This window comes from Mesoplodon bidens (genome assembly GCF_964165515.1).
Source record: "Mesoplodon bidens genome assembly, chromosome: 14".
Taxonomy (NCBI): Eukaryota; Metazoa; Chordata; class Mammalia; order Artiodactyla; family Ziphiidae; genus Mesoplodon; species Mesoplodon bidens.
Genome location: NC_138170.1, coordinates 13081013 through 13225191, shown reverse-complemented (window position 1 = coordinate 13225191; position 144179 = coordinate 13081013). Strand labels below are relative to the sequence as shown.

Sequence of the window (144179 nt, the reverse complement as noted above, 5' to 3'; positions counted from 1 at the left end):
CTCGTCTCCAGTGTCAGCAGGCAGCCTTCCCTGACTGTTTGTCTAAAACAGATGCCCTTCCTCGTCTCCAAGAGCCTTCTCTTCTCTCCCTGTTTGTCCCATATGCTGTCTCCACAATCTGAAATCGTCACGTCATTTACATATTTACTTGACTTTTTTGCCTGTTTCTTCCTTCAAGAATGTCAGCTCCATGGGACAAGGGACCATGACTTTGAAGTCCCTGGTGCCCAGATCTGGGCCAGGCAGGTAGTGTATGTGGTTCCTAATACTGACTTGTAAGTGAATAATTGTTCCTTCCCCTCCTGGCACAAGTACTCACACCCTGTATAGGCCCCTGATCCCTGGAGAACCATCTGCGGATCCCAAGCCATCCCCAGACCACACTCTGGGAAGCTCGCCCAAGGGAAACAAGCCAGTGACCCCAGACAGTCACGTCTGGTGTTAGGCCCAAAGACAAAGGCTTCTCAGGCCAGGCTGGGGGGGGACCAGGTCAGGAGATGCTGAATAAGGGGTCACTGAACGTGCCACCTCCATGCCTGTGCAGTCATGTAGCCAGATTGCCTGGGATCAGGGAGCACTACTAATTCAGCTGCCACCGAGGCAAAGGGATTGTACCTGGGAAAGATTTACTTCTCCTCTTCCGTGTCTCAGGTCACCGCCATGCCCCGCCCCCCGCTGAGCTGTACCCCACTCCCTCTGTACTAATAACCCGCTCAGCTGCCTGCCACTCGGCTGCCTGAGCTCCAGCCAAGACCAGAGCGACTATCTCCCCTGCCCCCAACTCCCCACCAATATGTACAGATGTCTAGGTATCCAAGGGGGAACATTTGTCAGGAGGCTCCAGGAGAGAGATGACTCTTCCATAAAGATTTCATTTTTGTTGGAATCTATCCACGTCTCTGTACCTTCATAAAAAGTCAATAAGAAACTTCCATTAAAAAAAAAAACAGGCATAATTAAATAGAAATAGGGACAGCTCCAGGAGAGGCTGAAGATTAAAGACCGAGAGGCCCAGGGCAGACGGGGGAATTTTATGAGCTCCCAAAGAAAGAAAAACACACCACACAGAAAACGTGCCCAGTAGAAACCGTCTTGGCTGCCTTAGGCGAGGCGAGTCGGCCAGTCTGGGGAGCTGGTCTCTGCAGACCCAGGGGGTGGGGCCGTTAACCTCACCCTGTGCGTGGCCTCTGGCTGGAGAGGAGCTTGGACCCCCGAGAAACGCTACAGCTACCGCTGTCGGAAGCCGGTGGAATATCAGGCCTCTGAAGCAGAAGAACCCTGCCCACGTGGGAGCCACGGTGCTCAACAGCTCGGGACAGGCTGATCCCCGGTAGCTTCAGGATCTGGGGCTCTCTTCTGAGATGCTCTTGGAATGGCCCTTATGGAATTATCCAGATTCCAAGAATACAGAGTTAGACTTCCTTTCTGGGTTTAAGAGATTGAATATCCAAATGGACAATGACCAGACCGTATACAAACACAGACTCTGCTTCATCACCTGCAGCAACCTGCCCAGGGAACCAAGCCTTCATCCGCAGTAAACAGCCCAGGAAGCGAGCCTGCGTTCAGTCACACTCACAGGAACCCAGATTCCTATTTTGTTTGACAATCCGGGAAGCTAAACAGTGACTTCTGTAACACTCACCCCAAATGGCCAGGACCTGATGAATCACTGCAGCTTCCCTAATTTTCATGCCCACTTCCAACACAGGACCACCAAGAGAAAGTCAGATGTGATCCCTCACATGGGATGACCCGTCCTATACAGCCCGTCTCCAGACCCCCCAGGCCAATAGCCTCCAATCCCTTCCCCCCCCTCCCCCACTATAAAGCTTTCCCGCTCCCTCGTCTGTCTTTGAGTCTCTGCCACATGTAAGTGATGGCGGCTGACCCCCTTCCTCTTGCAAGCTCTGAATAAATTAGTTGATCTTCGAGACTTTCCACAGGTTAAATGCCAGTCTCCCATCTGTTAGTTGCACAACTTTATCAGATCCCTTCTGGTCTCTGAGCCTCTATCTGGGCATCTCAATCACAAGTCAATGGCAGTAGTTGCCTCCATAGCTTGTCACAGGGATTCGTGAGGTCATTCACATAGAGCTCCTGGCAGAATACCTGGCACACAGTTACCGCTCAATGAATACTGACCTCCACTTTTATTATTATGTCATTGCTCCCCACCCTCCAAGAAACTTAGAGATGATCTTCTCCTGGAACTGTTCTAATGGCCAAACAGTCTGGGAGGTATGAAAGTGAAGTCACCTGAAATTCACTGGTTTCAATCCTTAAATCAAAATGGAAGGCTGAAGCTTGGCGAGCCGTGAGGGCCATTTGGAGAGGGAGCTGATAGGACCTGGAAATTCGATATCTCCACGAGGTGGGTGGAAGGAAGCCAAAGGGACTTCTATCCACATAGAAGCACTTAAATACTAGGCTCGGACCAACTCTGTGAGGTATGTAGGGAATATCACGCCCATTTTGTAGATAAGGAAACTGAGGCTCATAGAGGTTAAGTGAATCTCTCTGAGTCACACCGTTAGGTGTTGAATTCTAAGGTGCTTGGGGTTGCAAAAAGCCAGGGAGAGGGAGTTTTCCCCATAGAGTGTGGAGCCCACAGAATCAGTGGCAGTGCAGGACAGGGGCAGTGTCAGTGGGTTCCAGCAAGGGTCCTGGCAGAGAGAGCCCAGTGACTCAGAGAGACAAGGGGGACCAGACACGAGGGGTGGGCTGTGGCTGCGGTGGGTCAGCCCTGGTCTCTCGTGTGGGTTTCTGGGCAAGATTGGAAGGGAGACAGGGTGAGCTCCTGAGCAAACTCTCAGGTCAAAGAGCCAGGCTCAAGGGAAGAGGCTGGAGGGGTTCAGGAACCAGGCTATGGGTGTCAGACCAAAGGCTGAGGGCGGATTTTAGAACTGGGCTCCAAGGTCAGGCAATGACCTTGGTGCCAAGACATTCAACTCACTGAACTGGCTCTTGAATTCCTCTGGACTAAGAAAGGCCCAGGCCCGAGGCCTGTAACCTTGGTGGCTTGCAGGTGCCTGCAGGTGACCTTGGCTGTGGGGAGGTGGGCAACTTAGCCCAGAGGTCATTCTCACCCAGCCCTGTACACCTACACTCATTTACACACCTGTACCAATGGCGTCGATTGGTAAGCAGAGAAGATGTTAACAAATGAATGCTGTTCTAGAACCAGCCTGGAAGGACATGCAGGAAACTGGTAACAGTGGTTACCAGTCAAGGGAAGGAAATCAGCCTTCGGACAAGGGTTGGGGGCTTTTTGTACTTGAAGTTTTTTACAATGTTCATATGTTAATTTTCAAAAAAACAATTATGACAAAAGAATATCCTTGATAATGAGGGTGACAAAAATTACACAGAGTTGAAAAGACAGCTGAAAGACAGTACAGGGACCCAAACCACAGTCTAGGAAGTACATCTTCTCTGTGTCTCAACGCCCCTAACTGGGCACGGGGACAACAACTGTGTCTTTGGCTCCAGCAAGAAAAGCAAAGGTGAAGAGTGTGTACAGGCCAGGGCTAAGGAGGCAGGAGGTAGCCAGACTTCCCTTTCACCTAAATGAAAAGAAAATTGGGATCTCTTTTAGCAATTAGAAATGTGAAATCAACAAAGAGAAAGGAAGCAAAATAATGTAAAAACGATGATGGCTCACACTTATATAGTACTTTCTACATGCCAGAAACTTTTTAAGAATTTCATACATAATAGCTAATATAATCCTAATAATGATGAGATAGCTACTATTATTGTCATACTCTACAGATGAGGAAACCAAAGACCAGGCAAGTGAAGTAACTTGCCCAAGGTCACACAGCTAGTATGAGTTGGAGCTGGGATTAAACCAGGCAGTCTGGCTTCAGAGCCCACACATATTTTTATATGTGTCCTGATAAAAGAAATTTTCATATGTTGAGGTATGGGGAAGTCGTTCTGGCTTATATATGAGTTACCTTGAATTTTATGCTGACTAAAACAGCCTGTTTGCAGCCTACCAAACATACATTGTACATCTGCTGTAATTATTAAAGAAAAGGGTGCGTTGACCAAAAGTAAAGAATGTCCGTGTTAAACATAAAGATCAAATGCCTTTCTTCCTGGGACACCAATGCTGGTACCTTTTTGATGGTAAGACTCCCTTCCCAGGTGCCAAAGCCATACTGGCTCACTATGTACACACACGATGATCTGGTCTGGTACCTTGAAGGAATGGATCCCCGACTCATGTAATGTTCTTTGTTCTGACAACATGTAAAACTGTGCTGAAAACCGTGCTTCTGGGAAGCAGTTCCTCAGTCATCTGAGAAGCTGTCTTCTGGGCTATAGTCCTCAGTTTGGCTCAAATAAAACTCTTTTCTAGTCCTATTATAAATTGTTGATTATTTTCGTTGGCAGTCCAAAGCATTCAGCTTCTCAAATCTTTTTATTTGAAGAGCTCGGATGAAAGTAGAAAAACCCCCCACAATTTACAGATCCAAATGGACTGGCCTAAAGTCTAAAGGGTCCCCTGGTCCTGTTCTCACCCCACATATAATTGTCACAAGTGGTGACAAGCACAAAGCAGAGGCAGAAAGCAAGGCTCCCTCAGTTCCAGCTGCAGGAGAGTGGACGAGGTCGAGGAGGAGGAAGAGATGGCTCGAGGGGATCTGAAGCCCCAGAAGGAATCATGCATCCCGCTCAGAGGGCTGCAAGGCCTGGACCAAGAACAGACCCCTTTCACATCTTATCTGCAACTGCCCCGCCCTCAGGATTAGCATTGCACAACTGGAGGGGCCCCTGGCCTCATGTGCTTCCAGCCTTGTTCTCTGGATAGAAGACTGAGGGGAAGGATTTGACTGAGTTCACAGGGTTCAAGGTGGAGAAGAGACAGCCTTCCAGGCCTCCTGCGGCCGGTGTCCTGCACCTTTCATCACAGATGGCTGAATCCCCCTCCTCTGGGAAGCCTTTCCAGCCCCCTCCTTCCGCAGCCAGTCTCTGCAGGGCTATTGCCCCCTCGCTGCACCCTGTCCCAGCACCATTCCAGGTGTCTTTTTTTTTTTTTTGGCCATGCTGCATGTAGATCTTAGTTCCCGGACCAGGGATCGAACCTGCGGTGGAGGGCAGAGTCTTAACCACTGGACCACCAGGGAAGTCTCCAAGGTGTCCTCTTGAAATTAGTCCTGGCTACAGCGCCAGGATATGGGGCCCTTGGGTCTACCCTCTTTGTGACAGCGCTGGCCTGGCGGGATGGAAAACAAGTGGGAAAGGGTTTGCTCCTGAGGTGAAGGGGATAAAAACCTATGGTGTCCTGGAGGTTAGAGGCCTCTCCACTCCACGGGTTGACCAGCTTCTCCTTCCTGTGAGGCTGCTTCCTTGCCTCCCAGGGGATCTGGTCATCCCAATCCCAGTCCCCTGAGATGGGTCTGAGGCAGCTGAACTGGGTCCTGGATTTCTAAGACAGCTCCCTACAGCACCGGGCAGGAGTGCCCTGGCCTCACCTGACCCTGCTTAGCCGGCTGGCCTTCTGAGAGCACAAGTAAAAGTAAAATGGCTAAGAGGCCTGGCCTGTTACACTCACACTCACTCTTACACACATGACCACACACACACACGTACACACGCAGCAAAAGGCACCTCGTATCTCTCTGGGTAGAGGCAATTAAAGGTTGCCCTAAGTCCTTTTGAAGCAATAAGACTTTGACAAAAGTCTCCATGGCTTCATGACCACTGCCTCCAATGGGGGACTCTGATTTCCCTGGGAAAAAAACGTGGTGAAATAAACCTAAGTTTGGCTACAGAAAATATAGACTAAGGAATATGTAACATTAGCCTGGATGTTGGAGGAGTGATAAAAGCAAAAGCAATCTGTGTATTTACATGGCTCCAGTCATTTCCGGCTTTTACGAAAGATGCCAAGTGTTTGCCTTTGGAAATCTAGGAAGCAGGACTGAAGTGAAGCTACACACACAAAGCCAAATCCAGCATCAAAATATATGAAATGAACACTGTAGCAAATAAAGGAAAACCTGGTAAGATACAATGGCTCCTGTGCTCAGTGAAAATCTGTTCACCTGGATTCCACCGGATCTTTCTTGCCTCTGAAAGTTAGTGACACGGGAATCACAGGCACTTCAAAGAACGCAGCTGCCCATCTGTTAAAAGGCTCCCAAGACAGTTCTCCAAAATACTCCTCTCTGAGTTTACCTTTTTCTATTTTCCTCTCTGAACCATAGTAGATAGTAGAATTACTCCTTCACAGTTAAGATGTGCCTCTGTAGGGGATTCCCTGGTGGCGCAGTGGTTAAGAATCCGCCTGCCAAGGCAGGGGACACGGGTTCGAGCCCTGGTCCGGGACGATCCCACATGCCGCGGAGCATCTAAGCCCGTGTGCCACAACTATTGAGCGTGCACTCTAGAGCCCGCGAGCCACAAATACTGAGCCCACGTGCCACAACTACTGAAGCCTGCGTGCCTAGAGCCCACGCTCCGCAACAAGAGAAGCCACCGCAATGAGAAGCCCGCGCACCGCAACAAAGAGCAGCCCCCGCTCACCGCAACTAGAGAAAGCCCGCGTGCAGCAATGAAGACCACACACAGCCAAAAATAAAAATAAACAAGATAGGGCTTCCCTGGTGGCACAGTGGTTGAGAGTCTGCCTGCCGATGCAGGGGACACGGGTTCGTGCCCGGGTCTGGGAAGATCCCACATGCCGCGGAGCGGCTGGGCCCCGTGAGCCATGGCCGCTGAGCCTGCGCGTCTGGAGCCTGTGCTCCGCAACGGGAGAGGCCACAACAGTGAGAGGCCCGCATACCACAAAAAAAATAAAAATAAAAATAAATAAACAAGATAAATAAATTTATTTAAAAAAAAAAGATGTGTCTCTGTGTTCAGAACAAAGGCTGATCTTGGGTTTTGATCTCTGTATCCACAGTGGGAGTAAGTCTGTGCGACTCCAGGCAAAGTTCTCTGAGCTCCCTTGGGCCTCAGTAAATAAAGGGGCTAAAGCTCTAGCCAACAAAGCTATCCAGACAAAGAGAGATCCAGTGATGAAGTCTAAATTCATCTGCAGGAAACGCCCATCACTGCTCAAAGGGTCCAGGGCTACCAGCAATTCCTCTGACTCACTTTCTCCCCAAGATTCCTATGTCCTAAAAGCCACACTTTGCTTATCAGTAATAATGCATTTTGCCAATTTGGATTGGCCAAAAACATAACTAACTACCAAGCAGAAGTCCTGACTAGAAAAAGAAACCAAAGTCTCCATGAAAAATATGTCATTTTAACCAAAAGTAATGTTGCTTAAAGTTTTAGTTATGGGCAACACTGCTTTTTATATTTGTAACTTATAAAAATTGCCCTTCCACCCTGTACTACCTTCATGAATCCTTTTGGGATCCAGGGACCTTGAACCAGGAATTACTGTACCTGGTGGTCTCTAAGGTTCTGGCATTCCATGATATTTAGCCTCAGAAATTCTGGCTGCCAAGGGGGCAGGATATCAAGGACTCTCACCCACCACCAGTGAGAATGTAATTTGGTACAATATTTGTGAAGGCCAGTTTTGCAATACATTTTAAAATCCTTAAAACGGGTATAGAAGAAGTTCTAGTTCTGATGATGGTAGAGTAGCTCCTACTGGGCCAACCCCCCTGCAGATAACAAGTATAAACTCCAAACAAAATATCAGAAACCAACGATTTGGAAGCATTGGAGAGCAAGCAGAAGCAGGCAGGGGACTCTGAACTTTGAAAGAAGGAACCGCACTGGATGAGATCTATGTTTAGACAGTTTTCTGCTGAAGGCTCTCCTCCATTTGCCAGGCGGAAAGCTGCAATCTTAACTGTTTGAAGTGTCAGAGGACAGAGTTCAGGGCTGCCAGAGTGGCTGGGAATTGCAGAGCTAGATCCTGAAAGAAGCTAAAACTTTTAAAAGCTGCGTAGAGATTTTAACTGCTGCCCGTTTAATGAGAGACAGAGTTTGGAGTTTGAATCCTGCCAGTTTTTCCAGGAGAGAGTTCATAAACATGTTGGACATTCTACTGATATCCAGGGAAGGGGGAGGGGAGGGGAGCCAAGATTATGTCCCAGGATTAAAGACATTTCCCTCAGACTAAGAAAACTATCAAAACAGATCCATCTTAGGGCTTCCCTGGTGGCGCAGTGGTTGGGAGTCCGCCGCCGATGCAGGGGACACGGGTTCGTGCCCCAGTCCGGGAGGATCCCATATGCCGCAGAGTGGCTGGGCCCATGAGCCATGGCCACTGAGCCTGCGCGTCCGGAGCCTGTGCTCCGCAACAGGAGAGGCCACAACAGTGAGAGGCCCGCATACCGCAAAAAAAAAAAAAAAAAAGATCCATCTTAAAGAGTAAAAATCAAGCTTCCAGGGACTTCCCTGGCGGTCCAGTGGTTAAGACTCTGAGCTTCCACTGCAGAGGGCACAGGTTCAATCCCTGGTCGGGGAACTAGGGTCCCGCAGGCCGTGCGGTGCGGCCAACAGCAACAACAACAAAAAATTATTTAAAATCAAGCTTCCACAACTTCAAGGTGATATGCCATAATTAACTGCCTGCTATCATCAAAGCAAGACAAAAGATACAGAATCTCTAAACCCATTGTCCACAAAAACAGTATACAATTAAAAAACTACTAGATATTCAAAGAAACAGAAAAATGTGACCCCTACTCAAGAAAAAAATCAATCAACAGAACTCCAAGGTAACCCAGATGTTGGAATTAGCAGACGGGAAATGTATAGTATTGACAGCTATTATAAATATATTTGAGGAATTAAAGGAAACCATTGCCATAATGAGTGAAGAGGTAGAGAATCTCAGCAGAGCAACAGAAACAATTCTTTAAAAAGAACCAAATGGAAGTTCCAGAACTGACAAGACTCAGAAATGAAAAATTCAGTGGATAGCTCTAACATCTTGGAGGCAACAGAAAAAAGGGTAAGTGACCTACAAGACAGGCCAATACAAATTAGCCAATCTTAAAAACACAGAGCAAAGCAGATTTTTAAAAATGAAAGAGCTTCAGTGACATTTGGTACAATACCAAGCATTCTAATAAATGTGTAATTGGAATCTCAGAGGGGGAGAGAGGGAAAATGGGCAGGAAAAGTATTTAAAAGAATATGGTTGAAAACGTCCTAAATCTGATGGAAAACATTAACCTGTCAACCCCAAGAATCTCAATAAACTCCAAGGGAGATAAACATACACACACACCACAGAAAGGCATGTCATAGTTAAACTGCTGAAAAATAAAAAGTTTTGAGCAGCCAGAGAAGAAAATGACACAGATACAAAGATGAATCACATTTGACTTTTTATCAGAAGCAACGAAGCCAGAAATCACGGGATGATAAGATAATGAAATGATTAATGCTAAAGTTCTACATCCAGTTAAATAAATCCTTCAAAAAATTCAGGTAATAGACATTTTTAATTAAATGAAGCTGAGAGAATTCTTCATCAGGAAATGTGAAAGGAAGTTATTCAGGCTGAAAAGAAATGACACCAGAAGGAAACCTGGGTCTTCAACAGGGGAAGAAGATACCAAAAATGGTAAACATGTGAGCAAAATAAAAGACTACCTTTTTGTCTTTCTGTAATTTCTTTTAGAGATGACCAGTAATTGTTTGTGCCTATGATCTACACGATATCATACAGCATGTATTTCTGACCACACGGGAATTAGAAATCACCAACAGAGTATCTAGAAAATCTCCAAATAAAAATTAATCAGCACATATTTAGGTTTATCCATTATGAACTTAAGAGTAAAATCCTAAAGCTATGAAACCTGTGGAAGAAAACATAGAACATCTTTGCAATCTTGGGGCAGGCAGAGATTTCTTAGGACATGCAAAGCCCTAATCAAAATTTTTTATGATAAATTGGTCCCCATCAAATTCTTCTCTTTAAAAAGAGACAAGCCATAGACTGAGAGGAAATATTCACAATATATTTAGCTGGCAAAGTACTTGTATCCAGAATAAAGAATTGCTATAAATCCATAATGAAAGATATACAATCCAGTATTAAAAATAGGCAAAGAACAAGCATAGACACTTTGCAGATGACCAATATGCACATGCAAAGGTGTTCAACATAATTAGTAATTAGACAAATGCAAATTAAAACCACAATGAGATATCATTTCTCATGTGTTAGAATGCTTAAAATTGTATAAAGACTGACCCTTGCACATGTTGGCAAAGACATAGAACAACTGGAACTCTCGTACTTTGCTGGTGGGAACACACAATCGCTTTTACTTATAAATTCAACATACACTTACAGTATGACCTAGGTATTTCTCCTAGGTATTTTCCCCAGAGAAAAAAATAAAAAGCATTTGTCCACGAAACGACTTGCACATATTCTTCACAGCTTTATTCACAGGACTCCAAAATTGGAAATAGCCCAAACTGCCATCAACAGGTGACTAGATAAACAAATTGTGGTATAATACTACCACTGATGACTTCCCAGCCAATCTGAGGACACACACAGGTCACAGCAGCCCTTAGCGCTGTGCCCATGGTGAGGACAGCCCACAAGTAACCCCAGACATAGATGCCAAGGTGGGGGACACAGTGAGGTCAGAGGCTGATGACCAAAGACCAGGAGGGAGGAACTCTGCTTCCTTGGGAGGCCAGACCCTCCTTTCTGAATGTGACAGGGCACACAGGTCCACTTCTGGCACCTGGACTGTGTCTTGGAAAAGGAAAAGGGGAAAAGAAACCTTGGGTGACAACAGAATCTTAGATCTCACCGAGTCTAAGTTTTAAAGCAGTAGAAACTGAGGACTCTTCAGTTAGTTAAATGAAAAATTTTGTTGCTACCAATAGGAAAGGGGCTTTGAGTGCAAGATGAGCTTAGATATGAACAACAAAAAAAAGATGAAAGTTAAATTGTTTTGCACTTCTGACATGCAGCTGAGTTATTTGTGCATTTCTAGAGGATCAAAATATGAGAGATGGGCCATGAGAGAAGCAGCCTCTGGGAAGAGAGAAGGGGAAACAGTGGCCAGAGACCTCACGACTCCAAATCTAGATTCCAGAGTCCCTCTCCACTGAGGTGTACGCCTGGTAATAAGACATGCCACAGTAGGATTCATTGAGCTGTGTTGGCTCAAAGTAAGCTGCGCTCCCTTTGAAATTCAAATGAACTCCAGTGAAGTTTCACCTCTAGAGAAAGGATATTTTCTTTTTTTTAAATTATTTTTTTAAATCGAAGGATAGTTGATTTACGTTGTGCCCATCTCTGCTGTAAAGCAAAGTGACTCAGTTACACACATATAGACATTTTAAAATATTCTTTTCCATTACGGTTTATCCCAGGATATTGAATATAGTTCCCTGTGCTCTACAGTAGGACCTTGTTGTTTATCCATCCTATATATGATAGTTTACATCTGCTAACCCCATACCCCCAGTCCTTCCCTGAGAAAGGGTATTATCTACACCGACTCAGTCCCAACTCTGAGAAACGTGTCTGCGTTTTTTTGAATATTAAAATTTATTGTTAAATAGAAAATCTTATATTCCCATGAAATCCTAAAGGTTTTTAAGCATTCACCTTCCACTCCAGAGTCCAAACTCCTAGAAAAGCCCTTCTTCTGCTCCAGGAGGGGATGGTAGGGTGATCCTTCCCCCTATTCTCACCCCACTCCCACCCCAAGCATAACCAGTGGACAACAGGGGCATCTTGGTGGCCCCGGGGACCGAGGCTCTTTCATCACTAGAGAACGCTAGAGACAGATGGGAACTTGAGTGACCCACCATCCCAGCTGGCCTGAGACTGTCCCCATTTTAGCACGGAGAGCCCAGTATCTCAGGAAATTTCTCAGTTACCCTGCCAACAGGTCAAGAGTTGCTGGTCAGAGGCTGTCCCTCTCTGCAGGGCAGCTGCCTCCTGACTTAGAGCCTCTGTTCAAAAGGCTTCTTGATGTGGATGCCTCCACCTCCATCTTGCCTGCTTCAGCCAGTTCTCTTCTGGCTTTGAGTTCTGTTTGATATCATCCACCCCATCCCATGACTCCTTGGATCTCAGCTACAGTTAACCTCTCTTGGCTTTTCTTGGTACCTCCAGCCCAAGGACACCAGGTTAGTTTCCTGGAAGACCCATAGTTTAGAAAGAGTTTTTAACAACTGTAAGTTACCTATAAATTTCACAGCTATCCATTCTGATGATAAAGAATATTTACTTCTTGTTGTTGTTTTCTTTAGATGTATGTCATTCCAAAATGCTTGAAAACTGTACAGCACCAATATTCACTGCCCTTTTCTGAGCCCTCTTACTTTCAGGTAAAAGCCTGAGTTGGGGATTCGAGTTTTGGTTTTGCTTCTGGTCCATGGGAGTCCTGGAGGGGTAAAACATACCAACAAAACAAAAAGGAAATGAGCAATGTTCACTGCTCTTTAGCTGGGTTTGGGGGTTTGTTGCTGAAGCGTGCCTGCAGCTTTAGATGGGCACGTCGGTCCACCAGCAAGAAGGCTGGTTTGGACAGCAACCTCCCTTCCTTCCTTCATTCAACAAGTATGCATTGCACACCAAGGTGCATCAGAGATGAATCTAAACAAAAACGCTGCCAGCATTCACTAAGGCTCTGGCCTGCCGTTACAACCCTCATGCCCGCTTCTGTATCCTCTGTGTCCTGCACGTAGCGGGGTAAGTGGGAGTTTAATGAGAAAATATTGGGCTGAAGGAGAGGAAAAAGTCTTTCCTTGATCATTGTGGGGTCCTGGGGTCTGAAAACTAAACTGACAAAGATTCACAGGAGAAAAGCATACGCATTTGTTTAATAGAAGTTTTCCGTGATCTGGAAGCCTTCATAAGGAAATGAAGACCCTAAGTGACAGTTAGACCTGAGTGTTTTGTGCTGGGCTTAATGAGGAGTATCCAGGCATGGAGGACTATGACAGGTGAAGGAGTATGAGTGTATTAACCTGGGGGAATCTTAACAAGGTCTGTTTGTTAGGATTCTTCTTGGCGTCTCTTTGTCTTTAGAGATAAGGATGCTCTTTTCCTCCAGGTAAAGGGAGGGCACCTCTCACATGAGGGTTTTATGACCTGTTTCGGGGAAGAAGGCAAGTGGGGTGGGGAGCAGAGTAAGCTTCCAGCTGCATTTTCTCAAGTCCCTTCAGCTTAAAATACTCAATACGTCCAGGTGCGCTAGTTTGGAGTAGCATATTCTGAACCCCATCCCAGCTCTGGCAATAATGATGCCATTGTATGTAATGGAAGAGCCTGTTGTTGTACAATAGATAAGCAGGGGCAGAGATCAGTAAAGCCAACTCCATCCTCTATCGCTGACCCTCCCCTGCAAAGCACCCCCGGCACACCCCTCCTTAACAGCAGCTGGGGCCTTGATGCCGGGACCTGGTTTCCAAGACGCATCAAGCCATTTGTAAGATGGCACTAAAATGAATCCTCAAGTCCTCCGTTTACTCAACACAGTAGACAGACACAATCCTTGTATCAGAGGTCTTGAGTGCAAGCAACAGAATTTTCATCTTTGAACTCCATCACAAAGGGCCTGTGTGCTAAGAAAATGGCAGTTCCCTGAATCACAGGGAAGCCTGGGTCGCTGGGTTTGGGAATGGGCAGGGAAGAGAAGAGAATGGCAAAAACAGGCACGAAGCAGGACTAATGTGGTCAGGGGGGCACTGCTGAGCTGAACAAGGTAAGTGCCCAAGTCTCAGAAAACAGCATCCCGATGACGGAGCGTGGTGATGTGTCCCCCACCGGCTGCACCAAAAGAGGCGGGGAAGAACTGGTACCTCCCGCTCTGGTGTGGCTTTTGCAGCCATCCCCCTCCCCAAGATATTACAATAGAAGGAAGGGGCGCTGCCCCACAGGAAGCTGGACGCAACAGAGATGGGGAGCCCCGAACACACTGCAGCTCTCCTGACAGGGTTTGGTTGCATCTTTGTAACTAGGTTTCTCCAAGTATCAGTACTACTCAGGGCTGCAGGCAGCCTCTAGAAGCTGCAACAGTCAAGGAAGCTGAATCTCCTCTAAAGCCTTCAAAACAGAACGATACTTCGCCTTGACCCCAGTGAGACTGATTTTGAGCATCTGGCCTCCAGAACTGTCAGAGAATACACTTGTGTTGTTTTAAGCCACCAAGGGTATTACAGCGGCCACAGGAAACCAAAACACTTTGCATGACAAGCAGGAAAGTAGAGAGGGACCAAGGGGCTCACTTGTCATATCCCAGCAACACAGACCCTGCCTCCTGCTGGGGAGCATCCTCCAAGTGTCCCAACCCAGAACCTCTCCCTAAGTGGGAGAGTCCTCCAGGGCTCAGTAGAGCCCTGGGACAAGCAGTGGTCCTTCATTAGCTCCAAAAGGACGGCTCACCTGCCCTCAGCCTCCAGCAGACAGGGTATCTTATGGCTGCTCTGAATCTGGCGACACTCACGCTTGCCAGGGCCCAGGGTGGGAAGGCTGTGAGAGCTCTCAGGGCTGATCTGGGTGACGCCACAGTTCCTTTGAGTCTGAACTAGTGTATCCATTGTATGAACAAGCGTGTATTGGAAACATCCAGATCAGAGTAGGAGGTGAGCTACAGGCTAGAGAGGTAAACGATGGCGCTGCTCTGAGAACAGCCGCTGTTACTCAAGGCATTTTGATCCCAGAGCATCAGGCACACTGGTCCCATCACAGGTATCCTCTGAAAGATGCACAGACAAGCCCAGGTGAAAATGAAACATTTTCTGCTCATTTTGTTCCAGTCTCAGCCCAAATGTATTTATGTCAACACTTCTCAGCACAGTGGGGTGTGAAGCAGGGGAGAGGAGAGAGGAGATGCCCCAGCGACTCATCATGGGGGAGGGTAATTTGGTCAAAGCTCCTGTTTACTGGAATGGCTTTCTACTGACACACAAAAAAGTTCTGAAATAAAGGAGGCCTGTAATTGTTTGTTTCCTTTTGCTTTTTTGGTTACAACAGTAAAAGCTGTCCTTCAAACTTAGCCCCCAAAGACATCAGAGCTCGACAATGACGAATGGGGAACAGATGTTTCTAGGCCGTCAGAACGGCAGCTTCCTCCTCGACACGTGGACTCCAGTATGCAGGTCACTGTCTGGCCTTGGAGGCCAGCAGCCAGGGCTCGGGCTGTAAGGATGTGTGGGACGATGGGCCAGGCTTCCCCGGACCAAGTTGGGCAACTTGGGGTTTTTAACTGCCTTGGGAATAAGCGTGTGCGCCTTGAATGAGGAACTACGACAGGCCCTGACTTCCCAGCAGGGGTACAGCACAGTGTACAGAGTTCTCCCTCCCCAAGGCCTCTGAGGCAGAGGACAGAGGAGGATCTGCTCTTCTCAGGGCCTGGGGGCCAGCTCTGCAATTCTGTGCCACCCACTTTCCCACGTCACTTCACTCCCCCACTTCCCTCTCCCTGGAAACCCCACGTGGCCAGCCTGGGGATGGCAGATGGGGGTGGACGGATCAGGGCTAACGGCCAGGCAGCCTCTTCCTCTCAGAGGTTCCCCACCTCATCCAGTCTCTGGTCCCCAGTGGCACCAGCTTCCCAGCAGGTCACCCCATGGTTCTCCGATGGCCTCAGTACCTACTACATGGGCTCCTGCTGCCGGTGTCCTTGGGGTGTTCAGTGGGAAGCCCGGGGTTCTGGAGGGTCTAAGAGGGTGCAGTGGACGTGACCATGCCAACTCCCAGGGCAACTGACACCAGAGGCTTGGGGGGCAGCCCACCAGGAGCCAGAGGGGACCCTGCCACATGCCCTGAGGTTCCTCCACATTCACAGCCCCTTCCCCACCCACCAGGAAACAGCAGCAGGGGTTGAGGTCACCCTACACCCTTCTTTCCCGCCATACTCACAACATGACGTGCAGTGGCCCCATCTCCACTCCTATTAGGAACCACTGAGACCTACCTTGTGCCAGGCTCTAGATGCCAGCGGCTAGGTTGAGAGGCAGCCTCTGCAGTCCAACTCCCCGGGTTCAAATCCCAGCTCCAGACACATCATCCTCCATGTGCCTGGGCATTTCATAACCTCTGTGTGCCTCAGTTTCCCCATCCGTAAATGGTGAGAAGTTTAGTACTTGCCAGGGGAGCTGCTTGTGACTATTAAATGTCAAGTGCTGGGCGCTGGGCTGACACGTGGGAGCGCCAGTTACAAGAGGCTCAGGAAGCGGAGCGCCTGGCCTCAGGGGTGGACCCAAGTGGTGGGACGGGCTGTCCTCCAGCCACGGACCCCACCCCTGCGAGCCTTCAGTGGGCTGGCAGTGCGCATGTGCGGGCCCTGCGGTCCACGCTCACGCGCACCAGCTCAGCCCGGGAACGCTGCTGGGAACAGCATCCTCACACCGAAGATTCAGAGCAGAGGGCAGGGGTACGAGGGGGCGGCTGGAGCCCAGTTCGCTCTTGCAAAGCACTTCCTGAACTGCACATTCAGTTACCACAAAATGAGTCAAGGTCCCTTTCAAGTGGCTTGCTGAGCTTCCCTCTGATCTGGCACGGCCTCCCCGGGATGGACGGGCCGCAGCCTTTCCTGGTGAGCTGGCAGGCCCCGCTCGGAGACCCCTCCACTGGGCACTAGCACCGGGCCCTGCACAGGCACTGCGTCACTTCTCCCCTGCAACAACCCCACGGGGCAGGGTTTGGTCTTGTCCCCATTTTAGAAATGAGGAAACTGAGGCTCAGAGAGGTTGGGTGAGTGGCCTTGGATCACACAGCTCGTCAGGGTCACGGCTGGGATTTGAACTCATGCCTGTCTGGCTCTTAACCTGCACGCTCTTTCTCCGGGCGCACTGTGGTGAGGGGAGGCCACGTTCACCTTGCCTGCCTGGGTCAGAGAGAGGCCTGGAAGCTCTCATTTGTAAAATGGAGATGCTGGGGAGGTGAGACTATGGAAATGGAAGGATTAGAACCCATTTCTCACAACCCAGGAGGAAACAGAGGACTGTACTTTCTAGGCAGGAGATACAAGGGCCCCACTGATAGGGGTAGTGTCTCCCTGTGGACTGATTCCTCATAAGAAGGGGGTCCCTTTGCCCATAAAATGTCTCATCTGAGGGAATTCCCTGGCGGTCCAGTGGTTAGGACTCCACGCTTCCGCTGCAGGGGGCACGGGTTCCACCCCTGTCGGAGGAACTAAGACCCCGCAGGCTGCTGCGGTGTGGCCAAAAAAAGAAAAACAGTCTCCTCTGAAAGACCAAGGATGAGGGAGAGAGCCACAAAAGGCTTTCCCTGAAACCTGGCTTTAGGAGCAGGCACCTGCCTGGGTGGAGGGCGAGCCTCACCTGGGAAGGCCCTTCATCCTGGGGTGGGGAGGTGGGGGGAAGGAGGATGGGGCTCCCCAGCTCTGCCAGAAATGCATGGCCCCGAGGCTGTGGGTCCCACCACAGGGAGGTCCTTTTGGGCCCCTGGGAAAGAGGGAGGGCTTCTCAGTGGTTCTCGGGGAAATAAGAAAGAAAAAAGGAAACAGGTGCATTTGAAACACAAAGACGGCCCGTGGAAAACCCACACTAGCCAAAAGGGTCTGAGTTGTGCTGCTGGTGACTAGGGTCTTTGTTTTTGCTTTTGTCATTGTTGTTTTGATTCAGTTTAGGAGTTTTCTTAGTAATCACCGCTAGGAAAGTCAGGTGGCCACACAAATGGAAAAAGAGAGAGAGAAACAAAACGGGGTGATAACAACAGATCAACAAATCTAAGGACATTTTCATAGGACTCGCCCATCTTTTTGAGATGGAAATGAATCTGAGCCTCAAGTCACATCTGTTTTCCTGATTCCCTTTGTCTTTTTTAAAAACCAACTTTCAATTACAGAAATAATTCACATCCTCCTCGTAAAATACTACACATTATACATAAGGCTCAGGAACCCCTTGACCACTGCCCCATGGAGTGGCAGAGGCCCTCCCCCCCATCAACCGCTGCGTTCCATATGCTGGAGGTCTTTTCGGACTGGATGGAGCTTTTTAGGCCTCTCATTATTTACTGCTTGGTTTTCAAGAGCGGGCTCAAAGCTGTCGACTAAAGCATATGCTTAAAGAAGCTTGTCCTGTAAGTCACATCCCAAGCTTTGCCACAATGCCTAGCTCCTCAGAAGGACCCAGAAAGGTCTGAATTGCTCCCAGACTCTTCCTCCAAACAATCACTCAGCCTTCATTGCAAAGCTGTCTCACACACCTCCCCACCAGCCCCCATGCTCCGAGCCCAGGCGGGCAGGCATCAGCATTTCTATTGTAGAGATGATGCACCAAAAGCTCCTCAGAGCTAAGAGTCTTGCCCCAAACTACCCTCCCTGGATGGTTTCTCCACAATGGCAGCGACTCCTGACCTCAAGTCCTGCCTTCTCACTGAGGTCTCAGGAGGTGATGACCTTCCGGGCATAAATGTCCCGTATCCGTGCTCCCATCAGAGTCCCTATATTTCCTGGCTAAAGCCAACTGTTCCTGTGTCAGGCTTCATGAAGCTCTGAGTCTGTGTTCTTATGGAGATTTTCCACCTAGTCTCTCAAACCAGGAGCACAGGAGACTCTTGAGGTTCTGGAACATTCTAGCAGATCATAAATACCAGACCTTCAAGCAGAGGAAAGAGATGCACCAGCCTCCATGCCAACCCTGTCCTTCTCACACCCTCCACGCTGAGCTCATCCCCACTGGGTCATGGGAGACACAGTGTCCAAACTCCCTGACCAGACCGCAGTGCTGCTCTGAGGATGAAGTGGGCTATTGTGTGCATGGTAGCAACTGAGGTGGGTTCCCTCAAGTGGGAACAGGTGGGACAAGAGGTAGAAAAGTAAGACAGTATGAAAAACTTTAGGACCTGGGTCTAGAACAGTCTTCCCAGAGTGCAGACATCATGCTCTACACACAAAGGACTGTGCACAAGGTCAGGCCAGAAGGGGAGACTTGAACTGCTTTCCCTTCCTGGAGATTAATAGGATTATTAGCACAGAAAAGCCCTGAGAAGTCTTGCAATAATGGAAACTTTAATTCTCTAGTGCAATGTTTCCAGAACTTAATAGTTCAGAGAACTCTTTTCTGGCAAAATGCTTGTTGCTATCTCTCTGTGGAACACATGTTGAGACCTGCTGGTCTGGCTATCTGGGGATAGTAGCAATGTTGGCCGCAGTGCTTCTTAAACAGTTGTCAACTTCTGCCTCCTTACTGCAAGGGCCTTGGCTTCCAGCCTTGCTTCTGATAGGTTAGACAGACCCAGTGTCTGTCTAAACACCCTAGGGTGTTTTAATGACGGCTTGAGTTTCAAGCTATAGGGTCTCAACGTGTGGCCCCTGGGCCAAATCTGGCCCACTGCCTGTCTTCGTAAATAAAGTTTTATTGAAACACAGCCACTCCCATCCCTTTCCATATTGCCTCTTACTGTTTTTGTGCTACAATGGTAGAGTTGAATTGTCATGACAGAGACTCACAAAGCCTAAAACCTTTACTATTTGGCCCTTTAGAGAAAAATTTTGCGGAACCCTGGTTTAAGAGAAAATCAGAACTTACCTGAAGGGCTTCCCTGGTGGTGCAATGGTTAAGAATCTGCCTGTCAATGCAGGGGACAGGGGTTCGAGCCCTGGTCTGGAAAATTCCCACATGCCGCAGAGCAACTAAGCCCGTGTGCCACAACTACTGAGCCTGTGCTCTAGAGCCCGCAAGCCACAACTACTGAGCCCACGTGCCACAACTACTGAAGCCCGTGCCCCTAGAGCCCGTGCTCCGCAACAAGAGAAGCCACGACAATGAGAAGCCCGCGCACCGCAACGAAGAGTAGCCCCCGCTCGCCGCAACTAGAGAAAGCCCACGCGCACAGCAACGAAGACCCAACACAGCCATAAATAAATAAATAAATAAATAAATAAATAAATAAATAAATAAATAAAAACTTACTTGGAATATTGACTCTATAAAGCCTCAATATCATGGAAAATTTAGACTCCAAATCCCTATAATTTGGACCAATGCTGTTGTGCTGTGGTAAGTTGTTGGTATTACTGGCCCACACAAGGGTGTGTGTGTGTGTGTGTTAGGAGGATGAGAATAGAAACAGGGATGGGGAGGGAGGAAAGTTTTATTGCTGAAGAATGTTGAATTTGGAGTCAGAGTGGGGCTCAGATCCCAGCTCCATTACTGTCACCCCATAATAAGCCTCAGCTTGATCTCAGGTGAAAAACATGGAGATAATTCATCACCTGGACCGGATTGTTATGGACAGTGAATAAGATCACATGTGCAGAGACCCTCTGCCACCCCACAGAAGACTCAGCCTTTCTTATTAAGTGGCCCAACATGTGTTAGGAGCTCCACAAATATGGCTTCCATCCAGGAATGATTCAAGGGACCCGTAATCATATTTGAGGGGCTGGCACCGTCTGGGCAAGACAAAAAGCCCCGTTCTTTCCTGATTGGACGTTAGGTGCTAATAATTCGAGTCACCTCCTGGGTGTGACCCTCAGCCCCGTTCTCAGATGCCGTGTGTGGGCATCCGTCACGTCGCACGTCCCTAGGGAACATCCAGCTACTCCATGGATAGACCACATGACCGCCTGGGAAGCAGATGGTCCTGGCAGTGTAACCCACAGACTGAAGACGGCCAGTGGGCAGAAGCAAGGTGTGAGCCACGTTTATGCTGGCCTTCGTGATGGGGGACATTTAGGATTCCGGAGGGCAAACGGAGCAGACCTGCTCTCTGTCACCCAGCAAGGTCTGCCCGGAGAGACGCTGTTTGTTTACCCGCCGCATCCTTTAGTTTTTATTGCACTCAGTTGCCTTGTATATTTAACGGGGAAATTTGCTGAAGTGGTTACTAAGCCACAGGGAATAAAGGAAGGGAGCGGGGAGCCCCTCTCTGACCCTGAGGTTGGCAAAGTCACCTCCTTAATCAGACCTGTGCTGGGCTACGACGTCATTCACGTTTAGGGCATTAAGCCTGGAAGCTAAAATTGTAGCAGGAGCTAACTGGAGTACAGGCAGCCTGTTTCTGCCATAGATTTATGATGTTTACTCAGCGATGGATGGGAACTTTCAGAGAAAGGCTTTTCCCTCCCTCTCTTCACAGTACATTGTCAGTCCACAGTGATCAAGGTCCTGACTTGGGGATGAGTGTGCTGAGCCTTTTTAAAAATGTCTTCATGGGCGAGAAGAACAGATCCTGTATCTGACCTTCACCGACTGTTCCGCGCTCAGTTGAAGGAGCTGTCAGCGGGACGAGGGTTTATTGCGGGACTGAAGGACCGCGTTGCTTTGCCCGAGATGCCCTATTGGGTGCCATCCACACAGGCCCGATGTTGAATCAGGAGCATCTGGCCACTGTGCCACCGCGCCAGAGACTTGGAGAATCCCCGACAGAGGCCTCCACGCTCCCTGCCGAGGGTTTGTTTTCAGGTTCTTGGAGCCGACTGCTGGCGACTCCAGAAAAGGGAGGTCTCCCATTTCCCAAGTTTTCGTACCTCCTTTCTGTGATGAGACACAGAAAAAAGGAGAGCCGTATGTTTCTGTGTCAGTCTAGACAGAACAAGCCTTCTGGACCTACAGAGTGAGGGAAAGGCATCGACTCTCAGAGGGGAGCCCCTTTCTGGAAGTAGGTTCCTTACTCGCGTCCACCCTGCACTTGGACCCGGAGGAGAGGAAATGCACAAACCCTAAAGCGCTCAGGAGCGTTTATCTCCCCTGTTCTGGTCCTGTTGGTCTTTAGTTGTATGACTTTGCCTTGGGCCTGGTGATGGGTGATAAACTGGGGACAATAATACCAACCACATAAGGTTGGTTCACAAACTAAGTTCACATTTTAAACAGTTTGGTTAAATAAACCCACTCCGAGTACCAGCTTTGCCACTTCCTAACTGGGTCTTTTGGGCAAGTCATTTGCCCACTCTTGAGTCTTCATTTCTCCATCTTAAAATGGGGAGGAATGGGCCATGGATGAGTGTATGGAAGTGCTTTTTTAAGACAAATATGCTCAAAGGTTTTCAATAAACATTATTTTCATGTCTCAATTTGATGGAAAGATGTATTTCTCCTTGAATTTAAGGAGGAATCAGAGGGGATCGTCTTTCATGCTGAAGTTACAAACACCAGCATAAATCAAGCTACAAATCTATTTTTACAGGCACTGGGAGGGGGGGATCTAAATGACACCCCAACATGTTACTCTTAGAGAATTTGAAAGTTTTGCCTAATTTGAACTCTGTAATTTCACAACCTTTTCTTTAAGAGAGGCCCAGCTTTCCAGGGCTTGTGTTTGTTTTGTCATTTAAGCCAGTGTGGTGCAACAGATATAAAGTAGGCACTACTTTTTTCTTTTTTTTTTTTTTTCCAGTAAACACTAGAATTTTCCTGTTTGAACTCAATATAAGAAACAGGGAGTATTTGCCACACTCGGGGAGCCCTTTTCCTAACAGGGGTTCAGGAGAGGAGAGCTGAAGGAGATTCAAACGTGACTAGCAGTGGTAAGGCTGAATTGTTGGGGAAGATTTATTTACCAGTGGAAGGAATACTTTCAAATATACTTTTCTCGGGGCACACCACAACTTCCATACAAGTGTTTATGTAACTTTGCAAAGCACTTTCGAGATAGAAACACACACGTGCACATACACAGGAGCTATATTTAGTAATACTACCCATGCAGTCTTTGCCTTAAAAACTCCTATTTCATCATCTGGCTGGACGGCCAGCAGTCTAGTCATTACTAGGAACCCAGGGAGGAAGAGCCCTCTAGATACTAGAATCAACCAATCAACCAGAGCAGGGACAGCAAGCACCACCACAACTAAATGACTTTTTCAAGATTACAAGTGCATCCTAAAACAGCACACAATTTTTCCAATTTCAATAGTTTGAAATGGAAACAATGCAGATCAGCAGATTTACAAAACCAAAGCAGACTCACAGACATAGAAAACAAACTTATGGTTACCAAAGGGGAAAGGGGAGGAATAAATTAGGAGTATGGGATTAATAGATAGATAAATAGATTAATACACTCCAGTATGTATAAAATACATAAACAAGGACTTACTCTATAGCACATGGAATTTATTCAGTATCTTGTAATAACCTATGATGAAAAAGAATCTGAAGCTGTGCATCTGAAATCAGCACAATATCAACTATAGTAAATCAACTATAATTTAATAAATAAAATTTTTTAAAGAAAAATAGTTTGAAATGAATCAAGAGGAAAAAAACTATGAACTGCAGGCAACTGAATTTCTCAAAAATATTTTATTTACAAGTAAAGCCTCACAAATGAATATTCAGCCTTACCAGTCCCAAGAAACGTTGCACTGACTGATACCCTTGTCAATTAGAAAGGTCAGAAAGTGAAGGAGAAGTTTCCATTCTGTAGTATTTACTGACGTCTCCCCTTGTTTGATTTGGGAGAGTGGTGATTTACAGAGCTATTGCAGTGTGTGGAACAGTTTGCTGGTAATGCAAGCTCAGGCCTTCCAGAACTAAACCTTCAGATGAATTGCGGGGGACCAAAGATCTCCTTAGGCTTTTCTGCAGAGTAGACTCCTATGTGTGTATGCTCATAACATTTACAGAAGTGAGGTGCCTGGAGAACAGGAAGGGGGTGCTTTACAGCACAGGTAAGCTCTGATTAGGAGTATGAGGTCATCCATCAGATAAAAATATCATACACACAACCTGGATGTTAGCCCATTCTTTAATTTATTCTGGAAGAAAGGAGGGGAGAACAACGGGACCCCAGAGCCTTAGGAATTGACTTCCCGCGAGCTGCCTCTCTCAATACATTTTGTGGTTTGCTTCAATCACATCTTTAAAATTGGTGGGAATATAAATTGGTGCAGCCACTGCAGAAAACAGCATGGAGGTTTCTTAAAAAACTAAACGTAGAACTGCCATATGACCCAGCAATTCCACTCCTAGGTATATGCCTGACAAAGCCAAAAATAATAATTCAGAAAGGCACGTGGACCCCAACATTCATAGCAGCACTATTTTCAATAGCCAAGATATGGAAACAACCTAAGTGTCCATCAAGAGATGAATGGATAAAGAAGTGGTATATATATATATATATATATATATATATATATATATATATATATATATATATATATACACACATATATATATATATATATATACACACAATGGGATACTACTCAGCCATTTACAATAACATGTATGGACCTAGAGGGTATTATGCTTAGTGAAATAAGTCAGACACAGAAAGACAAATACTGTATGATATCACTTATTTATGGAATCTAAAAAATACAACGAACTGGTGACTATAACAAAAAAGAAACAGACTCACAGATATAGAGAACAAAACTAGTGGTTACCAGTGGGGAGAGGGAAGGGGAAAGTGGTAAGATAGGGGTAGGGGATTAAGAGGTACAAACTACTATGTATAAAATAAATAAGCTACAAGGATATATTGTACAACACAGGGAATATAGCCAGTATTTTACAATAACTATAAATGGAATATAACCTTTAAAAACTGTGAATCACTATGTGTACCCCTGAAATTCATATAATATTGGACATCAACTAGACCGCAATAAAAATAAACAAACACATAAATACATAAATAAATTTTTTTAAGTTTTGATACTTTGTTTCATCTTTTCTGCCCCCTTCTCCTCTGCTGCTTCCTCCTTCTTCTAAGAGGGCAGGAAGAATCTCTCTTAAAAGTCCTATCAACCCTGCCCTATATCTTAGGAGACTTGAAACATCATCAGTGTCCTTGGCTTCCCTTCCAATGGGGGCATGACTTGAAAGGTAGGCTCTGCCAGTCTTCACCTGAAGAGACACAACAGTTGTAGGTATAAAAGTCAGGAGAGGAAGGGTTTTCAGAGGCTGGGGTTGCTGTGGGGTCTTAGGAACATTCGAGGACTTGCCATCATCCACGACGAGGCTGATGCGACTCCATCACAACTTGATATGGAGAGGGTTTCTCTTTTCCTCCAACTATTTCAAAGCAAGTTACAGATCTGGTGTTTTGACCACATCTCCCTGAGGCTTCACAGCCCAAAGGTCCTATCTTCACTTAACAGTTAAGAAAATTACAGGGTAGAGGTTAAATGACAGTTTCAAGTGAAAAGCTCATGCTACAACCTAGATCTTCCTTGTTCTGGTTAGTTCCCTGTCCTGGTTCTCCTTTATCACAAAATACTCTTGCAAAATCTACCCAAGGGGACCGTGTTAGTAAACAGTGATGGCTGTGAGCCACCTGCCTGGAGAAAGAAAGGCTATTACATGTGTATCTTAAGGCTCAGCCTTTGCTGCCAGGACTTCAGATGCCCTCTTGACTTCCATTAACATCTCAGAAGTTACAAGGGCTGGAAATGGACCAAGATGGTGAGCCAGGGCCTGAATCTCCAGGGAAATGAAGTTCGGGGAGTTTCTAATTATAAACAACAAACTGGAGTTTGGATTGGTTGTTTTTCTTGTCTCAGAAACCTTCTACAGAATGACTTTTCTCCCTTTATTGTGTGAGGTTTGCTATTTTTTGAATTGGTGTGTTTACACATTTTAAAGTGTTTTTCATCAATTTTTGGTGACCAAGCGTCTCCTGAAGGCAGAGTTAAGAAGCAGAATAATGAAGCTTTTAATCATGCACGAGACTGACAATTAGCTAATAAAAATCCTTTTTTTCTTCCTATTTCCTCAAAAGGCAGTTCTCAGAAAAACAATTCATTTACTGTATGAACCCTGTTTACCAGCAAGGTTAAAAGTTCAGGAAAAAGAAAGACATCAAAATATTTACATTAAAGCAAATCAATGTCCCTCTACCATGTCTGGCTCTGCAGATTTAAGATCGGGCCCTTGTCACACTGTCACGGCAGAGGAAACCGTGCTCTGGCTGCCTGGCCCTGCACTGCTCTGGCTCACTCTCTCTCTACCTCTTTTTTTTTTTTTTTCCTGAGGCTGCTGTCTCTGCTTCCTTTGCTTTCTAGATCTTTTCTTCCTTTTGCTATGATTTTACAGCTTAGGTCATTAGGACCCCATCTGAGTATTTTTGCTGATGATCTATTTCTACCACTTCCTGATACACTTATTATTTCTTAAACCTCAATTTTTATGCTTTAAAATAATAGGATGATGGCCACCATTTATTGAGTCTGTACTCTGTGCCTGGCGTTAGGTTAAGTGCTTTCATACTTTGTTGCAAATACCCTCCTAGGTCGGCGTGGGAAGCATTATTCTCCCTAGTTGATGATTTTGGAAACCGAGATTCCAAGAGATCAAACATGCAGACCAGAGACCCTGCAGACCAGACCTGGGGCCCGACGGATCAAGTTCTGGAATTTATGGCATCTCCATTTCTCCAACTCTAGAGGAAGGGCCCCAGCACTGACCATGCCTCCAGAAGTACTTTCCGGGGTCATTCTTGCCTCGGGAAGAGACAGGTCAGGGAAAGTCAGGTGGCCCCCAGCTAACGTGAGCAGAGGGGAGAGCAGGTGAGGGCTGGGCAGGGGAACATGCCGGCCATGGGCCAGGCCAGCCATCCTCGCCCGTGGTCAGCATCTAGCCACTGTGCTGATCACTGTGGAAACCTGGCCTTGACCAAGAGAAGGGCCCCGCCTGGCTGCGCTTGGCGGCCACTGCAGTCTGTCCAGGAGGGTGCAGTACGGGGTGCCAGCTGGGGACACCGAGCTGAAGTGAGAAGCTCATCTCTCCTCACGCACGGACACTGGGCATGAAATGTAGAGTGAGGAGCGCTCCTCGAGCGCCCCAAGTCAGTGAGCAGGGCAGAGGGAAGGGGCTTCCAGAGTGATTCTGCCCTGCGCACATCCTTCTTGAGGCCCTACTGTGTGCCAGTCACCAGCTGGGCATGAACAACATGGCCTGGGCCCACCCTCGAGGGCTCCGGGTGCAGGTGGCTCAGGGCCTGGACTCACCAGGCCCAGAAGGTGTCCCCATCCCTTCCATCCACGTCACCTCTCAGAGTGGCTTCCCCAAAGTGCCGGGACGGGGGTGGCGGTGGGAAAAGGCCTCCCTTTCCGCGGTGTCAGGTGGGTCTGAAGGGAGACTACCAACGACCCCCGAGGGCTCAAAATCATCCCCCCCACCTACCCATTTCCACACACAGACACACCCACTTGCCACCTGTACATACTGTAGACACACACACCGCAACACACACCGCAACACACACATGCACACACAGACCACAGGCAAAGGCACAAACACATCACACACACACACACCCCAGGCCTCCACGCCCACTCCACCTGTGCGCCCTGCGAAGACACTCGCCACACACGCAGGAACACAGGTGCTCACGCACCACAGACACCCACGCTCGGCCACGCACGAAGCACACAGGCCACACACACACACACTGAGCGCACACACGTGAGCCACAGACACCTGTACCCATGCCACACACGTGCCATCCCCACGTCCAGGCTTATGCACACGCACACGTACACACCACACACAGCACACACCAGCGGTGCCCATACCCGCCCATCCACGCACCACACCCACATCACACACCCGCACCACACGCACGTGCCACGGGCACCCAGCTCACGTCTACCCACACACCACACCACATCACACACACCACACGCACAAGCGCGTGTGAACACTCGCACCACAGACACACACACCACCCACACGTACCACACGTGCACCCACAATACTCACATGACCACACCCCCCCACACACACACACACACAGGTGTACATGCACGCACTCATTCTCACTCCCCCCTTTTTGACTCTGCTAATTCTAGGGCAGCCCTGCCAGAACCGTGGATAAACTGCCGAACCCCTTTCCTTCTGGAAGAGGTGACCGTTGTGTGCAGGGATTAGTGCTGCTAAAGCACCTTCTTGGGAACATTAAAAAGCAGATATAAGGTGACCTAAAGATTGTTTTGCCCACTATTTTATTGTCCGAACCAGGACATGTTTGAGAGTGAAAGGCAGAGCGGAAAGGAATGAACAGGCACTGATTGATGTCTAACTGGCATGGATGGGATCGTCCTGGGCAAACACGGTCAATGGTTTCCTCCCCTAAAGGGACTGTTGTGCTGTGCTGCCTCTAGAGGCTCCAAAGATGAAAAAATAACAGAATCAGAACTGGTGGGAGCTGGAGACAGGACACTAGTAGTTTTGGATGATAGATTTCCCTCATTTTTTGCTTTTCCTTCTCAAATGGCAGCGTTTCATGGTTCCTTATCCTGACCCCCTTCTCCATCTCATTGATTCTTGAATGGCCCCGCCATTAGCTGAGGGCTGGAGGCCTGCCTGGGGCCCCAGGAGCCTCTGTCTAACTGATTTCCTCACCCACCCCATGAGCTCCTCAGAAGAATAAAGACCAAATTCACTTTACCAGCCTTTCTTCAGCACCTACGTCAGGCAGGCATATGTTGGGCTTTGGAGGTGAAAGGTGTGACCACAGAGTTCTGACCTCAAGGGGCCCAGAGAGCAGAGTGAACAGCTGTGCTCCCCGGTCCCCTGGGATCTTGTTGAAAAGCAGATACGGGTGCCAAGGGGCCAGGGTGGGGCCTCTGCCTTTTTCACCCACCCTCCCACCACACTTTGAGAATCAGGCACTTTTCAGAGAACAGGTGTGTCCACATCCTGACCCTTTTGTGACTGAGGGTCCTCACCCAAGGCTGGCAAGAGGCAGGACCACCATGGTCGCTGAGTGACCCCAGAAGATGCTCGTGGGCTGCCACCCTCCTGCAGGGCTGCTGCAGCAAGAAGGGGACCAGGACCTCGCACAGATCATTTGATTTCCAATCGTTCCATTTTCCATGATGCTGTAGTATCTTCCTTCCAACTGGCACTTACCATTCACAGTCCTTCGTAAGGAAAAATGGCATTTGCTTGTTGTACATATTTATAAAATGTAATACAGAGAGGCAGCCTGAGAGGGATGAGCAAGGCCAGACTGCTCTGGATTTCGACCAAGATGAACCATCACATTCCTAGTTTTGTGATTTGAAACAAAGGGAAACTCAGTTTTCTCAGCTGAAACAAAAGGATAATAATCCCACCTCTGCGGCCGGCTATGAGGACTGGAAATAATGCCGTGAATCACCAAAGAGCTGGGATGATTCTCAAGGTGCACCTTTATTAATCCATCTACTTAGCCAGTCATCACTGAAAATGCAGTACCTGGAGACCTGGGAAGAGCAGGGACTCCCAGCTGAAGGATGGGGTGTGGAGTGGCTGTGTCCCATTCCCAGCCATGGGGACTCAGATGGCTTTTGAGATCCAGATAAGTCATGGGAAAAGAGAGACAGACCCGGGATTACAGAACTGAGAGCCTCACACATAGGCAGACCTTCACAAGGGAATCCAAGTCTCCCAGCTGGAGACATCGGTGCTCCCCAGGTGCTTGTGAGTCAAGGCTAGACTTTCCCCAGGTAGACTCCCTGCCACTGAATCAAAGCAAATGTGACTCGAAAGTACTTCAGTCTTAAGAAAAAGATACTTAAATCTAGAAATTTCAAATAGAGCCATTTTTCAGAAAGCCTCAGCCTCCCTAAGCATGCTGCAGCTCGCCTAAAACTATGAAACCCCATGGCTTTTGATAACGGAGTCACCACCCAATGTGGGGATTCACAGGAGTGAAGCCGGGCCCCGCTGTTTCCATCACAGTGCATTTCTGAGCCAGATGCTCACGTGGGGAGCAGGGGAGGAACGTGGCTTCTCCCCACGAAGTTTTCATCTCCACCGGATTCATTTTCTCTTACTGGCATCTCTGATGAAAAGGGAGCACGTGGACCCACCAGCATGAGGAGGAAGCCACCTGAAGCCCAGGGGGGCAGCCCGTGTGTGACCATGTCCATCTGGACAAGTACATGGAACCCTCAGCTCAACCATGTTTGTGCTATGACTGAAAGACATGCAGATCTAACTTCAGAGCAACTTGCAAACAGCTTAGAGATACTGGAGTGAAAAGGAGAGGGTCTGGAAGACTGGGGACTAGTAAATATCACCACCACTTTCTAAAAGAATGGGCTCTAAAAACTACAGAAGAGCAAACTCACTCCAATTACCGGGCAAGCCCAGAAGAGGTGTGAGGCAAAGCTCACAGGCGTTTGGGAAGAAAGTGGTGGTCTCTAAAGAGGCAACACGAGTTCTCTAAGAGAAAGTCATTCCATGCTAACCTCATTTCCTGTTTTGACGAGCTTCACCAGAACAGTCGATTAGGGGAATGCCCCAGAAAGTGTGTCTTGCTTTCAGTAAAGCATCTGAAAACCTCTCATAGGATCCTATGCACATAAGATACAAAGGATGGGCCAGAGGATGGTGTGAGCAGAAGAATTCACAGTTGGCAGGACAGACATCCCAAAGAGGTCCACTCACGGCATGGTGTCAATCCTGCTACCTTGAATCCCACTTCAGCTGCTGGAGACGGCCAGGCTGGCCGCCTGGGAGGTCTTAGTTGGACAGACTATTCAGTATTCTCTCCCCTGTGGCAGGTATGGTTTGAAATGGTTCTCTGCAGCTCGACACATAGAGAAGGTTAAAGATTCCAAGGGGATGGTGTCATTCTGTAGCTAGTTTTGCACCAGTTATAACCATTGGAGGGAAGAAGAAATGTTTGCATGGAGGGTCACAGGGCCCAGTCCTGTCACCATTTAAAAAATAACTTGACAGAATGGGTAAACAGGGAGGTCCTACTGTATAGAACAGGGAACTATATTCAATATCCTGTGATAAACCATAATGGAAGAAGAACATAAAAAGAGAATGTGTATATATATATATATATATATATATGAATCACTTTGCTGTACAGCAGAAATTAACACAACATAGTAAATCAACTGTACTTCAATATAAAATTCAATGAATTAAAAGATAACTTGGAGGGAGACACTGAAAGCATATTTATCAAATTTACAAAACCTTCTGGTTTTGAAACCAGAAAAAAATGGTTTCAAAGAATCAACTCATGGGCTTCCCTGGTGGTGCAGTGGTTGAGAGTCCGCCTGCCGATGCAGGGGACACGGGTTCGTGCCCCGGTCTGGGAGGATCCCACATGCCGCGGAGCGGCTGGGCCCGTGAGCCGTGGCCGCTGAGCCTGCGCGTCCGGAGCCTGTGCTCCGCAACGGGAGAAGCCACAACAGTGAGAGGCCCACGTACCGCAAAAAAAAAAAAAAAAAAAAGAATCAACTCACATGAGTTGGAAAGCTGGGATGTAACAAGACAGAACCCATGTGAAGTCCTACGTTTCCTTTCAAACCACAACTCACTGTAGGAGCCCAGAATCGGGGTACATTTGATTCTAGACGTGCTACAACTACTTGTGTGTGGCTAGAAACGACAAAACAACACCTCAGAGTCTTCACCTTTACTTGTAAATTCTTTCCATAATATTAAGCTCTTGGGAGTTTGTGACAAGCCCTAAAAATCCCTTCCCTACTTATGGGACAGCCTTGTTGTGAGGACAAAATAAGTCAAAGATGGTAAAGTGCTTTGAAAAAGGGAAAGCTCTGAAATTCAAAATAGTATTATTATTTGTTGTAAGGTGCTTTCCCTCCAAAAAAAGAAAAAAAACATCTGACAGTCTGCAAGCAAGAAGCAGAAAGTGATTCAGCGTTGGCTTCTGTTTCTCCAGCTCTAAGCCCAACCTGGTAGAGCTTGCCGAGCTGCCGAGCTGAGCCCAGCTCAAAAGCCAGAACACCTCCAAAACTCCAAATCCCTCTTCTGGCAATCTGCTTTTCCAAAAGCTCTTTCTGGAAGGCCTGCTTCCCACTGCTTCAATAATCATTCAGAAAGTTCCCCTTCCAGGGCTGGGTCTTCAAAGATGCAACCGGGTAAATGGCCAGAGTGAACGCCAGATGACTTCAGTTGGGGGCTTAGACTTTTGCAAATATCTTAAATTCCTTTCAATCCCACCACTCTTCCTGCTGTACAAGCTCTGGCTCAAAAGGTAGGTGAAAAATACATTGTAGGCCCAAGACATGAGAGCAGGCCTTAGTCAAGGTAACAGACAGGGACAATGACCTTATACTTCTTTCAGGGTCAGTTCACTAGGCAGTTACAGATGTCAAGAGTTGCCCTAGACTGAGCTGTCTGGTAGAACTTCCTGTGACAATATACATGTTCTATTATCTGAGATGTCCAATATGGTGGCCATCAGTCCCAGGTGGCTATTTATATTTAAATTAATTAAAATAAAAAGGAATTAAAATTTTTGTTCCTCAGTTACACCAGCCACATTTTAAGTTTTCAATAAATACTTGTGGCCAGTGGCTACCATAGTGGACAATAAAACCCTAGACCAGCAGTTCTCAACCTTGGCTAAACGATGGACTTACCTGGGGAGGTTTAAAAAACACTGATGTCTGTGCCTCCCCCGCCGCCCTCCCCTCAACCAGATTCTGGTGTGATTAGTCCTGGTGGAGCCTGGGCATTTGGATGTTTTAAAACTCCTGGGTAATTTTAATGTCTGGCCTGGGTTCAGAACCATTACTTCAAACATCTACCCACAGGGCATGTCCACAAACCCACGACTGGGCCTGGGTTCCTGGCACTCTCGAGGTCTTTGTCTCTGCTCCCCTGTGATACTTTTCTGCACAGTTTCCTCCTCTTCTAGAACCCAGAGAGATGGAACCAGCAGAGGTGGAAGAAAAGAATCTCAGAGCAGGGTGGGATCTTGGGAATCATTTCATCTGGTCTTCCTAGTGTTCTGCGAAGGAAATTAGCAGCCAGAGAAGTCTGGTGACTCATCTGAGGCAAGGATGAGAGCCCTGTCCTCCAGACACTCCTCGGAGGACAGATGCCTCTACTACATGGTCACCTGTCATCTTCCGGAATGTCAGCAAACACAATGTAACTAACTGAAGGATGTTTATTAGCAATGCAAAGCTTGGTTTCAGATGAGAATCTGAAGATCCAGAGGGCAGATAGCTCATGATCGACCTTTCCTGCTGGGCAGTTACCTGGCAGAAATCCTGGGTCCTCTCCGAGGCTACTTTGTTTACCTCCTTAGCTCATCAGAGTAAAGGGACTGGCAATTTCCTCATCCACCAAACAGTGGTTAGGATACTGGGCTGCTCAACCTCACATCATTGCTCTGAGAAGCGGTAAAGATAGTGGATCCAGTCAACACATCATCACTGAGCAGAGTGTCAGGTGCTGGGGACAGACTGAGGGATAAGACCGACTAGAACCTGTCTTTATAGAGCTGAAATCTGAGGGGCAGGTGAAGGGTGACAGCTAATTAATAAGTGATAAAACAGGATAACTGTGGGGGGGCGCGTCTCTCAGGACAGGTGGTCAGAGAGACCCCTCTGAGTTGGGGACCTTTGGGCTGTGACCCGGATATACATCTCGTATATACTGTGCTGGGCAGTAGGGAGTTCTGACATGATCACTGTGGTCTACTATTTATCTACAGATAAATTAATTCGGAGATGTGTGAAACAGTCCAACGCAGTCATTTTAAATTATACTTGCATGTCTGCTAAGCTTAAACGTGAAGACCAACAGGAATTGCTGGAAGGCTACTCCCAATGGCCTCTTTGGCCAGGTCCCCAGGAGGATGGAGATGTCTTACTAAGGGTGGGGGAAGAGAGTGGGGACTACCCTGCGCCCCCCACAGAAGGGATGCTCTGACATTTACTCATTTGAAGGAATGTTCAACTGCCAATTCCAGGCGCTCCGATGTGAAGGGTGGATTTAAGAAATCAGGGCATCTAAGGGACATGACCGTGCTATCGGTCTGTGATGAACTGCCCAGCACCTCCTACACTCGGTGAGCGAAACCCAGCGATCGATGCCCACGCACAAGTAGGCTAGAGGTGCTGAGAAGGCTGGGGCAGACTTGATCCCATCCTCAGCCTTGTCTCCAGAACGTGGCCCACGGGATGCCCCAAAGAAACCTTTGTGGAATGAAGAAGTGAATGGGTGACTGATGTGTGGAGGAAGGGAGCAAGGCAGCTGAGAAGACAGACGTCTCCAGTAGCAAGCAAGCTCAAGGCTGCTGATAATTTGGGGGCACCATTTGTAGATCATGATCAGAGAGGGTGTGGGAAGAGACTCCCAAACATCTCCCAGTGTTTTTCTCAAATGTTAACATGCTAATACTGACCCTTGAGAGGCCTTCCAGAGAGAGAAGAAAAGGCAGGGCAAACCAGGCTGAGTAATAAGTGATTCAAGTTCAACACGCTTCTTCTAGACGCTGTCATAACGATCTGTGTGGTTATGGCAGAGTTGCCCTGTGGTCCTAGAGAAACGACTCTCAAATGTTATCTGGTAACCTTTCTATCAATATTTAAACATAACTAAGAAGCAGACAATCCATTTTTCTTTAGTTATGCTTTTAATGAAGGAAAAGGGATGAAGACACACAGAGACTGGCCAGATACTAAGAAACCGACCAGACTAGACCATAACCACAATATCGCAGAGACATTATCACTGAATGTGGAGGCCCTTAGAGTCCATGGCAGATGGAGTCAGGTCCCAGGGCCAGCCCTTCCCCTGCACTCGGCTGTGGGCAGCAGGTAGAGGTGCTGCAGGGGGCTGAGTCCTGGTTTTTCGGTGCCTGTGTCATTTTCGAGCAAGTGTGTCATAAAGCTTCCTGTTTAATCTCCCAGTTATTCTGAAACAAAAACATGCACGAAAAACACAGGTCACTGCCAACCGCATTGAGACACAGTCACTCCAGTACATGGAAACCGAAAAGGGAAAGACAGATCTTAAATGCCACAGTAAGATGGGGAATCAAATTTATCAGCATCTATTCAAACAGTGATAATCAACAAAGATTGCGGTGCGGATAGGGGGGGCGGGCATCGGTTTAAAAATAATTCACAAGAGACTGTGAAGGCAGATGTTCCCAGAAGCCCACTGCCTGTTTACTGAAAAGTTGAAGTCAGTTCTGCCCCTCTGGGTCCAGGTCTAAGCCTGGGGCACACCGAGACCCTTCCCCTATGTGCTCCTGTTGGTCTAGCTGAAGTCACACAGGATGCTCAGGACAACCCTGGTGTTTCCCCAGGTGATGTCCTGAACACCTCTCCCCAGGGGTCCAAAGAGACTTAAAAGAGGTCACCGTGGAACTGCAGTCCAACGAGGGTGGATGAGGAGGATGGTGGCTGAACCTCTGGTCCCCCCTCCTCTTCCCATCCAAGAGAGCTGGGCTCCCAGGGACATCACAGCATCGTGATCAGACAAGCTTGTACCGAGCAGCCTCAGCGAGGCGGAGGGAAGGAGAGATGGTAAGAGGGGGGGCCTTGACCAAGCAAAGACCCTGAAGACAGCACAGGGTTGAGAACAGCCCCCAAACCTATGATTCTATTAAAAACTGCCTTTGCCACTTGAGACCAGCCCCCAAGCAGCACATCGTTTGCGGAATCTCATTCTTAGTTCTCCCAAACAAGTGAAGGGATACTTCGAGAGACTGACAAAAGGATGGCTTGATTCATAAATACGAATGGTGCCACCTCCCCCCGCCCCAAAGACCAGCTTTGTGCTTAAATCAGATGCTTGGAGTAGGAAGAGAGGGGTGGAGACAGCATGGCTATGGGAGCAAGGTCAAATCCACACCTGCCTGCTATTCCCAGCCATATTCTCTGACCAGCCAGTACTGATGGTCAGAGAAGAAATGGGCTCTGCCCATGACTGCTCAGAGCTTCCTTGAGGACCCTGCAATCCCCTCCACAGGCGATCTGCCCCAGAGGCAACCCTGAGTTCACGGGGAAAGCCAGCTGCCCTGGCCGCTCTCCATTTCCTGACTTTTGTTAATGGCACAAAATTATTTGCAAAAAGGTTGGGGTGGGAGGGGCTGCATGATTCTGGAGAAGCTCCATCCTTCCGGGAGACATTCATTCACAATGCACAGTAACATGCAGAAGACCCTGAGAAGTTAGGAAATAAAAAAAGCCGTTCACATTAGTTTCTTGTGTGCTTCCCATACATATCTGGAGTGGAACCCCTCTTACACAGGAACCTCTGCTGGCAGGGTTCCACAGGGCAGCAGACAGCAAAGCTTCTCTTTGACTCAGTCCTTGCTGTCCTGACACTCACACGACAGTTGTGACAGTCTGCATTTATTTCTTGAAACTCTGTATTGTTTTTCCTCAATATCTTCCCCAAATGCCCTCCACATGTGAGTTGGCTGAAGCACACAGACTCCCGCAGCCTTTATTATTTTTTTCTCAGAGGCCTCCTATCCTAGTGGCACTGAAATACTGGCCGTTCTGAGAGAGGATGAGCCTGGCTGTGTGGTCGCTAGCATTCTGGGGAGAGCACTGCTCAAGTGAGCCTGCTGGGAAAACCAGTTTCCTGACGTGTGTTCTATGAGCTAGCATTTTCTAATGTGACCATATCTGAATCTGGGCCCAAGATTTTATACGCAGTGCCTTCCTGGGTGGGCAAAGAGAAACAGGAACTAAGAAATGCATCAGTGGCTGACATGGGTGGAAGGGGCGACCTTGTTCCTTTAGTTTGAAATAGAGAGACAGCTTAGGAACCTACGCTCCACTCCAGTTACCCTACTTCTGAGTGGGGAGGAAAAACCAAAGTGCAGGAGCCCAGGCAGGATTTGGTATGGACCACCCAACCACGTGGACTTGGACCAGGATCACAGAGTGAGAGGTGAAAGGGCTGGAAGGATCATCTGGTCAACCTGCATTTGACAAGCACACAGAGCAAGGAAGTCGGCAATCTTCCTAAGGTCACACTGGGAAAGACATTGCTGGGACCGAGACCTGAGTCTCTCCTACCTTCGTCCCTAGATTCTGAATTGCAGCTTTCCACTGTAAAACCTGAGCTAGTTTGTGTGCGAGCTTTTGCACTCATAAGTCATATCCTGAGTGACTTCACGTTGACCTGGCTGTCTAGTTAACACTGAAGAAACCCAAGATGGAACATCCAGGAACTCTAAAAGATTTGCCCCTAATTCAGAGCTGATCACACATCTGGCTTCCCTTATGCCAGCGGACACTGGGAGGGGGTGGAGACCACCAGTGCCTCCCCTGTGTTAGGACATTCCTAGAGAATCTTCTGGTCACACATTACTTCCTTATTCTTACTCCCAGCTTGGCTGAGCTGTGCTGTTTCTGCAGGTCTGTAGCATTCAGGGGGCCCCCAGTAGGTCTCCCCATTGTGGGTACCGAGCTCCGCTTTCCCTCAGATCTGAGGGATGGCCTCAGGGTCACGTACATCACACTGTGAATACGAGTCCTCATCAGGGGCCTGAAAGGCAGCCCAGGCAATCTTCTGGATGCTCCCCGAGTCAGCTCCCAGATCACACCCTTTTGGTTCCTAATGGCAGAGGAAAGGCTTCTAGCCTGGGAAACTGAGAAGGGGAGAGACACAGCAGCTCAGACGCCCATCCCTGGACTGGATGGGTCACCGGTCAGTGCATTTGCCCTTGATTCCGTCCAAACTTCTATTTCCCAGGCAGTAAGTACCAGGGCAGGGGTGTGGGGAAGCAAGGAGCACAGACTTCAGTTTGCTGTAATATCCATGACACTGCCAATACCTCAGTGTCGAAAAGCCAGACCAGAGCCCCCAGCCACCCATGTGCAAAACACACACTCGAGCCCGCTGTGCATCAAGGGTTCCGTCAACGCTTAGGAAAACAACCGGCCAGGCGCTCACATCCTGTTCGTGTTGGCTCACGTTGGATTCGGACAGGCTTGGAAGCCAAATTTTTTGAGCTTTTGAAACAGTTGCCAGGAGGGTGGGACCCGCTAGACAATACCAAGGTGTTCTCTCTCAGGAATCCTTGGCTTTTACGTCTCAGAAAGTTAAAACCTAGAGAACATGCTCAGAAAACGTCATCGCTTTTTACAGACTAGTTTTAGGGATGAGTGATATGGATCCCGTATGTAGAAGATTAAGTTTTTGTGCTACTAGAGACATCAGGGCAGGGGAGAGAGGAGCCACCGTTGAGGGGCCCCCTTCCTTTGCTTCTGGGGGGGCCCATTTTTAGAATGAAAGCCACATAACTCTGCGCAGACTTAGAACCTCTCCTGAGGGGACCTCCCCGAGAAGCAGTTTTTACGAAGTGTGCCACGCATCATTACAGACTTACCCGTGGTTCAGAAAGTTTCAGCCTTTAACTAATCCGTCAGCAGAGTGCGAGCCTCCCCCAGGGCTGCCCCGAACACAGCCGGGTCCTCTTGGCCATCATTTGTTGAGCTCATCCCATCCGCTAGATACTGCTCCAGATGTGTGTGCTCCCTTAAGCATCCGCCCTCTCAGGTTGCTGCTTCAGGAGCATCTCTCTCACCTGGGGGGCAGGGGAAGTTCAACCACCAGCCAGTACATGGTGGCACCCAACCTCCAGTCCAGCATCCTGATCTTGACACCCTGCCTCCTTCTGGGATGAACAGGAGCTCACAGGTGATTCAAATACCCTGAGCCCCTGAGGATCTCGGAAGTTTGCCCACCTTCTGGTACCAAGAGGGACCCACAAAATACCTCCCTCTGTTAATACTAAAGGTTTCCACTAACGGAGGTAAGAGTGGGCAACCCAAGGGCTGGGCCTCACTGGATTATTTCCTGATCTAGTCAGTACCATCCCCCTCACCTTGGTCACTTTCTCTATCCATAAAAGAAAACCTACTTTTCAAAGAACTAAACCTCAAAAACATTTTAGCAGATCTATAGTCCGGTTGACATTGCAAAAGTTCAAAATTACAGGTAACCTTGCTATACCGTTACTAAGAGATGCAAAGGGCCTTCTGAAAGGCTGGTTTTACCTCTGAGGTTGGTCTAGAACACACGAAGAGCAGCTCAGGATTAGAGGGAAAATGGAGACAACCTACAGGCTTTTAGGTTTTCCAGTCACCCATGGCCCATGGCCCTAACCAGTGGTCCTCAGTGTGGCTCTCTGGATCCGCAGCATCACCTGAGAATTTTCAGAAATGCAAATTTTCAGGGTGTGCCCCAGACCTTCTGAATTGGAAACTCTGGTGATGAGACCCAGGGATGTCTGTTTTCACAAGCCCTCAAGTGATTCCGACGCACGCCAAAGCATCACCAGTGGTGAGTGATACCTGGGCCGCGGGCTAAGTCCCTGTGACCGTGGTGACTGCCGGTCGGCCATCTACTGATGTTCTCAGTTTGGTCAACTGTACCCAAGCTCCTTACTGGATGGTTCTGCCCCAGGATCCCCAGAGTAGGAGGAAGAAGCCAGCAGCCCAGAAACCATCTGAGACTTTCAACATGTTCTCGGGGTGACCTCGGGAGAAATGTTGGTATGATTCATCCCTCAATCCCCTTTTCCAGTTGCTGCTCATGTGTATAGTGTGGGGCAGGCACCATGGGATACTACACCTGCACCCGGGACTTCCCCTCCGCATCACACTTCTTTCCTGGCCAAGCCCCACCCTCCCACACTGTAGCCTTCCTCTCCCCCACTCTCTTTGCCTGAGGAGAAATCTCGAGCCAGCTGTCTACTGGCATTTCTCTCAAATAGGAGACTAGAAAATGTCTCCACCAGCTTGACCCTCCTGACGGCCACCCTGGGAGGAGAGGGGAGCAGAACCCACTCTGCTTTGGGGCCCTGCTCACGTCGACACCTGATGATGTTGAGGTGGGAAGCGCCAGCCAAAGTCTCACAACCGGACAGGTAGGAGGCAACACATGACCAGGTCAAAAAAAAAAAAAGAGTTTGTTTATCATTTTAAAAAAACGAACCTCATACAGGAAGTATGAGAAGAAGAAGAAGAAAAACACAAACCCAGGCTATGACACTGAAAGTGGCAACACTGGATACAGACAAGATGAGGGCTCCTCAGTTTCCATTCCCACTTTGCAGGGGCGGTGGGAACAGGTAGGGTAGGGCACCAGGGGAGGGTGGGGACTTACAAACCACGGGGATGCAACAAAGAAGGGGACCGTGAGTCACGAGGCACGGCCTTATCAGACACAGGGCAGTGTGCGTGGGGTAGGACGATGTCCCATCCAGGGCCCTCCCTGCAGGTGTGACTGTCCCAGCCAGACTTGGGGAAGAAGACACCTAAAATGGAAACTGCCCTCCGACAGCATCCCACGCGCCGGCGTCTCCCACCCCACCTTCCACCCCTTGTGTGTTTCAGGTCAAGACACAGGAGTTACCAGATCATGATCACCTCCCCCCACACACTTCCCAGCAGTGCAAGTCTAGCAGCAGTCAGCTAGGGAGACCCCACCATCCCAGGCCTACCATCAAGCTGGGGGCTGTGCAGACCTTCAGGACCACAAGCCCAAACTGGCCCGACTTGCTTTGGTTTGAGGGACACTGACATGAGGCCACCCAAGGCAGATAGGAGTCAAGTCAGATGCCTAACCCAGAGCCATCTGCCCTCTCTGAAACGTGGCTCAAATGGATTTTTTTTTTTTAATGGGGGCATGGGATTCACAATGTCCACCCAAGAATTCAAATGAGGGAAAACAATGAGACTAAAGAACATTTCCTCTTTCACAGCACAAAACAGTAGAGGGATAGGAAATAGGAATCTTCCTTTCCCACCATAAAAAATAAATACAAATGTTCTAAAATGTGCCCGCACTGAAAAGATACCAACGAAAGGACTCCAAGTCATGACTGTCGCTGTCAAAGAAAGCCATTTAAAAAAGAAAGACAGAAAGAAAAAGAAAAAACTCTGCACACCCAAAAATCTCAAAATAGAACCAAAACCTGCAAATCATACTCAGGCGTCTATTATGAACCGATGTTTTAGCATGCTGTTGAAAAGGTTAATAATTTTCCTACCGAAACTGAATGTGGGTTGTGAAAGAACATTAAAATGAAGAAAATTTCCCCGTGGCTGCTATTTTATTATCACCAAAGCCATCAAGTTTCAGTTTGAGTTATTTGTATTTATTTGTGAAAACAAAGATTAGATAACTAAAAACATAAACCTCATCCTAATTAATGCCCTGGAGTATCTGATTTTTAGAACAAAAAAAAAGAAGAAGAAGAAAAAAAAAAGACCATCAGACACACACTCAAGGCATGAGAATTCAGAACAACAGAGAGGAGAGAGAGGATGCTGTTATCTCGTCCTATCACTTGAAAAAATGTATTGTCTCACGTAAAACATTAATATTTGTTTACAGCCTGTGACGACCACATGAGAGGCAACGTGTACTTCCAGTTGTTAAAATTTTGTCAACCGTATGCTCAGATAGGGAATTTTTTTTAAACTGCAAACTATCATTTTTGTTTTACACTTGCAAAAATGCAGTCACAGCCATATATTTCCACGTTGAGTCTTGAAAAAAGGGAATTTACAGTGCTGCTTGAAAAGATCCAATTATGAGCTTCGAGACGTTTACAAGCAGGTGGAGCCCGGATGAAACGTGGGGTTTAGGTGCAAAGCTGGATTTTAACTCAAATGTGTCTCAGATGCCAGGGGAGCAGCTTATTTTCTGAAGTTTTAAAAGAAATCCACTCGCTGAAATGGTTAATCAAAATTAGGGGTGAGCAAAAACCTCTCTCCACGTTCTGCCCGCACAACATAAACATCAGAATGAAAAAAATAACATGCAAAAAGACCTGCAGTGGTCTCACATCACCGAACAAACTGTTTTTCTACCTATTTTGTGTTGCTGGCTTTTGTTATCTGCCCAATCGGCAAACTGTGGCCAATTTTGTCATGGTTGAAGCAGACATTTTGTTCCCAAACTGCTTTCAACATTTTAGCTACTAAATAGTTTGAGTGATTGAAGAAGCCACAATACAAACAGAAAAGGTACCTAATCTTGCTAAATTAACCCCTTTTTCAGGTTACAATGACACACACACATAAAAGATGAAAACAAGAATTCTAGCAAATTCAAATTCTGAAATAACCTAAGTAGAGTTTCCTGGAAACAAGAATAATTAATGATTAACCTACAGATTGGATTTTGAAATCAACTACATGACATTCCCTGATTCTGACCACATGACACCATGAAAGGTGCTTTTAATGATACAACATGTAATTTTTATTTTTCATCCACACACATCAAATGTTGTGTGAAAGTGAAGAGCAAAATTCTAAAGGACTCAACTGAATTATGCTAAAGGAAAAGAATCGGTTAAGCAGTTATTTACTACTGAAAATAAATGACACCCACGTAGTTCATCTTATATATTAATATTGAAACCAAATAGCAGTCTTCTACCACAAATCATTTCATTAAAAAAAATAATGAAACTAGTTAAAATGAAAACACAGGGTTTTATTTGATGAAACATTAAATATTCAGATCAAAATGATAGAAAGCTGCCATGGCTTTTCAAAATTTGTTTATGCTGAATGCCAACAACAAATTGAAGATAAAAAAAGGATGAAAGAATCCTCACTAAAAATCCAAGAATTAACTAATTGGAAGAAAAGCAGAATTTCAGACAGAAGACTTAAGAAAACTCTTCTCTGTTTGCAATCCTATCTCATATTTGAAGGTGCAGCATTATGTACATTTTTAGCCTTTTAAAATACCAGCATGCCCACACACTATCTCAGATTAAACCAAGGAGAAAATGACACATTCTGAAACCATTTTCTAAAGCTCCTTTTCCTGATAACACTAAGGCACTCACAATCAATTTAATGACTTTCTAAAAAGCCCAAACAACTCTCCATAAAGAGACAGAATTGTTCACAACAGCCTGCAGACATTTCTAGATTTTACAGGCAATACTAAGAGCATTAGTCCTTGCTATTTACATTTAGAAAAACTAAGCTGTTTTCAACATCTATATCAGAAAGAAATACTGCTCAGTGCTTTGGCTAATTAAATACAGGAACAATTTGAAAAACCCCAATAGATCCAGCCCAGCAGTCCCCTGATTTCAAACAATTTAAAAATTAGTTAATTCTTTCCCCTCCATGTTCTTTGCACAAATATATATTCTCCTAATCTATTCCTACTTGAAAATTCTTAAGGTAATAAAGAAAGTAAACACCCACAGAGGGTAAGAAGTCATTTCTTCTGAAAGTGGATTTCTTCCTAAAACATAGGGCAGCAAAATAAACACTGAAAAGCACTACAAACAAATAACACAACTCAGGATGAACACTGAGAACATGTACTGATGGACAGAAAACTTTGGAGGAATTTTCAATCCTTCAGAAGGATGGACACATTTGTGGTGAATTTACAGCATTCTCAGGGAGAGGGCGGCAAGGCTTTTCGTAAACTTGAACTGAAGACAGTATCAATGTAATAACATCTTCTGGTCAAGAGAATGTGTTAGGCTGTTCAACATCAGACATGTTTTAACATGTGATTCAGAATTTACACACTTCTTGTTTTTATGATCCAGCTCTTTCAATATTATGGGACTGATCTGACGCTTTAGAGCAGGCAGCCTGACTTGTGTAAGACAACGGCGTTTAAGAACAAACCAAAAAACCTTGAATGAACCCTACAATGAAAGATGACAGGGAATAAAAAGTCTCTGGGAATCACCTGAATTTGTTACTTGAAGACATTTTCTGTATGAGTATCTTACCCTAGAATATCTGCCCTCACCCTTAACCAGCATCATCGAATATTCACATTCAGAAAACCCCTGACCTTAGCTAATGCTTGCCTCTTAAACCACATATATCCCCTTCCCCCGACCTAAGACTTGGAAATGATTGTGATTTTAGTCATCTGGAAAGAGTGAAACATGACATGATCTTCAAGCACTTTCTTCAGAACCGTCGTCATTTTAACTCTGTTTTACCACAAGTAAAAAGGCCGTGCTCACGGAACAAATTCAAGTTCCCCCTCAGTTGTACCTATAACCTGGGAATTTCTTATGATCAGGGTAGCACAGGACAAAAGCTTTCATTGAAGAAAGATTCAAAGCATTTTTTAAAAATTCCCAATTTTTTGGCAGGTAAAAAAATCAAAAGGTAAACTCTTCCACATTATAAATTAATGTTCTGGGCACAACTACTTCACCTGCAACTAGCTAACTTATTCTTCCTTTTTTTCACAAAATGCACATGTTAACACCAAGGTTTTAAAATACCGCTGTTACATTTAGAGTCATTCCTAAGTGTAAGTAAGGCTTTTCTCCCCCATTTATTAGATACACATTTTTTACTGAGAGCCAATCCATTGTGCATGAAATGACACAATTTTGTTACAGCAATCTGGCTTTAAGGGTTAGGACAGGTTACACTGTAAAATTAAAATTAGAAAACCAAGCTTTTTTTTTTTTTTTTTTTTCTTTAAAGCAAGTAATAATTTTCCAGAATCTAGAAATAACTGCAACTGGCAAAAAGAAAATAAAAAAGCCAGACAGACAAGAGTGAAAAAAAAAGCTCAGAAACTCAGAATCCTTGCCCTGGAAACAAAGGTCTCTCATATTTCATTTTCTATTTTCCACAAAGAAAAAACAGATAGCTCTCTAGTCCCCAAATGAAATATGTAACAAGTATAAGAAATGTGCAATATCACAAATACTAATATATCTAAGCATACATAGGAATTGCATTTTTTCTTGTTAGTATGAATTCAACCTACTGTGTTGGGAAGTTGACAGAGATCAGACCCTGTAACTGCAGCATCAGAAATAGGACGATTTGTGCTGGAAACTCAAGTTTGAGCTAAATGATTCTCCTCTGACAGGGGCTGTCAGCACAATTAAAAAGCATCATGAACACCCCTGGATCATGAATAGTACAGTATATTTTTGAGTCTAAAACTCTTCAATGATGTTGGCTTGAAAGCTGTTTAATTAGCTGTAAGATGCCAACCAATCTCTTTATCAAAGCCAGCTGAAAACAAAACTGAGAGAAACAGCTTGTGGTTTCACAAAAAATGTATTTACATGAAGTATATTTTAAAGGGAGTTCGATCATTAGGTACGATGTCATCTGGGCTGTGCGGTGGATTTGACATTTAAAGATGTCAGAGGTTGTCAGATTTATCTCCAGTCTATACTCAGTTTAGAAGTAACCACTTCTGCGAGCAAATATTGTTTTGTTGATTTCCAGCCTCAAAATCTGCAAAGATTTAACTCTTATTTACAGAACACAAATCCTTTCCATGTCCTCTCACTTCCTTACCTAAGATCAACTAAAAAGAAAGTGGGGCCGTGGGTGACAAAGTGGAATTGAAGCCCGCTTTCACACCGAGTCACAGCGATGGGGACAGGGCAAGCAAACCACGGTGAACAGAGCCCAGAGGGACAGAGGTATTATTCACAAGCATGATGTTTCCTGAAACAGAGAGGGGTCCAAACCTTTAGCCCACTACTTCCTGCTGCACGTCTTGGAAAAAACATTCTGAGAAGACGGGGTGCTCTCCACTTAACACTTAACACTGTCCAAGACGAAGAAAACCCAGAGTGACACCAAAAGTTTTACCATGATGAAATCTAAAGCTGTCTCAGTAAAAGTCCCATCAAAGGAGCAGTAAAAAGATCCAGAGAAACATCGGCCTTTCGGCATCTTCAACCAGGAACATGGTTTGGTAGTTCTGTCAGATTGTTTAGTGACCGTGAATTCATGCTTTATATTTTATCAAGAGATGGGTTAGTGAATCACCACCATTTAACTATCACAAGAAAGATGTTTGAAGAATGGATTAGTCACTCATTCACTCTTTTCCAAAGACCACTTTTCATTTTGCCTAATTTGTTGAAAATGGAAATTAAGCTCTAAGACAAATTCGGCTTAAGACAAGCTGTAGCAGACCCAAGCGAAATCTGCAGGCAACAGCACCTCTGAACCACAGAGCCTCATGCCTGGGACCACACAGATCTTTCAAACAGAAAGGGAAATGGTTGTTGATGTTATATGACCAAAATGTACATTCAAATAAGAACTCTGTTCCTTAGGACCCTTTGACCTTAATTCACATCCTAGAGCTCAAGGGGTACCAGATCCAGGATATTAATGAAGGAGTTTACATGCAGTTAGCAACAGAGTTTTTAAAGGGTTACAGAAAGAAGTGTTTTCTAAGATTGCCACTACCCATGAACTACTTTCCATAGTTTGTTTTAAAAAGGGCTTCTCCCCAAACCGAACTCTTATTGTTAATCATTTTGTTAAAAAAAAAAAAAAAAGATGTACCATAAAATGTGTCCATATAGGTTGCCGTTCAACCCCAGGAGAGCCAGGTCAGAGGAAATCCCCACCAGGGTTCTGACAGAGCCGCTAGAAAAGGAAGCTGTACAGGGGCCCAGGGAACAGGCAGAGGACAAGAATGGGTACGACTTATTATCTGCTCTGCAACTGTCTTATTAGTCGGAAATAGCCATTTGATTTATTTTTTAAACTCAAAGGCAACTGGACTTCATTTATTAAGAGTTCTCTTCTTGCCTGTGCAGTGGCATTCATTTGGGAAGTTACAAAAACCAATGCCTAAGTACCAGGAAAGCTGGTGTCCAAGGAGGGTGGGAGAAAGGGGTTTCACTCTCCCCTAAACCCAGGGGGCTCTGCTTCTAGATTCTGAGAGGCTCCGATCTGCCCGGTCCTTTGAACACCAGACTGAGGTTCTGAGCCAGTGCACAGAGGTCCCAGGGACAGCTGATCAGCAGATTTGCTTGACAGGTTGGTTTTGAGCAGGACAAATACAGAAAAAAAGAGTTATGAGATAGCACTAAAGCACTTCTGATGGAACGAATCCAGAGCGGCCATGCGAGCCTGCAAAATCCAATGTGAAATCTTCCAAATATTTCAGCACATCCGAGGGATTCCCACATCGGCAGGACCCTTCCCACCTGCCTGTGGCCACGGGCACAGACAAGATGGCCGGGAGGGGACGCACTCTGCCTGGCGTGTCCCTCCCTCTGGGGCTGCCTTTGTACTTGATGCTGTTCCCACTGTGTTTATTAGGTGACATTCTTGCAATGCTTTCTGCTTTCTTTCCGCTGCTGCCTGTTGCTAGGGAATGAGCCCTAATCGCTTCAAGGCAACAGAAGCAGCAGCCACGAGCACTTGGCAATGTCTCCGTTTGGTGACAAGGTAGAAACAATCCTTGAAATCATCCTCATGTGCATTTTCCCTCCGAAGGATGGCAACATTTGCTCCATGCTGGGATGTGTGTTTTCTTCTTCTTAACGTTGGGTTTGGTGCCTTTGGGATGGATCTCATGTCCTTACCGACTGTCTGCTCTTGTCACCAACCGTCCTGCCCCAGGTGGCGGCAGGCGATTAGAATAGCTTGGCCGTGGATCACACTCCACTGTCAGCCTTTATTTGCTTTTTTCTTTTTTGTTCTTGGAGAGAAGCAAACCACATCGTCAAAGCATTTAAAAACAAACCAAAGGAAACTCGGTTTCCAGGCTTTAAGTAGATGCTATTTACCCACAGTTTATTTCCAGAAGTCACTTGGAAACCGTTGTCTTTTTTCACCCAGATCCCCTGAGAAGCCTAACACTGTCGTCGTGTCAATGATCTATATTTGCTTCTTGCCGGTGGGAAGCAAAGCCCAGTCTCTGTCTTCAAACCCAGACTCACCTTGATTCTATGGACGTGACTTCCCCAGCTCTCTCTTGTGCCTTCCATGGGGGTGGCCAGAGTCTGGCCCCTGCTGGTGGCCGTGACTCAGAAGCTGGTGGAGATGGAGTGAGCCATTCTCTCTTTAGGTGCTACCACCCCTCATTTGAATGGAAGGGCCAATGTCACTTTGTGGTTTGAAATGTACCTCCTCTCCTTTATCCTCTCCCTGGGAGGATGGACCTTGTCACCAGGCAACACGTAGGCCTCGTGCTTCAGGCTTCCTTCGAGTAGTTGGGTGACCAGTGTCGGGGCAGGCTCGGTCAGGCTCGCAGTGTGTCCCCTGCCAGCACGGGGTTTGGTCAGAGTTGGCCCTGGGTGAGAATCTGCTAAATGGACCCATGAATGACAGATGGATGAGCTTGTCAGGTAGCACGAGCCCACTTCCTAGCTTTGCACTCACCACAGTTCCAGGGTGGGCACAGATGGGTACCATGGGGTGACCAAGATGGACAGCTACCATTTGCTGAGGTCCTGTCCTAGGCGCCTTGTGTAAATTATCGACTTTGCCCAAACTTCTGAGGCCGATACTCTTATTACCCTCATTTAGAGAGAAGGAAGCCATGGGGTCGGGGTAGGGGGTTTAACCAGCTGCAGAGGACAGCAAGTGAAGAGTCGGGAGGGATGGCAGACGTCTGTTGGCCCCGCCCACGTCCTTGCCTTCTTACCAGGCCACCTTCACCACTGTTTAAATCAGTGGCCACCACCCCACAGCCCGTGGAGCCCCTTCCCCGGAGGTTGCTGGTCCACAGATCCGTGTGCCTGGCTGGACTGCGAGTTCTCCAGGACGGACCCCGTGGCTGGCTGACCCAGCCTCGCCAGCACCAAGCACCCTGGCTGGAGCACCATGGACACCCCATTAGCGTTTAAGGAGTGGGTTGCCGGGCTTCCCTGGTGGCGCAGTGGTTGAGAGACCGCCTGCCGATGCAGGGGACACGGGTTCGTGCCCCGGTCCGGGAAGACCCCACATGCCGCGGAGCGGCTGGGCCTGTGAGCCATGGCCGCTGAGCCTGCGCTTCTGGAGCCTGTGCTCCGCAGCGGGAGAGGCCCGCGTACCGCAAAAAAAAAGAAAATTTAAAAAAAAATAAAATAAAATAGTTCTGCTCCTGTTATTTGCTGCTTCCCTTGGCCTTCTTCTCTTCCTGTAGATTAATATATTAAGGGGTAGTTTCAGTGTTTAATTCATGTCTTTTTTTTCAAGCAAAAATACAAAAATAATTTTTCTTGTATTTTTTAAAGCAATTTATGTACATTGTTTTTTTTAAAAAAAAAGTGCAGAAAAAAGAGAAGACGAGGGGCTGGGGAAAAAAGCAAGAGGACAAAGAGAGGAGGAAGAGGAGACATTTGGGAAGAAAGGAAGGAGGGAGGGAGAGAGGGATGGAGGAGAAATCCACACAGGCACCGAGGAAGCCGGGGCCTCCTTTCTGATTCAGATACTTATTCCATGCAGTTTTTAAAAAGCAAGTGTAGAAATTAAAGGGGAAAGGAGCTTTGGTCACAGAATCACTCTTCTATGGAGCATGATCCTTTCACGTTGAGAAAAGGCACTCTTCCCTTGTGATGAAAACATGACTTTGCCTACCTAGCAGTGTGACAGGACTATTTTAAAAGCAGGTCAGTACATGAAGCCAGGAAGAATTATCTCAAGATTGTCAACATGACACTGGAACCCCCTGCTATGGGAATAAATCTCCTTGCCTGCAGGGGAAAAACAAATCCAGCCAGACCACTCAGGGAGGCAACGGGGACATTTCTGGGCACTTTTAATAAACTATTGTTTTCATGGAAAATGTTCTGATATGAATGAGAATTCTGCACTTTATTTGGAAAGTCCAAAGATGTAATAAAAGAAAAGGTACACCCATTATGGTCATCCATGTCCTTCCCTGTTGTGGCCTCATAACACTAACTCACAGAAATAAAGAGGCTTTCAAAGGAACTCCAGCGGCCAAATCTGGGACGCCAGGTGTTAAGGTGACAAAAAGCTCAGCCTTCAGCAGCTCTTGATTCGGGGGCAGAACTGCAGGTGTAGACCTGGCTTCCCCGACGTCCTTTCGGTTGGTGTGTGGGGGGGTGGTCTGTAAAAAGCCACACTGTCCCTTGGGCCCTCACCTGGCCCAGTGCTCCTCCAGCACACACCTTATTTGCTAGTTCGTCCTGTTCATCAGCTTTTCCTTCTAACCTTCTTGGCAATGTCACCAGAACCAGTCTCCCAGTTTTTTCTGATAAGCCCATTTCACACTCTGACGGACGCACCCCTGTTTGGAAGTTAATTTCTAATATTAAATTCCAGGACGTCCTTCCTTGGTTTCACCCCATTACTCGGGTCACCCTTCCTACCATGCTAAACACTGCTTTTATCTCCTGGGCATCAGTCACCTTCACGTTGGTGAGTTCTATTCCTTTTCCCGTCCAAGCTCCCTTCAGGCAAGATCAACGCATTTAATTCTCAAGAGCCTTGGATCACCAGGCTGTCCTCGGTGACTTTCCTCCAGCCACTCGACTCCTCCACCTCCCTCCTTCCTACAACAGATGATCCCAGCTGAATGTGTGTGGTCCACTTCTGAAGGAGCTCAGACCCAGGGACACACTCATCAGATTAGGAGAAACATACTTTCGCCTAAGATTCCCAGTGAGCTGAATTACCAAACTAACCACAGAAAACAACCCGGAGCAACCTTGATGTTGAAGGTGATCTATCTGGCTCCACATTGGGACGGCGTGGGATGGCCACTTATAAATCCCCCAGAAGTGCTGTCATTTGTGCAAGATTTTTCCGAAGGGCATCTCCGCGGGCAATGGATGGGACGAAGCGATCATTTTCTCCAGCAAGACGTATTTTAGAAAGCGAAAGGCAAAATGGCTTCTTAGTTGAAGTACTGCCTCATTTGGAAAGAAAAAGTATGTCATGCTCTTGTTTCACTGATATGCCTGGCTCACACATCAAGCATTTGTGGTCCTTCGCTTGGGCAGTTTCTTCATTTCACTGCAGCCTCTACCCAGAATTATGAATGCTGACATTGGACACAAATGTGTTACAATAAAACCTTGCACGGGCACAGCGTTTACCCTCAGGAAGTAGGCAAGTCGTCTACGAGTGGGACTATAGCTTGTGTGAAATTAAACATAATTCGTGTTCATTCCAACGAAGTGGAACTTTTTTAGTCAGACGTGGCTCAAGAACTTGTTTGATGATAGGGGATATACACTGGAGTAAAAAATGAAGGCATATCGGGCTTCCCTGGTGGCGCAGTGGTTGAGAGTCCGCCTGCTGATGCAGGAGACACGGGTTCGTGCCCCGGTCTGGGAAGATCCCACATGCCGCGGAGCGGCTGGGCCCGTGAGCCATGGCCGCTGAGCCTGCGCTCCCGCACTCCGCAACGGGAGAGGCCGCAACAGTGAGAGGCCCGCGTACCGCAAAAAATAAAAAAATTAAGGCATATCATAGAAAAGGCTTGAGAGATTGTATTCCAATGCCACAGAGTGGTTATTGAAATTTGTTTCATGAGGGTTTAGCTCCCGAGCTGATTTAAACCACATTACAAACATCACATGGATAAGTCTCGCATATATATACTTCCCTTGATAAGATGGTACACTTGAGAAAAGTAGATGTAACCTGAATGTGAATTAAAGTTTGAAAGCGTAGATAGAGCCCATCAAATCCAAAACTCACATCGAGGGACAGTGTCTTGCACTCTGGGAGAGACAGTGGGCTGCAAACTGCCACTATAGGAGCCACTTTGGTTTCAAACACGATTTTCCCATGAAATAAAAGCCAGTCACGGGGCTGGGGAATCAGTCAGCCTCTGGTCTAGGAGCCTTCCCTTAGTGACACACCCAGCTAACTCATGGACCCTCTGGATTAAAGGCTGCAGGATTAAAAGGTCCTAGCTGCAGGGCTTTATCACAAAGCTAATCTAACCAATGGCACGGTTACTCCAAATGAGAAGGAATGGCCATTCTGGGGAGAGGCAGGCAAGTGTCATCTAAGGGTCCTGGACTGGTCTCCCGTCATCTCTCAGGGGTGAGAACAGGCTTCCTCCCGTGCCTCAGATCTCAGATCTGTAAAACCAGAGGTCTGGACTCAGTGGTGGCTCTTGAGATTTTTTTTTCCCCCTATAATTTCTATAATTCCTTGCAAATCATATCTAGCATCTAACTTTATTACACATAGAGATTCAGATGCCTTATTTCCGTGCATGTGGTTTGTTTTTTTTTTTTTTTACTGTGGCAAAATATACATAACATAAAATTTACCATTTTAACTATTTTGAAGCTTAAAATTTAGTAGCAAAAAGCACATTCACAATGTTGTACAACCATTACCACTATCCATGTCCAGAAGTTTGCATCATCCCAAACAGAAATCTGGTACCTGGTAAACAATAACTCTCCATTCCTCCTTATCCCCAGTTCCTGGTAACCCCTCTTATACTTTCTTTCTCTTTGGATTTCATAGCCCTAGGCATCTCATGTAAGGACAATCATACAATATTTTCATATTCACAGACCTTCTCAGCATGGATTAAATAGATTAAATAGAATTACAGTTTATCTGGTGCACTGTCCTTTTCCTTTCCTGCTACATGTAAGTTATATTAAAACAGAGTGGCCTTCTTTAGGGCCACTGGTGTGAGAAATTTTTTCACAGATTTGAAAAATGGAAGTTGAGACCAGACATCTAATTGCATAGAAAGCCTACATGCAGGGAGAGGATCCAGTGATAAACACCGCTGTTTTGGTTTGGTCAAAGACGCACTTTAAAAACTGCTATTTTAAAAGTCATTTCAGAAGTAAAATTAGCCAGGCTGCGATCGCATACCCATCATGAGCCCTCTGTGCGCGAGCTCGGTCTCACCACTGAGTAAACTTTTGAGCACCGACAGGAAACTCATCATGGATCCACACAGAAAATACAGTGAGTAATTCCCCTGAAGAAGGGATGGCTGAGGTTGATGATTTAGTGGTTAAAAAATTTTAAAGAACCAACAAAAAAAAAAAAAAAAAAAAAAGGAAGGAGGAGAGAAAAAGAAAAAGGTTTTCTTGCTGCTAGGAAAGGCAAGTTTCATTTTTCAAATTCATCTGTTAACATCAAAAAATATGGATAAGGCCAGCATGTGTCATTCATTTTGTACATGGGACCACATGCATCTTGCTAATTTTTCTGACTTGTGTACTACTAGATGAGCTGTAGCATCACAGAAAACTCAATTGCATAGGCAAGCAACTATGAAATACTAATTGAATAGGTACGCAATTATGAAATATTTATGCCATGCAATGTGGGTGAATTTGGAGATAAAAATCACTGACCCAGTATGTGAATTACTGATTAAACAGCATTGTTTACTATATCATAACAACGGCAAAGTATGTGAATGATCAGATGACAGTTCTAATTTGAAATATAATTCTAAATCACATTTACCTTAGATCTAAAAAGGCCTGATGTGTAAAAACTATTAAGGCTTAACAGAGAAAAAAAAAAGAAAGCTAAATGCTCCATTTTAATTCAGAACTCAGCAGATGTCGACTTGTTTCAATTTCTGAACCCTCTCCTGTTGGGATTATTATAATGTCCTTTTTGATATTGAAAAGAAATGGAGGTGAATCAACTAATATTATTTTTCTCTTTAAAAAGGACTCAGATCATTGGTATATATACATTAGCTCCATAAAATATACAACATATAAATATATATGAAATATTACAATGACCAAGAAGATTCATTAACAGGTTTCCTAAGAAAAAAGAGGACAATCTTCTGGAAAAGCAAATTCCTGATTTGGCACAATTAATTGTAGGCTCTTCGAATTATCTGGAGGGAGAGGTTACAGAGAGTACATATTTACATATATTTATAGAAGAGAATGGATCTTTCAGACCAATGACCAAACATTAAAGCTCTAAAATTACACCACTGAGGTCCTCTACTGTTTCCTTCTTTTGGACAAAAGCTAATTGCCAGTCATAGGCTGTTTGGTGCAAAGTCAGGCCGATTAATGGGCCAAGTTAGCAGCCCTGCCACACCAGAGCCAGACTCTTAAGACCAAGCCTGCTCACACTGTAGGGTTTTGAAATCATCAAGTCACTAGACCACACACCAGGCAAGGAGAGATCACTTCACAAAAAGAAAATAACTATGTTTAAAACGAAAGCATTATCAACTTTGGTCTAAAGCTGGTAAAATGACCTTCGGGAAATTTCAAAGTGAAACAGATCAAATTCATTTTCAATCCCTCCTTAACTGTAAATTGTCAAAAATAAAAACGGGCTGATCAGGCTCAGGGAACCAATGTTTAAAAACGACTCAGACAGCATAGGTCATGGAAATTCCTGTAATTTCATAACAGGGCCCTTACAAACTGGTGGTCAGTCGGATTGCATTTTGGGGTAATAATGTCCAAACTTTCAAATGGCAGAATCCAAGGGTGGGTGACCTTCACAGGACTCTGGGGTGGACATTTTATTTCACACACATCCCACCACCACCAAATATTGTGACAGAGTGGGGACGAGCATGCTTCAAAAATACCTCTCGCTCACAAATGACTGCCAGTCAACTCACATTTGACTGTGGAAGCCACGGAGGGGGAAGGAGGTCTAAACCAGCTACAGGGGGAGGTAGAGTGGTTCTGTTCTGGAACCTTTGGCATCTGTGGGTGAGCAGATTATTTTCTAATGAGTAAGACTGAAATCAGTGAAAATGCTCAGGGTTACAGAGAAAAATTACTTATCAGCTCTCTAACCTCTAAGCTCAGCCATCTAAGAAAAGATTCAGTAATTCAGGAGCCAGAATATACAAAAGCAACCCGACACTTCTTGCAGAATATCTTCACCTGACTCGACTTTTGGATTTAACTCCAATTGTTTATCTTCACAGACATGGCAGGGGTCTGGTCCAGGAAACATTTAGATGCTCCATTGCTGGGACATTCTATTTACTGACAGGGGCTAACTTAGGTGGATACAGTTCTTGACTCTGAACAGAAAATAAAATGGTAAAAATAGTCATGAGAGTGCCGAATACCTATGTACTCAACCTAAAATGGGCAACATCTTAGGGAAACTCACGGCTCACCTTTTCCAGAAACAGTGACCACTGCCCTCTGAAAGCAAACTGGTTAATCCTGTCAAAATCAGGCTTCTTTGCCCTAAAAGGACCCTGAACGGTCCTTCAAACACCAAGTTCCACATGGAGACATCTGTCTCCCTGGAACCTTTCCCCAGAACCTAGGGGGATGTCACACACTTATACACATCCTACTTCTTTCCCAAAGAGGGCTAAGCCAGAAAAGACCTCATGGGATTTCTAATTGGTGAAATCCTACGGCCCCAGAGGTTTGCTTTTCTCCAGGTTCAGGGTGACAGAGAAGGGATTTACTTACTCTCTCCCATTTTTTGACTTTCACAGCAACAAGAGCTTGTTTGAATGGCATCGAGGCTCCAGACCGTGGGATCCCTGGGGCAGGGTCTGGGCAGTTGGCACTCTCCCTCTTACCTCTGCCCATGCTCACGTTCCTGTGACGGCATCCCTATCTTTTCCTTCTAGTTTTTAACGTTGAGTTTCACTTAGTACTAAGTGCAAAAACAGGCAAGACAGAAAGGCAGGTCCAGGACAGGCAGCTGTCTGGGTGGCGCAGGCATCAGCCACGGGCCCAGGCTTGACCAGAGCAGGCACTGGGGAAGTTAGATGAGACCCCGGTGGCTATGGATGAAAAGTCCAGGTGATGGTGGAAGGGGGTCCTCTGGGTGCCTCTGGGGAGGGGTGGGAACCCTGGGCACACTTGCGACAGAGCCTGGCCTGCCCCCTGCCTAGCATTCCTATTCCCTCAGCTTCTCCTTCCTGCAGCTCTGGCCCCCTCTTTCCTGCCTGGCATCCCAGCTATGGGACATCCAAGGAGGTGACACCATCATGGGGGAAAAAGGTAAAAAGCTAAAGGGTCTAAAACTCCAGGCCTGGCTCTGCAAGCCCTCACACAGAACGGGGAAGCCCTGGAAGGCATAGAAACCCCACAAGGGCAGAGTTAGAAGAACGGACGTGGCATTACACTGTGACTGATAACTGGCCCACAAGAATCAGCACATCCCCGCACCTCCCCTGTCTAGCTTCTGCTTGTCCCAGGGGCCGAAGCTCCCAGACCCCAGCTCAAACAGGCCAGGACTCACCGAGGGCAGAGGGCCTGGGGAGGTGAGGGTTACTTTCAGAAGTATCCATTCTTGCCCATCACCTCATCATAGATCATGAGACGAACGACTGCGGTGATTATTAAAGTCACCCTTTCAGCAAAGGAAAACAAGATTCAGATTCTCTTAACCACTTGTTCCAAATGGCAACAGCCCACGGTTGTAGCCAATGAACTGTCTGAAAGATAAATAAAGGTCGCACATTCTTGTTAAATTGTTTGCTCCTGGTTCTTTAACACACACACACACAAATGAGCATTCAAGGGAAATGAAAAAGTCTCGTGTACTCAGAATGAGGAGTAAAGAAGAAAAATATTTTTTTTCCATAGGAATGGCCTTACTTCCACATCCTTAAAATTCTACAACTTGGTTCAGGGCCAATAAAGAAGAAACCACTGGGAAGTCTGAGCAGCCCCCAGGGTCCTGAAGGCTGAGGCTTCACGTGGGAAGCAGGCAGCTGCAGAGCGGGCGGCTCCAGCAGCCCGACTGGTTCATTTCTTTTTTAACATCACCACCTACAGGGGCTGCTTTGAATAGGATGGTCTGGGATGGCCCGTAATAAAGCCTCACAAGAAAAACAACACTCAGAACAATTGCACCACATTTTTTTCAACTTCCTGTTTATTAGTATTTTATCTAAGAGCAGAACAAAAGTCTGTATAAATGGGGGAAAAGAAAACAAAAGCACTCACTCTAACATCTTACAACACACACACGCACACACACGCACACACACCATCTTTTCCAAGGCTGTTTGTTACATTTGGATTTTTTTCATGGAACCCACTTCAGGTCTTCAAATGTCTTTTGTGGCAGAGGTTAAGATGAAATCACTAGAATGCACCATCCTATAAAAGTTATATGTTATTAAAAATATTTAAGTGGGCTTGTTTTCCGTACATCTGGATGACGGTATTCATTTCTATGCTGGAAGAGTTCACACGTTATCAGTAAGATTTTGCATTTTGCCAAACAGACCCATGAACACAATGGAAATACAAATGCCACGCAGAACATCTGTTGCAAAGCTGGGTTGTGTAAGAGAAGGTTAAAGGTGCGGGATCAAGGTGAAGGGTGTCCACTCCAGTCCCCAGGCTCAGAGGTGGACAAAAGGCTGAGACACCTGTATTTCTCCTCATAGAAACAGAGCCCCTGAGAGGGTCATTCCAGCTAAGACGTGAGGTGATTACTGAATTATCAGTGACTTCTGTGAACTCTGTCTTTCTTCCTTAATCTGACTACCATGTCGTTCTTTGGGCTCCTACCCTGCCCACATTTTACACAAGACTCAGGGCCAGTGAGATTGAGGGAATAAAGAATAAATGGCCACAGAACTTAAAACATTGACCTTGGTGGCCACATTTTCTCTTCAAAATGGCCTGGAGTGTACAGTCTATCTTTGTGGACATGTGTTCATTAAAGGCCTTGACCCAGTTCCATGGACCCCTTCTCTGAACAGTTCTAAGATCATGTCTTCTCTTCTCAAGAAGAACACCTGAGAATTTGGAATCATCAACTCAAGAAATTGCTTAGGTTATTTTCTGTGCCCCAGTAATCCTTAATTTTATATATTATCTCCATATCTTATTCTCTTATAACATTAGCATACCTAGCCTTGCCTAGGTATTTCTGATACCAAATGACCTTGTTCACATGAAAATGAGAAGGAATAAATAAGAAGAGGTCTTCTGTTGTATGGGGTAACAAGAAACATATCTGCAGATAGGGAAGGCATAAATCAAAGCTGAAATGTGAACTTAGCCCTGGTCAAGACCATTTTAACTAATCAGAAACAGACCGCAAATGCTCCCGCAGAACAAATAAGTGTCTTTCTAAATGGCTGAAAATGAAGTGAGGTCTAAAAGTGAACTGGACAATCACAATAAACAAGGAAGTTCACCAAATAATACAGCAGCCATCCTTTGCTTGCTGGTTGTAATCATTGAGAACTCACTGAATATGCCTTGAACTTGGACGACAAAGAAATAGGAGGTTGTTTTGTTCTGCTAAGTGGTCTTGACTGACCTCTCAGTGGTCAAAACTGAGAAAAGGGATTCTTATTAGAGAGAACATCTCTGCAGCATTTGAATGGCAAAACAGATGAACCTTTAGGTGATAGTTTCTGCTAGGGAAGGACTTGCTCCTTGGGCGTAAGAGAAGACAAAACATTTTATCAACATCAGAGACCATTTTTGAAGCAAATCCTCCTAGCTAAATGACATGGAGAAAAAGTCAGAAAGACAAAAGGCCTGTGTTTGCTTCACAGAAAGAAAAGGTGGTTGCATGAAATAAGAAATCGTTCTCAAACACAAAAGACGATGCTTTGGGCCAATACGGAAGGAGCTAGACACTTAGCACCAGGAGCTGGGGTTGCTGGGAGGGAGGTGGAAGAAACGACAGACAATATCTAAATAGGGACTGTCCTACCACCAGCTGCACGCCAGGCTTAAGAATAATAGACATAACACTCAATTTGTAAGGGGCTACCTTGTAAGATACTGAGGTCCCTCTTCCAGCCAACCTACAAAAGGGATAGCTAGTGTGACACGTAAGTGACGGGTGGCTACTTGGAAGTCAAGACAGGGCTCCTTTGCACACCAGGAAGCATACATTTAGTGAGTCACCTGTGTCAGTGAGTACAATCTAGTGGACACCTGTGGTTTGCTGCCTTAGTGATCCATTCTCAATCTTCATAACTCCATTGCCCAGGGAGAGGAGTGAAGATAAGGCAGGTAAATCAATGAATACATCACAGTCTTTCACCCCCTGCGATTGGCTCAGGGATAGGCACATGACCTCAGCTGGTCCAATCAGAGTGAGCTTCAGCACTTCTGCAGGGAATGCTGGGACAAAAGCTCTTTGCTGCTGGATTTGGACCCAGAGGACGAGTGGCAGCCACTTGAGGCCCTTCAAGTTGGGTCTGTTTGAGAAGGGAGTCAACACATTAGAGACAGAGCCAGGAGGAGAAAAAAGTTGAAATGTCTTGACTTCACTTGAGAGGTATCTGTGCGAATCCTATTCCGAGATTGCTTACTGACATGAGATGGTAAGTTCTAGAATTTGTTTAAGCCAGTTTGAGTTGCATTTTCTGTCACTCTGAACCTGGAAAGATTCTTAATTAAATCCGAAAGCCTCTGCAATTATATACTATCCATTCCTGAAGGAAAGAGTCTACAAGTGTGGATTCCTCTTTTACCCCTAAAGTATTTGACGTTACTGAACGGTCCATCCCATTTAACTAAAGACACAGAAATGTACACCGAAAGATACAATCAAATTCAACAGAAAACAGTTCTCTTAGTCTCTCTTAGCCTTAGCACGATGAGAAAGCCTACTCCCAGGGATGTTACCCCAGGCTTCCCAGGTGGGTCCCTCTGAGAGTCCCTTAGAATTGTACAATCATAAAGAAAGTTAAAATAGAAGTTAAAACATACAGAAAATAATAGAAAGTCAGATGAAACTGTTGAAACAGAGAAGACTAAGTCATGACAAAGGACTACATGATATAATCATTAGACTTCCTTCTACTTTCAACATTATTTCTCATCCAGCCGCCATCTTATAAAACTCCAATTCCCCCCGCCCCAGGAATTTTATTTTCTTTGGGGCTCAGTAGTCTTTGCTATGGAATCTGACCAAGTAGGTTAGCATAATTCTTGAAGAGTTTAAAATATAAAGGCTCTTGATTTTCATTTTATGATAAATAACGCTCATAGGCTTCTTGGCCTTACTGGTTTCAGAATAGCTCTGTATAATAGGGCTTTTCAAAGGTGTTCACACATTGTAAACTTTGAAATAATAAGACATATGGATTCAACTTTGATCAAAGTGCACTCTTAAAAAATAATCTTGATGCCGTAAGTTTTGCTTTGCTTTATAGAAACAACTCTAATCGTAAGGGCATCTGCTGAGATTTGACATTTGATCTGCCCTAATCTTTCACTCATTCATCACTGTGCAGCCCTGAGTACAAATAAAGAGCTACAGGATATTGAACTAGAGTTTAATGTGTAACCAAGATCCACCGAAGCAAGAACCAGGGAAGGAACCCCAGCCAGCCTCCCGCTGGCAGTGGCTAAAAAGCCAAAGAAAGCTGGTGGCACTGAAGCACTAGTGACGAAGTCAGGCTGCCCATGGGCCTCACCCTTCATGGCCTCTTTGGTCTACGAATGGATTCTGATCATGGATGTCCCAGTTCACCCTCTCTTCACTTTCCAGCGCTGGGTATCTGGGGTGCCACACCCCTTAGGTGAGAGCATCTGTCTGGCACTGGGAACACACCAGGTCCCCCTAAAATCTCACCTGCCCTGGGGAACTCCAGGGATGTGGATTCTCAATTCTTTAGAGGCCGGCTTGTTCGCTCTCATTCTATAGGTGAGGAAGCTGCTCTCTGTCCAGTCAGATCAAAGCCTCTGTGGGCTTGTCTCCAGGTAGAATTCCAATTTCTTGGTCCCTCAGAGGTTCTCATCTGTCCCTCCAGGAGAGAACACTGACGTACAGGGAAGGAAGGAGCCCCCTTCATTTCATCATCTCCCATCGGTTATCCATTAGCCCTTTGTCAAGCCTTCTTATGGTTCCCAGGCCTGGTTCCTCTCACTGGCTCAGAAGTCTAGTGCTTCACCATACCAGTCTTCCTGAAACATGGCTTTGGCCATGGAATTCCCCGGCTCTGGGACCTACTGTGCTCCCTACTGCCTCCAACACTGAATTTAAATTCTCTGCCCAGGTTGAGAAAGACCTCTACGGTTGGCTTCTCCTCTAGCTATGCAACAGTTTCCTCCCCGCATCCATCTCACCATGGGTTTATTCAACAAAAATACATCGGCGCTTGTATCAGTCTGCTCAGGCTGCCATAACAAAGCACCACACACTGCGGGGCTTAAACGACAGGAGATGATTTTTTCAAAATTCTGGAGCCCAGAAGTCTGAGATCAAGGTGTTAGTAAGCTCAGTTTCTTCTGAGGACTCTCCCCTTGGCCTGTAGGTGGCTGCCTTCTCGCTGTGTCCTCACATGGTCTTCCCTTTACATGCATCCGTGCCCTAATCTCCTCTTCTTGTAAGGACACCGGTCATATTGGATTAACGTCCACCCAAATGACTTCATTTTGTCTTAATTACCTCTTTGAAGACCTATCTCCAAATCCCACTACATTCTAAGGTAGTGGGGGTTTTGGGGCTTCAACATAAGAACCCATAACAAGCATCAACCAATACCGTGGGATGGAGAGGGGAGAAGAGGAAAGGGTGGGAAGGGGACAAAGATGGGTGAAACACGGTCACTGCTGTCAGGCAGATACATTCCCACTGCTCACGCAGGAGGACGCTGAGCTTTCTCCTCGGTCACAGCGGTGCTGGACTCTGAGCACCTCTTCCTGAGGCACCATCACCCTCCTGCCTGAACTGGCACGTGAGCTGCCCCAAGAGGATCTCGTGCAAGGCTGGCCATGGTGGGCACCAAACAAACGTTTAGTTTTCTAACTAAAAGCCACCGAAGGGCAGGAGGGCCATCAGGCTTCTCCAAAGCCTGGCTTGGCATCTTTCAGGTGCGCATCACCTACATCAGAATATTTCAAAATCGATTTTTCTCATGACTTACTGGGAGACTTTCTAGTAAGTCTAATACTAGACTTCAATAAGTGAAATCTCCAGTCAGCATATCTTGATGAAATATTCTCTTTAGTGGTGTATTTTTACTCACTTTATCTTGCTCTGGGGGACAGGAATGTCATCCTCACCAACATTAACCACATGGCTGTGGCATGAGATCGAAGAAGACTAAGGGTAACCAGCGTCCTTTAAAATGTGATGTATCTTTAGGTGCAGACAAATGGCCTTGTGACCCTTTCCTTCTACTGCCATTAGCAGGAGAAGCCACCTTATGTATTTATCCACCACAGGCGTCCCAACCCTTCCTGGTTGAGCTAAACATCAACTCTTCTTTGAACACACCCTGGACGCCCACAGGCAGAAGCCTCAGAGCTCTTCTCTGTGCTTCGTTCATAGTGTGGTTTAGTGCCATGGCAGTTGAGAATATACGCACTCTGGGATCCAACTGTCTGGCTTCAAATCCAGGCCCTGCCACCTACCTGCTGTGTGACCCTGGACAAGTTACTTAACCTCTCTGTGCCTCAATTGCCTCATCTGTAAAATGGGGATCATAATGGGACCACTCTCTTGGACTGTGTGAGGAGGAAGTGAGATCATTCACAAGTTGAACCTGGTCCAGAGCCTGGCACACATTTGGCTCCTGGGAGACAAGAATGTTGATATCACATTATCTTTCACAACTGTCTGCCCTTCTAAACTGTGATCTTCCTAAGGACAAAAGCACTGTTCCTTAGGGTGGCTTGGTGCCTGGGACCTGATATCATTTATGTAATAATGTGTGGAAATAAACCCGTGTAATAACCCAATCCTAGGTTTAAAACTGTTTTTTCCTCCTTCTTCCAAAATGTAACAAGGAAAGTAACACAGCCCAGTTAAAATATTTAGGTGAATTAAATAAAGCTCCCCCGCTCCTGTCTTTTGGCCTCAATCACAGCTTTTCAGTGCAAACACCCCACGAAGGCCTAATAAAATCACACGTGTAAATTATCTTCTTTTCAATGTTCCATAAAATAAATACTTTTAAATTAAGAAGTTGATGGTGAGAAGTTATACCCATTATGGAAGAATGAAAAGTAGTTCCATGATGTTAATCCTGAGGCCAAATGAACAGTAATCAAAGTTTATAAGTGAAAATCCTAGAGAACATTTTGTCACTCATCTCCTGAACCTCTGTCATCACCCCTCACACACATTATGCTACTAGTTCTATTTTTATAAGCTGGTAATTTTTTTTTAAATGACAGGAGTTTAGGCATATAAAAGAATGTTTATCATATACATTAAAAGAGCCCCATGGGCTTCCCTGGTGGCACAGTAGTTGAGAGTCCGCCTGCCGATGCAGGGGACACGGGTTCGTGCCCCGGTCCGGGAAGATCCCACATGCCGCAGAGCGGCTGGGCCCGTGAGCCATGGCCGCTAAGCCTGTGTGTCCGGAGCCTGTGCTCCACAACGGGAGAGGCCACAACAGTGAGAGGCCCGCGTACCGCAAAAAAAAAAAAAAAGAGCCCCTATGTCATAGACTACATAAATGCCAGAGCCATTAGTTTCTCAGTTATTTACAATGGCTGACATGCAGGTGGACTTCAGAGGGCCTGAGAACATCCGTGGGGCTGAGACCTCCCGGGTGGGACCACTCGTCCAGGAGACCATCTCTCCACTGTTGACCAGCAAGGGTATCAGCCAACTGCTGGCTGAAGATAGAACAAAAAGAAACACGGCTACCATAAGGCTCCTATTCTCACAACTCCTATAAGGAGTATATATTTTACAGCGGAAAATCTAGTACTGAGAGCAAACTCGTCTTATAGGAAAAACACTCTGGTGTTAACTCCCCAACTGCCCCAAGTTCACCCTGCTGCCTAGAGACATTAGCTAGGCAAAAACGACAGAACATGTAAGATCATGTAATTTTCAAACTACTACAAACCCAAACTGCCTTGCAGTACATCAGGGGTACACATTGAGTAGGTGAAAGATGCCGTTCCAGGGAGCTGCCTTTATGACACCCCGAGGGTTGAACTGTTCTCGACGAAATAGGCGGCCGTGGGCTGCCCTAATCCTCTGGTTTCAGGCTCTGCAACACTCAAGCCGACTGAGAAACTGACTCTCAGGGCGGGGAAGAAGTACTTCTTTAAAAATGTGATCTATCCCCATTTTTCAAGACTTGCCCTGTCACACAAGATGAGACCCCACTGAGAGAGGTTCACACACGCCTCAGGAGAAAAGGAGGAGTGTTTCTTCACGGGTGAGACCAGGGAGCGCACAGCCGGCCCAGCTCCAGGTGTTGATTCTGGTTTCACACTTGGTTCCCCAGCCCCCAGCGCCCGGCCATCCCTCTGTCTCCGAGGGCGGCTGCAGAGCATCATGTGTCGGCGGGGGCGGTCGTAGGCGACGGCGCTGACGTTACGAAACAGGGCTCCACCTACACAGCCCGGGTTTCAGTTTCCCCCTGCAGCAAACACCATTATGCAAATGAGGTCCCCGCCCACCTCACCCCCCTCCCAGTCTTACATATTCATTCTTCACTCTGAAGTGAATGTACGTACAAGGCCAACTAAGCATATGCATCGTATTTACTTTAAAATGCCCAGGTGCAATTCTGAAACAAGATTCTCCTTTTCCCGAAGGGCGATCGCGAATATAAAGTGATGAATTAGGAGCAGTGGCAGGAAGAAAGCCCTGAGGCTAAGAGCACACTTCTCACAGGAATGGAAGTTGAAAGGCATGTGCCAGGAATTACACAAATCCGAGCAAAGAGACAACTGGAGGTGTGTTCTGACTCCTTCTAGAATCCTGGGGTCTCCTGGGGTTTAGGAGGACAAATGTCTAGTTCACATGCAAGCCACGTTCTCGAAATTGGGAAGTACAGTCATTTTTGTCTGCATTATGTGTGATTTTATTTGCAGTTTAACTCAAGTGATATAATTTAAGGTAACATCCATGCTGACAAAAAAAATTCCCAAGCAGAAACGGTGTGGGTAAAATCTGGGGATGGAGCGGGAATGGGCAGAAAGGCATGCCCTCCAGCACTTTTATGCTAAATAAATCGTTTAGGGGTATTTTAATACAAGTTTTAGACCGGAATGATTCTTTTAAGTTGTAATCTTTATCGTTTCATTTATGAGATTCACATAATGTTGGTGAGTGATTTAGAATTTTTTTTTTTTTTAATGTCAAGCAGATGCACTGGAGAAACCATTTGCTGGACAGTCATTTCTGTTTCCCTCAAAGGGATGCTTCCTCGCTCCCATTTACACGCGGTTTCATTTTCAAGGTGCATTTGCAGGGTTTGTGTGAAGCTCCCAGCTGCAGTGAAGTGACTGATGACTCTGTAAATTATCCTGAGTGCAAAGGAAATCTAGTTCATTTATAAAAAGCTTTGAAGTAATTATAAACTCCACTGCAGGTGGGAAACTTTTATAAGACAAAAACTACCGAAGCACAGACGCTTCTCGGAAAGCCCCAAGTAGTGAAGAAATCCTCTGTGACCTGTCACTCAGTTTAAAGCTGATCCACATCGAGGGTGATGCCCTGCAGCCCTCACGGTGAGACCCATTGAATGTAAGGCAAGACAAAGCCCACCCTTCCTTGCAAGGGATTCTGAGCAAACTTAGAGGCTGTTTCTGCCTCCGTGGAAGGTCCTGGGCACAAGGCCAGGTTGAGGAAGAGCTGTAACTGCACAGGTGGAGTCCTCCTGGGCTGTTCACTGATTCCCCACCAGCCACTGGCCTCAGCAGCATCCCTACATTAGGTGGGACCCATGAGATGGGCTCTGTCTCCAGTTAGAGTTCATAAAACCAAGACTTTGGAGAGGTTAACTTGCCCGAGATTCTGGAAAAGCTAGAAGTCAAGGCATTTGTTTTTGCCCACCACACACTATTCCATCTGAGGGGGAAAAAAACCAACCAAATGTACAAATTCTGTCCAACTTGTGAACACCGTTTACTCAAGAATGGCCCTCCTCTCCCTGGTCTGTGTGGACACATCTGGTGAGTGCTGGGATGTGACATTAGGTATCTCATTGTTTCCACATACAAAAACCACGTTCTTCACCAGCTCTGTCATTAAGCATAGCTGATATCTGGGAAGGAATGTTGATCTTGGTTCAGGACTCTCCCCAGTGTCCCGGCCTGCAGGGAAACCCACATCCCTTTCTTACCGCTGGAGGGAATCTGAGAATCTAGGTCTCCTTCCCACTCTGTGGGGGACATTTGTCATCTCCCTTCCCTGCCTTCTTCCCTGAGGAGCTTGGAGGTTGCCACCCTACAAGCTGTGGGCTGATGCAGGGAAGGGAGGAGGGTCCCTGCATCCCAGTGGGATCATCGGTGGGTCTTCACGTACACTTGGAAGGAATGTAGCATCCCGGTGTTCAAAGTTATGGGGCTGTCAGGACTCCTAGTCTCAGAGTCACCCCAGGGAGGGTGAACAAGCTTTCACTAGGGACCCGGGGACCTTCCCTGGCACCTGTCTTCTGTGAGTAAGTGTGACTGAGGTCCAAACTAACACTCCACCCCCGGACTCGGCCAACAACCTGCACTCTAGGTGGGAAACACCTTTTTTTTTTTTTTTTTTTTTTTTGCGGTACGCGGGCCTCTCACTGTTGTGGCCTCTCCCGTTGCAGAGCACAGGCTCCAGACGCGCAGGCTCAGCAGCCATGGCTCACGGGCCTAGCCGCTCCGCGGCATGTGGGATCCTCCCAGACCGGCGCACGAACCCGTGTCCGCTGCATCGGCAGGCGGACTCTCAACCACTGCGCCACCAGGGAAGCCCGAAGGCATCAAATTTTAAATTGATTTATATAAAATCCGCCTCCTCATCCCTTCCAAGGAAGGTAGATTCTGGAGATGTCGAGGGTGAGTGTTGGTAGGTTTTAAGGGTGAGGAAGAGATAAAAATTGGAGCAAACCAAATAAGCTGCCACCGCCAGCTGACTAAGGAAGAGGAGCAAGGCCCAGAGCCGGGGTGAAGGGGAAGGGAGACTGGGAGGGTGAATCAGAGGGGAGCTGAAGAGAGGTGGGTTGGGAGAAGTAGGGAGACGCAAGGCTGCCTCAAGGGGGAGAGGCGCAGGAGGTGAGAATCACATCCTACCTGTTTGCAGTTGGGTCTGGGCTTATCTTGGAGGGACACAAGAGGGATGTGAGAACAGACAGATTGAACTGCTCCGTACAAGGGGCCAAATGTGGACGAGAAGTTGGCAAGTTTTCAGTAAACAGACTGGCTCAATGAAAACCCAACTTTTCCAGCCATTAGAAGATGGCCCGGCACCTGGTCATGGGAGAAGACGTTACAGAGTAGAGAGGTATAGATGGGGTTATACAAGATGGTCCCTGGGTCCTCTCGAAGCTTGAGGTGAGTCTAGGGAAAGGAATAATAACTTTGTGAAATGCCACAGCAAGTGCAAAGTGAGAGTAAAAGTTATGACGTAGCTGACATTTTCCAAGCACCGACTCAGTATCGAACTCTGTGTTGAGTTTTACATGCAACATTGGCAGCAGCCTCAGAAATAGGTGTTATCGTTTACCTGCATCTTACAGGTGAGGATGTTGAGACGCAGGGATGCAAACTGAATTAGCCTAACTCACGTGACTAGTAAGCGGTGGGTTCAAATCTAAGCCCTGGTCTGTGGGACTCCAGTGATAAAAGAACCAAAGCTCTCAAAGAAAGGTCAAGTGGGTAGTATTTAAGAGCATAAAACAGATTCAAAGCCTGGGAGAGAGACCTAACTTATTCATTCTGGTCCTCCTGGTCCTCAACTGAGTGAATCCCTATGTGAACAGAACATGTGGGAGAAATTAATATCAAAAATTGCCAAGTGAAAGAAATAAAACCCATACATCTGGAGCAGAAAAGCACCACCAAAGATAGCCAACCCTTTGGAGAATGAGCCTCTACAATTTGACCTTGAAATGCACTTACAGAAGAACCCTCGAAGGTGGGCCAGATGGAAGCCTCCCTATGATGGGACAGACCTGCCTGGGGGCAGGAAGTTCAAGCCTGAGAGGGAGTGGCCAGGTCTCAGGGGGAGGAGCTGACCTGGTCATCAGCCTGCCTGACCCCAAGAGCTGCCTTCCGTCAGGGGGACCAAATAGATCAAGCCATTTAGCAGGTGGTACAGCCCCTTATCACGGGAATAAATGGTCCTGCTCCGAATACCAGGAGCCCCTGTGCTCCCACGAGCATGAGAATCACATGGGTCAAAATATGTAGAGATGAAAGGGTACGTCAGAAAGAGATTTACTACTCCAGCTAGCAAAGTTCTGAATTTGCTATTTAAAACATGGACCCCAGAATGAAGAATGCAATGGTGAAGGTATTTTGTCTTTATAATCAAGAACGGTGATATCAACTGGCCAAACATTCCACCCAGCCACTGTCTGCATAATTCATCCATTGGTATGGATGTGAGTCTTCGAAATGCATCATCATAAATGGGCTGAATTGTGTTTCCTTCAAATTTATATGTTGATGTTCTAACCCCCATTCAACCCCTCAGAACAAGACTGTATTTGGAGGTAGGGCCTTTAAAGAGTTGATTAAAGCAAAATGAGGTCGTATGGGTGGGCCCTAGTCCAATATGACTGTCCTTATAAGACGAGGGGGATAAGACACACAGAGAGGTATCAGGGGTGCTCGGGCACACAGGAGGGGCCATGTGGGGACACAGGGAGAAGACGGCCATCTGCAAGCCAAGGAGAGAGGCCTCAGAAGAAACCAAACCTACCAACACCTCGATCATGGACTTCTGGCCTCCAGAACTGTGAGCAAATACATTTCTGTTTAAGCCATCCAGCCTGTCGTATTTTGTTACATCAGCCCCAGCAAACTAATGCACGTTTCAAAATCACTTTGGTTTTTCTATTTGCTTACCAACAGTGGCAAGGTGTCCAGGGTTTGTATCTTCTGGGCCACCGGACACAGCTGAGGCCGTGCCAGCCTGCAAATGCTCAGAGGACCCTCAACCCACATGGGCTCAGCCAATTTATGAACTTTGATTTCACAAAACTGAGTATTATCCTCTGAGTGGAATCCTAAATAATAAGGACTATGGCATAGAGCCAAGGCTGCCACATCGACAGCACTGAATCACACAGATACACACACGCCCCGTGGAGTTAGTGAGAGATAGCTGTGGAGAGAAGCAATTGAATCCACGTTGAGCACTGTGACAAGTCCATGATAGTAGGAAAAAAGTGCCCCGCATCCCCAAAAGAAAGACCCCAGCATCCCCAAAAGAAAGACCCCAGCATCCCCAAAAGAAAGACCCCAGCTGCGTAGTCTGGAGTCATATTCCTGCTATAACATGTTATCAATAAAGAATATCCCAAAAGGATCTGGTTCTTTAAAGCCAGGGCAGGGCTTCCCTGGTGGCGCAGTGGTTGAGAGTCCGCCTGCTGATGCGGGGGACATGGGTTCGTGCCCCGGTCTGGGAAGATCCCACGTGCCGCGGAGCGGCTGGGCCCGTGAGCCATGGCCGCTGAGCCTGCGCGTCCGGAGCCTGTGCTCCGCAACGGGAGAGGCCACAACAGTGAGAGGCCCGCGTACTGCAAAAAAAAAGGCCAGGGCATTTTCTTGCTATTCAGAACCAGCAAACTCCACTGCTCACTGAAACGCCTGTCCCGGAATCTCACAAGTTTGCACACTGAGGCTGTCCATAAGGGACCAAGTAGGTAATTCAAACAGACCCTGTGGTATGGAAGTCACTGTTTTGGCTGCTTACGTTTCCATGTTCAAGCTCTTCTTCTGGAAGAGCTTTTGGGGGCCACCGTGCTTTGTCTGGATGCTTAACAGAGTGACAAATTCCATGGGAGAGAGTTTAGAAACTGCCAGGTGAAGTGAGGGGTGCGGGCCTGGCTGGGTCACAGCTGGGGCGGCCAGGGCTCTGAGAGGAGTCCCCCGGAGGGGATTCCAGCCCTGTTTTGAGCAACGTCAGCCATGGCAGAGTGCGTGTCCGGAGGGCTCTGGGGTGGGGGGCCAGACTCATCTGCCTATTTATGTCACAGCAGGTCTGATCAGGACACACTTTTCCCTTCCTGCTGAGTTCCGCCTCTACCTCTGTTCACTCTTTCACCCGCCACATAACGCCCGACGCTCCTTTCTGGCACCGTCTGGGCCCGCCCACCTCCGTGCTTCCTCACCTGCTGCCCCCCCCCCAACCTGGACGGCCTTCTGTCATCACTGCTGCACGTCCAAGTCCAAGTCCACCTGCCTCTCAAGGCCTGGTCCAGGTGCCACCTCCTTCACAGGCACCGTGGTCTCAGCGTAAGTCACTCTCCCCGCTGACCTCCAGTCCCTGTGGCCCAAAGCCCCCTCCAGCTCAGGCGGGTACCCCTCACTGGAAGTCATTTCCACCAGAATTCTTTTCTGACTGATGGTTGGCAACGTCCTCATCAGAACCTGTGATGCTTAACAAAATATCTGTGGGTTTTCACGTCATTCAAATCTCAGGACTTCCTGATTGCCACCAGAAATATTTCCCGTAGTATATTTCGGTGTCCTTTATAATGTAAGAGGATGAGCGTGTCTGCCCCTCTAGGTACTAAAATCCTTCCATCAATCTGTCCTGGTTATAGGCCTTGATTGAGGAGGGATGAAAATTTCATGGTCCCAGTGTCTGCATATGAGGGCACATCAGAGCATGTTCGCACGGAAATGTGTGCCCGGGATGGGGCAAGAAGATGGGACTGGACAGAGAACAGAGACCGGGTGAATTTCCTTGGGAGACGGTCTGGAAGTGCTGCCTGTGATCCAAACATAAAACCTGGGTTTAGGAGATACTGTTCCTCAACCTTTGTCTCCTGCATGGACACTCAGCCCCAGAACCTGTGACTTCCAAACCACAGGGCTTGTTTGAATCATCTAGAACAGCAACGTGCAAATTTGTGAGATTCCAGGACAGGCAGCTCAGTGAGCAGCGGATTTGGGAGGTTCCAAATAGCAAGGAAGTCGTCTGCTTTAAAAGAGCCACATCCAACTGGAATGTGCCTTATGAAATGCACGTCTGGGACTGCAGTTACTGACCAGCAGTGCTCAGCCATCCGTCACTGAAAGGGCCTGCCTATGCCTCCAGCTCCTCCTCGTCACCACTCAGTTTCCGCGTAGACAACGGGCCAAAGGAGCTGGCCACGCCATGGTGGCCGGCGGGGCATGCTGACATGATGTGCACCTGGCACACAGGTGTTCCCATTAGCTATTGGTGCCACTCAGCCAATGCACACGAGAGAAGGAGGGGGAATCCCTCTGCAATCTTCCTGATGCTTGGGTGACAGAAACTACTTCCACCCCGTGCCCACCCCTCACATGGTCACAGTCACCCTCCTGACCCATGTGTACAGACGGGCCCAGGTGTTACCGTCTGCTCTGAGTTCTCAAATGTCAGCGGTGACATGGGCGGCCTGGAGTTTCACAACTCACCCAGTTCTCCCTGCTGCCACTTCTGTCTTAATCGCGGCTCTCGTGTACCCATCTGAGCCTCCCCGCCCACCATGGTCCAGGCCAGTCCTTCCTGGCCATGCACGGCAAGTTTCCATGCCGAGTGCCTTCTAAGTAGGCTCTGAGTCTCCAGTAGGTCTTCAGTTCTTCCCAGAAAGTCACTTTTCTAAAGCTCCATCATCCTGTTCTCTACTCAAAACCTTTACGTACTGTGCACGCGCGCGGGCACACACATGCTGCCTGCAGGTGAAAGGCCCAGCACGGTGATCTGGCAATCGAGGCTCTAACAAAGCACCCAGGCTCCTCCTCGCACCCCGGCCAGCCCTGCAGGCACCACGTGCCACTGTGCTCAGCCTCTGACCACACCACTCCTCCCATAGGGGGTTCTTTTCCCATTTTTAAATTTCAATCCAAATGTCACCTCTCTTTCAGCCCATACTAATATATTCCTTCTAATCTTCTATAATATTGAAATGTGTTATCCCAAATTGCATTCACTGGAACTCTGGTTCCATAAAATTCTCCAAAAAATAAAAGAGAGGGGGGTTTCCCCACCATCTACCATCTACTGCCTGTTTTATGCTATTTGGGATATTTACAAAGCATGGCCAAAGGCTCTGAGAAGTCCTACAGTAAAAAAAAAAAAAAAAAAAATCTCTTGGATCAACTTGGATTTTCCCACTCTATCCTTGCCTGTAGGCTTTTGGGGGAGCATATCCTTTATTGTGATCTACACCCGCACCTCCATGGCCACCTTATGAATGACTTGACCCACAGGTGGCCTGAACATGAAAACAGCAGAGAAGAGTTGTTTTGAAGCCTCTGCTTCCTAGGAGGGCAACTGCAGCCGGATGTTCTGGGTGTTTCACCATCACGTTGTTGAGCTACCAGATTCCAAGGACGCTGCAGCGGGCTGACCTCAGTGGGTGCTCAGTGGTCACAACTCGATCCATGAAATCCAGGAGAACTCACCTGGGAGCCACGGGTTTAGGAGAATTGGGGCAGGAACCTGGGGTGGTATCAGGCCCCCTGGTGCTTTCTTTATAACTTGACAGCAAGTTTGTCCCCAAGTAGGGGTGCCTGAGCCTAATGTCCAGGTAATGTCCAGGAACATCCTTCTGGGGCTCTCTCAGCGCTGGATGCTGAGGCCATGGTGGTGCCTTCTGTACAGGGAGGACCACAGAGTGGCAGGACCGTGGGTGCTGAGAGAATCATGAACAGAAAGCACAATTCTCTCAATCTTGAGGGCTCCCCAGCAACGGGTGGGTCAACTGGAAACATGGTCCAACAGCTCCACCCCCTGGAGTGTGCCTTTTCAGGACAGAGATATAGTCCCTCGGGCTCCAGAACAGAGATATAGTCCCTCGGGCCCCTGGACTCTTAGTTCTGGAAGGAAACCTGTTTAGAAGAGCACGGCTGAGCCATCCATTTAGCAGAGCGCCTGGACCTCCTGCTGGCAGCCTCCTTTCTCTGTGGGCTCTTCCAGCAGAGAGAACACAGCCCAAGTGCAGGGAGTCGTGTGGCTGGAGGTTCTTTCACAGAGGCAGAATTTCTCCGAAAATCCTCTCCTCACCCCCTTCCCCTTCATTTCCGTAAGCTGCTTTCAAGCCATGTTTCATAAATCAGGACCTGCTGTTACATAAAGCAGCTGTGGAGAGGCCAAGTCACCATGGACAAGTCCATTTCGCCTCCCGCAGGCCCTGCCTTCCTTCCATCGGGGGCTCCCTGGAACAGGGTGTACAGGACTGCAAGCGACAGCTGGGCTCCCAGGACAGCAGCTGGGACCTGTTACCTACGTCCAGGCCCAAATTCAGAACACATGGGGCCCAGGGAACAGGCACGGTCCCTTGTTCAAACACTATTAAGAATTTCAAGATGGTGACGGCAGAGCATTAAATCAGGCACCAGCCTTGTGAACACGGGGACCTGTGTGATGCACAGGCCACACAATCACGTGATTGGCTCAGCCAATCTCTGCCATGGACCCCGGGGACTTAATGGTCTCACCCTAAGTCTTCACAGTGGTAAGACAGACATCACAGCCTCCCAGGAAGACTTCTTTGAAAGGGGGCTCTCAGTCCGGCCCTCTGGGTGCCCTCCCCATATTTCCATCCACTCGAGCCCTTAGCAGACCTGACAGCCCCTCTAATCATCTGGTTTGATTCCACCTCCACTTGGTGGGGTGGTCGGCTCTTTCTCACAGATTGTGTCCATACCTGATCGTCATTGATCTGTTTATTTTTGGCCCCAGAAAAATCAGGCTTCTTTTCTACCTGGGTAGCACGTCTACTTTTCCAGGTTCAGGTCAGATGTTCTCAATACGCAGATATCCATCCGACCCTGATTCTCCCAGCGCCCCTGAGTGTCCCAGGAACTGGCCCGGCCTGGCCTGTGTCCACCTGAGCATCTGTGTTCCATGAGCTGGTGGCCCGCTGGACCTGTTCACTCCAAGCTTCCCCTTAGCCCTCCCCTGACATCTTCTCTCCTCTGCTGTGGCTGTTCTGTCCTCCAACTGTGTTCACCGTTCATATGTCCCCATGTATCTGCCCGACCCCTTCCTGTTTCTGTTTCACATTCTCTAACAGCGCCGAGCATCCCTCAGCCCTGAAGTCACAGGATGTTTGAAAAGCAGAGGGGTTGTGTCAAAGGCCTCAATCCCACCTTCCAACCAAAATCACCTATGTCACCCCCTTCTAACTCCCTCAACCTAAAATATATAAACTTAAAATATATTTTCAGCAGGAAACAGTGAACTGCTTAGGAAATGGTGCTGGGAAAAATTGCTGGCCATTGAGAGACAAATTTGACAACCCCCCAATACTTCAAACCATAAACAAAAATAAATCCCCATACACTTGGCATTTTAAATCTCGAAAATAAAATTACAAATCACCTGAAGGAAAAAGATATGTGAGAATATTTTTGTAATCTAGAGGTGGGAGCAGACCTTCTAGGCAAGCTAAAACCTGGAGGTCAGGAAAATAATAACAGGTTGGACTACATAAAAAAATAAATATTTCTGTAAAAGAAATAAGACACAAGAAACAAAGTCAAATGTCAAGCAACAGACTGGGAAAAAAAATACTTGCAGGATATATATCAAAGTTTAAAATACAGAATATTTGAAGAGTTCTTACAGAATAAGAACAAAAACAGGAGGGAAGGAAGAAAGGAAGGGAGGGAGGGGGAACAAAAGAAAGAAAGAAAGAAAGAAAGAGGAGGGAAGGAGGGAGGGAGGGAGGAAGGGGAAACGGGGCAAAGAATATGAATTGGCAATTTTTAAAAGTATAATTAGTAAGCCACAGACCTCTCCTTTAAACCAACTCTCCCCGGAACAATCTGCTGGATTTTACATTTGTTTTTAAAAATCAGTATTTCTGGAGGTTGGGTTTAATCCTTTATATTTTTTTTATGTATAGCTACAATTTTTATCAGATTTATGCCATAAAACTCTTCAGCAGGGAGGGCAAAATGTAAAGACATCCCTGAAGGGGGCTTCCCTGGTGGCGCAGTGGTTGAGAGCCCGCCTACCGATGCAGGGGACACGGGTTCGTGCCCCAGTCTGGGAAGATCCCACATGCCGCGGAGAGGTTGGGCCCGTGAGCCATAGCCGCTGAGCCTGCGCGTCCGGAGCCTGTGCTCCGCAACGGGAGAGGCCGCAGCGGTGAGAGGCCCGCGTACCGCAAAAAAAAAAAAAAAAAAAGACATCCCTGAATAGAGAGTCCCCTGAAGAGAGACCAGCTGTGCACGACTGCAAGGTAAGCTGACCACAAAAATGAGGCAAAGGGTGTTCCATAAAGTGTACTAGTCTAAATGTTAAAGGAGATTAATTATGTTATAGATTACTTAGGCAGTTACTAAATAAGTACAGAGGGAAAAGACTGGAAGGAAATATGTGTGAACGGGAACAGCAGAAAGCTCTAGTAATAGGAATATGGGTGAGCATCCCCTTTTTCCCAGTCTTAATTTCTAAAGCCTGCACCTGGTGCCAGGAGAGTGGTCTGGGTGTTGCCATGGGGTCCCAGCAGAACCCCTTTTCTGTCCTGGGACAGTAACACAGCACCCCTACCATCAGGTCACCTTCACCTGGTACATTTGTATTTTCTTCAGATAGTACCTTAAGGTAATAAGCCATTTACGCCCCACAGACGTAGTATTTTTTCTAAGCAGTTTTTGCTTGGCTTCAAATCGTGCCCTCAATTTTACAATAAAAGAATTATTTAAACATGTAAAAGCTGACACTTGTAGCAAATGGTGGCAAGCGGGGGACCCCGGCGGTAGGTGCATCCCCTGCCCAGCCACAAGGGCATCCCGGCCAGCACATGATGCCCAAGACGGGGGCTGTGTACGTGGGCATCCACCCTGCCGGTGGCCTTCTGTTCTGAGTCTGGGCTCCTGTGTCTCCTGACTTTGAAGTCAAGGTTTCACTTGACGACTACTCATTGCTGAAGGCTCGCCTTGCTGCTAAAATAACTTTCCATGAAATACTCTGAAAGAAGCTTCTTGACTGTAAATGCTCTTATATGATAAGAAATGCCCATGTTTGTGTGTGGTTACGTCTTGTGTAACTGATTCCACCAGGTTTTCGAGGTGAAAACTGCTCACTTTTGTCATTTCCCAAACCTGACATTCTTTCACTATAATGTGGCAACTTCTCGGTTCTTTAAACTATTTTTTTCTTTAAGTTCTCATGAATTGATGGTTCCTGTTTTTCTGAACTGCTTGTCAAACCCATGTTTATGTTAGACTCACAGACACCCGTGCTCAATAACTAGGAAATGCGGCAAAAAATCCCCTCAGAAAATGTGACTTCCCGGGCACTAGGGAGCCCCGGCCCTCGTTCTGTGAATTTGGAGTGATGCTTGTGAACGTGGGCAGAAGGGAAAGGAGCCGGAAAACGACATCGCGGGTGAAAGTTCCGATCGTCGGGGAGGTTCTCTTGTGAGGTTGTCTGCTCACATGGAGCCCATGGCTCAGTCGCGGGCCCTTGGGGGTGACGTCCCCAAACAGCCCCCTATGGGGACACGCCCCGTAGGCTACCTACTGGACGGAGCATCAATCCCATCACGTACAAAGATGAAGCACGCTTTTCCTTTTCTTTCCTTTTTCACTTTTTCTTTAAGCAAATGTAAAGACCAAATCCCATTTTTCCGCCTTTGCCTTTCGGCAGTTCAGGAAAAGTGAAAACAAAGTGAGAACATCTTATTTGCTTGATGGCCTGCGTCCATCATCCACTCATCTACTTCTGGGCAGATGCTTCTCGAGGGTTAATCCACGCTGGGCTGGACGCGGATGGAGACCTGCTCCGAGGCGCCTCCTTCAGGACCTTTAAGGATGTGCACCGTATCGTATTCATTTCATAGAGCTGCCATCACAAAATGACTGGGGGGCTCAAACCATGGAAACGTATCATGTCACACTTCTGAGGGCTAGAAGTCGGCGATCACGGTGTCGCAGGGCCACACTCCCTCTGAAGGCTCCAGGGAAGCATCTGTTCCGAGCCTCCCTCCTCGTTCCTGGTCACTTTCACACAGCATCCTCTCTATGTGGGTGTCCCAAAAGTCCCCTTCCTGTAAGGACCCCAGCCCTCGTGGACTAGGGGCCCACCGTACTCCAGGATGACCTCATCTTACCTCACTACCTGTGATACGATTTCCAAATAAGGTCTCCTTCTGAGTTCCTGGAGGGGTGGGCCTTCAACATGTGAACTTGGGGGAGATACAACCCAACCCATGACACACCCAGAGGCCCTCGACGGTGACTCACAAAGTCGGACTCCTACTCACTTTCGTTATCATTGACTCTGCCCAGCTCTTCCCCCAAACTCAGTCCCCCGAAAATAAGTCCTCTTCTTAACAAACACCTGCCATTTGCTTTCTCTTCCATCAGAGTCAAGTCTGTGCTGAGAAGGAGTCAAACTAAAGGTATTAAAAAGCGTGGAATTCCATCCAGCTCAAAATCCTGCTGCTGATTTAGATGGTCCTCAGCAGGTAGGGCCTCTGAGGAAGCCACCGGGCCAGGCTGGCGTCTGAAAGAAACAGGGATGGATAGAGGGCCGGGCCATCCTCTCTCGCCAAAGCTGTCACCCACCCTGGGCCTCTGAGTTGCCTTCTGTCTCCTAAGCCCCTGGCTGCTCTGAGGGTAAAATCCAGCTAGTCCCACAGGCCCGGGGGCTGCCATGAGGACAGCTGTCCATTGAGAAGCTGGCATGGCTGTGGCCTTGGGTGACTGGTTGGCCTGGGACTCCGGCTACCCGACTTGTCAGCTGTGTGACAATGAGAAGCCCACGCACTGCAAGGAAGAGTAGCCTCCACTCGCTGCAACTAGAGGAAGCCCGAGCGCAGCAACAAAGACCCGACACAGCCCAAAATTAAATAATAAATAATAAATTAAAAAATAATAATAAGCCCCTTTCATTCCACTTTACATTGAATCTGTTAAAAAAAAAAAAAGCAGCACCTCAGAGGGGAAGCAGCACCTGAGTCAGCACAGTGACTCAGGCGCTGCTTCCCCTGTGAGGAATGGGGACCATCATTTAAGGGGGATTCGGTGAGAGACAGCGTGTGAGACACTGGCCCAGAGCAGGTGCTCGTAGAAAGCCAGCCGTGACTGCTTGGGGCACCTTCTCCCACCACAGGAGCACTGACTTTCACTAGGCGGGGAGGTTTGCTCAGGAGAATTCTGAGATTAATTCTTTTGAACCCGCAATCCCCGTTTCCGGACCTGCCTGCTCTGTAAATACAATTTGGTGTCAAGGTGACTCTAGGGGTCTGGGACCCTCATGAAGCACAGGGCATCAGAGTGACTGCTCTCCTTCCTGGTCCTCGGCCGGTTTCCAGATTGTCACCTTGGGGAATGGAGACACAACCCCTGGGAACGTGTCTTAGAATTGCCTGATCCTCGGCCGGTTTCCAGATTGTCACCTTGGGGAATGGAGACACAACCCCTGGGAACGTGTCTTAGAACTGCCTGATCCTGGCAACTCACCCCTCTGGCTCCCTGGGGCTTCACTGGGGACCGGAGCCCACACGTGCCTTCCCAGAGTGTGAGGGGCTGCCTGCCTGTCCCCTGGACACCTGGGCAAGCTCAGGGCCTCACCCGCAGTACAGAGAAGAAAGGGGCATTCAGCCAGCCCCGCTGGAACCCGGAGATTTGCCAGCCCCAAACGCAGGGCTGCTGAGCTCGGAGCCCATAAGCCGATCCTCTTCACACACAAAAGTGGTTTCACAGTCAAAAACGACTGTGGTAGTTTTTATGGAAAATAGGAAAGAAAAGAAAAAGACTCATTCAACTACGTGCTTATATTTGCATAAAGTCTGGATGGATATGTAAGACACTAAGAATAGGGTGATGGGTGGGGGAGGTCAGTGGGAGCCAGATGGGAGACCGTGGGAGCAACGTGCTTTCCACTGGACAGCTTTTTATAGTTTTATTTCTGAACCTTCTTCAAGCAAATTAAAGCTGGAAATCTTATTGCCTATTCACCACGTTTGCAGATTAAAAGAGACAATCCATATGGTCATCTCAAGAGATGCTGAGATGCACCAGCTAAACAGCGCCCCCGGTGCACCCCTTTCCAGGTGCCGCCCTCAGGGTGCCCGTGGCCGGAGGGTGTGCCCCATCACTCACCAACCTCAGAGCACCTGCGAGACTCCCTGTGGCCAGGGACGAGCTGCCCCACAAGGGATTACAAAAGAGTTGTCTTCTCTTGGAAATAATGTACTTGAATGATCCTAAAAGGCTTTCATCTGGATGTGTTCTTGGAAAATAGAATCCTTTCTCGAGTGACCATTCCTGTTCCATCCAAGTGTCCCCCAGTGATGGACTCAGCTGGTGAACACAGAGCAAGTAATGCCCACTTTGGACCAGCAGACAGAGCCTGGGAGACTCACTTTCTGCCGGGGAAGCTCGTGGTTTGCAGTCACCTCTTGTGCTGCTGGGTGGCAGTCTGTGCTCATTCTGCGTCTCACCTCTCCCTCCGCAGATCTTAACCCTGAGCTGGCACTTCTGGGGACTTCAAAGGGACCATTCACAGACAGCCACCCGTCTGTCGGGCTGGGCTCAGTGGCTCCAGCTTGAAAGGCAAATCTGAAGCGAATCAAATGCAGCCAACCCACAAACTCCGAGGATGTGACTATGTAAAACAACTAAAACAGCAATCATTTGACAACTGAGCAGTCAAATGTTCTGAAAGTTTAAGGTAACTTACTGCTAGTGTCTAATTAACAGCTGCCCAAGAGTTAGCCAGCCTTGCCAAAAGCTCCCCATGCTTGAGGATGAGGGAAAGAAAGAACAGAACGGGAGAGAAGGAGGATGGCTATCCATCCGAAGTCTGGCTGAGTGTCTAAATTATTACTGCCTGCACCACCAGTCTATGGGATCACATCACACATCTGATTGTATATTCCTCGTCCTTTCATCCACATGACTGAAACCTGTGCAGCAAGGTAAGCTGTTTGCATTCGGTGAGGTGCCCCGGATTGTTAAATGCTGGCAACCTTGAAGACAATCACTAGTGGAGCGCCACAGGTCTCTGCTCCTGGTCTACACTGATTCAAAAGATCTTCCGGTAAAGATATAAAAGGGATACCTCTCCAACTGGCAGATGATGTGAAGCTTTACATTTTAATTAGAGAATATATGGGCCAAATCTAGAAGATCAAACTAAGGAGAATGTAAAATTTTACTTCTGTTTAAAAAAATCAAAAATAAGTCAGCACCTCAAATGCAAAATGAGAGAGATGTGGCTTTAAATATGTCCCCACACAGAGGCAAGGATGGCAGCTGCTTGCGGGTCCAACAGATGGGCGTGTTGGCCCCAAACCTCAGCCTAGTATCCCTTACAAGGGAGAGTATGGTGCTCCTGTGAAGAGGGACATCAGAGAACTGCAGTCCGTGCCAAGGAGGGCAGCACGGGGTCACAGTTGCTGCATCTTTCAGGAACCACAGGATGAAGGAAGAGCTTGAATACAAGTGCTGATGTCCATGCATTTGGAAGGGCTCTGGCGTGGAAGAAGCTGGGGCTCATGTTATAATTCAACAGTTTGGGAGACAGAATAATTGCTCGATGAATGCTAATGAGTGTGTTGAATTATGACTATAATTATGATCATGGCTATGATGGGGTGGCTTCAGGGGCAGAGCTACATCCAAAATGTGCAAATACCAGAAAAGATGCTTTGGATTAAGCTGTGTCTGGAAGGAGAGAAGGAGTTTAAGTATAGATCAGATGACACCTTGTGCCATAAGGTGTCCCCGTCATGCAGCGGTCCCCAACCTTTTTGGCACCAGGGACCGGTTTCGTGGAAGACAATTTTTCCAGGGACGGAGTCGGGGGGCAGGGATGGTTCAGGCAGTAATGCGAGCGATGGGGAGCAGCGGGCAGCGGCAAATGAAGCTTCGCTCGCTCGCCCAGGCGTGCACCTCCTGCTGTGAGGCCCGGTTCCTAACACGCCGTGGACCAGTACTGGTCCATGGCCTGGGGGTTGGGGACCCCTGCCTCATGGGGCTCACACAGAGGGACTGTGAGGGTGGTGGGAGCGCCCTTCAAACCCGGGGAACTCCCAGTGGCAAATGAAGCTTGTCTTGGTGATGATGATGACTCCAAGTTGGGCTGTTGAGCACCTGCCATTGTGGGTCCCCTTGCCCATGCTGTACGAGGACCAGAGAGGCTCAGTGACTGGCTCCTGGCCACAGAGCTGGTGAGGGGGAGCCAGGGCTCCACGCTAGCTGCCAGATCTGCACAGGAAAAGCAGGCAACACACACACACACACACACACACACACCCTTACTCCTCTCAGATCTCCACTCAAATGTCTTCTCATCAGAGGGACCACCAAAGACCACCCCTTATGTGGGAGACACCCTCTCCCAGCACTGCTGTGCCCCCTCCTCTGGCAGCCCTCCTCACAATCACATCTGTTCATCCCCTGTCTCCACAGGTCCTAAGAAACATTTGCTGAATAATGAGTGCATAAAAGGATGTTGACATGTACACACTACTGTATTTAAAATATTGGGCTGGCCCAAAAGTTCATACGGGTCTTTCTGTAACGTCTTACGGAAAACCCGAACGAACTTTTTGGCCACCCCACAGATAACCAACAAGGACCTACTGTAGAGCACAGGGAACTCTGCTCAATATTCTGTAATGACCTAAATGGGAAAAGAATTTGAAAAAGAATAGATACATGTATATGTATAACTGAATCACTGTGCTGTAGACCTGAAACTAACACAACATTGTTAATCAACTATACTCCAGTATAAAATAAAAATTTTAAAAAAAGGAAAGAATGGACTATTGAATCTCTTTCCCCCAGTGGTCTACGGCTCCACAGCTCATGTTACCCCTGAGCCTGGAAAAAAAAGAAGCCTGTGGAATTCCTCGGATGCTGAGGTTGGAGTGGATGGACCACTGCTGGGGTGGAGATCTGGGGCCCAAAGAAAGGTCATGAGTACATGGCATATGAATCATCTATGCCTTGATTTTAAAAAAAAAAAAAAGGGAAAATTAAAACAGGAAAATGGGGGGCTTCCCTGGTGGCGCAGTGGTTGAGAGTCCGCCTGCCGATGCAGGGGACACGGGTTCGTGCCCCGGTCCGGGAAGATCCCACATGCCGCCAAGCGGCTGGGCCCGTGAGCCATGGCCGCTGAGTCTGCGTGTCCGGAGCCTGTGCTCCAGAACAGGAGAGGCCCGCATACCACAAAAACAAACAAACAAAAAAAACATAAATGGCCAAAAGGCATCAATTCCAAGCTAACACTATAAAACACTTACTATGTGTGGCACTTTTCTAAGAATTTTTCATGAAGGAACTCCTTGCATCCTCGAAACAATCCTCTGTGCTCATTGCTCCTGTTCCCATTTCACAAATTAGGAAACTGAGGTCAGGAGGCACAGATGACTTGCCCGGCAGTGAGCAGCACAGTAAACGGAGGTCCAGCTCCAGCAGCTGCTCCATCACAGGGCCCCACAGCCTCCCCACCGACAGACGGTCCACGAACCAGAGCAAATGGCACTGGGCCTGGGGGAGCCGCCAGGAGCGAAATGGAATTTGGGGGCATGCCTCAGGGGAGGGATGGCAGTGCGTCTCAGCCCACGATCCCATACGTGTGCAAGGACATCCTCTGTGCCCGAGAGAACGTGTGCCGTGCTGAGAGCTGCAAGGCCGGAGGCTGAGGTTTGCCATCTTCCCCCCGGGGCAGATCATCTCCCCGCTGCTTGCGTGTTTCTTGTCCATGGTGGCTGAACACAGTTTAATGCTTCTCTCCTAAAAAGTCAGAAGAGTCAAAAGACACACTTGGGGGATGTGTAGGAGGCCAGTGACAGGAACCACGCCTGTGCTTAGTCCCTGGAATGGCTTCACACAAACAAAACTAAGGATGCCTATCCCCAAACAGGAAAGTTCACCATCAAATAGGCACAGACGGTCAGGCTGTGTGCTCCTCACTTGAGGCCCCCGCACCTCGAAAAAGCCATCAACCCCACTGGCAGAAATGCTCCAGGGGTCAGGCACCCAGCCCCGGCTTCCTCCTGGACAGGCCCCTTAGCTGGGGCCCTCGAGGCCCTGAGAGTCACTTGGGGTTTTATCCCCCAGAGATAGGGACATTGAGGCTCACGGCCACTGGTGGCAGAGGCCCTGGACCCCCATCTGCCTGGCCCACAGCTCCTGGCTGAAGGGTTCTCCACCTGGGAGGGACACCCCTCCTCTGGGGGACCTCAGCGCACGCGGTGCCCAATTCTGAACTTTCACCCCAGTGCCACATCCTTCCTCAGGGTGACATCCCGAATCTCAAAGCTGCCCAGATTAGGAAAACAAGCTCTAGATCTGTGCCGTCCAGTAGGGTAACCACTAGCCACATGTGGCTATGTGCCCTTACATTTAAATTAATTGAAATGAAGTAAACATTTAAATTCAGGACCCAGTCAAACTAGCCACATGTGGCTGCAGTCACTCATTGGACGGCTTGCTCTGGAGGTTTGGGAAGCCACAGAGGACACCATGTGACTCCCATGGGTCCCCCGAGCGTCTTCTGTTTCTTCCCCTCTGTTATCACGCTCTTTCTGCCCCCCAGGTCAAGACGGAGGCCCAGGTTAGAAGAGGTCCAGCAGCGGGCCGCGGGCAGCGGGCAGCACAGGCATGCAGAAGGCGCTCCCACCGGACACAGCCGAGGGCAGCTACGGAGGCTGGGAGCTCATGCCAAGACCCCAGGAGCGGTGGCGCACCTCCAGGCAGGGCTCTGTGGTCGGGCGACAGAGCCCCGGGTCATGCGGGTCCCCATTCGGCTGGAGCAGGACCCTGAGTAGCTCTGGGGCCTCACCTTGACTGCTGCAAGTCTTCAGCGTTGAAGCAGCAGTGCTGGCGGCCGCCTCAGTGGACTCCCTCCACCTCCAGCCCCGGTTTCCTGGAACCGGGTAACCCCTGGATTGTTTAATGATACCAGGACAAACAGGGATCCCCAATCATAAAAGAATCTGAATTCCCCAACAGGCAGGTTGAGGGGGTAAAGTAGGGTAAGCTTGGAACAGATTTAATGTAATTTAGAGATTTGGAGAATAAAGGAGTGTTCCAGTTTTGATGCCTTAGCATTGGAGGCTGAAACCCTTACACCCTGAACAAACCCATTGAATAAGTGGAGCAATTAACAGGGAGAAAGAGGAATGGGGAAGTAAAAATGGACACAGGGTAGATGACCCTGCTCTGAGAATCCTTATCTGAAAACCCACATCGTCATTTCCAAAGCTGACTTGAGGCTCACCAGCTATGCACAATAGGCCAGACCCACCTGCCATCCTCAGAGGCACTGCCAGCGTCACCCATAGTCCAAAGGACCACCCACAGTCTAGAGGGCCACCCATAGTCCAGGGGATCACCCACAGTCCTGAGGATCACCCACAGTCCAGGGGACCACCCACAGTCCAGAAGCCATTCCCCCCGCACTGGGACCAGCCTCCATTCTCCATGACGAGGCCCTCCCAGGGCCTTCCTCTGCACTGGGCACACAGGGGACAAGGCCTTGGGCCCGTAATACTCTCAAAATAAAATGTTTTAGTTTATTTTCACATCAGAAGAAAAACCTGAGTATAATGAAATTGAATATATAATAATAAATCCAGTCTGGATGACATGCATCTTTGTACCAAGACAGTCATGATACTTTTTTTCATCAGGAAGGGCCCACGAAGGCAAAAGCACCTGAGGGCCATGGAAGTCACTCTGCAGCCCTGAGCCTTTGACTGTTATACCAGAGATATGAAATGCAGCTGCACACAGAAGCGACCCTGACAACGCTATGGACACTCCTAGTTGACCCACAGATTGAATTTCTCCACCAGTGATTTCTCCCACCTCTCTCTGCATCATGCAGGTAAACCCACTCCAAAAAGAGTCACATCTCCAGGTAAAGCTCCTGGCCTCCCAAACCTGCTCCATCTGCTGGCTCTGCCAGCCTTAGCACTGGCTTCCTTCCTCCAAATTGTCATATGGTTTCAAGGAGGCTGCTGGATTTCCAGCCATCACCTCTGCATTCCACACAGGAGGAAGGAGGGACCTGAGGGGAAAAGGTTAAGCCTCTTAGATGTCAAGGTCCTTTAAGGAGCTTTCCTAAAATCCCCAGCTACCCCGCTGCAGACTATGTCTTCCACTGGCCACCCCATCTATACAGGAGCTGGAGGAGGAAGGCGCTGGGACAGTGCAGAGCAAGCAAAGCACAGGAGGGGCCTTAGGTCCAAGGTGGGGTAACAGCAAACACTCGTCCTCCCCCAAATCCTTCCTGTCCTCATGCATCCTCCTGGCCCTGATTGTGTCCCTAGATAAAACAGGCAGTTGTGTGGAGTGGAGAATGTGACCGTTTCCCCGTCTCTGGCCTTTGATCAGATTGAGTGATGTGAATAAAATGCAGCCCCTTGAAGCCCAACCTCTCCTACTTCAGCCATTCTGCTCTTCGCTGGAACCCTGCCCAGCCTTTGAAGCCAGGTCTGGGCAGTTTCCTTGCTGCACCCTCAGGACTGGAAGGGCGTGGTCCTGACTCAGGAGGCCAAGGAGCTGGCTGTGAGGAAAGGGGTGAGTCATGAGCCCAGACATAGCTGAGATTCCTGGTGTGTCCCCTAGTGGGGAGGTGGGGGGGTGGGGAAGAATGCTCAGCTTGGACCCATTCTATAATGCGTCTTCCCCAGGCAGGAGGTGCTGTCAGAGGTGAGGGCTCCCCACTTCCTTGGGCCAGTCTCCTGGGGCACCTATGGCGGCCTGACCTTATTGGACTTATTTATGACTATTTCACCAGAAAGATATAAATAGGAGAGACCTGTCTGCGGGTTCACATCTCTGGGTCCAAGAACCAGACGGTTGGGTTCAAAGCCAAGCTCCTCTACCTACTAACAGTGTGACCTTACTCATCTCCTTGAACCCTCCTGTGCCCCAAGTTCCTCATCTGGGTGATGGGGACGATACTTGGTAGAATCTGCACACAGTTATGGGAGGACTCAGTGAGGTCCTATGTACAAAGCATCCAGAACCGTGCCTGCTACCAAGGAAACACTCCATAAACAAAGCAGTGCTCGAATTATCATTATTTTATTGGATAAATGAGAAATATTTGCTAAATGCATGAATGAAAAGAAATCCTACTTAGATATAACAAAAAAAATCAAACAAGTGATTTCTGTCCCTTTGAGTGTCTCCTCCAGTTGTTCAAAGCCCTTGAAGCCACAGTCTCTTTGTAACCCCCTCCTGATACTTCCAGTGAGAGCAAGGTGGTTATTTCATGTCTGCTTTTTGCCCCTCTCATATCCTTTCTCCTCTGTATCTTCAACAACCCCTGTTGTCAGGGGCAGCAATGTGCCCAGTTATAAAACAACATTTCCTAGGATCCTCTACAGATAGGGGGCCAATGAAAGACTTAGGCAGAAAGGGTTAGTTGGGGATTCTAGGAAGGCTCTTTAAAGGAGCCTGACATCTAGGGTTCTTAGCCTTTTGCCCCCACCTCCTTCCTTCCTCCTGTGTGGAATGCAGAGGTGATGGCTGGAGCTCTAGCAGCCTTCATAAAACCATAAGACAATTTTGAGGAAGGAAGCCAATGCTAAGGATGGCAGAGAAGAGAGATGAATGAACTGACTGCCCTTTGACCTTCACCCTGGACAGACAGCTTGCTTTGTCTTTTTCTACCCGAGAGAAAGTAAATCTAACACTTGTTGGAGGCACTGTTATTTTGTAATTTCCCTTTATACCCCTTTATATCTAGCTGAACTGAGAGAAACCCATGCATTCCTCTCACACTCTATAAATGATTTGTCCAGTGAGAATAGCTAAAATGATACATTTCTGCCATCATTAAAAATTCCCATGTTTTAAGTATGATACATTTTTGAAAGGACAGGGTGGCTAGAGGGCTAAAAGTCCCTGTAGCAGAAGTCTTTACTTGCAGGATAATCAATCCTGAAAGCAAAAGATAAGGAAGAAAACTGTAATGGATAAGACTGGCCATCACTGTTAGCTTTTCCAATTATACAAGATGCAATAAAACCAGTTTTTTTGTTGTTGTTGTTTTATTTTTTAATCAGAGTAATCCTCTGAGAACAGCCAAGCATCCCACCCACCCCTCCTTCCTGTGGCCTCGACTTCCTTCTGATCTGTTGTTGGCTTCTCCCTGCCTGAGCTCTGTGGTCTAACCAGAACCCTCCTGAGTCTGGTAGGAGCCCAAACCCTGCCCCGCAGCACTGCCCCACCCATGGCGCTGGGCAGAGTGTCCTCTGGATTATGGCACAAGTGGCAGCTACAGGGAAAAACTCCCCACAAAGCGGTGCCATTTAAGACTGACATATACACTGGAGCCAGTGCCCAGGATGCAAAGCCTAAACTCAGAAAGGAGATGGACAATGCACTTGGTGCCTTACTTTGACGGGGCCATTCTGGAGAGGGCAGACGGAGCAAAAGGACACACTTCTCTTGGACCCCTGCAGAATGAGTGTAAAGATCTGGCTTTTGAGGCACTGCATGATCTTGAATACCTCCAGAATCAACAAGGAAAGGTCCTGTTACGTTCCCCCAGGTTTTAGTTTTAAGTGTATCTTACTTAATATTTTCAATATGAGTCAGCTCCATATACTATGATGATTTTCAAATAACCAGAAGTTGACTGTAGCTGGCTTTAAGACAGGAAGCATGAGTACAGAATCCAGCTGCTTCCACCCCGGGGGCAGGTCTGAATTCAGTGGTCCTGTATTTTCTGGCTTGTGACCTCAGTCTGCTGGATGATGCACAGAACCCTCCTGGGCCCCTGCTTTTCCTGACTCTCCTCTCCTGATGGGGGAAAGGGGCTCTCCCATCACCAATGCACTCCTTGAAGCAACTGCTCTGCCTGACACACCCGCCTGGGAATCCTGGACCTCCAGTGAGTTGAGTAACGGGCCATCCTTTCTACCTTCCAGGGTGGGTATGTGTGTATGTTGGGAGGAGGGGGTTAAAGGTAATATACAGAAAGTTACTACCGTATGGTTGGAGCTGAATGAAATGGGAGCTGTTCTCACTGTGATGATGTGACGGATAAGTATGATGATGATGATGGTCATGATGATGGTCGTGACATCTAGAACCCCAGGTATTCCTGGAGAGAACCAAGAAGCACTTCCCATTCACCTAATCAATAAATATCCTGCAAATACAGAACGTGCCATGTAATTCATGACACAGACAGGATCTTTCTTCCGGGGCATGAGAGCCAATTCCTTCTGGATTCACAGGGTTCAGGGCCCAGGGAGAGGTGGAAAGGTGTGTGGGTATATTTCTAAATCACTGAATGTGTACTGAATGGCTGTTGAGTCTCCTTGTAACTTGTGTGTCAATTATCACTGATCTTTACAAGGACCCTGGAGGGTGGTGCTATTATATTCCCATTTCACAATGTTGAAGGTAGGACACCAAGAAGTTAAGAAACTTGCCCAAACTGCCAAACAGCGGGAGACACACAGACACACACACACACACAGACACACACACACACACACACCCCTATCGGGTACCATGGAAACCTCGTGCGTGGCAGGAGGTAATGAGAGCCCAGGTCGGGGTGTTGACTAGGTGTGGGGAGTGGGGGGCCAGGCCAGCAAGCCATAGCCAGTCCCCAGGCTGAGGATGCCATGACCATAGGGCACCGGGCAACTTCCAAATGTCATTAAACTCTCAGCATTTGTTTGTTTGCTTGTTTGCTTTTGATGTAGATGTCCTTTTAAAACGTCTGCTCAGTCTCTATCATAGAATGTTTCCCTCTTTACTCCCTGCCTTCATCCATACTTAGAATCAGCATCTTTGGGTAGTTAGAAAAACATGACCAAGCAGCAAATCACATTAATAAATGCTCTCTTTTCAGACCTAGCCATGGCCTTATTTCTGACCTTTTTAAATGACTCTTTCTCCTGATTACAGAAATGATAACAGCAGTTCATCACAGGCTTATGTCTCATGGGTAAGAGACCAGTGGACCTCTAGCATCCATACAACTGCCTGACTTCTACATGACAGAATCAATGTCTACGATACAATCAGCCACTTCAAAGCCACTTCCCAACAGTGCTTATCCGGGAGGATTTAAAGACAGTGATAAACACAAGTTTGATACCTGATGTGGTCTCTGAAACGAGGACAGGAGAAAGTGCAGGCAGACATGGAACACAGAGGCATGTCCTAAGGCATTTCTCCTTTTACGGGCTCTTCTCTCCGTGAAGATGGCATTTCTCTGAGCGCTTACGAAGATTACTCACCAAGAAAGAGACACTGGGCAGGTCTCCCACCTTGGAAACCCCTGGTCTCTGCCTGGCTGAGGCCCCAAGTTGACACTGGTATGGCTGTAGCTCAGCCTTGGAACACCGCTGATCCCACTGGAATCGCAGGATCTTGCTTGAAAAAGTCAAGGCACTGACTCGGGGAGCCCAGATACCTTTAGGGTCCAGGTAAGAAGAGAAGCTAGCGGAGCTAACATTGAGGGGGTCCCTTCTGAGTCCAGACCCTCTTCTACGCACTTGGCAGACGCTGGTTCTCTGAGTCCTCCCAGGCGTCCCCTGAAACGGGTGGTGTCACGCACGGTCTGGAAGCCCAAGGCTATAAGAGCCTTGCGACATGAGGGTTCATCAGGGCCTGTGACCCAAAGAATATGGGATCCCCTACAACAGTCTTTGGAACACAAGAAACCAATCCCGGGCCGGTCAGCAGGACTTAATGGGGTGGATGGATTCAAACAGGCCTGCGTTGGGCCCTTGAGCTGCTAGCCTGCAACCCAATCGTTAATTTTTTTTTAATGTTCTTAATAGTTTTCTCATTTTATAGATAAGAAGAATAAAACTGGAGGGAGGTTTTCTTCCTCGGAATCCCGCTCTCGGATTTTAAGCTGACCATCTTCCCACGCCACGTGTCACCTGCAGAACTTGGGCTTTGAAGCTCACACGGTGACCGCCTCTCCCACTGGGTCCCTCAGCCAGGACAGCTTCAGCCCTGGGCCACCCCAGCCTTTCATAAACTCTGGATTTTTAATTGAACCAACCGTATACTCAACCAATCCGGTCATGGCATAACCTAAAAACCATCAATGTCAGCGAAAGGAGATGGTCCGACACAGGGACCCCTCCAGCCACACATAGCAGAGCTGGGACCGAAGCTGGAGGCGTCACCAAAACAGGGGAGGCATCCAAAGTTGGTTTTAACGAAGACCAAACAGCCGAATCCTCCTACAGGGGGCCCGCCAGCCACCACACAGTGCTGGGGGCAAATCGAATGTTCTCTCAGCTGCTCCAAGTTTAGAAATCAGGTGCTGACTCATTAGTAACCCAGGAAGCCCACACACTCAAATGACTGTACTGAAAAAGCTCTGTCATACCCTGCTTACTGATGTGCAGATTTTTAAGCAAATTTGAAAAATGTTTACCATAAGGTATTTATGACATTTTAACCGTTTCATTTACAGTAACCAGACGACATTTGAAAAAAAAAAGTTTCCTGTATTTTACTTGACAGTAAAGCTAAGCTTTATCAGAATGTTAACAGCTTGAGAAACACATACCGAGGTCAAGTCGGGTCTCAAAACCACTCAATTCCCCCTTCCTCACCCCCTGCCCCCCAGTCCGCGGCATAATTTTCTTTCTGATTTTACTATTGTTTGTGACTTTTCAGTGTTAAGGAAAGGCGAAAGACACCAAATAAGCTCCTGGAATCTTTCTCATGCTCTTAGAGAGAAAAGCCAAAAGTCTGCCTCTTTATTGTGTATTTCTTGCACTAAAAGTGGGCAGCTCAGACCACGCGGCCAGAAATTGCTCAGAAGCTGTCTTTCCTCCACCTCTGAGAAGCGGAAGCCAGCCCGGCCTCAGCACCGCTGGGTTAGTCACCCACCTCCACCTCTGAACTTCCCTTCGGCTCCACAGAGGAGTCTCAAACAGCTTTTAAACCAGCCAAGCATCACTGTCTCCTCGGTAATAAAGGATGAGCATTCTCACAATGAACCGCTAAGAAACTCCAAACAATCAGGTTCCCAGACAGTAGCTACAGGGACGAGGGCAGAGAGCCACCTTTCTAAAGTCAAAGATCTTCAATGTCTCAACGAAACACAGTATCCACTCCAAGACCCCTCAGCTTTCCTAGAGCTGAGACTCTGAGGCAAACTGCAGAAATGAACATGAAAGTGACAGAAACCTACTCACCAGGGAGAAGCTGAGGGCTCCACCTTCCCAGGACCAGGCTGTGAAGATGGAAAAGCAGATGCTGGCTCAGGCACAGCCCGCCTGGAATGTCAGTTTGAAACTTAAAAAGCAACGACCATACAGTCAGTTATTTCCCTCCATTCCCAATGATGTCCACACGATTGAGACTCAAAAAAAAAGGCGCACACCTCAGTCTTCATTCTCATTGGAACGAGATGACTCATGCTGACTCACAGCCACCACTTCCTCTCCCGACATTCTCTTCATACTTGTGAGCTGGGCTGGTCCCGTTCCCAGGGTCTTTGCAGCCCTTCCTGGAAGAACAGCCTTCCTGACCCCAGCAAGCAGACCCAGCCACTGCCCTACATGTAGCCCTGGGAGCCTACACTAGGGAAATGCTTTATTTAGGAGATCTGGGAACAGCTGAAATAGAAAATGCAAGAACTTCCTATGCATTTGAACCTGCAATAGACACTGAAATTTTGTAACGGATTGCAAAACTCCTGCACTAAACTGCTCTTTTCAGGGCATTTCAGGGGGGAGAGAGGAATGAGGTATTATCTTCTTCTTGCAGGAGGTTAGTTTGCCCTAGTCGTGCTTATTTCAGTGTATGTTTTCTCCTGCACCTCTTCCTCTGATAGAGTAATAAATCACGGGCTCTAAAATCATGATCTCTTCAAAGCTATTTATTAAGAGTTTGTATGCCCTGTTTTTAAGATCAAGTGATGTACCAAATCTCTTCAATCCATCTTTCAGGCTTCAAGACTATGCCAGATTTGAATATTCAAGTCCCAAGGAATGAAATGAAAGTAGAACCCTGGCAATTTTAAAAACCGTTGATGAATGTTTCCATGCAAGAACTGAGACTAGCCTCTGCCTCCCAGTTTTCTTTGGAATGATCCCGGGGGTGGGGCAGCCTTCCACAGCTTCCCACAGTTTTAAGTTATGAGAGGCAACGGAAGAGCAGAATCCGTGTGATGTTGAGCAGCCAGGAAGCGTGGCTGTGGCCGCATCAGGCCCACCCTGGTTTCTGGAGGGTGACCCATGAGAGACCAGGGGTGAACACGGGTGCCCTTCACCCTTTCTAACTCAGTACCTGTCACTGTGCAGGCCACACTCTGATACCCCTAAAGCACAGAAAGCAAATGAGGAAATGCTGTTCTGGAAGTGGGCAGAAGACCCAGGCAAGCGGCATCTGTGTGCACCCGGGAGGGGTCAGGAAACCCACTCTCCATTTACAGCTGGATTCATTTTAGGGAAATAATACTTGTTCATTACTCTAGATCTCAGTTCTTTCAACAGGGCAATCGGGGCATTTTCTATCAGACAATACCAAGTGCTTTGAGGTCCCTGTGGACGTTGCAGTATATTAGTCAACTGGCCAAATATTCGTGTTTCTGGCAGTGTTTTGGTTTTTGATTTTTTTCCAGGAGCGTGGAAAGCCTGTTGGTTTTCTGGAATTTCAGAACGGCTATGTTGTGCAATTCGTTGCAGTGTGATTTCTTTTGGGGGAGAGTGGGAATGGGGGTGGGTGCAGTGGGCTCGTGAGCAGCCTGTCCTAAAGGGACACATCTTAGGACGTGAGGGTCTAGCAGCCCCACGAGAAGCAGGCATTGATGCCAGGAGGCTGTGAGGGCTATTGAAGCAGGGATTATGAATTGTTATTTTTGTGCTATATGTAGAAAGCCAGCCTCTACTTATGAAGACGTGTATTAGGTCAACTCATTAATCCCTGGGGGGAGCTGAAAAATTATTAATTGGAAAAAAAAACCACCAGGAAGGAATTAAAGAAATTTGAAATAGTTGGGAAAGGTAGGCTCCAAGGGACAGCCACTCCCTCCTGCCGGAAAGGCCCTACCAGAGGCGTCATTGCTTTACCAGTGGTTTCTTCCTCAGCCACGCTGTTTCAGTGACGCTTCCGGAGTCCTCCAGGGCAAGGCCTCCTCTTATAGCAGGAGCCTTGAGCCACCACTGTGGAAGGACAGTGGAACTGTGTTCTCCATGTAGTGTTGCATCGGATAATCCCAGGGATAATGTGTCAATTCCTGATTGCCCCTCCTTCCAAAGCTCTTCTCATCCGGGCCAGGAAGTGGGAAAGGGCCCCAGTGTGAGAAGGGGCTGCCATCAATACATTCATAAATAAATTATTTATTAAGGCAAATCAGCACCACCTCCCATGATTGTTAATACGGAATGTTCTAGAGAGGATTCACTTCTGCGTAGTTCACCAGAAAGGAACCAATGATGACATTTTAAATGTGGCTACATGGAAACACGTTTTAAACATCGGCATGCTTTTTCCCCAATGAGAATAGCACTGGAAGAATTTAGGTTTCCATGACTTAGGGAAATAAACAAGTTTCACTCCTAAAGACAGCGAACGGTCTGAAGACGGTGCATACTAGCATTGGCACAGGATTCTTACAAATACTGATGGCTCACATTTAAGAGTATTTAATATGTGCCAGTCGGTCTCCTAAACACACACAGGTATTAAGACCTCTGATCCTTCAAATAGCCCTATGAGGAAGGTAGCGACATCATCCCCACTTCTAGCAAAGACTCCGAGGCACAGAGAAGGCCAGGAGCCTGCCCAGGGTTGCAGAGCCCAGATGTGAACCCAGGCGGTTTGGTGTCAGAGGCCACATTCCTAACCACCAGGCCACAGGGATTCCCAGGAAGGACTTTTTAAGAAACCTTTGCACATACATCCCCTTACCGCATGACGTGTTCTCCCAAATTCTGCAGCTATGTGTAAGGTAGACGTACTTCCTATTCATTAGAGAAGTGAATAAACACCCTAGCCTTGAAGTGCCCTACCCCTTAAGATGGGAACAATTCTCATTAATGGAAAGGGTCAACTAGAATTATCCACTGACACTTCCCAAAGAGTCCCATGAAGCTGCACATGCCAAGACAGTGCTCACCCCACATGAGACACGAGGGTGGCAGGGAATATCCTCAGTGGTCCTCCTTTCACTTGACTAACAAATCTCATCACCATCACCTCCTTTGAGGGAGAAGATCCATCCCTCATTTCAACTCGAGCCCCTCCCCCTCTCTCCACCTCACTTCTTCTCCAGGATTTTGCTCCTAATCACACACAGGCCCTCTCCCTCCATCATCCTTAACCTTTTCCTGTCCACGGGCCTAAACACAGGCCCAAGTCTCCTCCATCTGCAAAACACCCTCCCTGGCCTTTGACCCTGTGAAGCAGACCCCAGGGATGCCCCCATGTTCATTCCCTCCCTCCCTGTTGGCAGCAGCCTTGACGTTTGGTTGGAATTGACTCCAACCCCTACACCCAAGGGAGAAATTTGATTGGATGAAGCAAAACAAGAGAATCCCACTGTGACTGATTCTGGGATGGGCTCCCGGGCCCATGTCAATTAGGGCATCACTACTTTTAGCCATGGTGATGGGCTCAAGGGTATGGCCATTGCCTCAGGGATGACAGAGAAGAATGCACAGAACTAAAGAGTCTCATTCTTGCTTTTAAGTTTCAAAAGTCGAGGACAGGGTACTATGAAGAGAGAAGAAAAGACTTGTAGGAGTGGGTGAAGCCAGGCAACAATACACGGCTGTGCATGTTGTACACGGCACAACCCCACGGGGTAAGTTCCCCTGTAAGTAGCAAGGCTGGTCACAGTCCCAGGTGATACATCTCCAAGACCTCTCTATGATCCCACAGGCTGGGCAATGAAGAGAGCTGGGGGAAAGGAACAGAGAAAAGAGTGTGAACGCTGCCCCCAACCCCAATGGCTTGGGACAGAGAAGCCGTGCCACTCACCCCAGAGCAGCTCAGGGACTCTTAGAACAAAGGGACGTGATGGACATTGGAATGATGGGAGGTTAGAGTTTAATTGGCAGTGTTTTTTCCATCCTGGTGGAACTGAACTCAGTGGTGCTTTTAAAATTGAGGGCATCTTCAATTAGATGGAATCTAGTCTGTAAAGCCAGGAGGCTGGAGGAGTTCCCAGAAGAACGAGGGTAGAAAAAGGAAACAAGAACTGAGCCCGGGGCCCCGCATCTTTCGGGGGTCGGGGGTGACGAGGAGTCAGCAGGAAAGGAATGGAGGCAGCGTCGGGAGGAGCGGACAAGGTAAGAGGAAGACAAGTGGAGAAAGGGCTTTAAGAGGAGAGAATGATCCCCTGTAAATCACTGCTGAGAGGTCACGTGAGGTGGGGACGGAGAGCATCAGTGAATTCGGCAAGAGGAGGTCTCGTTGGGGAGGATGGGGTGAAGGTCTGGGTGGAGTTGGAGAAAGGGTGAGAGAGACAGAAGACAGTGAGGAGAGACACCGCTTTCGAGAAATGGAGCTAAAACTGGAGGGGAAATGGGTCAAGAGAAATTTCCTTTTCCCTAAGATGAGAGAAATAATAGCTCGTCTGTAAACTCACTGAAAGAAATGATTTACCAGAAAGGAAAAAATTGATGCTACAGGAGAGAACCGGAGGGAAAAAGAATTTGGTCAAGTAGGAGGAAGGACCAGACCTACTGCACGTGGGGAAGGCTTAGCCTCCACGAGGGGGACCTCACGGGCAGCACAGGATACTGACCAGTGGGGAGGGCCAATGCAGACCTGATTTACATGCTCTTGTGTGTTTCATCATTTGTAATAAAAGAAAAATGACATCAATTTTTAAAATGCAGTGGTAAGTAGTATACAGTTATAGTCTTTCTATGAAAAACCCTAAAACATTACAGCTGAGACTAATGTCCCCTTTGATGTGGAGGTGGCACTTTTCACTATGTTAATGGGATGCATTAGAGGGACAGAAGAGGTAGGATTTGGGATGTGGAGGAGAAGCATAAGAAAGGGAAGACAGTTCCTAGAGAGAATTGCCAGCGGTGACCCAGGTTGGATGGAGGATCAAGCCCAGTTCCCCAAAGGGAAGGCTGCTGGGAAAAATATCAGTGAGATAGAGTACGCCCTGCTGTGGGGCCTGGACACCACAGACAGACTCCAAGGGGATACTCTGCAAAGAGCTGGGGAAGGCTGGGCACAGAGCTTCCTGGGCTCTGCTGGGAAACGACTGAGGATGCAAAAGTACTAGTCTACTCCAAAATAGCCCCAGCACACTCACATGCACACACTTGGCCTTGAGATCCACCCAAGTTATGTGTATCAATATTTACTCCTTTTTCTTTCTAAGGCTATTCCATTGCATGGATATACCATTGGCTGTTTATCCATTCACCTGTTGAAGGATTGAACTGGTGTTGACAAAGAAAGCTTCTGGGAACATTTGTGTACAGGTTTTTGCATGGACACGAGTTTTTATTTCTCTGTTGTAAATTCCCAGCAGTGGGATTGCTGATTCATATGGTAACAGATATATAGATACAGATATAGATATCTTTATCTTTATAAGATGTATATAGATATAGCTATATCTTTCTAAGAAACTGCCAAATTGTCTTCCAGAGTGGCTGTACCAGCTATTCTGCATCTCCACCAATGTGTGTATGAAGGACCAGTTGCTCCGTATCCTTACCAGCACTGCTATTGTCAGTATTTTTTATTTTAGCTCTTCTGGTGGGTGAGCATGGTCTCTCCTCATAGCTTTATTTTATATTTCCCTTATGACTAATGAGGTTGAACATCTTTTCATGTGCATATTGTCATCTGTGAATCTTTTTTGGTGAACTGTCTGTTCAAATCATCCACTTGCTTTTTTTTTTTTTTTTGCGGTACGCGGGCCTCTCACTGTTGTGGCCTCTCCCATTGCGGAGCACAGGCTCCGGACGCGCAGGCTCAGTGGCCATGGCTCACGGGCCCAGCCACTCCGCGGCATGTGGGATCTTCCCGGACGGGGCCACGAACCCATGTCCCCTGCATCGGCAGGTGGACTCTCAACCACTGCGCCACCAGGGAAGCCCCCACATGCTTTTTAATTGGATTATTTGTGTTCTTACTGTTGACTTTAGAGCTGCCTTTATACATTCTGGATGCAACTTTTTAAATCGGATATGTGATTTGCAAATATTTTCTCCAGACTGTGGCTTGTGTTTTTCATCCTCTTTCACAGTATCTTTTTCAGAGCAGAAATCTTTATTTTGATGAAGTCCAATAGATTGATTTCTTTCTTTATGGATTGTGCTTTTGGTCTCTTATCTGAGAAATCTTTGCCTAACCTTAGGTCTAGGTAATGAAAATTTTTCTCCTGTTTTATTCTAAATGTTTTAGAGTACTGTATTTTATAGTTAGATCTATGATCAATTTTAAGTTAATTTTTTACAAAGTGTGAGGTTTAGATTAAGGTTCTTTTTTGTTTGCTTGATTTTGGTTTTTGCCTGTGGACGTCCAATTGTTCCAACGCCATTAGTTGAAAGGAGGATTCTTCCTTCGATAATTTTTTTTTTGGAGATCAGTTGGCCATATTTGTGTGTAGCTGTATGGGACTTCCTGCTCTGTTTCGTTGATCTATGTATTCATCCCTTCCCCAATATCACACAGTCTGAATGATGTCTTAAATCCAGGTAATGTGATTCCTCCAACTTTATTTTTCTTTCTCAAAATTGTTTTAGCTATTGCTGTTTCTTTCTAGACAAGTTTTAGAGTCAGCTCTTCTGTATCTATAAAAAAATCCTGATGGGATTTTGAAAAGAAATGCACCTCATCGACTGGGGAGAATTCACAACTTTACTACGTTGAGTCTTCCGATCTGGGATCACAGCATGTCTCTCCATTGGTTTAGGTCTTCCGGATAGTCTTTATAGCTTGGTGTCTCCCATGTATGAGGTAAAAGTTCTCTTCACTCCAGAGTATGGGTTTAGTCATTCTCCAAAAGTCCTCTTATCATCTTCAGAAAGTCCCAAATTTAACAACTATAGACTATTAAAAAGATATTGAATATAGTTCCCTGTACTATACAGTAGGTCCTTAGATCAGTTGTTCTTAATTTTGGGTGCACAGAGATGCCTTTGAGGGTCTGACAAAAGCTACAGATGGCTCTGCTAAAGAGCCATAGAAGTATACACACACAAAGTTTTGTACACAAAGACCATGGGTTCTAATTCTGGATGCCTTAGGGGTCCAGGCATGTTGGGGTTGGAATCCCTGGACCAGATGATCCCAAAGGTCCACTCCAGTTCTGAACTTTACTGTTTACTTGGACTCATAGCCTGGTGTGAGGCAATATCTGACACATTAGGCAGTAACCTAATTCTTTAGGTGCAAAAATAATCCAGAATCTCGGGCTTCCCTGGTGGTGCAGTGGTTGAGAATCCACCTGCCGATGCAGGGGATGTGGGTTCATGACCCGGTCCGGGAAGATCCCACATGCCGCAGAGCGGCTGGGCCCGTGAGCCATGGCCGCTGAGCCTGCGTGTCCGGAGCCTGTGCTCCACGATGGGAGAGGCCACAGCAGTGAGAGGCCCACGTACGGCAAAAAAAAAAAAAAAAAAACAGAATCTCAAGTTTACATCTTTTCCTCATGTGAATTAAAATATGAAGGAACCTCAGAACTGAGGATGTTTTGGTTGATGGCAAGGGCCAGCAACCTTGCAAACTCCAGCTCTCCAGGAAACAGTGGCCCAAGTGCAGAGCAGAGGGCTGCTCCTAAGTGCCAGCTAGGAGCTCTGGCCATGGGGAGCTGCAGGTCTGACCCTGGTCTATACCACAGGGAGCACGGGCATACAGGGCCTTTCCAAGAAGGCAAAGTTGTAAAAAGCAGCTGTCCTCCTCAGAATGGCACAGACGCTCATCTCTTGGAAACACCAACTCAAATAAATCACATTCCGTTCTCTCTGATTCATTCACTTGGAACAAGATGAGCCTCTGCCAGCACCTCTGCGGAGAGCGGAGCCAGGAGCCGTATTTTACAACGGCTCAAGGTCAGTCCTGGCTCCTCATCTTTTATCCCCCCAAAAGCACCATAATAGACTTAAACTGACAACATTCTTGCTGTTAAGTGATCCCCGTCACTGTCAAGTGGTAAAAATGAAGAAGAAAAACGAAACACTTGTTGTGGCTAGCTAGAAGTTTTTCTAATTAAGATCATTTGTGAGCATGGATTATAATTTGGGCTCAATTATTGTTTGTACAATAATGATAGTCTCAGTCTTGTATCTTGGGTATTCAAGCAAACACTAATCTATTTTGGGGAAGGGATTTTGAAGATGTAATGAAGGCCAAGTCAATTGACCGTAAGATAAGGGTATATATGGCTGGGCCTGACCCCGTTAGGTGAGTCTCCCCTGGCTGAAAGCAGAAGAGGAAGTCAGAGACTCAAAGCACAAGGGGGTCATGTGCTCAGGAATGAGAGCAGCCTTTAAGAGCTGAGATCCAGCAAGGAAACAGCAACCTCAGATCTACAGCCACAAGGAACTGGATTCTGTCACCAAACCAAATGGGCTTGGAAGTGGATTTTCCTCCAAAGCCTCCACACAAGAACCCAGCCCAGCTAACACCCTGATTTCATTGGGTAAGACTCTGCTCAGAGAACACAATGAGCTCTACCCAGACTTCTGACCCACAGAACTGTGAACTTATAGTAAACAGGGGTTCTTTTAAGCCACTCAGTTTATGGTAATTTGTTACACAGAATTGGAAAACTAATACACCCAGCCCATTTGCAAAATAGAGACAATAATAGTTCCAGACTCACAGGGTTATATGAGAATTAAAAGTTAATATATGTAAAGTGCATGGAATAATAAGGACTATCTCTAAGTAATGTCTATTAATCACAGATGCCATTGACTTGGTAAAATGGTTGACTACTTGAAAGTTTTCCCATCAATACATTATTTGAGTCACAGGATACACTCAAAAGTCTAGAATTTTTAATGAGTGAATCACATACTAAATATGCACCACCTTTGAAAATTCAGTACTTGTGAATGAGCTGCATGGTTACAAAAATTAGGTAACAAAGCAGACTGTAATACAGAAGATGTCAGACCATATGGAGCAAAATACAAGACTTTTGGAAACTCAGCCATCCAACAAATATTCAGTTAATGCTTGCCAGAGGCCACGCACTGACGCAGGTCCTGGGGACACAGTAGGAAAAAAGACACAAAGGTCTCTATTCTCATGAAGCTAACATTCTGGTGGGATGAGACAGAAAATAAGGGCAAGAGAAAAATCCAGGCTAGCAATATGAACTGTGTAAAAACTTAACATAGGGTGGAAGAACACTACTTGAGATGAGTAGACCATCTAGAAGGGCCATTCTAGAGAGGTCCATTTAAGCTAAGCTCTGAATGACGGCCAGGAGCCAACCAGCAGCATTCAGGGACAAGCAACCAGCTAGAGCCTCGGGCCCCAAGGCAAAAAGGAGTGAGGTGTGTCTCGGGACCTCAGAGGAGGCCAGCAAGGCTGATGCTTGGTAAGCAACAGGGAGGAAAGAATGGGCTTGGGAAAGGGGCAAGGAAGGAGCTCAGATTTTATGCAAGGTCAACGAGGAGGCACTGGAGGGTTTTAAACAGACGACTGACATGGTCTGATTTGGATTTTCCAAAGCTAACTCTTACTGCTGAGTGTAAAGCCCTGTGTAGGACCAAGTGGAAACAGGAAGTGCAGTGAGTCCCGTTGGGAGTCTGATGACTGTGGCAGAGATAGAGGATGAGGACCTACCAGAGTTAACTGTTTGGAGGTAAAGCTGAAGAATGGGTTGGATTTGGGGGCAGTGAAGGAGAGACATTCATCAAACACAACCCTTAGATTTTTGGTTTGAGCAACTGAGTGGTGCCCTTGACTGAGATGGGAAGGTCGAGAGAGAAGGCAGTTTGGGGCAGGGAGAAATTGAGGGTTCTTGCTTTGGCCATCTTAATCTGCACGTGCCTATCAGACATCCATGTGGAGATGTTAGCAGGTCTGGATTTCTGGGGAAAACTCAACGTTGAAGGCAGACTGGAGAGTGTGTCCTAGAGATGGAATTAAAGATCTGGTCTGAATGACAGAGAGAGATAATGTGTAAAAACAGGAAGGGAGCCCAGAGCCCTCGGCCAGTGAGGTTGGAAGAAAACCAAGATAAACAGTGCTCAAATGGGGAAGCTATTATATCAGGGGGTTCGGTGGACGCTAGTGAACATAGCATGATACCATTCGTCCGGGCAAACATGTTATTAGTTACTGTTTGTATCAGCTGTCTCTGATTTGCTGAAGACAGACTACACTCTTGAAATGTTAACAAGAAAAACATAAAGCAAAAGTATTATTAAGAGCCAAGGCAGTGAAACTCCTCCATTCTTGGCCAGCAGGAAGAACTTATGAATGGTTTTTTTCCATTGTAAATAGCGGCAAATGATAGTCTTCATCATTTTGCAGGATTTGGCATAACTGGGAAGTTTCTTAGGCTTGATAACTGGTGAAACAAAACCAAACAAAACCCTTAGTGTCTAAATAGTTCTTTGGTCTGAGACATACTGCCAAGAGATCAGATGGAGACTATTCCTCAGATGTACCATCTTGATTTAGAGCCGAGTGATTTTTTTCAATAGCAGCATTATCTTCTTAATTTTCATTTCATTTCACATGGACACATACACCCCCAAGCAATCTGATTTTGCCTCTTGAAAAGCTCATAATTTAAAAAACTGTATTGAAAAAATATCAGCACACTTCCTGATGGCCAGTCATGGGTTATAATGTGTCATCAAACATGAACTTGAGATAGTGCATTCATCTATAGTGGCTCCTAGTAGAAACCTACGAATTAAATCTCATATCTAATAGGGACCAGCCCCACCAAGGGCTTGAGAAGGAGTTACCGGTGAAAGCACTCCAGTCCCGGGGACCACTCAGCGCAACCTCACAGGCATTGCCCGTCTCCATTTAGTCTGAGTCATGGCAGGCTCTGCCATGTGTCTTCCTGCCTCTGGTCTGCCAGGTACCACTCCCTTCTCCGATCTGTTTCTTTCACTTTTGTGATGAGACAAAGCCGCAGATCTGATTGGGGCCGCTCTCCTGCTTTCATATCTGCACAGCTTTCTGGGGTCCATGTAGGGCTTAAGGGTTTGTCCCTGAGTCAAAAAGATCCAGATTAGAGCCTGGATCCCAAATAAGTGGCCTTGTAAAGTGACCTTCCTGAGTCTTTGTTCCCTCATTTGTACATTGAGAATAACCATGGTCACAAGAGAGTCTTGTCACAGCATTTTGGTGTGGATTAAATAATGATGCAGGTGTAGCACCTAGCAGAGAGCTGAGCCCTTAGGAAGCACCCAGCAAGTGACAGGTCTTTGTAGTGGGTCTGCTGTCATTTTGTCTAAGAGCACTATTGCCTGGTGGGCCCTCCCCTACCCACTTTATTTGTCCCTGGTGGTTCTATCATCCTAGTGTACCTCCCACCCGACCTAAACCACCTATCACACAGTGGGGGAGTACATCAGCCAGGATTCGATCTGGCTGCATATCACTAGAAAAAAGAAACAAGTGTTTAAATTAGGATTTTATTTCCCACTCATGTAAAAGCAGTCTGGCACAGGTATCAGGGGCTGACGTGGCAGGCCCAAAGTATCACTAGGACCTTGGGCTCCTATCTTTCTGATATACCATCCTGGAGCATGGCATTCAATGTCAAAGTGACCTCATGGTCCAAGATGGCTGCTGGGACTCCAGCCAGCAAATCTATATTTCTCCATCTTGACATGAGGAGGAAGTGAGGGAAGACAAAAACATGTATAATGCCTCCCCCAGCCCCACCACTATGGAGTCTTACTGAAAGTTCTAAATAATAGTTCCACCAGTAGAATTAAATCTCATGGCCTCTCCTAGCTGCAAGCTAATCTGAGAAATGTCTTCTTTTCACTGGATACGTTGCCATCTGAAGTATGATCTGTTTTTAAGTTAAGCAAGAAGGGAAGATGAGATATCAGTTGTCAACTAGCAGTAGCCCCATGGCATAGCCAGGCTGAGCCATCAGTGCCCTTCTATGGGATCCGGTCTATGACAGTGGGAGAGAGGGGATCCACATTCCCTGTGGACCACAGGCTGGAGGGGCACAGTCCCACACACGGTGGGCACTGGCAGCACAGAGACACACGTGAGCCAGGGAAGGGATAGAGCCTGAGCCTGAGTGAGGCTCCCAATGGACACCCCTCTCCCCTTCCCGCTTTCCTGTTTTACTGTAATCCTTTACCCCTCCCTCTAGACTGAAAGGTCCTAGAGGGAAAACCCCCTCCAACCCACATGCCCACTCCTACAGGTGACCATCAATGTTGGTCACCGGGTGATGGAAGGAACATAAATTGTACTCAGGTTTTGGCAAATGAAAAATATATCCCAACAGGATGTGAGCAAGGGCTGTAGAGTCAGGCTGCTGGGTTTGACTCCTCTGTCTGCTTCCATTGTTCCGTTGTGTGAAAGAGATAATAATAATAATGAAAACTCTCTCCAGGGATAATCCACAATGCCTGGCACCGTGTAAGACCTCAGTAGATGTTGGCCATTCATATCATTATTATTACCTCATGCCAGGGACTCTGAGATGCACTTTTTTTTTTTTTTAACATTGTAACAGCATTTGTACTATATGACAGGCCGTGATTAATTAGCAGAGCGTTTTTTTTTTTCCCTTGGTGGTACATAAGATCATGGTCTGTTTTACGATCAATGGTGTCTGAGAGTCAATGGAATTGTTATCGTTAGGAAAGGAACAGAGAGAGTTTAGAAATTCAGAGCCTTGTAAAGTCAAAAAAAGTCAACTGCTTCTAGATGCCAAATAGTAAGAGCTGAGCCTGGGATGGTCATTGAGTGATCAGGGACTAAGTGACTCAGAAAGAGAGGAAGAGAAAGGCATGGCCTTCCCCACACCACGTTTCAGAAAGACTCAGGGGAGCTACCATTCGATCAAAAGAGAGAGAAGTTAGAAGCAAGAAAGGAAGGAAATAAAGCAGGTCTGAGACCAATGTCTTGGCAAGAACTCTGGGTATGCTTGTAGCCATGTGGAACTGACTAGAAGCAAATAGATCAGAAGCTGACTGTATTCTTTTTTTTTTAACCTGAATTGTCAAAGAAACCATGAGCTTAAAAAAAGCATTTGATATAATGGAATATCATTCAGCCATGAAAAGGAATGGATTACTGACGCCACAACATGGATGAACCTTGAAGACAGGAGCTAAGTGAAAGAAGTCAGACATAAAAGATCACAAACTGTACCATTCCATTTATATGAAATATCCAGAATAGGCAGGTCCTTAGAAATAGAAAACAGATTAGTGGTTGCCAGGGGCTGGGGGGAGGGAGGGAATGGGAAGCAAGTGCTGGAGGGAGAGAGCATTTCCTTTTGGGGTTATGACCGTGTTTTGGAACTAGAAGTGATGGTGGCACAGTGCTGTGGTTGTACTAAATGCCACTGAATTATGCATTTTTAAGTGCCTACTTTTATATTATGTGAATTTCATCTCAATTTTTAAAAAGCATTTACTATCCAACTATGGAATTCCAACCTGTCAGCATCAGGAGGTGGGCTGGAAACACTGTACTGCCCCAACTCAAGGCAGGTTCCCAACCCATATGATATACAATCAGAGGCCCCAGAGAAAAATGGATGGGGAGGCCCCCAAAGATGAACCCACAGATGGTGGGACCCTGCACCTCAGGGGAGGGGTCTCACTCTATCTGCCTGGAAGACTTCAGAATTTCTGGACTAGGAGCCCCTGGGTACCTACCATCATCCCCTCTTGGAAAGGCAGTGCTGTTGTCATTATCCTGCTCCTATTGCCCTGAGGGAAACTGGCCTGTGTGGGGCAGCTCTTTCATCTCACTGCTTTATTATGTGTTTATAGGCTGCTGGGACACTGCTAAGAGATCGCCATGCCTCACCTGGAGATCCAGGAACATTCCACCAAATATAGCTTAAGTTGTGGTCATGGCAGCGACTGTTGGCTGCCTAACCCTATATCTGCTCTCCTTTTGCCCCCAATAATGGAGCTCTTGATGTTCAGCAGGGCACAGAATAATTCTTCCTAGGACAATTCTGCATTTGTTAGTCCCCCTTGCAGCTGGTATGGCCACCACCTGAGGAGGGCAGGATGACGAGCTGGAAGGGGTCTGAGTTAGCCAAGTTGGGCAGCTGCCATGTAACTCTAGACTGCCTGCCTCTGGGTTTCTTTTACATGAGAGAATAAAACTTCTTGTATTTGAGCCTCTGTTGTTGGAGGTTTCTGTAATGTACAACTAATTCTAATCATAACTGATAGAGTGGCCTCTATCCTAATCAACCAATCAATCATTTGGGTACCTAAACGTAGGAGTCTGCAATGCCGTCTCAACTCCACCATCATCTGGGATTTGATGGACCTCCTCACTCTCTTAGAACTTTCCAAATTGGCCAGGCACACTGTTGTACAGCAGATCTCTAGAACGCATTCATTGTGCACAACTGAAACTTTATACCAATTTCCCCCCTATTCCCAACCCCTGCAAGCACCATTCTACTCTCTTCTTCTACGAGTTTGACTATGTTAGGTACCTCATATAAGTTGAATCATGCAGTATTTGTTCTGTGACTGGCTTATTTCATTCAGCATAGAGTTCTGCAGGTTCATCCATGTAGTCACAAATGACAGGATTTTCTTCTTTTTTAAAGCTGAATAATATTCCATGGCACGTATATACCACATTTTCTTTATCCTTTCATCTGCCGATGGACATTTAGAGCGTTTCCACACCTTGGCTATTGTGGATAATGCTGCAATGAATAAGGGAGTACAAATATCTGTTTGAGACCCTGATTTCAATTATTCTAGATAAATAACCAAAAGTGAGATTGCTGGATCATATGGTAGTGCTTTTTTTTCAATTTTAAGAGAACAGATCTCATGATAAATATTCTCACCACAAGTTTAAAAAAGGAAGAAAGGAAGGAAGGAAGATCTCATTGTCTGCAACAAACAGTATATAAACTATATTTTTTTAAAAGTTGGTCAGGGCACTAACAGTTTCAAGCAAAATGATCCCGCAATTCCATACTAGAAATTGCAAAAAAGAACTTGCCAAGTGCAGGCGAGATGGTCATCTCTGACCTCCCTGGACCCTGGAGTTTCTAGACAGATCTACAAAGCAGTAAAGGAAAACAGCATTGATTACTACATCTTTCTGTTCAACATAGGCTTGAAAAACTATTGAAAAGTACCTTAATTTTACTCAGAACATTTCTTAACGTGTCCTGAAGAGCAAATTCACTTCTGACATAGAATACAAGATTCTAATTTTGTTTTCATATTGCTTTTGTTTTGTTTTCATTTCATAGGTGATTTTATCTACTGATTACCCAACTGACACTAGTTTCTGTTTAGCATTTATCTCATCAATGGTGAGAGAATACTGTCAAAAAAGCAAAATTCAACCAAGTAAATGTGAAGATCTAATTGGCTTTCTTTGGCAATTCATAAATTGGGCAACATCCCTTCTAGCAACTTTCTAGAGTTGTACAAAATGGAAGGTTTTTCTAGAAAAGAGAGGGTGGGGCAAGAAGGTTATTAGCAAAAGAAAAGAAAGAGTTATTCGGGGCCAGGACTTCTACTTTTGGGACTGGAAGGGGAAGGCAAGGGTCTTTATCCTGCAGATTTCCTCACTAGTGTTGATTGATAAATTTCAGATTGACTATTTTGAAGGTCACACTTCTGGGAGGGGTTGAAACTGTATTTAAGTCTCGGTGTGCTGTCATGGGGGCAAAATGACTCCTTTTTTTTTTAACAATACAGTAATCAAGATAGCAGCTGCTGCTTCGAGAACCAGAGCTTCTTTTATCAGATGTTCTTAAAGCTGGAGGGAAAGTATCAAGTCTTGAAACCATGCATATTTTAATATAAAGTTTATTGTTTAATGATTGTAGGAATTATAAATGAATTATAAATGTTGCCTGGGGATGATCTAGAAAATACAGAGGAATAGAGACCATTAATCTCACCTCCCAAAACCAAAGCGTTGTTAATATTTTGCTGCATTTCCTTCTGCTCATGAACATTCTCTCTCTCTCCCTCTTTCTCTCTCCCCTGGTTTACATAGTTGTAGTCACACTGTACACATAACTTTGTGCCCTGCTTTGTTTCACTTAACACAACAACATGAGCATTATTCTCCACTATTAATACTCCCTAGTGCCCACAGTGGAGGGCTATTTTCATGGTAAAACTTCAGTGGTCCTCAAAGGGATCATCACACCCCGTCTTCATCACACACAGGCAAGTTCCCTCCAAAGTTGCAGGCTGCTCCTGGTCTGCTGAACAGTGCCCAGAGCTAAGACAGTCACAGGAAGACAGACTCAGAACTAAGACAGATGGGAAGGACATGCCCAGACTTGTTCAACTGCCCACTCCCAGGGACCAGTAGTTTGTTGCCTGCTAAGCAACCCCATTAATACAGAAGTTCTTTCCTGCAGAAACATACACTGGCTTTGAACCAAGGAGGCCGGCTCATGGCACAGCACCCCCAGGGGGATAAAATCCAGACACCAAAAGAAAAAAGGAAACTACGCCATCGATTGTGTGGTGGGATAGTGAGACTGCTCATTTTAGTTTCCAGAAAAGAAAAGAATTGTCCTAATTCACAGTCCTGACATGGTGAAGACTGCCCAACAACCAGGTCCCCACCTGTAACATGTGGCGAGCACGTGGCGAGCACACTTGAGGTTACAGAGAGCCTGTGGACTTGGATGAGGGGAGACAGCAGGCATGATGCAATGAGCAGCCTCCAGCACTGACCACAGAAGGGACCCTGGTGAGGCTCCCTGGTGTCTGATTTGACTTCTCTGCAGCAAAACATCTTTTCTGCAAAAATGCAGCACTGTGAGGGCAGGCTCTGTGTATATGTTCATTTCTGTGCTCCCAGCACTTAGCATATACCTGGCACATACTGTAGCATTTGATATAGTTTGTTGAAGAATGACTCTTTACAAACTCCCTTAAATGTTGACAATTAGAACTCAGTGCTTGAGATCACAAGCATTTTCTTGTGAAGGAGCACATACCTGGGTATGGGTATGCCTGCTTGGCTGTCTGTCCCTAAACTGACCACCTCTCCAGGGTGAGGTGACCTTGGCTTCAGCAAAAGAAGAGCGGAAGAACATGGGAAGGTGGACATTATACTGAAGAATGGAGATACAAGTGACTGTGTATGAACAATGTTGCCTGCCTTTTCAGTAAACAAAGGACGTTGCAGCCATCCAGCCATCACATTACAGCAGCTCTGAAGGTAAGCCCTGAGGGAACTCAGGATAGAAAAAGGATACCCCCCATCTAGCAGTCAGCTGCTGCAGCCACCACCAGTGGTGCACCCTGAGGAGACTCAGGATGAAAGCACAGGATGCTGTCCACAAATAGCTGAGGTGCATATCAAGGAATGATTTCAGTGAGCCCAGACTCTTGCATCTTCCCATACATAGAAAAGCACAGGGCTTCCCTGGTGGCGCAGTGGTTGAGAGTCCGCCTGCCAGTGCGGGGGACCCGGGTTTGTGCCCCGGTCTGGGAAGATCCCACATGCCGCGGAGCGGCTGGGCCCGTGAGCCATGGCTGCTGAGCCTGCGTGTCCGGAGCCTGTGCTCTGCCGCAGGAGAGGCCACAGCAGGGAGAGGCCCGCGTACCGCAAAAAAAAAAAAAAGAAAAGAAAAGAAAAGAAAAACACTGAATTCCTTAACTAGAGATGTCTGATTTTCTTTAATTAACAGCAATCTTTTGATGTTCCCACTACCCAGTCTTTGTGCAAAAACTCCTATATATCCTGGCTCCTTCCCTTGCCTCTTCAGAGCAGTCCCTCAGAGTTATCTGAGATGCTGTGTCCTAGGCTTAAGTCCTCAGTTTTGTCTGCCAAATAAAACATAATTCTCTACTTTTAGGCTGTGCTTTTTTTTTTTTTCAGTCAACAGACCATATTTCAAAAGTTTGCTTCGGCATACCTGTCTCCTTTAAATCTCTTCTTCTCTGTTTCTTATTCTGTTATCTTCTCCTAATTCCCAGGACCCAGAACTCAGGTTAGTCCTATTAATGCTAAAGGTAAGCCAGGTTAAGAGTGAAATATATCTTTGTTGAGCAGGCCTGGGTGCAATTTATATCATTTTTTTTCTGGGAAGATGCAATGACAGTTATGACTTTAAAAGAATACCTGGGACCACATGTAAGCTCGTAAGTCAGGTGTCACTTGTCTGTAGAATTGTATGGGCATCTGGACCAATCAAGAGTTGTTCTGACTGGTGGTTACAAAGGGGGAGAGGGGTGGGAGAGGGTAGGAATGGGAGTTTGGGATTAGCAGGTGCAAACTGGTATATATAGAATAGATAAACAACAAGGTCCTACTGTATAGCACAGGGAACTATATTCAATATCCTGTGATAAACCATAATGGAAAAAAATATTAAAAAGAATGTATATATATGTGTAACTGAGTCACTTTGCTATACAGCAGTAATTAACACAACATTGTAATTCAACTATATTCAACAAAAATTAAATTTAAAAAAAAGAGTTTTCTGGAATCTTCCCTACCCTGGGAGACAACAAGGCAAGGGGGTCCATCTGCACTGTAAACGTGTTCTCTCTGCATTAGGAAAAATAGACAATATATACAGATAGACATATCCTCATAAGTAAGGAAAGGATAAGTACATTCTAAAATGGAAACAATCATTATTCTCCCCATAAACATCATCACAATTATCTCTCTGGTTGATATGAGCACAGCTCTTACTGTGCCCCTGACACTATGCTAACCAACATGCATCTTTTCATATAATTCTCCAATGGCTTTCTAAGGTGGGCACTTTATAAATGAGGAAACTGAGGCCCAGAGATATTCAGCAGCTCACCCAAGGGGACCCAGGAGTGCTAAGGCAAGGACCCACACCTAGATGGTCTTCCTTCAGGACCTGGACTCCTAACTATTCATTATTTTAGGGAAGACAGAAGCCAGGCAGATGGCACTCCAGGACTCATTTAAGCCCCTGGCAGAGCAGGGTGGGTCTGAGACTCTTCGAGTTACTCCACGTTTGCCTCTCTTATTCTCCACAGTGGCCCCAGGTGGTGCCAAGCACACTCCAGACACTCAGAAGACAGCTTTTGATGGATGAACGAATAACCCAGTTCCTAAGTCTGTTTTGCAATGTGAACTTACCCAAGTGGTTTTCAGATATTTGAATTAACTTCCTGAGCTGTATTTAGGAGGTTGTACTTGTGATTTCTGTGCCCCCATTGATAGTGATAAAGCTCGAATGTTGCCTTCTTTGTGGGCTTGAGAGTGAGTGGGGTGGAGGGGGTATTGAGGTTCCCCTGCTCAGCCACACAAACTCACAAAACACAAGAGCAATCATTAGTAAAGTTGTGACTTCAGGGGCACAACATTGGATTGAGGGGCAGGCATGGTGGTATAGAAGAAGGGTAGTCAGGTCTATGTGTAGCCAGGAGCCGTGGGAAGGGGCTGGAGGCAATGGGCACTTTGAGATAATGGTGGATATGGTTACATTTCACAGTCTCTCTAGCAGCTAGGGATGGCCATGGAAATGTGAATTGAGCTTTTGAATGGAACACCCTAGAATGAAGAGGATAGATGGTGGGCTGGCACTCTTTTTACCTCCTTCCTCTGCTGCCAATGTATTCCACTGCTACTTGGAATGCAGACATGATGGCAGGAGTTCCAGCAGCAATCTTGGAGCTGTAAGCAAAAGGCTAGAAGAACCACAAAGCCCTTAGCCTCTGAGCAAAGGTCAGCAACTACCTGCCTCCAGATTTCTCATTATGTTAGAAAAATAAATGCTGTGTCTGAGCCACTTGGATCAGGTCTGTTACTAGCAGCTGAACCCCTGACCCACGCACCCTTTGTGGTAGGCAGTCCCCATCTGATCATGGCCCATCATCTCCTCCTGGGAGGCCTTATGAAGTTAGAACACTATTTAATAATGCCCAATGTTTATCTTTGGATATAAAAGTAAACAAAATTTTATTTATTTCTGTGCTCAACTAAATGACACATGAACACGATGTGTGAAGGCCAAAAGTCACCTCCGGTATTCATACTCTTGTGTGTTTCCCTTCCTTGAGTCTGAGCTGGACTTACTGACCTGCTTCTAACAAAGAATATGGCAGAAGTGATGGAATGTTACTACAGACATACAGTTATAAAAAGACAGTAGCTTCTGTCTTGCGTGCTCTCACACTAGCTTCCATGTTATGAGGCTGCTCTTTAGAGAGGCCAAGTGGTGAGGGGTCAGGGCCTGGCAGCAGCCACAGGAAGCAGACACCACCAGCCCCAGCTGAGCCTTCAGGTGAGATCACAGCCCCGACCAACAGCTTCTTGACTGCAACTTCATGAGAGGTCATAAACCAAAGACATCCAGCTAAGCCACGTCCAGATTCTTAACCCACAGAAACTGGGAAAATAATAAAAGTTTATTGCTTAAAGCCTGTTTTAGATAACTAATACATTCTCCAAACAACAGTTTTCTTGGGTGAATATCCAATTTAGTGTCTGTACTCTAAGTATTCCATTGTATGTCTTAGTCCAAACCAGCGGTCCCCAACCTTTCTGGCACCAGGGACCAGTTTCGTGGAAGACAATTTTTCCATGAATCAGGGTGGGAGTGAATGGTTCAGGCGGTAATGAGAGCGACAGGGAGCAGCAGATGAAGCTTTGCTCGCTCACCTGCCACTCACCTCCTGCTGTGCAGCCCGGTTCCTAACGGGCCATGAATCAGTAGCAGTCTGAGGCCCGGGGAATTGGGGACCCCTGGTCCAAACCATCCTCACTGAATTATTGACACCTGAATAGAACTCCTGGCATAGAGTTCTGCTCAACAGAGGGATGGATAGATGAATGAATGAATGAATGAATGAATGGCAGAGACTGTGTCTTGCTGAGCTATTCTACAGAACCTGGAGCCTCAATAAATGTTGAACAAAGCACACTGGGAAAGATGAGGGGAAAATAACAACGTGCATAAATCAGCCAACCATGATTAGAGCGTCAGTAATTTTACTTGGTTGGCACTTCTAGACTTCATTCTGTGCCTTACTGAAGGAAAATTCCTCCTGAGAGGGCTGATTAAGTTAGAAAAGCATTTAATAGCTCCTAACATTTATCCTTGGGTCTAAGAATAAACCAAAGTTTTATTTATTACCGTGCTCAACTAAACAACACGTTAATATGATGTCTGAAGGCCGGGAGTGACAAGTCCCATGAACGAACTGACAGAAAATGCAAAAACTCACCAATTTCCCTAATAATGTAAAAACAGATGCAGAAGGTAAAAGCTGACTTCAGAATTGGCTTCAAGGGTTGTGGAAACAGCAATGGCAGCTGTGTGAGAGGCAATGAGGGCTCATTCCTTGCCATCCAGTGCAGACAAAGCTCTTAGGTTCATTCATCCAGTTTTTTATTTCATCATCCAAGACGTTTAAATGGCAGCCTGAGGTAAACTGTAAATCCCAGAGCGGGCTTTAGTCTAAAGCAAGTCTATGTATTTGGACTGACATATACACACGACTATATATAAAATAGGTAACTAATAAGGGCCTACTGTATAGCACAGGGAACTCTATTCAGTACACTGTAATGGGATTTTCCTGGTGGCACAATGGTTAAGAATCCGCCTGCCGGGCTTCCCTGGTGGTGCAGTGGTTGAGAGTCCGCCTGCCAATGCAGGGGACACGGGTTCGTGCCCCGGTCCGGGAAGATCCCACATGCCGCGGAGCGGTTGGGACCGTGAGCCATGGCCACTGGGCCTGCGCGTCCAGAGCCTGTGCTCCACAACGGGAGAGGCCACAACAGTGAGAGGCCCGCGTACCGCAAAAAAAAAAAAAAAAAAAAAAAAAAAGAATCCGCCTGCCAGTGCAGGGGACGTGGGATCGAGCCCTGGTCTTGGAAGATCCCACATGCCGCGGAGCAACTAAGCCCATGCACCACAGCTACTGAGCCTGCGTGCCACAACTACTGAGCCTTTGCTTTAGAGCCCGTGCTCCGTAACCAAGAGAAGCCACCGCAATGAGAAGCCCGCGCACTGCAATGAAGAGTAGCCCCTGCTCGCCGCAACTAGAGAAAGCCCGCGCACAGCAATGAAGACCCAACGCAGCCAAAACATAGAATAAATGAATAAATAAATTTATTAAAAAAAAACAAAACAAAAAATTCTGTAATGGCCTAATGGGGAAAGCATCTAAAAAAGAGTGGATGTATGTATATGTATAACTGAATCACTTTGCTGTACAGCAGAAACTAACACATTGTAAATCAATTATACGGCGATAGTAAATAAATAAAAGCAAGACTATGTAACAGCTTTGTGCCAACATGTGATGGTTTGCCAGATTCTATTTTTATATTAGAGGGGTTAGGGGAAAAGGATTTGAGGAAATAGAGATAGAAAGTATGCTGGTTGCTGGGGGCCCTGGGGAGGGGAGAGGAGAGGCAAGGGGGATGCATGGCAGGGTGGGCGTGGCAGCTGGGCCCTGGCTCCGTGTCTGGCTCTGATCCCCCCTCACCAAGAAAGACACACTAAATGCCTATGGGCAGGAGCCACAGCACTTCTACGCAGTGGGGACACCATTCCCTCAAAAGCTATTCACACGGCAAGGACAGTATTTCTTAATCTGCTCTCTAAATCCGGTTTTCAATTCAGAGAAAAATCTGTCTAGGCTTTTTATATGATTCGCTAAAATGTGTTAAGTACGTGAATGCTTGTCACTGGGTCTTACAGAGAGCTAGCTGAGAGGAAATGCTACACAGCATGGAGCCTGGGGGCTTTTCTCTGGTATTTATTTTGGCGGCAATTCGAGTCCCTCCCCCCCCTCGATGCCCCCCTTATTCTCTCCACGCCTGCGCTCCCACCCCACCCCAGGACAGGGCCTTACTGGTCTGTAGCACAGGGCTCCCATGCCTGGCACGAAAACATCCCCTGAATGTCTTCGAAAGATTTTGATCCTAAGCAGCAAGATCCTGGAAACATAACTGGGTTCTACTACTGGCCTCAGAAGAGAAAGGAAGTTGACCGAATTACTCAAGGAAATAGTTAACATTGAGAAATGATTTCTCACATTGACCTTCTGGTGGAAGGCAAAAATTTTCTGGGAGACCCAGGCTTGCTTCGATAAGGCAAACTCCGTCATCATTCTAGCAACTCCCTTACTGGCCCACGAGACAAAAGGAACTCTTCAGTCCCACAGCGGCTTAGTTCCCGGCAGCTCTGATCGTGGTATATTTCCATCCTCATCGTTCTAAAGCCATAGCCCTTTCCTCAGGTCTATTAGCCTGTTTACATGACAACGTCATTCCCCAGCCGCAGAAGGAAATCTTCCCATGCTCCCCACACACCAAGGTTCTTCCACTGCAAAAGTCAAACGCCTCCTTCAAAAGGCACTCATCCGTTCTCACGGCTTCCCCAGGCCGAGATGGTGAGCCTGGGAAAACGGCCCATCCCCATAGCTAGAGGGAGGCAAGGGAAAGCCTGTGAGAGAGCCAGCCAGAAAAAAAAAAAAAAAAAAAAAAACATCTGGCTAAAAAAGACACACACACACAAAAGCCAGAAAATAGCAAGTGTTGACGAGAATGTGGAGGAATTGGAACGCTGTTAGCAGGAATGTAGAATAATGCAGCCACTATGGAGAACAAATTAAAAAATAGAATTACCAAATGATCCAGACCTTCCACTTCTGGGTATACCCAAAAGCATTGAAAGCAGGGTATTCAAAGTGATATTTGTACTCTCATGTTTGTTGCAGCTAACTCACAGTAGGCTAAAGATGGAAGCGACCCGTGTCCATGACAGACGAATGGATAAATGAAACGTGGTCTATATATACAATGGAATATTATTCAGCCTTAAAAAGGAAACAAAATTCTGACACCTGTTGCCACGTGGATGAACCTTGAGGACATTATGCTAAGTGAAATAAGCCAGTCACAAATGGAGAAGTCCTGTATGATTCCATTTATATGCAGCACCTAGAGTAGTCAAAAATCATAGAGATAGAATGTAGAACCATGGTTTCTAGGGGCTGGGAGAGCAGGGAAGGAGGAGTTGTTGTTTAATGGGTACAGAGTTTCCGTTTGGGGTGACGAAAAGGGTTCTAGAGACAGATGGTGGTGTTGGTAGTGCAATATTATGATGTATTTAATACCTCTGAGCTATACACTTAAAAATGACTAAGATGGTAAATTTTATGTTATCTATATTTTTACCACAATTTTAAAAATTTTAATCAAAAAAAGATTTTAAAAAGATACAGATAGGGCTTCCCTGGTGGCGCAGTGGTTGAGAGTCCGCCTGCCAGTGCAGGGGACACGGGTTCGTGCCCCGGTCTGGGAAGATCCCACTTGCCACGGAGCAGCGGGGCCCGTGAGCCATGGCCACTGAGCCTGCGCGTCCGGAGCCTGTGCTCCACAACAGGAGAGGCCGCAACAGTGAGAGGCCCGCGTACCGCAAAAAAAAAAAAAAAAGATACAGATAAACAAGGATTTACTGTACAGCACAGGGAACTATATTCAATATCTTGTAACAACCTGTAATGGAAAAGAACTTGAAAAAGTTTTATATATCTATGTCTATATCTGTATCTACATCTATATCTATATCTATATAGTGTTTCAGTATATACCATGTGCCGTGGACTCAGGGTCTGAGGGGAAGCCGCCCTCCCCAGCAGGGGCTGGGTCTCTTTGCTCAAGGGCCAAGGAGCCATGTTTCCACGTGCACACCTCTTTCTGTCTCTCCCAGGTCCTCCTCCTAACATCTTTGTGACTTAGCAATCCTCTCCGTGGTAACCAAGCCTCCACTCCAGCAGCGCTTTCTCTAAGTCCAGGTTAGTTTGCACTGATAGAGCGGGTACCTTGGGGGGTGTCTACAAATCTAGAAAATGACATACCCACCCCTGCCACCATCCACAGGGCTGCGTCCCCATCTGCTGTGCTTCTGCGAGCCCCTCTGCCCGCCGGGGACCAGGGCTGACACGGAGTGACTTGCTCCCCACCCCTTCCCAGGCCTCGCTCTTCAAAATTCTTTCTGATTCTATGAGATACTCCTGAATCTTCCCAGAAACTCTCTCTCTTTCTTATGTGACCTCCAGTTTTCTCTTTCTTGCTACCAAAAAAGCCCAACAAGCACAATATCTGACCCCCACCCCACCCTTCTGCAGCCCAAGGTACCCAGCACACCAAACGACAGTATTTCATGTAATTTTTACAACTTCACGGGCTGAACATTTTCCACAGCTGCAGTGACTGGCCAAAGTTTTAACCCCAAGGACCAACATTATGATGACATTTTACGATCTCAGAGCTTCTCTCATTTGGGGAATGTGAATTAGTGTTTCTATCATTAAAAGCCGCCTTGAGGATACGGGGATAAGAGCAAACCCATTAGTTTTATGGGAGCAGCTGAACTAGAGGTGCAAAGCACAGCCAACGTGGTGCAGCTGACAGCAGAAGACATCCATCCCACTCCTGCCATCACTGGTCTGTGTGGCCCTGAGCGAATCACTCTCCCTTCTGGCCCTCCCTCCAGGGTAAATGCATTCAGCAAGATGACAGTAATTTATTACCTGCCTGTAACATGGTAGGTACCATGGGGCGGGGGAGGACAGCACGTGAATCACAGAAACCCCACTGCAGTTTCAAAGGTATGTGAGGTGTGACGGGCATGCGCAATAGGTCCTAAACAGGCCCAGAGAAGAGACAGACCCCCATCCTGCCAAGACCCCTGTCCTTGCAGGGTTTCAGTGTGTAAACCCAGAGACAGAGCCTGCAAGAGATGGAGAATCCTCTCCAAGTCATTTGAACACCTCTAAGAGTTTGGGGGCTTACCCAACAAGAAAAATGGGAACAGATCACAGACTCCCTTCCATGGAAACCATGTGTGAAATTAGAGGCTCTGGCAGTTGATAGGAGGAGGTGAATTTCTGAAGAGAGGTGAGTGGAGTGTTGTTAAAGCCAGATGAGTGGGGATGAAGAAGAAAACCAGAAATGCACACTCAGCCAATGACAGAGTCAAAGGGACCAAGAACAGGGCAATGTGCACCTTTGATATAAGGGCTGAGGTCAGAGGAACTTCTCTGGGTAAGTAGTGGTGTCTGTGCCAGAGCGAATACAAACATTGCTGGGAAAACTCAAATCCTGAGTCTCAGACCAAATCCCTTTGGTGGGTCCATGAGGTGGAAACTCCACCGTGCTCCTTCTGGGTAATTGGTGCACATGCGTCTCTTAACACACAAGGTCACAAATAAGCAGAGAAGTGAGGCAGTACATCAAACCCATAACTGAACCGCATTAATTTTAGGAGCAATCAGTGTGTGCTTCACCTTTAAAAGGTTTGTAATATTTCAGAAATTTTAACAGATCCAACAGATTAGCCTACTGATTGTAGAAGATATAATTGGGTATTTGATTTTCGAATCGGGATATAGGTTCAAAGGTAGAAAATGATTTGTCTTAGGTTGTACATGGATTGAACATACGTGGCAAGTTGAATTCATCCGAGTTACAGAAATTGTTTTAAATGTTTGGAAAGTTTCGCTTGTTACGGACGTTGGGAATTCTTAAGAGGACAATAAAATATACTAGATGTCAAATGCAGTTTAAAATATTTAGGGGATGTAATTATTGGTTGTGAAACTGGATTAGTAAATAAAGTAAGAAATTTATAAATGAAATTTATTCAAATTTATAAATTTGAACTCTAAAGCTTAAGGAAACGAGGTTTGGGGATGTTTAATAATTCTAGCATTCTTTTTTTTTTTTTTTTTTTTTTTTTTTTGTGATACGCTGGCCTCTCACTGTTGTGGCCTCTCCCGCTGCGGAGCACAGGCTCCGGACGCGCAGGCTCAGTGGCCATGGCTCACGGGCCCAGCCGCTCTGCGGCATGTGGGATCCTCCCAGACCGGGGCACGAACCCGCATCCGCTGCATCGGCAGGCGGACTCCCAACCACTGCACCACCAGGGAAGCCCTCTAGCATTTATGTTTAAACCTCACTCAACTGCACCTGTCTTCTCTGGGCGTACTTGCCTCTCCAGGACTGTCAACACCAGTGGGTGAGTGATGCTGTAAGTAAGTGTTGGGGCAGGGGTGGGGGTGAGGATAAAAATAAAATTAAAAATGAGGGGGGAAATGAAGAATGCAGTTGAGGCACTGAAAGACCAAAAGTGAAGGAGGTGGGTCCAGAAAGCAGGAGGGGGAAGGCATTCATTCTTTCCATGAATGTCAGTGGCTTCGACTGGCTAATGTTTAGTTCAATCAGATTGAACTGGAATTCGTCAGCTGGGGAGGAGAGGAGAAGGAGAGAGAAGAACAAGATGGGATTAGACTGCAGGACCTTGACCATCACATTAAGATTTGTTTCAGACCCAGGATGTTTGGGGCCTGGTGGTCATTAGCAAGTCTCTTACCTCGTGGGAAGCAGGTGGCCTCAGCAGGCTGCCCAGGGGAGAAAAGCTGTAAGAAGGCTCATCTGCTGGTTATCTATTTTAAATATAGCAGGACAGCCCAGGGAACTGTGCTCAATACTCTGTAGTAACCTAAATGGGAAAAGAATTTGAAAAAGAATCGATATGTATATACGTATAACTGAATCACTTTGCTGTACACCCGAACTAACACAACGTTGTTAATCAAATCTACTCCAATATGAAATAAAAAAAAAAAAAGAAAAGAAAAGCTGGCCTTGATGTGGAAGGCAGACTGGAGCGACAGAGGATGCCGGGGATGGAGCAGTGGCTGGTGGGACGGGCAGATAAAAGACCACCAGAGATGAAGAGTGAAACTCACATAGAGGTGCCCGCAGGCGCCTGAGAAGTGATGGTGGAATGAAACAGGAATGGAGGAGGAAGGAGGAGAAGCCTGGGAAGGAGGCCAGCTGGTGTGTGGCATGTGTATTTGCAGCCCAAGACCCTGGAGGGAAGATGCTCCCTGATAGGAGAACAAAGGGGTGGGTGGGGCAAGCAAGCTGGGGTTAGAGAACCAGATGTGGGGTTTGGGCTGCAGGGAGGAGGGGGCTGAGGAGGACTCTTTCATCAGGGGGTGTGGGAAGGAGACAGGGGGAAGGAGTGGACTCCATGTAAACCATTTCCCTCCCACCACTTACTGGACACGTGAGCCGCTCCCCACCCCATACCTCCATCCAACCTGGGAACTCGGCAAAGTGGGTGATGTTGCCCCATTTTATAGATAAGGCAACTGAGGCCTAAGAAGTGAGGATTCTTGCCCAAGGTCAGATGCCATCGGGTAGCAGAACTGGGTCAAGACCGAAGTCTGTGGGACTCCACTACTGGGTCCTTCCCTCTAGGGCCCTGTGTCTCCAGGCAAAGGCTGCATCCTTCCCAGCCCTTAATGAGATGTTTGCACTCAGGACAAAGGAGATTGGGGCTGGGATTTGGTTACCGGATGACTTTTAGTTTCACAAGAACTTGGTACGTCTGTGTTTTAGCGGGGGGAAAAATGCTAAACAAAACTCTTTGCAGGTTCCAGTAAAGTTGTGAAATCCAGGGACGTAAACAGTGCCAAGCTGGCTTGAGCCCTGGGCCAGTTCTTCAAAGGCTCAGCAACTCCTCTGCAACCCTGATGCTCGAGAAACAGACTCGAGATAAATCAGATGGTGGGCGCACAGGCAGGGCCCGCACAGCCCTGAGTCCTGTCTCAGACAACAGGCCACAGAGCTGCTTCTGTGCACTTAATTCCTTTCTCATTTGCTTGCTTGCTTTTTTTAAAAAAATTAAAATCAATACCATAGCGATGAAAACAGCAGGCTTTGCAAAGCACAAGAAGTCCCTGGAATCTTTGTTTCTCCTCCCCACAGCTGCCAAAATACAAGTAAATTTCCCTAGGGCTTCGATTTACTCTCCATAAATAAAGATACACCAGTCACTCAAATTTCCACGTAAGAAGTATCAGACATCTTAGAGGAGATTTGCTTAAGACCTTGAATAAGCACGTAAGACGTGGTGGAGAAGGTATTTGTCAACCAAAATGTGGGACTTCCTCTGCACACTGTGACCTGTGCCCAGAACTCGTGACCCAGCCCCACTGCAGCCTGCTGGGGCCGTGTGTCCAGTTCTTCCCGATGGGGGTGATGAGAAGTGCGTCGCTTCCAGGCCAAGGCTTTTGAGAGGCAGGTGGGGTTTCTCCAGCTCTCCCATCCGCTGGCTGGATGCAGACCCCTGCCTCTGAGGCTCGGAACAATGGGGGCTGTGAGATGGGAGGAGCCAGGGTCTCTGAATCACTAGGGGAAGGAGGGGGCCTGACGACTAGGAACCACATGGTTGGATCGTTCCTGAGACTTAAGTCACCAGTATGCGGGGCTTTGTTTATAACTGCTGGTGTGACTCTATCTGCTGTATCTGCACGTCTATAAATGTATTTATGGACACGTGGGGTTTGTGCATTGCTTTTAGAAGGCTTTTATTAAGTGAACTGCATTTGCATCACAGGAGGGTTCCTTATTGCACAAATGATTTGCTGCAGGGTAATCCCATCCTCCACTTCCAGTGCAACTAAAATATTATTCTGCTTACAAAATGCTGATTTCCTTACGTCTTGAGAACACACTGCCCATGTCATGAATGTGTGGGCTGAGTTGCCCGGAAGCCAGGGAGGGCCCTGGCTAACTCTGGAGTCCCCAAAGGCCTTTCCCTTGTCCCATGTCTCCAAGCTGATGAGGCTGGGCCAGATTTCCTGCACAACCTGTTCACCTGGGGCACGGTGTGAACTGAAGCCTGGCTGAATCTCCATGAGGCTGTTTCTTACCGAGCCTTATAGCACGGTTGACAAGTCCATGAGATGTCATAGAAACAGCAAGACCTGGATTTGAGCTGCAGTGGAGTCACTTCTTGGTGGTAAACAGGGAAGGTACCCAGGCTTTTCCTTCCAGCACATGAGACTGAGGGCCCAGTGAAGAACGTCTGGGCACAAGGCACCTGGGTGCACGGGGCTGGGAGCCTAGGAGTCAAGGCTGGGAGTAAATGGGAATGAAGCTGGTGTGTGTAGCCAGAGGTGGAGGCTGGTGAGAGGGAAGGGGGGAGGAAAGAGTGTCCAAGAATGACAGCTGCACTGAAGTCACACTAACGCGACAAAGCAAATTTTATGAAAGCTCAAGGCAATCAAGCTGGGGATAGGTGGGTAAATCCAAGAAGGAGAATGGATCCTTAGAACGAGTTGCCTTTAAATCCATGAGTCATTTATGTAAAAAGTCAAAGTGAAAACATAAGATTTTAAAAATTTTTTAATGTAGATTTTGCTGGTGAGAAGTGTTGTCTGTTTATTTTTTACGAAACAAAAAAGTAGTTGCAAGTGTAGGCAATTATCAGAATTGAAGGCAGGTTTGTAGCTCAGTTCCAAACATTCTACTAAAATACCCTGTTGGTCCTGATGGCAGACGGACAGGGACATTTTGTCTCAGAGAGATCCCTTGTTCAGCCTGGAGACAGCCCCACATCTGGCCAGATCCCGCCCGCTCCTATTACAGCAGAATCCCATTCTGCCTGTAATCCTCCTTCTCTCCAGAGGAGAGCTTGGTGAACAAAGAAGTAAGGAATTGATCCGACCAAGGGCCCCCAAATTCTAGATATAACACCAAACAAGCATGGAAAGCCGAACAAGTTTTAAAATGCTCAGCCCCTCACCATGTTTAATTACAAAATCACCAAAGCAGGGATCTGGAGGCCCATAGAAATATGCTCTGAACAGAGTGGGAGAAAGTATCCTCTGCATGCTTGGTCCAGAGTAGCGTTTCTTAGCTTCGCAAACTGCTGTGGGCATTCAGATGCCCTGAGGATTCTGGTTCTGAAGGTCTTCGGGAAGCCCACGATTCGGCACTTCTTACAAGCTCCCAGGTGAGGCGATTGTTGCTGGCCCAACGACTGCGCTTTGAGTAGCAAAAGGGTCTAGAACAATTCAGAGACTAATCAGGAGATACGGATATTAGCGACACGGCTTCTGATCTGGGACTTGAGGTGTGCAGAGAAACTGTGGCCCCAACAGAGCCTGGCTCCGTCCTGAAATTGTCAAGAGTTATACACACAGACACTGACACACTCTTGCTCATACACACGAAGGTATCTATTCAAAACCTATGCTACAAATTTTTATTCACACCCTACAGCACATGGGTAATACATTCAATCTGGAAGTTTGAACATTAATTCTTGAAGTTTCTTTTTGAGTCTAAATCATAGGAGGAACTCCTAAAAGCAAAAGTCTAAAATACGTTCTGATATCCAGGCATATGTGCCAAGTCTTTTAATACCATTAACCTCAGCAGATGGGTGTTGGGGTTTTTAATTGACATTAACATGCTACATGGCACTCAAGTGTTCAGAGCCCAAGACCCCAAAACAAGTGTGATTACCTCGTTCTTCATAAATCCTACAGCTGTTGACTGCCAGCAACGTGAAGTGTACCAGACACCATGGAGGGAAGGAGATTCAAGGACATTGAGTCTGGGCCAGGTCCCAACAGGCCTTTCTCTAATCATTCAATAGTTAACTGTCACCTTGAATTACCTTGGAACTTACAGGGAGGAGCTGGTGTCATTGTTCCCTATCATCTAATTGTGTCATATGATCCTCAAACTGAAAAGACTTCCAATGGAAGTATAATTTAGAAGTAAGGAAAGTTAACTGCACCATTTCTTTGAATACATGCTTCGTTTAGAATTTATGTTGTGATTTTTTTTTTTTTATCAAACAGTTCATCCATACTCAGAATGAAACAAAACAGAACACGTGGCCAAACAGGAGGTCTCATCAGAAGAAAGCAGGGATGGAGCAGACAGAAACTCATGCTAAGCTTGGGAATCAATCACTGGGCTGTGGTCAAGGGCACAGCCCCATGGCCTGCACCCAGGGAGCGTATGGCATGGTGCCCTCTTGGACCCACATGGGCTCAGATTTCCCAGATACCATTTAAGAGCTGCCTGATCTTGGGCTAGTCATTTGACCTTGCTTAGCATCTTATCTACTTCACTGGCTCACCCTTAAGATGGAAAGAGATACCGTGCATGAAGGGCCAGCATACTGCAAGCTCCCCAGCCCCACATGGTAGTGGCTGGTGCTGACACCCATGAACCTTTCTGCCCCCCAAAGAGTGTTTACCTGTTTGCCAATTAACACTCTTTTCCAAAGCCCGTTCTTCCAAGAGAAGGAAAATGTCCCACTCCCAGGCTCTTTCTGATTCTCATAGCCTTCTTTGTCATCCAGGTGGAGGCAATTAATTTCAGTACCCAACATGACATCAATGACACTATTTTATCTATTTTTTTCTTTTATAGTGCTTTTGGTGTCCGCATTAAGAAACCTTTGACTTTGCCAAGATCATGAAGACAGTCTCCTATGATTTCGTCTCAAAGTTGACTTGTTCTGCTTTTCACACTTAAACCTGTCAGCCATCTGGAACTAATTTTTAGCAACATTATTTTAAATATTGATTTGGTGTTTAAATATAGTATGAATAGTCATTGGGTTGTGTTTGTCATAATTTTTTCTTTTTTGTTTTTAAATAAGAAATCGGGAAGATAGAAAGTATTGATTTTCTGGGTGGAAAAAATTATAAACCCTAAAATTACAACATTGTTCTATTTTAACTTTAGGACAGTCAGAATAGCAGAAAACAATTTTCCATTTTATGACGACAAATAAAAATCAATTTGTTGGGAATTCTCTGGTGGTCCAGTGGTTAGGACTCCGTGCTTTCACTGCTGCAGGCACAGGTGCAATCCCTGGTGGGGGAACTAAGATCCCACAAGCCACACGGCCAAAAAGAAAAAAATTCAATTTGTCATATTAATTACGCGCAGAGAGAGACTGCTTATACGAGATGAATGAATCATGGCGACTATTCAAGATACTTAGACTGTTTTAGGGAAGGACCCATTTATTCATTCAACAACATTTTATTGATATTTGTAGTATAAGTACACATTCACAATACATTTATTTATATTTTATATTTATATTTGTTAGCTGTGCTATATACATTATATTTACTTGTACTTATTTATATATTTATCAATATTTATTATGTTAAATACATTTATATTGGTGCGCCTATGAAAATATGTGATTTGCTTGGGTGAAATTCCAAAAAGAACCTGGCCTAACCACCAAATGAAGATAATTTGGAGGATAGGTTAAATGATACCATTCGTGTGTAACATCAAGCATTTCTCTTTATCTCTGAGCATGATCAGTATTTCGGTCACAGATGTGACTCCATGAGCACCCAAAAAGCAACGTGGTCTTCGTCTAGTATGGAAGACGCTGGCGTTTGCGGGGTGGCATCCTGAGTCAGAACCAGAACATCTGAGACTGATTTAGAGAGATGTGGCGAAGCACAGTTCTACCGCTGGGAAATGACTTCAGATACTGGTTTTTCAGGTGGCCAAGCCACGGAGCAAGGGAAGCAGTTTATTTATCCTTCTCTTGAATATGAAGACAAATGAAATCAATGGTCTTAGGTAAAAAGCAAAACCATATGCTGTCCTATTTATAGGATCACAAACAACTTTTTATTCCAGGCTGTAAATGCGATCATCAGGGATCTTGGCAGGTTCACATTAAAGAAAAAAATAGTGCTGCCTGAGGGAAGGGTCCAGCCAAGGGAATCTGAGTTCCCATATTATAAAGATTTGGGCAGGGTGAGATTCAAGTACCTGGACCAAGTGCTGCTTCTGGCTGAACCTGAATTCCAACCTGCTTGAAACAGACAGAGCTGTCTGGCTGATCTGAAAAATTTTAAAGTTGTCCTTAATCCTGCCCAGTTGAAAGACCAACTGAATTATACATCCACATGTCCTGTGGACTCTGGAAGGACCCATGTTTTCCCCCAAATCACCTGAACCAAAAGTCTTGAGTAAGATACATGACTGAAAATGCTCTCCCACATATGGGTCTTGAACATGATGATTTTTGAGTTGGAAAACTCTCTTCAGAGATAGATTACTAAGGACTCTACCAAGGACACAGGAATGTCAGCAGGGGACAAGCAGACCGTGTGGCTCAGGAAAGAGGCATGCCCATACTGGGGCTGCAGAGCTCTCCTTAGCTCTGTTGTCCATGCCAATGTTGCAAACGTTTAAAAATACCTACCTTTTGTTGGCTCTAATGGATTCTAAGCCACTCCTAACTATTTACCTGTATGATTTGCTTCTTTTAACTCCAAGTTAAGAATAATAGAACTGAGACCTCAGCTCAAGGGAAAATGTTCACCTTCTGGGCACAGCTGTCACCACTGGCTGCTCCAAGTTGTCAATCAAAAGTCAGAAAGGAAAGAGAGTTGATCCATGGCCCCGTTTTTACATAGTGTTTCAGGGTGCTAATATCACCTTTCCTTGCTGATTTTTGGCAGCTGTGATCTAACCCACAGCCAACCATGCCAGTGAGGCCCACCCCTAACAGGACAAAGGAGCTCTGGGAAACAGCCTCTCATGTTCTTGACTGGTTTGTTCATGAAATTAAACAGAGGGTAGAATGAAATCTACCACACCCACCTACTCTTTACCTTGTGCCAGTGGAGAGACCCCACTCTGCCCTGCAGGTCTTTCGTATCCTTTAGGACCCCAATGCTCACCAAAAAAGATATTAGCATCCCTTTCTCTTCTGTGATCGGTCCCTTAACAGCAGAAAATGCCCCAGTTAACATTCTAGGAGCACTGAATTTTAAAACTGCATTGGTGGATTCAACATGCAAGTTCTTTTCTGTCTAACTTCAGAAAGAGATGCCTAATTCTCATTGTTATTCCATGATCCACCCAAATCAAAACTTTATCCTAAACTTTGATTAAAGGAGGTAGTATAAAAGATGTACGGCAAAGAAGATGGAAACTGCCATGACTGATACTGTGGCCAAAACTCTTCCAACTATGATAGAAAATTCGAGTTGATTTTTGTTTGGGGATGGGGCAGCCATATGTTGGAAATGAGAGACTGGAAGAGTTGGGTGCAGTATTTCCAACTCTTATGCCAGTTTTCACCTTCATGGCTTCAGCCATGCAAAATGGCATCAGTGCGAGTCACCAAACAGCACATATACAGAGAATGCAAGTACCCATCTACTGAGTATGAGGGGACAGAAAGGACAGAGGGTTACATTTCATGCCCACTTGGCTCCTCCGTGGCCCGACTACCTGAGCTGCCTTGTTCATCGCTTTGGCCCTTTGCTAAGTCACAGAACAGAGAATGAAGGGAGAAATATCAGCATACCGTTTTCCAAATGTCAGTCATCTGACATTTAATTGTGGTTATGCTGATTTTATTGCCCTTGGCAAAATCTTGTCCTTCTCACAGTGCAGCCGAAATACTAGGTTGTATCAATTGCCATTGAAAACAACACTAGTTGTATGTCAGACACAAAGGAAATAAAAATCGCTGACACTCTGTTTTGTAAGGACAAATTAATTTGCCCCAGAAACGGCATGTTTGCCCCCAATCTCATTAAAAGTACTGTGAGATTATCAGGAAAAACTAATGCAAGCTGTTGGTTATCAGCTACATCATTTCAGCTCACAAAGGCAAGTCCTGGTTGTCAGTTTGCTGCTGGGGGCAAGGACAGGCGTTAACAAAGAAAGTCACATTCAATTAGAAACCATCACCCGGGCTGGCATTTGCGGTGACTCTGAACGGATCAGCTTAAAGAACAGCCACGCTGCTGCTTTGGGGTTTGAATTTGAAAGCAAGGGCACTTTTGGCAGCAAGGAGAATCCAGTCCTCCCTCCAGTGTGCTGATGAGAAGAAAAAACAGTTTGCCTGGAAATTTGGAAACAGAGGCTCCAGGATACTGAGCATGCTCAGGACCTTCAGGACTGAGTAATTATTTTTAAGGTGACCTGGCAAAACTCTTTTACTGACGATTGGGCTGATTGAACCTGCAAGGTGCCAGGGTCGCCTCTCCCGTGCCCCTGTGCTCAGGGCTTCTCAGAACCTCTCAGGTGACTGGCCCATGGGCTCCCATGCTTGGCTCGTAGACAGTACAGGCCCCATGGGGCACTCACCTAAGGCCCAGGATGCCCGCTGACAAATGCCACCCTGATGGCCCTCATGTGTCTTCTGGAATAGCCACTTAACAAACTCTAATTGAGTCATAGCTATGGGCCTGGCACGCCTCAAGGCACTGGGAGTAAGTGAGCAAGAACACCAAAGGAAGAGGAATCCTGTTCAGTAATGTTTCATTACTGAACAAATCACGTTTGGCGTCCAATATTCACAGACGGGTCATTTGGGCTGAAGTTCATGTGAGTTCTGTGCATCCAACACTTTTCAGGAAAAGCCCGTTTTCCAGATGTTCTGCCCCAGCAGCTGTCGGAAGTGCTCCCCATTGACCCACACAGACTCAGACACAACACCAGAAGAAGGCCACAGCCTCACCATCGGCGCCGGCCTCAGGGCATTTGCATCTGCTGCTCTCTCTGCCCTGGGCTGGCTTCCTCCTGGGAATCTGAGTACGTCATGTTCTCTGTTCCTTTGGGTGTTACCCCAAAGTCCCCTTTCCTGGCCCCCTTCTCAAGTTGTACCGCTCTCCCAGTGGGCCTTCCTCCCCCCTTCCCTGCTTTGCTCTTCATCCATGACCCTCTTCGTTGTCTACACTCTACCTGTTATGCGTGTTGTTCATTCCTGTTCCCTCACTAGACTGTCAAAGCTCCCTGAGGGCCGGCACCTCAGTCGGAAGAGTTGTCCTTACCTAGTAGGTGGTCAGTTGACATTGGCTGGGTGAATGCATGCGTGTGTGAATGAATGAATGAAAGCCTTCAGTATCTCCGGTGATTTTTCAACTTGGCCTTCCCTCTATTTAATGGATCCAGTTGAAGCTTCTTATCACCAGCGTACAACACTTTCATTCTGTTTCCTGTTCATCTTTATAAAATAATAGAAGGAAAATGCAATGGGCCATTTGGAAATGGCTTGGAGGACATTCCTGAGACGGACTTCGATGACCTGGGGGGAGGGTTGCCATGAAGGGTTTCTCAGCCAGTTCAAATTTAGTCCCTATTATAGGCCCCAATATATTAATGACCAAACTTGTTCAAGGTTATTTATTTTTAAACGTGTATATGTTCTAAAGGCACATATAAAAGTCCAGGAGGGTCTCCATCTGATTTAGCCTTGGTTAGAGCTGGCCTGTTGGCCGGTCACTCTTGCTAGAACTTCGTATCCTTGGCGGGGAGGGCAGGTAGGATTTGTCATATCATGTCCTCCACAGTATTTTGCATACAACTGTGCTATAGTAAATGTCCAAAAGAAAGTGTTGAAATGACTTGACCGTGAAATTTGCTTCTTTCTCCTTTCTGGGCCGTGAATCCCAGGCTCCACACCCAGGACTGCTAGCCTCAGTACTGAGCAGCCCTTGCTCTGCCCTGAGAGGCAGGGGGAGGTCCCAGGCCTGTGGGTGAAGAGCCAGGAGCCAGTCACCTAAATGGCCTGAGAAGTGCATCTGAAGGACCCGGACGCAATGCAGCTCCAGCCTCCTGGGCCTCCAGACGAGCCTCCCCTCCCACTCCTGGCACTGACTCACGCATCCAAGAGGGTCCCAAGCCCTCTCCCCTGACAATGTATCTGTGAGTGGCCGATGACCAAGCTGACCAAGGCTTCAATGCCCAGGTCGGGAGACTCATCATGGTAACAGATAACAGAGGGGGTGAAGGGGTTCCACTCTGCTTTCTCCTTATCTGAGCTTCTCCCTGAGGCACCTGTACCTCTTCTGGACGTGGCAACCTCCTCCCAGTTCATTCTTGGTTCCACCTACCAGAGGGAAAGGGGTCCTCAGTGTTCAGTTCTACCAGCCTTGAGCTCTCAGAGGTGTGAGCCAGTCAGCTAGCAACATGGGGACTGGAGGACCAACCAGAGACACTTCCAAGCCGTCACATTCAGTTTCTCACAACGGTCCAGGAAGAAGCAAGAACCACTCTCATGGGCTGAAAGAACCTGAGATGATCCAGTAACACAATCTCTAGATCCTGCCTTCAGTCTGGGGCTCAGGAGACCAAGCCTCCCGTCAGAGACTTGTGCAAAGACAAACCCACTGAAAACAACTTGATTTACACCCAGAGAGGGTCTGCTCAGGTGGCCTTCATGATCAGAAGTTTCTAGGACCTCCTGGGGGTCTTTCGTAGCTATGCAATGAGATGAGTTTGTCAAAACCCTACTTGCAGAGGGAGAGGAAGCCCTGTCTGGGGCTTCCATCTCAAAGACATGCACTTTGGAAAACAGATGGACCTCAAATGATGGAGAATCTACATCCGGTGGAAATGGGAGGGGCAGAGTCACAGAACAGTGCCTGAACTTCAGGGTCCTTTAAAAGCAAGTGATTAAAACACATGTGATCACTTGGGACAGAGACCCACTATGGCATCACTGCTATGGAAGGGACCGGTGGGCACAGCACAGAGGAGAATGTTTCGGTTGGCTTCTAAGGGGTGAGCTAGACCATTGTTACAATAATGAGATAGAGTGAGGGCCCTAGGTACCTCCAGCTGAAAGAAACACATTACTAGTTAGTACAGTAGAGAACATCTTTTCTTGTTCATCCTAGAGAAAGTGTCCACCTGAGACAGGGGACCAGGCTGGGCCAGAACTGCTTTCCACTGAGTGCAAGTGAGTGGTATTTAATCAGACACCTTCTGATAGTGATGAATAAAGCAGCTCTTCACATATTGGTTCCAGTTTTCCATTTCTCTTCACTCGACATCCTCTGACGAGCTCTCTGAACCTCCTTTTGGATCAATATCTGAGGAAGTCATGATGGTGAATATCCATCCATATTATAGAACTTTTCCTCTATCCCTCCCACTTCGTCTTCCCTCCCAAGGCTCCTCCCTGGAGATGGATGATCAAGAATGGTGGGCTGGGTGGTCCCAGCTCCATAGGTGTGCTGTGTTTTTCTCAGCACATCCATTTTAGGCTTCTGTGGTATTAAATTTTTCTGCCAGTAAGTAGAAAAGGCAATTTTTGTAAAAACTGAGAAACAACATGCAGGCGAGAGCCGATATTTCAGAAATGACTCAGAATCGTGTTTTGCTAGAAGAATACTAATGAAATACAGAGCATATATTCGTGAAACTGATAACACGCCCTCGGAAAGAAAATGGCTCTTATTAGACATCTGAACTTGAGCAAAACATTCATGTCATGATGATAATATCATGGATTGACTCCTGCTTTATCAGCAAACTACAGAAGGGAAGGTTATTCTTCAGAGGATACAAAAGAGCATATCTTTCCGATCATCTGAAAAGGTTTATTTACCTCTGAAACTGACTGTAAACCTTGGTGAAGAAGTTTCTCAGAAATTTCTGACCAGTAAGCTTAAGAGCCAACTCTCCAGTGCATTCCTCCACATCTAACCCGCACCTGTTGGGTGTTTATTCCCTGTGCTCAAGTTCTCTGTTCCAAAAAAAGTTGTGAAATCCACTTTGTGGAAAGAATTACGTCGTGAATGCCTGAATGGAATTTTATTTAAAGGAAGTCCATTACAAGTTATCCTAGAGAAGTTCTGGGGTTATATGTGTGACCTCAGGCAAGTTACCTAACTTCTGCATGTATCAGTTTCCCACAGATAAAACAAGAATAATAATAGTGCCTACTTCATTGGGTGGTTGTAAGGATTAAGTGATTAATACATTTGAAGGGCTGAGGACAGCACCTTGGATGTAGTTAGTACTCACAGAGCCTAACTATATTGTCATTTGGAATATCAAATGTTCAATACAGTGAGTTTTCAAAGATGAATAAAATTTGCCGTGTTCTATGTGTTCATTTCCAAGAGTGCAAATGAAATATACAGAAGCCATATGTTATATAATGTGCAGACGCCATGCTATTCATAATAACCCAATTGCAACATTTGTGGGCACGCTCCCTGTGTGCGCCCAGTGTGCATACAAGCACAGGCTCTCTTTCCTCTGGCCCTGACTGCTTCGTTACACCTCCTGTGTCATTTTCCTGGTTCCCATTCATGGTTCTACAGCACTGCCAAGTAACTCCTAAAAGACTAGCTCTGTGTCACCTTCTGCTCAAATACTTTCAGTGGCTCCTCTTTGTCTACCAAAACCCCAAGCTCCTCGGTGATATTTGAGGCCTTCCAGGATCTGACCCAAACTCCCTTTACATCTTCTGGAAGCCCCTATCCCAGTGGCCTTAAAATCTAATGAATCGGGCTTCCCTGGTGGCGCAGTGGTTGAGAGTCCGCCTGTCGATGCAGGGGACGCGGGTTCGTGCCCCGGTCCGGGAGGATCCCACATGCCACGGAGTGGCTGGGCCCGTGAGCCATGGCCTCTGAGCTTGCGCGTCCGGAGCCTGTGCTCCGCGGCGGGGGAGGCCACAACAGTGAGAGGCCCGCGTACCGCAAAAACAATAAATTAAAAAAAATTTAACAAAAAAAGAGAAGCCACCATAATGAGAAGCCTGCGCACCGCAACGAAGAGTAGCCCCTGCTCGCCGCAACTAGAGAAAGTCCGCACGCAGTAATGAAGACCCAACACAGCCAAAAAAAAAAAAAAAAAAAAAAAAAAAAAAAATCTAATGAATCAGCAAGGCTTTCTCTGAATTCTTCACTACCCCTTCTCATTTGAAGCCTCTGCTAAAATCCCAATTAGACCTCTGGATTTAGCTCAAAGGACCTTCTGGAGCAACCTGTCCAGCTCACTCAGCCCAACAGAAGAAGCCTCTTTCTTCCCAGTGCCCCCTCCCAGGCAGTGTGTGCTGGCCTAACAAGGGTTCCTATTCCATGTGTGTTGGACCACACTGGGGGATACAGTTATTATCTCCCAACTAGGGTTGTTGGTCCCTTGGGGGCAAGGGTCAGGTCTCTTTCGTGTTCTCCTCAATGACCTATCAGGATGCTTCGCATGTATTAGATGATCTAAGGACATTCTTGGAATTAAGTAATGAATGAACCAGCAATACACACACAAGATTTCATCCATGGGCACTGTTTGCTGTGGAAGATTTAGCTGTTCCTAGACCTTGGGTCTTTGAGGAAAACAGGTCTATCCTATTCAATTCTCTTTGAACTTTGACCTCATCAAGGAGGAAAATGTGGCTGCTTTTACTGATCTGTGTCCTTGCTGATCTATCTTTTCCACAGAGAGAACAAGCCTGAGGTCCAGCCTCCAATGGGCCAGAGAATGGAGAACATTGCTTTGTTTCATCGCGGTCTTTTTCTATCAATATAAAGTTGATCATATGGTTCAGTCTGATATTTATTAATGACAAGTGATACTGGCTTTTCATTTCTGATAGCAATGTAAAATATGCACCCTAAGTCCAGTTATTTACACACGAGTGAGCCATCATAAAGGAAATGACCAAGTGAACAGTCTGCTGGCAGTGCGTGGATTAGGCAAGCATCACGAGGACGTCATGGGATGCTTGAGAGAGATGGGTTTACACACCCTCTTAGCCTTGTCAAGCTGACAGGGCAGCCATTTCTTCCCTAAGTGTCTGTGTCCTTCCCCCACCTGGTACCACCCCACCAGCCCCCAGAGCAGTTACCAATACTATCAGCACAGGTGCCCAGGGCAGCCCCTCTCCTGCTCTGGGAGCTCTAGTCTGGAGTCACCACATTCCCAGGACCCATAATGATGTCTGCCTCGTGGAAGTCACTCAACGAGCATTTGAAGTGAACAAGAAACACGTGAAGTGAAACGCCCACTAGAAGACAGCCGGCCAAATGCTAACGGCGAGGGTCAGATTTTACACAAACTAATAAAGGCCACCGTGCCAACGTTTTATTAAATAACTACCTTACCCAGTACCATATTCAGAATGGGTGCTCAATAAACATTTCTATTCTATTAATTTTATAGCAATCTATTAATGCTATTTTATTTCTACGTGAGAACCCGTATTGCCCTAAGAGCTTTCCTTTCAATTTCCAGAAAGTTAGCTTACCACAGCTAAGAGTCTCTCTCCTGACTTTGGAGTGGTCCAGTGAACATTCTAGGATTGGTCCTTTTAGCTTTCTGCTCACCTGGACCAGGCTATGCCAGCCACAGGGCATCATCTTTGTGCAAACCAGGAATGCAGCATCCCCGCCTTGTGAAGCAGGAGGCTGCACTGGGGTGCCCGGGTGGTGAGATAACCAAAGGCTGGGTGTGCCCCCCGTGCCCCCTCCTGCATGGGCCAGTCTAACCTGAAAAGGACCTCTCCTTATGAAGGCAACATATTTCCCTTCTGGCAGGTCTCAGCTCCATCCAAGTCAGGGCTTTGTATGGAATCCCACTGGCAACCAAGGGCCAGAGAGAAAGTGTCAACCACCTAGTGTCCTGTCGCCCGGCCTCAGCCCCAATCTCAAGACCTGTCAGAGCTCACGGGGACTCTTGCTCCCTGACGAGGCTGGGCTGTGTCTACACCACATGAGCAGTCCTCTGGGAACAGAGGGTGCCCTGCACCCTTCCTCTTTCCTTTCTCTTTTTTTATGACTAATTGATTTTTTTCACTCTAAGTGGTTTTCTATTAATAGACTTTTTTTGAGCAGTTTTAGGTTTACAGAAAAATAACCAGAAGTACAAAGAGTTCCCATATACTCCCTCCTCCACCCTCCCCAGCCTTCCCTATTATTAACACCTTGCATTAATGTGGGGCATTTGTTACAACCATGAGCCTTATCATTATTATTAAGTAAAGTCCATAGTTTACATTAGGGCTCACTCTTTGTGTTGTACATTCCGTAGGTTTGACAACTGTAAAATGACATGTATCCATCACTACAGTATCATACAGAGTAGTTCCACTGCCCCCAAATCCTCCTCATTTCTTTCCTCTTCTATAAAATCTGCTTCGGGCAGAGCTGCTTCACGGGCGTCCACTTCGGAGGCCTGGCAGAATCTGTGCCGTCCATCCGTTGTGGGCGCCCTTGCTTACACGTGGGCTGCGGGGGGAGGGGTTCTGGTGAGAGGAGGGGTGTGGAAAGTGGCATCATCGCTGAAAAAACGCAGCAGAGCCAGTGAATTCTATTCTTAACTCATTGGAGGTGGCGAACAGCATTCTTCTTCCTGCAGCTATAACGAGCACCTTGCCTCTGTGCTCATCACTCGTGGGGGTAGGACCCAGAGGATCTGCAGTCTGTGTGGCCCACGTGTCCTGACCACCGGAGTTAGAGGACCCGTGGCCAAGTTCCCATGCATCTGCCTCTGCTGCCTCTGTCAGCAGCTCTGGGCAGACTGGTCTCCCCTCTTCCACACAAGGGGAGGGATGCCAGTAGGGACAAATCGGGGCCAGACTGGGACGGCTGTGACATGCAGTCTCTGTTCCATGGGTTCTGCCAGCACAGAGCCTGGGGCCCACGTCTCAGCCTCGGGAGCACAGGAAGAACCCTCCAGGGAGTGCTGGGAGGATGGGCCAAACTGGGGGATGGGTGTCAGGAGGAAGACTGGCTGGCAAAGTTGAACTTCTCTGCTCAACCTAAGAAGATTCCATAGAGGTAAGTGTTCCCCATGCTAGGTGTTTCTGCACAGACACAAGCATCGCCTTTCCCCTTTCCTGGAAACATCAGGTCCCGAGGCTGCGCCCAGCCTGTTCCTGGAAGTGGGGTGAGGGAGACCCCTATAAGGCAAGGTCTGTTCTGGGTGCCACTTCCTGGGTGCCCTTGCATGCTCTGCAGGTGTGTCCACACGACTCCAGATACAGACCCACACCATTCTCCGAAGGACGTGGATCACAACTACAAGGCTTTCTTTCTTCTTTCCTATACAACCTAATGCAAAGGATTTGAAAAGCAGTAAAACAAAGAATCCTATCAAGAGCCCCAGAGCATAAAAGATAAAGCATCCCACCGCCACCCCGCCCCCGGACCCACGTGTGGTCTGCCCAAGTGCTGTTGGCACAGCAGCCCCATGCTGTCACCCAGAGGGGCAGAGTGGGCCACAGGGAGCTGCGGGCGAGTGCCCACTTAGAAGCCCCCAGAACCATACTCCCATGCCCACTCTTAGAATTCTAAAGAGAGAACTAGAGAATTTTTCTCCAGCTCTAATCTTGGCAGACTGCGGGGAAATGGATGGACATGGGCCCAAGACAAAATATGACATCAGGGCTTCCCTGGTGGCGCAGTGGTTGAGAGTCCGCCTGCCGATGCAGGGGACATGGGTTCGCGCCCTGGTCCGGGAGGATCCCACATGCCGCGGAGCAGCTGGGCCCGTGAGCCATGGCCGCTGAGCCTGCGCGTCCGGAGCCCGTGCTCCGCAACGGGAGAGGCCACAGCAGTGGGAGGCCCACGTACCGCAAAAAAAAAAAAAAAAAAAAAAAATATGACATCAAATGCATCTGCCTCTCACATTCTCTGGGAAGGCAGTCACCAGAAGGGAGTCAGGCCTGGACCACACTGCTGGGGGAGAGTCCCAGTGTAGCTGCTTATTAGCTGTGCAGCTCTGGGCAGGCTGGTCTTCCACTCGTGGCTTTATCTGTAGAATGGAAGTGAAAATAATACAACCGTGGACCGCAGAAGGCAATTATGAGAAGACACAAGTGACTTTGTGCATAGCCCTTAGAATGGAGACAGGCAGTCAAAAACATTAGCTGTTCTTATTTGTTCAAAGGACTTGAATGCATTCTTTTACTTATGTATTTATTTATTTTTGGCTGGAAGATGAGATGGATCTTTTCTCTCTGATTCATATATGGTGACCCAAACCACCTGGTTTCTTGGGATTCGTACGAATAAATGAACAAATCTCACTTTCCGATTGACACCATTCCCGTTCTTGCCCTGTGGCTGTCAAACACAGGGACCTTTGTTACCGGACAGACACATGCTCCCTTATTCTCACCAAACTCCGGGAAAGAGGATCAAGTTCTATAAAGCAGGAACATCAGAAAAAGGTAATCATCTCATAAGATGTGCAAAAAGAATTCCATGTGCACGTGTTATACACACACATTCATACACACACTCATACACACACACATTCATATACACCCACATACCCATACACACACACACTCATACATATACACACAGACACTCATACACACATACACACACACTCACACACACACACACCTGGTGTCATGCTAAGGCCCTGCTGGTGTGAGGAAAACCATGTCACCTTTCAACACAATTTGGGGAACCCGACTCTCAACGGAAGGCTCATCTTGGCAGCAGTGAACGCTGCCGAGGCTGATGCTTCCAAAGGCCAAAGAAAATTGACACGAGTTTCTTTTAGCCTTCTCCCAGAGGCAACCCCACTTCACATTTCACAATAACCCAGCTCTCAAGAGCTCCTTTGGGGCCCTGTGTAATTTCCTTAACTTCTGTTGGCATTGGAAAGCGGGCCTGCCACATCCGATGGCTTGAGTGGTTTCGTCCGAGGCACCTGCCCTCCCTAAAGCACAGCAGGGGGTGGAATAGGACAGCAACCTGCCTTCCTGGTTGGCATCCAGGCGGCCAGCATTGGAAACACACTCTGGCCCCAGCCCTGGTGGAACAGTGGTCCCCAGAGGCAAAATCTCAGACTTGTACTGGGCGTAAAGCCCATGGCCCTTAGCAAGGGTAAATACTGCTCAGCCTTCTATGTAAGAGCCAAGAAACTAGACCCCCCAGTCTTGCTTTTCCTTGATTCTTGGGACCTGTTCTTCCCGCTTATGTGGGAATTGCCACTTAAGCACAGTTGCTACTAGTCCTGTCTGCACTTTCTGTGCCCCTTCAAGCAACCTGAAGGCTTTCTTCTGTCTTAGTCTCTGGGTTCTCACAGCCACACCCATAGCGAGTCCTCAATAAAGGCTGCATGGAGACCCAGTGAGTGAATGAACAAGGATTTGCTGGGTGAGTCCGAGGCCATTCTTGAAGGACATGTTTAGTTACAGCATCCTGGGCGGTGACGAAATAGAGAAAGGCTGCTGAGAACAGTCAGATCTGGCCTTCTTTAGCGCAGAGATGAGCTAAAGAAGGGAAACAGTGTGCCTCGTCCACAAAGAGTCAACTACACACAAGGGGAGAGCAGGAGCGTTGTTGCTTTGCACAACTGCGTCTGACTCACGACCCCATAGCCCACTGTGGGTCATCAGGAGACTTGTAGGAAGATATCTGCATGTCAAAACTGACATTTTCAGAGGTCACAGGGAAACATCTTTAAAGTCAGGCTTTGGCAAGAGAGGACACACGTTATTTTAGATTCCAAAAGCTCCCTGAATCGATCGAGATCAAGACCTGGCTAACTTGACCGTGGGGTTTGCTGTAAGCCTGAATGAAGAGCAGATGAGGACTTCCATTCGGAAGCTTCCTGAAGCCTCGGGAAGCAGGGGAGACGCCCTCTGGAGAGTGGCTGAGGGAGAGATGCAGAGAGAAGAGGGGTGCGTCCCCATACTGTTACCGAATGAATTGGGTCCTGCTGCTTGCCACTTACAGAGTCAAGTTCATAAACGCTGGTAGAGGGGAACATTGTCTTTAATCAGAATGCCAGCAATCTGGGGAGTTGGTGGACTTAGTGTCCCCAAAGGACCACCTCCGAAGGTTCTGCTTGGCTGTGAAAGTTTTAAAGAAAGGACCAGAACTAATCTCAGTTAAGCATTGAGATAGGGGGTCAGAGTCGTCGCCAGCCCCTCCTGCATGCACGCTCATGGACTCCTTGTGATGTTCCTCAGACATTATCTTGTTAACACAGTTTGGTCACACCATTTGTTCGCGAGATTACTGAAGGGGAAGCTAGGGAAGAGATCCTGTCATCTGTTAATTACTTATTCTTCATTCCTACCTCTTTGATCTATGGAAAGAACCAACGAGCTGGGCAAGGTATTGTGTGATTAAAAGATTTGAAAGGTGTGCTCGGCCGGAGATGGGTAGAGCATGGGGTGCCTGGTTAAAAGTTAGTTACAATATAGCTTTGCTAAAGTGACAAGGAAATGGGCTTCCTGTTGAGGGCAGTTTCCTGCAAAGAGCTGCTTCCAACCTCTTCTGGCAGAGGTGGGAGGAGAAACCCCCAGCCTGGTGAGAACCAGAGGGCGAGATGGGAAGGGCTCTGAGAGAAGTAGGGGCTGAGCTAGAGTCTGAGAAGATCCTGTGTGCTGTTCCTCATCCACACCAGAAAGGCTGGGAGGTATCCAGGTAAATGCCCCTGCCTCTCCCACTACTTCCACATGGCCTGAAAAGGCCCAGTGCTCTTATGTGCCCACAGAGGAGAAACAGGTGTAGCTGGGAGCCGACCTGCCATGAGGTCATCATCACAAAGCCTGGGACAGGTAACAGACAAGGCTGATATTGAGAGGATCTGAAAGGCCAGGGAGATCAGAGCTGTGGTGGTCCCAAAGGGCAGAAGGGCCAGCCAGACCCAGTGGTGCCCAGTGGTGATGTTTAAAGACAGGACCAGGTCAGCCCCAGCCCAAGCAACACCCTCTATGGACCAAAGGCTAGATGAGTGCAGTGGCCCCACCACATACGATAAGAATCCATCAGCTTCTCCCTCTTCAGCTACCATCCTAGGACGGAAGCAGGGGAAGAGACACCTTTTCAGAAGGAAATATAAATTTGATTTAGCTATATATTTACCCAAAAGTGAATTAAACCCAAAGACTCCAAGTTGCTTTCAGCAGGCAAGTTTAAGGTTCTCCTCTATTCCAACCGCCATCAGCAGGAAATGAGATTTCTACGGAGAATTTTTAAAATGAAATAAATTACCCTTTTCTGCACATCTGAGTTACAGTGTTAAATTTTTCCTCTAGAAGTGTGCATGATATGGGAAGCCCAGCACACAGAAGGAGCTTAATTCATGCTGCTGGTTTAATAAATGTTTGTCATGGAGATTCAGGGAAGCTCCACTCACCGAAACACTCCTCTTAGCAGGTGTTTGTGCTGGATGGAAGTACACGTTGGTATGTGGTTGGGGATTAAGAGAGAGGACCCCTGACTGTGTAGTCCAGTGGCTTAGGTTTTCTAGGCTGGTCCTGCCACGGAGCAGCTGTGGGATCCCTGTTGAATCATTAAGCTGTTCTGGGATTCTGTTTCTTCCTTTAACGTGAAGGAATTGGTTAAGACAATTTCTAAAATTCTTCCATCAATTACTAATGACAGTAATGTCAGTAAATATTATACAAGCACTTCTTGAGTGCTTAGTAGCTGCCAACCACTGAGATTTGCTTTGTTTGCATAACCCCAATTCACCCTTAAAATCATTTTATGAAGGAAGTAAAACTGTTACCATTTGCATAAGGTTTGATTGTCTACATAGAAATTTCCAAAAATCTATAAATTGTTAGATATAATAAAATTTAGTGAAGAGATAAAATATATACACATCAAAGAACTAGGAAGTACAATTAAAGAGATGTTATAGAACCAAACTTGGGTCAGCTCATCCACACGCAGTAAAGCCAATCTACTGACACCATGTTGTGGTGAAGGTAAGTGCAGCATTTTACTGCAGGGCACCAAGCAAGGAGTCCAGGTAGCTAGTGCTCAAAAGACCCAAGCTCCCTGATGACTTTCAGGGAAATGTTTTTAAAGACAGGGTGAGGGAGGGGGGTTGAGGTACCAACCTATCTGGGGTCTATATGCTGTTGGCAGCATATAATTGACTTCTTCCCTGGTGGGGGTTTCAGTATCTGCAAAACAGCTGAAGGATTTGGCCCAGAGTATTATCTATAGCCCTGGAGAAGGAACTAAAGGCCCTTGACTTTGTTTAATGGCTAAACTCTTATTATTTTGTCTTGTTTGACTCTTTTCCTTTGTTTCTGCATATTCTCACTTCTCTGATTAAATTTATTCTTTGGAACTCAGCCTAGGAGGCTAAAATTTTTCTACAAACAAGAAGCAGGCAGAGGAGATGAGAGGTCTGTCCCATAAAGGCCCCATAGGGTCCTGTTCCGTTACAGAGGAACCATTTATAATAGTTTAAGAAAATATTAATTCCCTGAGAATGAATCTAGCAATAGATGTGGAAGACCTCTAAAAGGAAAAGTATCCAATTTTATTAAGAGGTATTAATAGGGACTTCCCTGGTGGTCCAGTGGTTAAGACTTCACCTTCCAATGCAGGGAGTGCAGGTTCAATCCCTGGTGTGAGAGCTAAGATGCCACATGCCACATGCCTCGCAGCCAAAAAACCAAAACATAAAACAGAAGCAATATTGTAACAAATTCAATAAAGACTTTAAAGATGGTCCACATCAAAAAAAGTCTTTTAAAAAACAGAGATATTAATAAATGGAGAGATAAATCATGTTCATGGATAATATGATTTAATATTATAATGTAATCTATACATTCAGTGAATTCCTATCAAGTTCCCAATAGGTTTTTTAATTGAACCTGAAAAAATGATTCTAAACTTATTTGAAGGAGTAAAGGGCCAAAAATAGGCAGACATTTCTATAAAAGAAGTGAGGGAGAGCTTACCTTACCAGACATCTGGACTTTTATGAAGCTGGAATAATTAAAACATTGTAGTATTTGTTCATGGATAGAAAATTTGACCGTGGAATACAAATGAGATCAAAGAAAAAGACTCTCGTGCAAATAAAGAATTTTGCTATCTGAGAGAGGGGTAAAGAAGGTCAGTGAGGAGAGGAGAGATTCATCATTAAATGGAGTTGGAAAAAATAGTTAACCATGTGAGAAAAAAGGAACTTGGCTATCTCCCTCCAACTATAACTGCTAAATAAGCCCAGATAAGGTAAAAAATTAAATGTCAAAAATAAGTTTTAAAATTCATAGTAGATAATACAGGTGACAATCTTTTATACCTCCTGAGAGCTAAAGATTTTCTTAAACAAGCACTTAAAATTGATCATAAAATGATAAATCTAGCTATATCAAAATCAAGAACTTTTGTTCACCAGAGATAATTTTAAACAGTGAAAAGTCAGAGTAGAAACTGGAACAAGATATTGATATGTAGAACTGCTACAAATCAATTTAAAAAAAAAGCACAAACAACCCATGATAATAATGGGGGAAAGAAACCAAGAGATATTTTGCAGAAGAGGAAACATATATGCCCAATTAATTTATAAAGAGATTCACAAAGAAAAATGCAAATCAAGATCACAATGAAATAACATTTTATACCCATTCAACTAGCAAAAAGTTTAACAAGTCTAATATGATGGAGTGTTAAAGATGAATCTTGTGGCCTTGTAGATTGGTGCAAACTCTTTAGAAAATGGTTTGGCATGATCGCCTGAAGTTGAACTTTCATATGTTCTCTGTCATGATTCCCTTCCAAGATTCATAGCCAAGAGAAACTCTTATACTTGTAAAACAGCAGATGTGCACAAGTATGATTAAAACAGCACTGTTTTAACTAGCACAAGTCTGGGCCCCTACTTCCCAAGTGCCCCTCAGTGGGAGAGTGGATGAGTACATTATGGTATACGCTGTGATGCACCAGTAAGAACAAATGAACTACAGTGACACACAATACTATGGATGGATATTAACAGTATAACATTAAGTGAAAAAAGTTATGGATGGATATTAACAGTATAACATTAAGTGAAAAAAGGAAGTCCCCCAAAGTTACATGCAGCATACCATCTTCACAAAGCTAAAAACAATTAAGGTAAGAATATCCATACCTTCTAGAAATACATACAGAAGCATAAAACTAAATACAGGGAAACAGAGGTATTAGGAATACAGGACTCAAGATGATAGTGACCTCAGGAATGGAGGGAAGGGGTAAATGAGATATTGGGGACCCTAAAGTGAGATGTAGGTTACCGTCCTGGTCATAGCTTTCGTTTTGGGTGATGGAAACATGGGTGCTCATCACACTATTGTAAATAACTCATTACAGAGCTAAATAAATGACAAAGCCACACACAGATCAGAAGTGGAAACTGTTATAACCAAGGACTGTGATTAATCTAATTCGTGAGCTCTGAGGGATTGGGAAGGGGTACCCGGTGGGGTAAGTGCTATTATTATCTACATGTTACAGGCAAGGAAACTCAGGCTGGTTAAACAACTTACCCCAGACCACACAGCTAAGAAGTAGCAGAGTGGGACCCAAAGCCAGAGCATTGATGACACCCATGTAACCAACAGGCAGCCATGAGTCCATGCATTTAGAAGTGGACCTTTGACTAAAAGGTGACGCCCCCATGGTGTCCATGATGGGTGGGCCTCCCACTTTAAACCTGGGTCATTTATCTCCACATCAACTCAAGAGGTTGTTCATTTGCCGTCACAATCTGGAGGTCTTGGAAGAGTCCCATGAGCTGATATCCCTCCCCCAGCCCCCCCACACACACACTCAAAGTATTTTCTGGCACCTTTCCAAATCATTTTCATATTCTTTTTGAGGAGTTTCATTTTCTAGGCCTGTTACTTCAGAACTCATTCATAGGGTACATATGAAAGACGGGCTGCTCAGCATTGACTAAGCATTTGAGTAAGTTTTTATTTTAATCGCACTATGTAGGAGGTTGCTTTACAAATGAATGGGGGGAAAGGAGGCAATGCTTGCAAACTTCCCCCAGACAGAAGCTAAAACCTGTAAAACCATGCTAACACAGAATTACCCTTTTCAGGTTCAGAGTGAGCTCTCTTCTGTAATATCTTTTGCAAAAAAAAAAAAAAAAAAAAAAGACAACAAATAATCTTTTTACATTGCAGCTCTTAACAATGTCTGCTGACGCAATGAGTGGAAATGGGTGGACCACATATACAGATGGCAAATGTATCAGGATCCCATTCTGGTCTGAAATGTTTGTGCAATGGAAATGCTCATCTCAGAATGGAGCAGGGCTGGCTACTCTGCGTTGAGGCACCGCTACTTTGCATCGCCCTGAGCTGCTCAATTCCACATGCAAAATCATTTGCAAAGAGAGTGGGCCATGACTGGATTTATGATGGGCTGTAGGCAGCACGGTCCTGGGAAGGACTGGGCAGAGTCAGGAAGTGCTGCTAACGTGCGCTCTCAGTCCCCCAGCTTGTAGACTGAGTCCTTCCCAGTCACTGAGGTGGCACCATTTCTAGAGGGCAGTGCCCTGCAGAGCTGCAGCTGAGCACATGGTGGTGTATGGACAATGTGGAGGCTCCACTGGGGAGGATGGGGGCAGTCATGCGAGAGTTGAGTTAACTCCTTACTGCTCTCCCCATCTAAGTAAGTGCTTGTTGTGCATTTTGTAGCCTCAGGACATGGCCCCTAGCTCCCTTTTCCATGAGATGGTACCCCTGAGCCTCTCACAATGATGGGGCAGCCTCCAGAGTCTGCTGGCCCCTCCCTGGGTTATGCACAGCAGGGGACTCAGTCTCTCCCAGTAGAAGACTGACCCATCACTCTGCAATAACTTCAATATTCATCTTTTTCTCTCCCAGACTTCCCTGGTCACAGGGACACAAGGCTCTCACGTTGCCAGCTAATGGTCATTTCTCGGGCAGTGGTCTGATGGCCAGGGCTGTCCTGATACTTCCCAGGCAATTCCTGTACCAAACGGTCTGCCCATGCTCCTCCCAGTAGCCTCTTCTTAGAACAAAGGAGGGGTTTCATCCCCACCCTTCTCTCCTCCTTTCTCCTGCAGACCTGTCTGTCCCTGTTCTCTGAGTTTCTGCAGGTGGTCAAGCCAGGGACAGCACAGGTGAGGGCCACGCTGTGGAGCTGGGGGCGGCAGGAGGCACTGCTGCCCTGTCCCAGAGCCTCATGGGGAAGTGAGGTGGGGTGGGCCCCCAGCCTAGAGAGAGCAGCCTCTTGTGGAGGAATCCTCCTAAGGAGGATTTACTCCCGTTTGAACATCCTGAGCCCCTCTCTATTATGTGGACTGAACATCTGTGTCCTCACAAAGTTCGTATGTTAAAGCCTTAATCCCCAATGTGGTATTTGGAGGTGGGGCCTTTGGAAGGAATTAGGTTTAGATGAGGTCATGAGGGTGGAGCCCCCATGATGGGATTAGTGCCCTTATAAAAACAGGAAGAGACCAAGAGGTCCCCCTCTCTCTTTCCGTGGAAGAATACAAGAAGGTGGCTGTGTGCAAACCAGGAAAAGAGTTCTCACCAGACACCAAACCTTGCCACCATCTGATCTGGAGCTTCCCAGCCTCCGGAACTGTGAGAAATTAATGCCCTCCATTGTTTAACGCATCCAGTCAATGCTTTTTCATTAGCGCAGCCCAAGCAGATCAAGATGTTGAACGCACCCCCACGGCCCCTGGCGGATGGCTGTCACTCAGGCATATGGAGCAGATTGAGGGCGGCTATGCTGCCCTCTGCCCAGATGACTGTGCTGCAGAGCAGGACCAGCGGCTGGCAGCGGGCAGATGCTTGACCACCTTGTATTGAGATTTCCCACTGACCTCCTCCTTGCTTTCTAGGAAAGCCCAAGTTCCACAGCAGAACTCAGTCCTTCTTCCCTTATTTTTTTTAATTAGCTGTTTTTTAAAATTGCAAAAATTGTAGATATTCAGCTGCTGTCAAGGTGTATAGGTGAAAGGTCAGAATCCCTTCACCTTCTTCAAATCCCGTGTCCCACATGGGCCCACGGTCACTGGGGTACTGGCGCGGCCTCCCAGTCCTTCTCTGTGAGCATCCAGTGGGTGAAGCTGAGGCTGGAGGCATGGAAATGGGGTCTGGGAACGGATCCACTGACACCTCTCTTGAAGAAACTGACAAGGAGAGGCTGCTGCCCTATGGGGTGTTCATCCAGCTGCAGCTGTCAGGAAATGATTCACCCTGGGAGCTCTGGGAGCTTTGACCCTAAGGATGCAGGGTGAGACATCCTAGATGAGGAATGGGCTGCAGAAGCCCTTGTGTCATGCTGGAGTGATTGTCCTTCACACTGACTACAAGGTAAAGTGCTGGGGCTATTTATGGATCTTTAATGCTACTTTTATTTTCAGCATCATCTCAAAAATTTCTTAGGATGCTTGTTCTAAAGGTAACAGCCCGGTATTTCCTGATGTTTAGGGGTCTTCCTTAGGGCATTTTATCTCATCTAACTTTCATCTCAAAATTACTGACTGTGGGTGTATTTTTATTTAACACTAGCACCAAGATGATCCCTTGAATAATTAGATGATCTTGCTTCTGAATACACCATTTGTTTTAAAGATTAAAACACAGCCAGAGTTAAAATGA

General features: G+C 46.8%; 1 long non-coding RNA gene across 1 annotated transcript; it reads right to left on the bottom strand.

The window, feature by feature from the left end:
* Positions 1-34233: 34233 nt before the first annotated feature.
* On the bottom strand, positions 34234-91768 carry LOC308628144. Its single transcript, XR_014017501.1, has 3 exons — positions 90271-91768; positions 37973-38170; positions 34234-34534 (listed from the first exon to the last, which is right to left on the bottom strand). It is a non-coding gene; the product is annotated as an uncharacterized lncRNA (long non-coding RNA).
* Between the last annotated feature and the right edge of the window lie 52411 nt (positions 91769-144179).